The 131,908-nt window shown below is 33.5% G+C and overlaps 1 protein-coding gene and 2 long non-coding RNA genes across 4 annotated transcripts; 2 read left to right on the forward strand and 1 right to left on the reverse strand.

Annotated features, from left to right (window-relative positions):
* Positions 1-18,015: 18,015 nt before the first annotated feature.
* LOC111052357 lies at positions 18,016-32,937 on the forward strand. Its single transcript, XR_005572685.1, has 3 exons — positions 18,016-18,116; positions 25,191-25,358; positions 29,122-32,937. It is a non-coding gene; the product is annotated as an uncharacterized LOC111052357 (long non-coding RNA).
* A 13,153-nt stretch (positions 32,938-46,090) lies between these two features.
* Positions 46,091-62,923, reverse strand: LOC120353897. The gene is made up of 6 exons (XR_005572686.1): positions 62,863-62,923; positions 58,830-58,975; positions 55,868-55,933; positions 53,352-53,490; positions 51,135-51,273; positions 46,091-46,163 (listed from the first exon to the last, which is right to left on the reverse strand). It is a non-coding gene; the product is annotated as an uncharacterized LOC120353897 (long non-coding RNA).
* A 7,245-nt stretch (positions 62,924-70,168) lies between these two features.
* On the forward strand, positions 70,169-120,863 carry LOC111052356 (nose resistant to fluoxetine protein 6). Of its 2 annotated transcripts, none has more exons than XM_039439371.1 (13): positions 70,169-70,556; positions 74,885-75,123; positions 87,320-87,546; positions 90,083-90,177; positions 93,689-93,882; positions 97,666-97,826; positions 98,867-99,035; positions 101,332-101,525; positions 104,219-104,360; positions 113,685-113,874; positions 118,152-118,294; positions 119,489-119,597; positions 120,775-120,863. In XM_039439371.1, the coding sequence occupies exons 1-13, from the start codon at positions 70,319-70,321 to the stop codon at positions 120,846-120,848; spliced, it is 2,175 nt and encodes a 724-aa protein (XP_039295305.1). In that variant the 5' UTR covers positions 70,169-70,318; the 3' UTR covers positions 120,849-120,863. The 2 variants fall into 2 exon arrangements, with proteins under 2 accessions (XP_039295305.1, XP_039295304.1); XM_039439370.1 differs by lacking the exon at positions 70,169-70,556 and adding an exon at positions 72,495-72,906.
* Positions 120,864-131,908: the final 11,045 nt, after the last annotated feature.

The following is a 131,908-nucleotide window of genomic DNA, read 5'->3' on the forward strand; positions in this document are numbered from 1 at the left end:
CAAGTTAGTATCCTACTCAGCTTCAAGCACAGTTTGGAATAATTTATTACAACATAATCTACTATTTGAATCACTTATGATAATAAGTTCACATTATAAGTTTTCATTATCAATAATTATAAGACAGTAAAAATATTATTTTAGAATATTATCAATGAAAAGAGAGGTCATCAGAAATGAAAAAAAAATCGAGGAATAGAAAACTAGTCAGTTTGAAGAAACTTGAACTACAGGCTGTTTATCTAAGAAAATGCATTGAAAATAGAGTGATAAGAGAATGAATATTGGTTGAGAAAAATGTATCCAGTTTAATTGAATATTTTATTAAGTTGTATCGACATAGTTTGCTTTTTTACTACCTGAATAATAACATCTTTGCCTTTTAATCTGTTATAAATTTTAATAACTGTTCTATTTTTGTACTGATACTAATAATTGTGTAGCTTATTTTTAGCAAATCGTGCTGCTCGAGCAAAATAGTATGATAATTAAGTGTATGTTATATAAATTAAATGATAATAATTAAGTGTCTGTGATGTGTAACCTAGATAAACATTGAATAGGAAACTTTTAAGATAAGTATTTAAGATTAATGGACGTATATTGTGAATTTGTTATGATATTTATAGCCTATATATTTTGTGAGAAATTTGTTGAATAAATAAATGATTGACGGTATTAAATTATTATGTTTGTATGAATAATTAATCTCGTAGTAAGTGATTAGGGTTAAATGAGGATTATGATGTTTATTTGGAAATTCGAATCTCTTTTTCCACTAGAATATAGAGATGAAATCGGTGAAAAGCTCATTCATTATACAGGTATGGAGAAATCCATTTCATGACAGCCTTGGTGGTCTGAAAGCGATTATATGTTATTTATGAGGTTTATAATGATAGTTTACACTGCATCACACTATACTAAAATGTCTTTTAAAAATGAGCAACTTCATAATCATACAAAAACATTGTTGTGTACAATATCGTATGCGTTTTGTCAATATATATATGCTCAAGTACATTGAAAGGTCTGACATCAAAGTCGGTGTCAGAATATTGTCATGCAGCATTCCGATCCTACTCATGTCCGATATTCCTCTTGTGTTGAAGGGTGGTGGTGAGACAGAACCTCTCAAAATGCCCACGTATAGTGAGGTTCACGTTATAATGGCAGTTGAGAAAGATAGGAGAACAACGTTGATGATCCTCTGCCTTGTCAATGGAGGGTAACTGATACCGGTTTATTGATGTAATATTAACTGTTCATTCTCGTTTAAAATAATCGATATATTTCATCAAGCAGGAAATTATATTTTTCAATAATTTCATAATGAATTTTCATAATCAAGATGAAATATTAATTTAATTATATTCCTAGATTGTTAAAAAACAATCTGCCAACAGAGCGAAGCGAGAAAGAGATAGCGCAATATGCTTTGTTGAATGATACAATAGGATAGCAATACAATTTTCTAATCAAACATTGACATTATAACGTGGACTTCACTATTGAGTTATAGCGCATGCGTATTACGATTTAATTTTCTCGAGAGAGAAAGTCTTTGATAGGTCTCGACAGTGCTGCGTCCAAGTGGTCAACATTTAAATTAGGAGCTCTGCTGACAAAAATAAAAAATGTTTTGTATTTCGATATCGATCAATCGATTTCGCTGTTCGCTCAGTCAGTTAGCTGTACGCTCACGCTGTCGCTCTTCGTTCCCTTGTGAAGTACGGTAGATGTTTTGTGTCAAATTTTTTGTGATATTTCAATAAATAATAAACGTTTCTTAAATTAAACTAAACAATTTTCAGCTAAACATTCCAACTCATTCAACTCTTGTTATTCAAGCACGGTAAGTGATAGAAATAATTAATTGAAGCTATGCTTACAATACAGTAACTTAAATCACAATTTTTTATTTGATTTTTTGTTAATTTGAATGGAAATATTCAATTATATTATATAATTGCTAAATTAACTCTGAGCTATGTTTATTCGATTTTTTAGATAGGTTTGATTTCATTAGGTACTTTTATTTGGTCTCAAGACCGAGAGCTAAGTAGGCCTACATCTAGAGATATTTTTGATTCAGTTGTAAAAATACAGACAAACTTGAAGTAAATTTATTTCTTATTTTTAATCATATAATTTTTAGCTACATAATTGATCAGTCAGTTTATTTACTTAAGATTATTAGCCAGAGTCTGCTCAATAATCATATTGAATTCTTCAATTTCCCAATTTTTTAAACATCCATCTGTGTCCATTATGAAAGGAGCTATGATGGTTAAACAGTATGCAGACTATCTGCCCTTTATGTAGCATTATTTTTTTCCTAGCTTAGCATAATAATGTGCTGGTACTGTGTACTGGTCAGGTTATACTATCTGCAGACAGTCTGTCGTCTCTCCTCAAATGTAGTAGGACTGTAACTGGTCGAAATTAGTTGTCTTTCTCGTACCGGTAGTCAATCTCTTATGTAGTTATTTCCAGTCCATAAAATTGGTTCCTTTATTTGAGTTAATTAAATGAAAAACATAATATTCTCGTCCCATTGTCGTATTTCAAGGTAGGTAAAAATTTCCATATTGATTGTAATTTGCTGGTTTACATTCATATTATTAGTAGCCTACAGAAGTGAGTAGGTCTGGTATTCAATCTTATAAAATATAGGTACTATAACAATTTTAGTACTGTTAATAGTAAAATTGTCCTTTCTACCTTATTTTGTATTAAATTAATATTTTGACTTATCCAGAAATTTAGCAAAAATTAAAGCTAGAGGAGGTTCTTTCTTATTTAATTTTGTTTGCCATCTCCTGTTTAGATCTCGTAAATTAAAATCCCATGTCTTAAGTTGCTTTATATTTTCATAACTAATTTCTAATAATTATGAAACTAGGGGTAACTATATTTGCTATTCCGTTGATGACTGTGATGATGATGATGATTGATCTGTAATGTGCTGTGAATTATTTACCTATTTATTTTAATTATGATATTAATAATAAGCTAGTGAGCTTAGTTTTGAATTTTATTTTTAACCCGATATATTTTGTTGAATATGTCAAATTTCTATCAATTGTGAAATAAATAAGGACGTGTTGGGAGTTTACTTGACCAGTGTGGTGGGGGGTACAAGGATTCGTTCACTTTCTGATTTGACCTTTTCGTGTTGAAGCCAGTTTAGCATGTTGACATGTTCTATGCTTGTTCTATGCTCTGATGAATGGAGAAATTTACTCGTTATTTTGTGATTTCAATCTATCAATTACAGTATATTTGCAATTATTAGCATCCCGAAAAGTGTTGAGTAGTCTATAGGGTTGTTCGCAGTTTAATATTACTAGAAATTGAATGCTGAAATTTTGAGCACACCTAACATCAGTTCAAGGTAAGATTCATTTCAATAAATGGTATTCGTTTCGTATTGGAATTTCTGTCCTTTCATTTTCCTCCATATTTTATTGGTATTTTTTTAAAAATATTATAATATTGTAGGCCTATGATTTCTTCAATTATAAGCTATGAGTCAAGTAAGATACCTACTTAATTCAACTGCTCAAGTAATGTCTTACAAAAATAACCTTTTCCCTTATTATTTGACAATTAATTTCCAGCTTCAAATAATTCCTTAGTATTTATGTATCTTCCTACATAAATAATGTTTTACAATATTGCTCAGTGAATGTGCAATTTTCAGATTAATTTTAATGAAGCTTTGGATCTGTATTCACTGTTTTTATTTCAAACCTTCAAAATTCAAAATTAGCTTAGTTTTTCAGTCTCATAGTCTTGAGTTTATTTATTCCATCATACTTTGGAATTTGAAATTATTATTATGAAAGCATGGAGGCAGCCATATTTGTCTTTTAGCAAGTCAGCTCGCCTTGTCTTTTTGATGATGTGATGTGAATTTTGGCCTACTCATGATATTTTTCGCTTGATATAACTTGTTCTGGAGCTTAGCTGGGAATTTTAATGATTCTCAAACAGTGATTTCTGATTTATGGTTAAATTTGTGAGATTTCTATTGTTTTTTAATAAATAAAATAAGGTCATGGTGGGGGAATGGTCTACGTGACTTTTGCAAGTTGTGGTAGGGGTTATGACTTGAGTTGTTTTTCAAATTTAATTCGATATTTCGCCCAATTTAACCAATTTTACTAGTGTGTGTGCTATTTTAGGAGATTTAATGATTTTTCAGACATAATTTGAGGTAAAATTAGTGATTTCTGTGATTGCGTTTTTCGATTTTGTAGTGTCATTGATAGAGGAAGGGGAATTTAAATATATATATATTATATAATATAAATATTTCAATGCGTCCCGTAAAACTAATACTGACAGTTGAAAGTGAATCTCTGTACAGTGGTATGGGTTGTGGTTAGTCTCGAACCCAAAACCATTCGTGCTTCGTGTTTGTTCGTATCTATTCGTGTTCTTTGTTCTTCCAAGTTCCATCTTCCACTTCCACGGTTCCACCTTCCTTCATTTGACCTGTTGGTGTGTTGGAGCTGGTTTCTTGTCGGGACTTGTGCTTATTTTAATGTAATTTAACGTTTTAAATTACTCAATTCAGGGCTAGAAAATGGTTAAATGTGGTTTACTCCAAGTTTATCGGTTGTAGAATGTGACTTTTAACAATTGTGCTCATAAAGTTATGGTATTTGAAATCGACTTCATACGAACTTAGCAGAAAACCATTTTGATGTCTACAAGGTGAGATCCGAATATTCCTATGATTTATTGTTTCATCAGTTTCCTTGTATCAATATTCATTCAGTAATTTAAATTCATGACGTTTAATGTTTATTTTAAAATATTCACCATAAATTGGAGGTTAATTTAGTTAATCTCAGATTTTTGCTGGGGTTATTAATAGACTATTCCTCCGTTTTAAACTTGTATATGGTCACTATGATGTTTATTCAATTAGTTAAATGGATTTCAGCGTTTATTCTCTCAAGTCTATTGAATATATGACTATCTTATTTCTTTCCAGTTCATAATTTAGTTAGGCCTTCAGTACTTAGCTTAGGAGAATAGGTTTGCCGATATAGGACTAGGCTAACTAGGCTATTTCTGGAATATCATTTAATAATTAAATTGAGCTGATAATTATTATGAATAATTTCTTATGTGATATTGCATTGAGGATTAGATAGGTCTATTATTTTGGGGTCTAATTATTATCTGTTTCTGTCTGATTATTGTTTGATAACGTGTTTAATTTTCATTCATAATTATTTAAAACTTTAGTTCCAATTCCAACCAACGATTTTTCCCAGTACGGATATTGAAAATAAAATAAATATTATGCCTTTCAAAAATTCATGAGGCTCTATTGTGTAGGTTAAAAACGCTTATCCAGCAAGAATTGCAACATGAACTCTGTAGATGATTTTCTCGGTATTTACGCTAGCTCGCTATTCTTCTATTTTATGATTGTCCCATATTGTGTAAACAATATATTCTCAAAGACCTGAGATGAAAAATAAAAGATCAACTTTGTTTCGCTGCTTCTGTCACTCTCTCATTCATAATATAAATCAGTTCTCTCTCTATATATAAACCTATGCAATAGGTTTTTCAAGACCTAGCATATGACAAATAGATCAATCTCTCTCTCTCTCTCTCTCTCTCTCTCTCTCTGTGTCTGTCTCAATCACTATTTTTGAAAGAATAGAAATAATTTGAAACTATCAATTAGGAATTATCTATCAGGAATATAATATTGCTATGCTATAAAATTTGGATGTAAGAATGAATAATTATAAATTGATAATGGTTAGGTATAGAATTGTGTGTAGGCCTCTTACCCGGATGAATAAATATGAAAATGAAAACCGCATTGGAATCTGAGCACATTGATATAAAACAATAGTTATTTGTATATCTAGAGTGAAAAGTACGACTTTTTCTCCCCTGAGGGAAAAAGTTTGAAGCCCGAGGCGAAGCCGAGGGCAACAATTTTCCTGAGGGAGAAAAAGTATTTTTCGCTTGTGATGTACACAACATTTTTCCTCCATCTACATTTTTTTATAGAAACTGCAAATTAAATCATTCTAATAACTTAAGTATTGGTGACAATGTTTCCTAACAACATAACCTAAAAACTAAAACCTAAAAACCGGTCGTCTGATAGGCACTGCTGATTGCGCTATCTATCGGCCAAAGTTGTAACAATCATATCAACTGAGCTACCAAAAATGGCTGACTACAGATCACGCGGTTCAGATTTGAATTGCAGAATGCAGATCAAAAATATTTGTTGGCTGGTATTTTGAATAGAATAAAATATTTTTAAAATGTATAAATTTTTATCATCTCAATATTAAGAATATAATATCATACAAACATATATTTCATGAGTTGATCGAATTTCTGGTTGTGGTATTGAATTCAGTTGACTCAATGACAGACACCTCTATTACGCTTTCTCATCTGAGCTTAGACCTTCTAACCTATTACCCATGTAAGTTTTTTAAATAGAGATGCTTCCCATGTTATTTAAATGGAGTCACTTTTACTCCCTAGGGAGTTTTTCTGTTTTTTACTACCTAGAGCGAAAAAGTGACACTTTAGTATTATGTTTCAGGGAGTAAAGTAAGTACTTTAGACAGTAGGTGGAGGAAAAATAATTTTATCAGTGGCTACTCCTACAATTTTCAAACAAGATTTTCTATGTGTTCATTTTTTTGGTTAATTTCTGTAGTAGATCGTAGAAGTAGATAGTAGTTAACCTCCAGTTGAATTTCATAGTGTCACACTAATCTATAATTTTAAGATTAGATAAGCGATTTCAGAATGCTGCAAACTTTAAGGGAAAAGGCGTGTTGATCTCGTTCTTATTTGCAGTTTATTATATTGAGAATAAACTGAATTATATTCAGTTGAAATCGAGTTTGACAACTGTAAATTAGTGATGATTTTGACTCAGGACAAATTCCTTTTGCAAGCATTCTGTTATGGCTTTTTGAAAGTAGTTAGTTGTAGACTTGTAGTAGTGGTTTTAGAAGTTTAAATTTTCTCCTAACTTCTTTTAAGTTACATCGTTCTTAAAGGACCACCCCGTAGCCCGTGCTCCGCAAGGGTCCAATCATACTTTTATTTTAAATTCTTCTAGGTAGAAGTTACAATCTTTCCCCCGACTGTCATTATTTGTTGAGCAAAAATTATGATATAAAAAATATTTTATGATAGCTGGAGATGTGGTTCAACTGTATTCATAACTAGGAGGTAGCCCGTGCTGCACAAGGGTCCAATCAAACTTTCATTTTATATTCTTCTAGGTAGAAGTTACTATCTTACCACCCCATTTGTTGTGCCCAATATATAATATTCTTTGGGAGTGGCAAGGGACCTGGATAACTTCAACTTTCCCCCCCCCCCAACTGACAGCGTAATTGTAGAGCCCAAATTATGACAGTGGTATAACATGATAGCTGAAGACTTGATCCATTAATTTTCATCATATTCTCCTTGAATTATTCTTCTCTGGGGGCGGCAAGGGACCTGGTTAACTTCAACTCTTCCCCCCCACTGACAGCGTAATTGTTGAGCCCAAATTATGACAGTGGTATAACATGATAGCTGAAGACTTGATCCATTAATTTTCATCATATTCTCATTGAATAATTCTTCTCTGGGGGCGGCAAGGGACCTGGTTAACTTCAACTCTTCCCCCCCCACTGACAGCGTAATTGTTGAGCCCAAATTATGACAGTGGTATAACATGATAGCTGAAGACTTGATCCATTAATTTTCATCATATTCTCATTGAATAATTCTTCTCTGGGGGCGGCAAGGGACCTGGTTAACTTCAACTCTTCCCCCCCCCCACTGACAGCGTAATTGTTGAGCCCAAATTATGACAGTGGTATAACATGATAGCTGAAGACTTGATCCATTAATTTTCATCATATTCTCCTTGAATTATTCTTCTCTGGGGGCGGCAAGGGACCTGGTTAACTTCAACTCTTCCCCCCCACTGACAGCGTAATTGTTGAGCCCAAATTATGACAGTGGTATAACATGATAGCTGAAGACTTGATCCATTAATTTTCATCATATTCTCATTGAATAATTCTTCTCTGGGGGCGGCAAGGGACCTGGTTAACTTCAACTCTTCCCCCCCACTGACAGCGTAATTGTTGAGCATATATCATGATAATGGTATAACATGATAGCTGAATACCCGATCAATTAATTTTAATAATATTTTCTCCAAATAATTGTTCCCTGGGGGCGCAAAGGATCAGGTTACCTATAACTCTCTCCTCCACTTACATCATAATAGTTGAACCCAAATCATGAAAGTGGTATACTGTGATAGCTAAATACTTGATCATAATAATTTTCATCTTATTTACCTCGAATAATATTATTCTTTGGGAGATCGGTTCCTTCTTCTCCCGCTGACAGCGTAATTAATTAGCCCAAATAATGAATGGGGTATGACCTTACCTCATATTCTCCTTGAATAATTTTTTCCCGGGTGGGCGGGCGGTAAAGAACTTACTTGGTTCCCTGAAACGTTTTCCTCCGCTGACAGCCTAATTGTTGGAGTCCAAATTATTTAAGTGGTATGACCTTATAGCTGAAGACTTTATTCATTGATTTTCATTATATATTCTACTCGAATAATTGTTCTCTGGGTTGGCAAAGGACCTTGTTACCTACAATCTTCCCCTCCACTTACATCGTATAAATTGTTGAGCCCAAATTATGTAAATTATATACAATTGATGCCCTTCAAAAATCTCCTTCTTCGGTTGATACCTTTGTTTTCGAAATTGGATGTAGTGGCGGGTTGTGCGTGAAGCTGATTTGCCAAATTTGAAAACTTTCAGTGTCTCTCACTGCTTTTTCTTTGAGCCCAAATTAATTAAAATGGTATAGAATTGAAGCCGAAAATCATCATCTCTCACAGTCTTATTTTTAAGCCCAAACTATGAAAATGGTAAAGAATAGAAGCCCAAAAGTACTAATATAGAATAGTTTTCCATTTTATTTCTTTTTATCTTAATCAGTTCAATTTATTTGTAATAAGTTTATTGTAATTTTCTTGATTAGGGAGCAATTCCAGGGATTTCCTATAGGAAATTAAATGAAATGAATAAATAAAAATCGGCTCTATGGAATGAAATCTTCATTTTTGAGATTGATTTGATAGCGGCGGGCTAAATGTGGTGCTGGTGCGTCAAAATATAAATGATTATAAACCCCATTTCCCGTGGAGCACAAATTCTAAAACGTGGATCGTGGACTTTGTGAAAGCTCAAATTTGGACAAATGTTTCGTATTTTGGGCTCGATATGGTAGCCTGTTAATCGAAGCACAGAGCTCTCACTAATTTCAATAAGTGATAACAAATTAAATATCCTATATTGTCTATAAAAACTCAACACGATTCATATGATTTTTCTCTATAAAAATACTGTGACCCAATGATTCATTCATACCTGACACAAAGAAGAAAATTGTATAAATCACTATAGTCTGTGTATCAAGGAGTACAGCGCTGCCAGATTTCACAGGATCCAAAACAGTCTGTGAAATAATTGTGTGAGAGAAAGAGCGAAAAAGAGAGCGTAGGACTTTTTGATAGAATCAGCAAAAAAACGGTACTTTCAGCATAAACCGTGTGCATAAAAACGGTACTTACAGCATAACCGTGTGCTCCTATTGTCCTATTGAAAAACATTTCATTTTCGCCATGAAGTTCCGTGCTGCAAACGAAGCTTTGTTCTGACCAAGCAATTTTACTCTGCCTAGCAACATCTAGGCCGCAGAGTTTGTTAACACACCAAAAACATATGTGGGCCGACAGAGCTATTTTCGCTCTATTCTCAATTGCACTCTAAAATTTGGTGTTTTCAAAATTCCAAAATTTGTAATACTTACATTTATTTATTTTTTTCATTTTTTTGAACAAACGCTAGCCAAATTATTTATTTTAAGGCGCTGAATCCGAATCAGAAATTAATGATCCAATGATTTATTTCAGCCAAAAAATACATTAAGTACATTAGGCTAGGTCATTACAGATAAGTCCTATTATTACAATAACATAATATTATCAACTTGAATTATTATCACAGATGCACTAAATTTAGTAAATTTAATAAATGCAAAATACTCATAAGTTTTATTCCTTAGAGATGAAATTAATATAGCCTAAAAATGTAATGTGATTAACTTGAGAATATAATAGGTAGATTTAGGTAGGTCTACGCACAGGTTTTACCTTGTAGGCTACTCCTTAAACATAGATGGACATAAAAAAAAATATACTGCAGTTTTGGGATCATTTTATATATTTAATAGTATTTTTCTTGTATTATTTTTATATGTTATAATATTAGATTATTATAATTGTGTATGTTTTTTGAGAAATAAATTTGAATTTGAAAAAAAATTGAGATAAAATAATTACTGTACAGATGACCTGGCAATCATTGAATTGAGGTTGGCCTCCCTGAATTCATTAATAGAATAGAAGGGGTTGGAGATCAACCATGACTTCAACCTTCTATTGAAAGTCACAAGGGGCAGGCTTCTTATTTCGTTAGGTAGCATATTTAAAAAACCTAATACAAGATGAGGGAAAGCTTCTACGTGTTCGCTCCAATCTGACTCTTGACTGGAATATACAGGGTCTGTATAATAAGTAACCGGACTGACCTCAGGAAATTTTTTTTATTGGCAAAATAATTATGTACAATTTTTATCATTAGATGATATCTTCAAAGTAGATATTGGAGTTATATTGATATATAGATATTGTAGACTATTGGAGTCGATAACACGCTGATACCGGATTTTCAAATCCCTGAACGCTAGGTCGTTTACAGTTCGGATGGGTGGCACAAACTCTTTGTGAACTGCCAGTACTACAGCGAGGTGCTCCGTCGACTAACCGCCCGGGTTCATCGAGTCCGTCCGGGGATTGCCGATTCGTGGATCCTCCATCACGACAATGCTCCGTCGCACACCTGCCTGCTCGTCACCGAGCAGTTGGCCAAACAGTCGAGGGTAACGTTGCCACATCCTCCTTACAGCCCGGATATGGCACCACCGGACTTCTTTTTGTTCCCCAAGATCAAGAAACAACTTGAGGGGACGCGGTTCGGGACTCTGGAAAACGTTCAACGTGCTACGACGAGGGCTCTTGTCAGCATAGAGGTTGCCGACTTCCAGGGAGCGTTCAGGGATTTGAAAATCCGGTATCAGCGTGTTATCGACTCCAATAGGGACTACTTTGAAGATATCTAATGAAAAATTGTGCATATTTTGCCAATAAAAAATTTCCTGAGGTCAGTGCGGTTACTTATTATACAGACCCTGTATTCTGCTTTCTCCTTGTTACATGACCATAAATTTCGGAACATAAACGACCTATTCCTATACCATGTGATATCTTCTCGTGCTATTTTTTTCTGTGATAAGCCCCTCAAAAAAGATTGAAGACTAAACATTGTCGGGTATGAATTATCTATCTATTTATTTATTCATCCATCTATAGCGAGGTTGAAAGTCCAGTAAAATTTGCTGTATTCAAATATCCATCAAGTCCGCCGCAAAGTAGACCCACGCTAATCCACGCCACTCCAACACACGCACGCCGTGGGATGTTTTGTAAACCATTGCTAGGTTTTACCAGACATCTGTGTAATACATGCAATGAATAACCCACTTGTCAGCTGATTGATTATGAATAATTCTATAGCAGTGGTTACAAAACATCCCACGGCGTGGGTTGAAGTGGCGTGGATTATCGTGGGTCTACTTTGCGGCTGGCCTAAATCTCTGTAAAGCTGCGTACAGATTTACGCGCCGCGAACTTGAGCAATTCACTTTTAATCAGCTGATGCCAAGCTTTTTATATCTATATCTTATACCGTTTCTGTAAAAATACAGATATAGTCAGCTGATTGAAAGTGAATTGCTCATGCTCGCGGCGCGTATATCTGTACGCACCTTAACAGTTTGTACAGGTAAAGATGTGTGCAAATGATACTGGCAAGGTTGGAGTGTGAGATCCGTGATGTGGTCTCTTTCTAAGAGGACCTCACTATATTCATTTTTCCAAATCATGTTTTTTAAAGCATTTTTAAAGTACCTATGATCAATAATTGAAATATGATAATGAATTCCCCAAAATTTAAATGCCTCTTGTTGTGCTATGTTGTAGGTGTGAAGATTCGCAAACTTCAGAGAGCAGTTTGGTTGTAATGGGGACACTGTCTGCAGTTCAATGCATCGAATGTTGGAGTATGCAGGTTGGCATACTGATTCCTGTCAGGGACCTCAGCTTTCAAGTACTACACTGGACAGGTACTGTACTTACTATTGCTCAAGATTACTTCTTATTCATCAATAAAATAACATTTGCTTGATAGTAGCTTAGCCTATGAGAGCAGATTATCTAAGAATAATCTCTCCAATTATAAGATTCTCCAAGTAATAATAATAATATCGTGTGACCTGGCTGGCTCAGGTCTGGTGTCAGAGTTTTCAGATCGCAACTGATCAATTTCAGGGCCTCTGACATGACCTAACGACTGCTTTTTAGTCAATAATAATAAGTAATAAAGTATCCTATCAATCAAATCACTTTAATAATGTTACATACAAAAATGAGAGTAAGGCTAGGCGCACACCAGTTAGTCAAGACAAGACATGATCAGACACGTTTAGTCACAATACTTCACATAGCTGCTTATGACGCAACTCACATTGATTAGTCATTGCAATTAGACATGTCTTCATAAGCCGCTATGTGAAGCATTGTGACTAAACGTGTCTGATCATGTCTTGTCTTGTCTTGACTAACTGGTGTGCGCCTAGCCTTAGGCTGGTCACACACCGATTAGTCAAGACAAGACTAGTCACGTTTAGTCACAATACCTCACATAGTTGCTTATGGAGTCATGTCTAATTGCAATGACTAATCAGTGTATGTTGCGTCATAAAGCAGCAATGTGAAGTATTATGACTAAACGTGACTAGTCGTGTCTTGACCAATCGGTGTGTGACCAGCCTTACAGTAGGCTACGATAACATAATTATAAATGAAACCCCCTACAAGACTACAGGTCTGTATGTGGTTAATGAGAGATTATCTAAGAATCGAAATAATTCAAAAGAATTGGTTGAATATGAATTGAAGTGTGGAACTTCTCCATAATATTGAAAACCCCGTTTTAGTTTTGTCACATCAAGATTTATTAAATTTGTTGACAGGACTGCGGTTCCGTGTTGAAGCAACCTTTGCTCCTTTACCTTGTTTCCACCCTTTAAAATTATTTTTTCCACCCTTAAAAATGATTTTTTGTGGTTCGGTTTCTGTGATTCCTCTATTATTGTTAACTTCACTCATTGATATTTCTCATTAATTCATGAATTTATTTATACATGAATTATATTGTAACCAGAGCCTTCAAGTGTGGCTGTTGACAGCTGGTGAGTGTTGTTTAACATGCTCTTTACCTTGAAATTGTATGCTGTTCTGTTGAGTTTCAAATATTCCTTGTAGGTCTACAATAGGCCTTGCAACTTATCACAGGATCACAGGTGATACGCTTGTGGTCGTATATTGTTGAATACTATTTGGAGCATGTTGATAAATCCATAGAGAAAGAATTGCGTAAATAGATATCTCATGGTATAGGGTGTTTATGTCGCAACTTTTACTGTAAATTATTGTCGATTTTTACTGTTTTGTTGGGGTGAGAGTGTATGAACGGCACAATATGAGAGACTACCAGTGTCACATTGCTTCACGGGAAAGAATCACATGAACTATCAGCTTCAAATAACAGTAAAAGTTGCGACATGAACACCTATACCATGGGATATCTACTTATGCTATTGTTTCTCTATGATAAAACACTCCCGAAAAACATCTAGTAAACATCCGAGTAACTTCATTGTGAGAAGTGATACAAATCTGACATGCATCAAAATGAAGGAATGCTGTTCACAAAAAAATTGTTAATTGTGTGTCAATGACTGTTCGACTATTGTCGGTATAAGGCTGGCCACTAACTGTAGGACATGGATTATAAACATGTATCAGTGAGAGGCTTCTAACATAAAATAAATAACAAACCACTGGAAAATTACAAATTATAAAAATGATTTAAACTCAAATAGAGTAGTGAAGAATAAATGAACAACAAAAAATGGAAGATACAAAACCTGACCTCAAATAATTTTGTTCTAAGCCTTTGTCTGTGATGACACAACATTGTATGATGACATGTGTGTACACACATTTTCATCATACATGTCCTGTCTTTAGTGGCCATCCTTATGCGAGTCTTCTTTCGCTCGTCTCATTATAGGTGCGTACAGATATACGCGCCGCAAACATGAGCAATTGACTTTTAATCAGCTGATGCCAAGTTTTTTATATCTGTATCTTACCGTTACTGTAAAAATACAGATATAATCAGCTGATTAAAAGTGAATTATTGCTCATGTTTGCGGCGCGTATATCTGTACGCACCTATAATGAGACGAGCGAAAGAAGACTCGCATAAGGATGGCCACTAAAGACAGGACATGTATGATGAAAATGTGTGTACACACATGTCATCATACAATGTTGTCATCACAGCGAAAGGCTTGGAACAAAATTATTTGAGGTCAGGTTTTGTATCTTCGATTTTTAGTTGTTCACTTTTTCTTCACTACTCTATTTGAGTTTGAATCATTTTTATAATTTGCAATTTTCCAGTGGTTTGTTATTTATTTTATGTTAGAAGCCTCTCACTGATACATGTTCATAATCCATGTCCTACAGTTAGTGGCCAGCCTTAGACAGACAATAGTCGAACAGTCATTGACACACAATTAACAATTTTTTGTGAACAGCATTCCTTCATATTGATGCATGTCAGATTTGTATCACTTCTCACAATGAAGTTACTCTCCATCTTAGATGTTTACACGTCATAGTATAGCCTATTTCTAACAGAAGCCTATGAATTGAGAAAGTTCTACCTAGGTTGGATGGAAGATTACCGGTCGTTTAAACTCTTGTAAGGAATAAAGAGACAGGTTCACCAGATATTCCTTCAAATGTTCTGTAAAGGTTTTAGATCTTATGATGCTTGCAATCTGCTTGGCAGCTTTACAAAATATGTCTTTACATTTATACCTAAATCTGCATCCTTTACCCATATAATATCCTCTGTAGTCGGTTGTCTTCTCAAAAATAACTAATCTGTGACTTTCTGTGATATGACCAAATCGTGTTTCAAATCATCATTATTATCAAAAGAAAAATATTATGATTCAAATAAATTTAATAAAAATCAGTACTGAATCATTGTGTTTCTCCAGCTGATACATTCTCAGCCCAATCCTAAATGTGATTGTGGATTTTCAGACATACCAAATACTTTTTTATTTTAATTTGCTTCAGGTATTGATTGATTGATTGATTGATTGAGTACTTTTATTTGTGTAGATTACAATATATACTGGCTTATACACTTATATGCAATAGCTTATATACAGCAAAATTATAGATGAATTTACATAATATAGACTAAGAAAATAATTATTGAACTGTATATGATATGATAAAGCAATTTGTAATATAATAACTATACATAATAATTAAATTGTTATGCATCTACATAAATTGGCGGAGCTTTGAACATATCAATGTCCATTCTTCGGAAAGAATATTAGAAATATCTTCCCCACTAACTCTCTACCAAAATGAGATGTTAGGTATGAATGAGATGTTAATAAATATTATAAATGTGAATATGGATTTGGATTTTCAGACATTTCAATGGCTTTTATTATTTGTTGTAGGTATGCAGCAGAGATTGGTGGAGGTGGAGATTGATGACTGCAATGCATGGATGCTGATGTGAGCTGGGCGGGCGGGCATCGTGACGTCATCCACCCTTCTGTCATCACCCGAAGCCTCCAAGTAGGACATTACAGGTGAGTCTTGTCACATACCTTTCTACCCGTCTGAAATGTTATCCAGTTCAATTAGATTTTGATTTATGATTATCTCAGGACTTCCGTCCGGCTTATTACCAAAGTGGATCTAGAATTCTATTACTAAATTCTATCAAACCAACTTATTTGCGATAATATTTTATCGTTGTCAGCTTATCTATTAAGAGTGGAAAGCCAAGTAAATAAATCTTCATAAAACCTAAACATTTTTCTCCTTCTCTCTTCTGTCTTATATTCTCTTTTCTGCCTTGAAATAACTATTGGTCGATTTATAGGTGGTGGCTTCCTCCCTAGTGTTCACATGAAGTTTATATCACTAAGATATATGTGAGGGGAATGCTCTGATGTGTCAATTGTCGAATATTGATGACTGTGTGATGCGTGTGTGTATGTGTCTCATCTTTTTCAGGTCCCATTATACAAACTCCTTTTCACGGACAAGGGCTTTGCGGAAGCTCTTCTGTGAATAGTTTTATTTGTTTGCATCAGTTCTCACATAAAATGTTAAGGTTCATTTCCATCATCAGTTACATTATTCCAAAATGTTGATATGAGTTGTGTATAAGTTTAAAGTTATCTACTTTATTATTGATACATTATGATATAGTGCCAAATTAACCTTTCTGAAGTGCCTAGTTCTTTAAATTGTTATAGTGAGGTCTACGTAATAATGGCAGTGTAGGAAGATACGAGAAGAGGGTTGCCAGATCTCAGCCCTTGCCACCCAAACAGCTGTTACTGGTATATCTGATGACTTTAACTGTTCATTATTGTTGAAAATAGTTGATAATATTTTATTTGTCAAGAAAATATTTTTTTTAAAGATGTGATAATGAATTTTTATGATTGAGATTAAATATTTTGTTAATAATTATTTTAATTTCTACATTGTTGATAAACGATGTGGCAACATCGCAAAGCGTGAAAGAGATAGCGCTATCTGCTTTGTCGACTGATAGACAAGGATAGCAACACCATTGCAAATCACACACTGCCATTATAACATGGACATCACTATAGTTTTAGGTATCTGATGAGATGTTTTGTATTTTGTTGTAATGCTGATGTAAACAAAAAAACTTGAAACTTATCAGTTATAGCTGAGAGATATATTTATTATTGAGTTCTTAGAGAAATATAAAAATATATAAATGAATACATTTGTAGGCCCGGTTTCACGTTCGTCTATTGAATCTAACCGACGTTAAATTTAGTTATGCAGCTGAAACATTTTTTTTTTGAAACATTTATTTGTAAAAATTTGGGAGAAGACAGTTTTGGGCTATGCCTTTTGTCTTCTCCCAATCATATTATATTTATTATAATTATGATTTGTAATTGTCAATGAAATGAAATGAATAAAATGAAGCAGTGCCCGGAGAACTGATTTAGAAGTTAGTTGACGTCATTTAACGGTGGTTAGATTTGCTAGACATACGTGCAATCGGGTCATAGTGAGGTACACTTTTTTAATGGCAGTATTTGATTAGTATTGGTGTTGATATCCTTGGCTATGATTTGACAAAGCAGGTAGCGCTAGCCTTTTCTATCATTCGACAAAGCAGATCGCGCTATCCTTTTCTAGCCCCGCAACGTTGCCAGGACGCTTTTAACAATGTGGAAATATAATTGGTTGATTTCATATTAAATATTTAGTTATGAAAAACAATTAGGCCTACTAAATTATGAAAATCAATTATTCAATCATTGAAAGATTTTTTATCTTGATGAATAAAATTTAGGCCCAATTGATCATTTGAAACAAGAATGACCAGTTGATATTACATCAGATATACCGGTATCAGCTATCATCTATAGAAGGCAGTGGCAAGGCAGAGATTCGTCAACGCTGTATAGTGAGGTCCACGTTCTGGTAAAATTTACTAAATCCCTACTGTTTCTGTACTTTAATTTTGTTTTTAGTTTCCAATTTAAGTGTACTAATTGTTGATTACTTCATTTAAATCCAGTTTTATTATGGTTTGTAAGTTGGTCTTTTCTAATTTGTTGTTCAATGTTTTCAGGTTGAAGGAGTGATTGATAAAAGGGGTATCCAGCCTTACACCTCCTCCCCTCCTTACCACTGTGGAACGAAGCTCCAGACTAGTTCTTATCAGGTAGGCCACAAAATCTAGTGCATTTCATTTATATTTTGAAAATATTATTCGTGTGTATGATTACTTCCACTTATAAATCCCACTTATAAATTTGGGAACGCGCCAACTAAGCTCCCCGACAGTAGAGCTCCTTTTAAAACCACTTTTTGGGAATTGGTTGTCGTGAGCGTGCCAGGAGCTTGGTTGTCGTCTACGGTCCCGACAACTAATCCACTCTGAACCAGTAGGGGATTGGCTGTCGGGGAGACTAGTTGACGCAAGGAGCTTGGTTGTCGTCACCGAACCCGACAACCAAGCTCCTCGCACGCTCTGAGTGCCGGAGTTTTCGCGAGTAAACTGACATATATATATATCATGAACTTAATCAATGGATTTCCTCAAATCACTCCTGGTTTTCCCAGTCATTCATTGATTTTTGATGAGTTATTTCACATTTTTCAAGAACCAATAGTTCAAACTTCATCATGAGGTTCAGCTTAGGTATTGATTTATATTTTTCTTTTTTTCTCTTTTTGTGTAGTTGAGAAGTTGGTATTGTGGTAATTATTCATATTAAATAAAAATACTAAGGACCGTTTGCACAGTGACCGTTTGAACTAAATTTATTTTTAAACTGGATTAAATCTGTATCAAGTATCGTTCGTTATGATGTGTCTCATTTTGAGTTTAAGCCAACAGCTGGTTAAATTCAGTTTAAGCTTCAACTGTGCAAACGGCCCTTAGAAATTGTCAAAAACCACAGATTTATTGATACTTAGAAAGACCGGTTTCAGTTTTTTACTTTCCTTGCCCTATTACCATTGCTTTCTATGACAAGTATTGCTTTCCGAAAAAAATTAAGGTACCCCAATTTCTAAATTTCTATACGTTTCAAGGTCCCCTGAGTCCAAAAAAGTGGTTTTTGGGTATTGGTCTGTGTCTGTGTGTGTGTGTGTGTGTGTGTGTGTATATGAGTGTATGTGCGTCTGTTTACACGATATCTCATCTCCCAATCAACGGAATGACTTGAAATTTGGAACTTGAGGTCCTTACACTGTAAGGATCCGACACGAACAATTTCGATCAAATGCAATTCAAGATAGCGGCTAAAATGGCGAAAATGTTGTCAAAAACAGGGTTTTTCGTGATTTTTCGAAAACTGCTCCAATGATTTTGATCAAATTCATACCTAAAAAAGTCATTGATAAGCTCTATCGACTGCCACAAGTCCCATATCTGTAAAAATTCCAGGAGCACCGCCCCATCTATGCAAAGTTTGATTTTAGATTCCCAACTATCAGGCTTCAGATACAATTTAAACAAATAAATTTAAGTGGAAAAGATTGAGCATGAAAATCTCTGCAATTAATGTCCAGTAACATTTTCACCTAAAATTTAAAATAAGCTCGAAATGCGAGAAAATGAGATTATTCAATTGCAACTGTTGATTCTATTAAATCATTCACTATGAAGAGATAGCAGACTGCGTGTGTCTGCAGCGCTATTGTCTTGTCACCAGCTGTCTCAGATCTTAGAATAGTAGATTTGATATGCGCGGGAACACTAGCGTCAGTTGATCAATTTTCATAACGGCAAGGAAAGTTGTGTGAGTGCGCCACACCAGATTTTTTATGTTCTTATCCAAGAGCTAAATTTCAAAACATCAAGCGAGTGAAGAAAGTTCAAAATACCCTTTTGAGTGATAAGAAACATTTCCAAGTCAGTGGGATTCAGAAACAAATACTTAATTTCATTTTATGTTTGCAGTGATAGAAGTGACAACACTTCAACATGCTTTTCTTCTAATAATCGAATTCAGTGATTCACTGTTCTGTGAAACAGTGTCTGTGATTGTACTACTTCCCCGCCCGCTTCAAGCTGGTTTCATTGTTCAATAGGGGATCAGCTGTCGGGGAGCTTAGTTGTCGTGAGCGTGTGAGGAGCTTAGTTGTCGGGTACGATCACGACAACCAGACCCCCCTCATATCTACAGTAACTATATTACCCACAGTATGACCATTGGAATTTTTTTTCCCGCCGCCGCCGCCATGAAGATTTCAAATATTTGAATTTTGCAATGGAGCTTATATGGGATTATAAGTAAAATCGCTTGCTTTTACTTATTCAAGTATATTTTTGTGATTATTAACTTCAATATAATTTCTTTCATGTTTTTTCTATATTCCCAATATAGTTTTGGCACTTGAAATAGTAAATCGTATATAATAGCGAGTAGAAATGAAAGGTGGGTAACTTAACCTGAAAGCTGAATTTAAAAAAAAAAACATAAAACTCTTGAAATGTGTCATGATATAGTAATAAATTTTGTTCCATTGACAAATAATAAAGTTCTCCTATCTATTTCTAGAAGCATGATGGAATTCTCATCACAATAGATTCCATAACATTTAAGTAGTTTGTTTTATCCAACCAATAAGTCTGACGAAAATATTGTAAAGCACAACATTGAATATAAACTCTGGAATAGCCAATTATTCTAGCCATAGTACTACTTGATGAATTTAATATACATGTAAGAAATTGAAAAATAACACACAACCATTATTGTTTATATTTAGTGATATTTCTAATCTTAACCACTGCTTGTGGTAATGCAACTCGAAAATCATATCAATAGCTATTGTACCAACATGTTATGGGTAGGGTACTCAGTACTGAAGAGAATCAATCAGAGAAGTCAAGACGTCTTTAATCAGCACTACAGACATCTTTAATCAGCACACGTCATCTTTTATCAGCACTACTACGTCTTTAATCAGCACAAATCATGGTTAAATATTTCATAAAATGTTATATTCAATTAACCACAAAAAATATTTTGAAATTGGATTACCTATTTGAAGTTTGATCCAATAAATGGGATGAGGAAATACACAAAATTGAAATTTATCTTTCTACATATTTATATAGATCACTGGTTCCCAATAAGTTGTCCGCGAAAGCTCTGAAGTGGTTCGCGAGGAGTCCAAGGGAAGGAAAATTGATGTTTTAAGCTTTATTAGTGTTTTTAAAGTTATCTTTTTTGTCTATATTGAAGTATAATCAATTTCTCTTCGAAAATGATATATCAAACTCATCTTAAGTCCATAATATGTTTCCAATCGGTAAAATAAGTGATAAGTTCCAAATGTCTAATGCTATAAGATAGGACTTGAAAGTTTGTTTGGAATCTTAATGGCGTATTTGTACCATGTGACCGAGGTCACCAATCAGAAGCGTGACAGTCAATGGCCATACTGTGGGTAATATATAGTTACTGTACTCATATCCAGCAGGGGATCAGCTGTCTGGGGTCTTTGTTGTCGTGAGCGTGTGAGCGGTCTTGGTTGTCGGCGACAACCAAGCTCCTTCGTTCTAGTAGGGGATTAGATGTCGGGGAGACTAGTTGACGGCAATGGTATATTTTGCCAGGGGATTTACTGACGCCTTTGGTCAAAATTGTGAGAGGAGCTTAGTTGTCGGGGAGACAGGTTGGCGGCGCCCCTAAATTTTTATACTATAGTGCGGTCCACGTTATAATGGCAGTGGATAAAGATAGAAGAATAGCGATGCCGATTCTCTGCATTAATTAATTATATTTCTACACTGTCAAAAATATAATTGGCATCGTTATGAACCCAGAAAAGGGTTCACCATTTATTAACACCGGCTTTGTCGAATTATAGACAAGGATAGCGAAACCTAAGTTGACCAAATACTGTCATTATAACGTGGACCTCACTATAGACTAATTTTTATTGTTTACCCCTTTCAGTGCCAGCGTCCTAGGGTTGATAGTTGATAGTTATATAGGTTAATAGTTCAAAGTTAATATGTTCAATAGTTGAATTAACAGTTCCATGTCTGTAGACTTCAATAATTATTATAATTATGAACCACCTAATATCTGAGTGTCCACAACACTCCTATCATGGAGGGCTGTCGGCCCACCATGATGATGGAGGGCTGTCGGCCCACCATGATGATGGAGGGCTGTCGGCCCTCCATGATGCTGGAGAAGATGCGTGTCAGTGGCTCCAGAACGTTCTAAATTCTATTGGTATTTGAAATATTAAGTGTAAAATTATGTTTTTCTTCTAATTTTGGCCTATGTATGCATATGCATATATATTTAATAATTATGGTGTACTATCTACATGAAGAATGAAAGTCAAAGTACCATTTCTAACATCTCTTCTATTGTTTATAGGCCCTAACATTTTTCAACTTTGAAGTCATGTTTTATTTTTATGTAAATAGAAGTAAACAAGTACTGTAACTGAACTGTAACTGCAAGTACGGTAACTGCTTTCAAATTATTCCAAAATTTAGGATTGGTATTAGCTTGAATATAAAGCCAATAAAATTGGTCGACATTAAATTGATGTATGACTACTCATATAATATTGTGACCTGATGTTTGGTTGCACCAGAATATTGCATATAATTGTTATAGTCTGGTCCACGTTATAATGGCAGTGTTTAATTAGTAATGGTGTTGCTATCCTTGTCTATCATTCAACAAAGCGGATAGCGCTATCTGTTTCTCGCTTTGCTATGTTGCCAGATCGTCTTTTAACAATGTAGAATTGATAATTAACAAAATATTTCATCTTAATTATGAAAATTCATTATGAAATTATTGAAAAATGTTATTTTTTGCTTAATGAGATATATAATTGATTATTTTAAACGAGAATGAACAGTTGATATTACATCAATAAACCTGTATCAGCTACCGTCTATAGAAGGCATTGATAAGACAGAGGATCGGCAATGTTGTTGTGCTATCTTTCTCCACTGCCATTATAACGTGGACCTCACTATGTGATTATATCGATTATTTTATGTCTTATGATGTAAACCATCATAGCATTATTGTGCAGTAGAAACTGTATAGTACAAAGGCTGGCCACTAACGACAGGACATGCATGATGAACATGTTTGTACACACATGTCGTCAGACATGTCATTGTGTCATCACTGCGAAAGGCTTCGAACAAAATTTTTTGGTGTCAGTCTGGGCTTATCAAAAAATGTCATTTTCTAACAGTATTCATGCATTGTTGAAAAACAATGCATTGTTAAAAAATCTGGTGTGGTACACTCACACAACTTTCCTTGCTCATTGAACTGTAAGCCTCATTCTCAAACGAGAATAATGTAGGGGAATAACATAATGACAATTGGCGGCAACATATTTGCAACTACGATCAGACTACTGTATATGTGTATATATAATTATTGTTTTCAGAGTACTTTTTCCTTTGTGTAGATTGTGAAATTCGATGGTTTTTTTAAAGTTGTCGAAACAGCTGTTCTACAGATGAAATATCTTGACTATGACTGTGTTCTTTTTATAAACTGCTCTATCTACCTACCTCATGCACGAGATGGAGGTTACAAAGTCCATTTCTCAAGGATGGGCTGGACCCCATTAGTTTCCCAGGAAAAAGGCTCATGCCAGTTGATAGATCTGATAAATAAATATACAAGGTATTAATTTGAAAAAAATCGTTAGAGCCGTTTTTGAGAAAATCGTGAAAAACATGGTTTTTTAGTAATCATCCGCCATTTTTTCCGCCATCTTGGATTGAATTTTATTGAATTCCTTATTGTCGGATCCTCATGGTATAAGGACCTTAGGTTTAAAATTTCAAGTCAATCGGTTGATTGGGAATGGAGTTATCGTGTTCACAGACATACACACATACACACACACACACACACACACACATACACACACACACATACACACACACAGACCAACACCCAAAAATCATGTTTTTGGACTCAGGGGGCCTTGAAACGTGTAGAAAACTGGAAATTGGGGTACCTTAATTTTTTTTGGAAAACAATACTTTCCTTACCTATGATAGTAGGGCAAGGAAAGTAAAAACATATGTGTCATTTATTGACAAGCTATTGACGGCTTGAATTATAATATATTCAGGTAAGGTGGGACCTTCCCGCAAGGGACTCCTCACCAACAAAAGCCATACGAATTTACTTTTTACTGATAAGCCAAGCTTCTTGACTGTTTCTTTTTTTCTCATTTATTTATTGATAATTGATTAAAAATTATAACAGGCGCTAGTCTAAAGCCCGGTTGCACAGAAGACTGTTAAATTTTAATTATGTTTAAATCCACGAGAACCAATCAGAGAAGGCTATTTTGGAAAGAAGGCTTCTCTGATTGGTTCTCGTGGAACATTAATCACGGTTAAAATTTAACAGACTTTTGGTGCAACCAGCACTGTAACTTATAACAAGTGCCAGTATGAAACCCGGTTGCACAGAAGGCTGTTAAATTTAATTCATGATTAAATCCACTTGAACCATTCAGAGATTTTTTTGAAGAAGGTCACTTTGATTGGTTATTGTGGAATATTAATCACGGTTGAAATTTAACAGACTTTAGTGCAACCAGCACTGTAACTTATAAGAGGTGCTAGTCTGAAGCCCAGTTGCAGAGAAGCCTGCTGAATTTTAATCATGATTACATCCGCGAGAATCATTCAGAGAAGATTTTTTTTAAAGAAGGTTACTCTGATTGGTTCTTGTGGATTTAATCATGATAAAAATTTAACATACTTTGGTGCAACCAGTACTGTAACTTATAACAGGTGCTAGGCTGAAGCCCGGTTGCACAGAAGCCTGCTAAATTTTAATCATGATTAAATCCACGAGAACCAATCAGAGAAGGCTATTTTGGAAAGAATACTTCTCTGATTGGTTCTTCTGGAATTAATCACGGTTATAATCTAGCAGACTTTGGTGCAACCAGCACTGTAACTTATAACAGGTGCTAGTCTGGAGCCCGGTTGCACAGAAGCCTGCTAAATTTTAATCATGATTAAATCCACAAGAACCAATCAGAGAAGGCTATTTTAGAAAGAATACTTCTCTGGTTGGTTCTTCTGGAATTAATCACGGTTATAATCTAACAGGCTTCTGTGCAACTAGCACTGTAACTTGGAAACTTATAAACTTTGAAAGATGGATTACATTATGTAGTTGACTATTATGATATGATTGTTTAATTGATATTAATTACGAAACTAGATCATAACTTGGCTGATTTTTGTTTGCAGTGAGCAGAGTGAGAAGGAGAGTGGAGAGGAGAGGAGAACAGCACAGCGAGCGAAGTGAGTTCTCACTGGTTGCAGACCTCTGGACTGTCATTTGTCAGCTGACTGGGTTGCTGTTGCATGAGTGAGAGAAGGAGAGACTGAAAGAAGGAGCGGATACTGCATCATAAGGTCAGTGTCAACAATATTATTAGCTATTCTACTATAGTGAGGTCCACGTTATAATGGCAGTATTTGATTGACAATGGTGTTGCTATCCTTGTCTATCATTCGACAAAGCAGATAGCGCTATCCCTTTCTAGATCCGCATCATTTTCAGATTGTTTTAAACAATTTGGAAATATAATTAATAGAATATTTAATCTCAATTATGAAAATTATTAATTAATCATTGAAAAATATATTACCACGACGAATAGAATATAGGGCCGGTTTCCGAGCTCGGGATTTAGCTAAGTTCTAGACTTTAAACAGCTGGAGTCAGAAAATTGGCTTTCCAAAACGTGGCATAGTCGCAGCTTTTGTAACAGTAGTCGTAGTTTTTATTTTCTCATTTCTATAATTGGAAACGTTTTTCCTTGACGAGTTTAGACATTCCTAAATAATTCAAAATAGCTGAAACTCTACACTATTTTCTCTTTATTTTATTTTGTGTTCAATTTTCTAGTTTTTCGAAATTCAATTCAAACGTGACTATGACAATGACTGCGACTATGCCCCGCTTTGGAAAACCATTTTTCTGACTCCAGCTGTTTAAAGTCTAGGACTTGGCTAAATCCTGTGCTCGGACACCGGCCCATAATTGGTTTTTAGAGTAAAGTGAACAGTTATTATTACAATAGATACACAGTTATCAGCTATCATCTATAGAAGGCAGGGAATCGGCAACACTGTTCTCCTATCTTTCTCCACTGCCATTAAAACGTAGACCTCACTACAGTATCTTGAACCTTTCCAGTATACAATACTAGTATTACATCAGGACTCATGTGTCCTACAGCGAGGTCCATGTTATAATGACAGTGGTTGATTAACATTGATGCTGCTATCCTTGACTATCATTCGACAAAGCAGGTAGCGCTGTCCTTTTCTAGTTCCGCAACGTTCCTATATAGATTTAGAAATATAATGAATAAAATATTTAACCTCAATTATGAAAATGTATTATTTGATCAGTGAAGAATATTTTGGGTAAAAGAAAAGAGACGGGGCCGCGCCATCTGTGCACTGCGCTATTATTCCAAAATGGTGCATCCTCTAACTCTCGACTAGCATACTTTATTGTCCTCTGATTCCGCTTCATTACTCTCAGAATTAGTGGCCCTGTGTGCTTTCTTGAAGGCAATTCTATCTGGTAGCTGATAGTACCTGATAGCTGATATTATTGTATTATTCCCATTGGTTCATTTGATGAAACTCAACTTGCTCACAAGCTGTATACAGACTAACTTGAGTTACATAATACTAGTAGTTCTGTGAACAGTAGACCTCGCGCAGTTATAACGACGTCCCAAACCATAAGCACATCCACACTACTCTTCACTATACACTAACTATTCATTTGATCAGATCATGCTTACACAAGATTTCATTATCATATAACGCTTTCCGGAATTTAGCGCGAGAAAACCAGAAGAGACATCTAGGCGCCCAGACGAGCTGTTATAAGTTCTTTGCATCCTATTAAATTTTAATAGTGCATAAAAATTGCATTCAATGAGGCATGCAATTTATAGTCTACACAGCTGCTAATTTTTTTTTTTTACCAAGTTACATTGAGATATTGAATTTGCATGCAACTTATAGTCAACTCGACAGCTGATTTATGATGAATAATTCTATAGTCTGATTTTCACTCTAATATTGACGTATGAAGGAGGCTCCTTCTTCCTTTTATATTATCCTTGAAATGGAAAATTTCCTAAAACCTTGTATATACGTCTACGCGCAATTTAAAAAGGAACATACCTGTCAAATTTCATGAAAATCTATTACCGCGTTTCGCCGTAAATGCGCAACATATAAACATTTGAACATTAAGAGAAATGCCAAACCGTCGACTTGAATCTTAGACCTCACTTCGCTCGGTCAATTATAATTCTATACTTATTGAACGTACGATTTTCTGGCGTCCTTTCAAATTCTATTAGATTAAACAAAACTTGGCAAACATATGAAGTGTATCATGTGTTTGTCAAGTCCCATTCAATCTCGTAGAATTTATAAGGACGGCTAACAAATGTACGTCCAAAAAATCGATGTGGGCTTTACACACCACGTACGTTTGACTAAATTTGTACTTGTCATCGATAGTAATGTGTGTGTTTATCCAATCACTGGTTTACAGCTGAAAGTGCCTTCAAGTAACCACACTTGTCCACCAATATATTATTTGGAGTGGAAGCCTTAACAATAGACCACGAAAATGTCGAAATTCAATAACAATAGGTAACCACTGAAGGGTCTCTAGAACCTCTACCTGTCCATAAATTGTTTTCGGTGGCCCCGTCTCATTCCTTTAACCCAATTTTCTTGGCGAATAGTTTCTAATTGATTATTTTATAAACTAGAATGGGTAGTTAATATTGAATCAGATATACCGGTATCAGCTACTGTCCAAAATTATGGAAGGCAGTGGCAAGGCAGAGAATCAGCTACACTGTTCTCCTATCTTTCTCCACTGCCATTATAACGTGGACCTCACCTAAGTTTCTCTAACTTTACCAATACACAATACTCGTATTGCATTAGTACTCCAGTCGCGGCCACAAGTGTCCATGGGGTACTATAGTGAGGTACACGTTATAATGGCAGTGGAATTTCGTGAAATTCGTTAGAGCCGTTTTCGAGATCCGTTGAACATAAATAACCAGATATAAAAATATAAAAAGATATACAGAAATTGATTGCTTAATATGATAGGATTCTCGTTTAAAATAATCAATTATATTTTATTAAGTAAATTTTTCAATAATTTCATAATGAATTTTCATAATTAGGATGAAATATCTTGTTAATTGTTAATTCTACATTGTTAAAAGACAATCTGGCAACAGAGCAAAGCAAGAAAGAGAGAGGGCTATCAGCTTTGACTTTATTAATTGCGCGTCGAGGATTACAAGGTTTTTGGAAATTTTGTATTTCAAGGATAATATAAAAAGGAAAAATGAGCCTCCTTCATACGCCAATATTAGAGTAAAAATAAGACTATAGAATAATTATTCATCATAAATCAGCTGACAAGTGATTACACAGATGTGTGGAGAAACCAGTCTATTATTCATTCATTCATTCACAGAACTACTTGAGAAAAATTTAATTTTGCTTAATAAAATATGATTGATCATTCTAAACGAGAATGAACAGTTAATATTACATCAATAAACCTGTATCAGCTACCGTCTATAGAAGGCATTGACAATACAGAGGATCGGCAACGTTTTTCTCCTATCTTTCTCCCCATTATAACGTGGACCTCGCTATACTCGCTACCTGTACTAATGCTGCTTGATACAATAGAGAAAAGATAAAATAAGAAGTTATAGTGAGGTCTACGTTATAATGGCAGTAGATAAAGATAGAAGAATAGCGATACCGATTCTCTGCATTAATTAATTATATTTCTACACTGTCAAAAACATAATTGGCATCGTTGTAGACCTAGAAAAGGATAGTACCACCGGCTTTGTCGAATGATAAACAAGGATAGCAAAACCAAAGTTGATCAAATACTGTCATTATAACGTGGACCGCACTACTATAGTTATCTCATGGTGTCTACCAAAATATCTCTATTATGAAAATTTATTATTGAATCATGTACTGCTCAGTACATGGTTGCTAGACGTCTCCTGTGTTGTGTGTCACTTATCTAATATCTGAGACTAAGGCTGATTATTTTGTTGTGATTTTAATGGTGAATTGTTTTTCATAGGACATGGAGGAGAGACAGAGAGTGACTGGCAACACTTCAGGAGAAGAATGATGGCCTGCTCAAACGGAACAGCGGGAAGAAGAAAGAAGAAGCTGCAAAGAAGAACATCTAAAGAAGATTTATAACTGAATTATGGGACTCTAGTGTGTAATTGGAAGTGAAAATTACAAACTGTGACATTGCTATCCAAAAGTGCGAAATAGTGAAAAGTCATTCTCGAAGGACATTGAATTTATTGAAATTTTGTTTGTGATGTTGAAATTGTGCATGTTTTGCTGTAAATAATAAATTCTTATGGGGTGGGGTGTCCTGTTTGAGGTATTTTCAGGTTGAAAAGAACAATTCAGTGATAAGTGATGTGTGATCAGTGGACTCGAATTTACTTTCATTCACAAAGGACTTGATTTGATTTATATTTTGTTTGTGATGTTGTTGATATTGTGCATGTTTTGCTGTAAATAATAAATGCCTATGGGGTGGGTGTCCTAGTGGGGTATTTTCAGGCATCGCGGAGGCAGCTGGACGGACGGACCACACAGAACTTCAATCAAGGTAAAATTCAGCTCTCGACCAAATTTTAACAGTTCAATCAAGGTTTTTTTCATATTTTCATCTAACCGTTTAATTTTGAATTCATTTGTTTATAAATCTGAATAGTTTCTTCCAAGTTCTGTGAATTACTTATATCTTGAAATTAGAATTCAATAATCAATTCTTACACTTGTGAACTTCAACTTTTGTAACTTGTGAATGAATCTAACGAAACATCAATGATTGTCTCATTAATGTTTGTTGGCTTTAATTACATTTTTCAATCTATTCAAATTCAAATATATGATTCTAAATTTGAATCTTCAGCAGTATTTTCTGTAATATTTATGTCTTGTTGAACTGTTCAGTTTGGTCGTGGGCGACTTGTGTGGAATTGGTATTGTATGTCTGGACCATCACCCCCTTTGTTTTTTTTCAGGTTATATGCTTTGAATTCTCTGTTTTTTATTCTCAGTTTCTTTGAAGGAGAACCTTCAGTTAGAATTCAATAGTGGATTATCCTTCGATAAGGGTTTTTTGTTTTTTTCAGTTGTTTCTTTTTTATTTTCAAGTACTTACCCCTGCTCCTCATTTTTTTCAGTTATTTATTTTTTGTTGCTTTGGAGGCGAACCTTCAGTTCAAATTCAAATATCGAAGTATATGTCGATAAGGGATGTTTTGTTTAGTTGTTTTTGATTTTTAAAAACTTTCCTTTGTCCCCGATTTATTTTAGTTTGGGAATTTTCTTCAGTTGTTCCTTTTCATTTATTGGAAACTATTCTCATCTACTTAGAATTCCTTATATATTATTTTAATAGATAAATTTCAATTAAATTGTAAATTTCTGGGGTGCTGCCACACTGTTTGCTTTTTTTCAGGAGGAAATCGTAGTCATCATTTATTTATTGTGTTTGTCTTTGTTGTGTGTTGTTGCATCTCTCAAAATATTGTTAGTTAACTATTTTCAATTATTTCTATTGTAATAAAGTTTATACATTGTAAAGTGTAATTTCATGTACTCCCTTCCTTCTCATTGCACCATCCATTCATATTTCTAACTTCAATTCACTTTATTTCCTCTTTCTTTTCTCTCAATTTCATTTCCAACTTACTTCTTGGCTAACCCACCTCAACCTGTAGTAGGTCCACTCATCTCTCATCATTATTCATTCTATTATCACCCACGCACAAGCCTAGAGCTCATGTGGGCATTATCCATCATATAATTCATTTCTTTCAAAAACTATCATTATCAATTCCTTAATTGCTTTACTATTTCTGATCACCTTTCTTCTAAATTAATATTTCCCTCAATTTATAAATTCATTACTCTCAAATTGTAAACCCCTAAATATAAATTAATATAAAAATAAAGTTCCCAATATTCAGTGTAATCTGAATCTTTGACTATTTGAAAAGCCGTGTCTTCTAAGAATAATTTTAATCTCACTTAATAATAATGATAATTAAAATTTTCACTTACTTAAAGGCCACTCAATATAATAATCCCACCTTGAAGCTTTAGGTCCACTTACCTATAATCATCATTCTTCCTATTTTACCCACACACAAGCCAGTCACTTATGTGGGATTCATATTCTGCTTAAAAATCTATCTTAAAATCATTCTAAATCTAAATTTCAATTCTCTTTCAATAATGTTAATTTACTCCCATTGTAATGTTAATTTACTCCCATTGTAGTGATCACTGAAATCAATCATTAGTTTCTTTACCTTATTTCACCATTCACCAATATTCTCAAGTTTATACCTCTAGTTACCGTACTGCTTTGTCGACTCCTCATCTCTCATTATCCATCATTCTGTCTCTCATTCTATTATTGTTTGTCTCACCACCATTACTTAATTTAACTTGTCTCCCCCCCCCCACCTTACTTAGTAATCCTTAGGCTGGACACAAACCGATTAGTCAAGACAAGACTAAGTCACGTTTAGTCCTTAGACCAGTTATAGAATATATTATAGTCTATAACTGGTCTACGGTTTAGTCACAATACTTCACATAGTTGCTTATGAAGACATGACTAATTGCAATGACTAATCAGTGTGAGTTGCGTCATAAGCAACTATGTGAAGTATTGTGACTAAACGTGACTAGTCTTGTAGGCCAGTTATAGAACATATTATAGTCTATAACTGGTCTACGGTTTAGTCACAATACTTCACATGGTAGCTTATTGAGTCATTGCAATGACTAATCATTGTGAGTTGCGTCATAAGCAACTATGTGAAGTATTGTGACTAAACGTGACTAGTCTTGTAGGCCAGTTATAGAATATAATATAGTCTATAACTGATCTAAGGTTTAGTCACAATACTTCACATAGTTGCTTATGGAGTCATGTCTAATTGCAATGACTAATCGATGTGTGTAGCTTCATAAGCAACTATGAGAAGTATTGTGTCTAAACGTGACTAGTCTTGTCTTGACTAATCGGTGTGTGACCAGCCTTACTGACCCTATTATTCCTCGCATTCCTTAGTCACTTCACTTGCCTCCCTCCCCCCCCCCCTTTGCCATCTACATAAAATTATTCCTCCCTTCCTGTCATCTGAATGGATTTATTTCAGTTGTAGTTAACTTTTTCTTTTCTCATATTGTTATCTCACTTCTTGTGCACTTATGCGTTCAAGGGGTTCTTAATTGAAATAAAGGGAGTTAATGCTAATTGAAATAAAGGAAGTTAATGATAATTGAAATAAAGGGAGTTAATGATAATTGAAATAAAGGGAGTTAATGATCAATTATTGTTCCTAGTATTAGCGATATTGTGACAGATGCAACAGCACTAGTGTGGTAGCACTCTTAGCTTATATTATATTGTCCCCCCACCCACTCTTATGGTCTAGAACATGCACTTACCAATACCATTGATTATTCCTCTTCTGGAGGGGCATCACCCTCTTCTATTCGTATAGAAGTGAGCATTGTCCCTTGAGAAGGGGAACCACTCTTTTTTGCCCCCTCATGGGAACTTTCCCTCTCCCTTCCGGGGGGAGGGAAAGCCCCCTTGTGGGATTTGTCCCTCTCCCTTCTGGGGAGGGTAAACTGTCACCTGGCTCTGAGTGGTCCAGTGAAGGCTCAATGCGCCCTTTGGCGTGGGTGGGACCACTCACTACATTGGGGGGGGCCAGGACCACATGGAGCCGGGTGCCAGTATTGGACGTTGAGGTTAGTGCCCGGTTTTTTTGTGGGCCTATCCAACAGTGAACGTTTCACTGTAAACCTGAATCTAGGACAAGAAGGGAAAATAAAAAAAAAATGGGAAAAAATTTATTTTCTATATGCTTGGTATATATATATATAATAAATAAAATATATTATATATGGTAATAAAAACTTGTATATACAAATCATTCTTTATTGTATATGTAAATGAGTACAATAAATACATAGATTTTTACATTACTAGATTTTTACTGAATATTTTATAGATACATTCCTAATCCTATATAAAAGAGAAAATCCTAATAAAAGAGAAAGAAGAATACTAGACTAGAGAAAGAAGAAGAATACTAGACTAGAGAAAGAAGAAAACTAGAGAAGAATACTAGAGAAAGAAGAATACTAGACTAGAGATAGAAGAATACTAGACTAGAGAAAGAAGAATACTAGACTAGAGATAGAAGAATACTAGACTAGAGATAGAAGAATACTAGACTAGAGAAAGAAGAATACTAGACTAGAGAAAGAAGATACTAGACTAGAGAAGAAGAATACTAGACTAGAGAAGAAGAATACTAGACTAGAGAAAGAAAATACTAGACTAGAGAAAGAAGAAAACTAGAGAAGAATACTAGACTAAGAGAAGAAGAAGAATACTAGACTAGAGAAAGAAGAAGAATACTAGACTAGAGAAGAAGAATACAAGAGAAAGAAGATACTAGACTAGAGATAGAAGAATACTAGACTAGAGAAAGAAGAATACTAGACTAGAGAAAGAAGAATACTAGACTAGAGAAAGAAGAATACAAGAGAAATAATAAAAGAGAAAGAAGAATACTAGACTAGAGATAGAAGAATACTAGACTAGAGAAAGAAGAATACTAGACTAGAGATAGAAGAATACTAGACTAGAGAAAGAAGAATACTAGACTAGAGAAAGAAGAATACTAGACTAGAGAAAGAAGAAAACTAGAGAAGAATACTAGACTAGAGAAAGAAGAAGAATACTAGACTAGAGAAAGAAGAATACTAGACTAGAGAAAGAAGAAAACTAGAGAAGAATACTAGACTAAGAGAAAGAAGAAGAATACTAGACTAGAGAAAGAAGAAGAATACTAGACTAGAGAAAGAAGAATACAAGAGAAAGAAGAATACTAGACTAGAGATAGAAGAATACTAGACTAGAGAAAGAAGAATACTAGACTAGAGATAGAAGAATACTAGACTAGAGAAAGAAGAATACTAGACTAGAGATAGAAGAATACTAGACTAGAGAAAGAAGAATACTAGACTAGAGAAAGAAGAATACTAGACTAGAGAAAGAAGAATACTAGACTAGAGAAAGAAGAAAACTAGAGAAGAATACTAGAGAAAGAAGAATACTAGACTAGAGAAAGAAGAATACTAGACTAGAGAAAGAAGAAAACTAGAGAAGAATACTAGACTAAGAGAAAGAAGAAGAATACTAGAGAAAGAAGAAGAATACTAGACTAGAGAAGAAGAATACAAGAGAAATAATAAAAGAAAGAAGAATACTAGACTAGAGATAGAAGAATACTAGACTAGAGAAGAATACTAGACTAGAGATAGAAGAATACTAGACTAGAGAAGAAGAATACTAGACTAGAGAAGAAGAATACTAGACTAGAGAAGAAGAAAACTAAGAAGAATACTAGAGAAAGAAGAATACTAGACTAGAGAAAGAATACTAGACTAGAAAGAAGAAAACTAGAGAAGATACTAGACTAAGAGAAAGAAGAAGAATACTAGACTAGAGAAAGAAGAAGAATACTGGACTGGAGAAAGAAGAATACTGGACTGGAGAAAGAAGAATACTAGATTAGAGAAAGAAGAATACTAGACTAGAGATAGAAGAATACTAGACTAGAGAAAGAAGAATACTAGATTAGAGAAAGAAGAATACTAGACTAGAGAAAGAAGAATACTCGACTAGAGAAAGAAGAATACTAGACCAGAGAAAGAAGAATACTAGACTAGAGAAAGAGAATACTAGACTAGAGAAAGACTAGACCAGAGAAAGAAGAATACTAGACTAGAGAAAGAAGAATACTGGACTGGAGAAAAAAGAATACTAGAGAAAAAGAGAAGAATACTAGACTAGAGAAAGAATAGAAGAGAAAGAAGAATACAAGAGAAAGAAGAATACAAGAGAAAGAAGAATACTAGAGAAAGAAGAATACTGGACTGGAGAAAGAAGAATATAAGAGATAGAAGAATACTGGACTGGAGAAAGAAGAATACTAGAGAAAGAAGATACTAGACTAGAGAAAGAATAATACTAGACTAGAGAAAGAAGAATACTAGAGAAAGAGAAGTTATTAGTAAGGAAGAATGAGAAACTAGAGGAAAGAAACAAAGGAAAGATAAAGAAATGTTCGAGCTGAAAATTAATGGAAGAGAGAGAATTCTAGAAAAATAATGTTGAGAATGAAGAATTCTAGAGAGAGAGTAAGAAAAAAGAATAAAGATAGTGAAGATAGAATAATATAACCAAAAGATTTGTTAAAGTAGAACAGATTAGACTACAGAAAAAGGTTACACTGCTAACAATAAATATCCTAATATAACAGTCTTATAATCTTGATAAAGGGTGACTTCTATTGCTATGAACTCTTCTCACTGTATTATCACTGTAACTATAACATAGCTATGTAATCAATCTTAGCATCACTTTTATTTGTTACAACTGAAATATTGGAGGATTCAAAGGAGACATGTTGGGTTGTACCCAGCTCCATGTGGGATCACAACCCAACAATGCTGCTCAACAATTTATTATCAATAATTACACTCAACTTATAACATAAACATTGATATTATATTAATAATATTGTACTTCAAAACCCACTCAAACAGTAGACTGCGTCTGTTGAGCAATTTCAAATTCAATCTTTGTAGCTATATAAAACAATTGCTCATTATGTAGAAATTGTTCAATTACTTGTGAGAGAATGAGCTTAACCAGAATTATACCATTATCACATTCACTATTTTTCAATTTAAAAATGCAACACTCTACACCGCATTTCTAATCTTGGAAATAGCGAGTGTAGAAATTAACAGTAGAATCTCTTCATTATTTAGAATGTAGACTAAATATCCTGGAAATCTCTCAATGTTTTAAAAGGCAAACAAAATAAGAGAACTCCATTGTTGATCATTTTGAAATTCTAAATATCCTGAACATCTCTCAATATTTCAAAAAGCAGACAACATGAGAAAACTCCATTGTGATCATTTTGAAATTCTAAATATCCTGAACATCTCTCAATATTTCAAAAAGCAGACAACATGAGAAAACTCCATTGTTGATCATTTTGAAATTCTGAATATCCTGAACATCTCTCAATATTTCAAAAAGCAGACAACATGGGAAAACTCCATTGTTGATCATTTTGAAATTAACAGTAATGCGTTTCAAACATATTCATAATGAAGGAAAAATGATTTCAAAACAACCAGAACCAAAAATCATTTATTTATCGTCTCCTCAACTAAACAGCTTCAAGGATAAAGGAATTTACAGTAAAAATGCTACAATATTCACTCTAGGATTCTGAGAATAAAAATTGTAACACTTTTACTGTATTAGAATGAATTTGAAACACATTACTGTGGCCTGAGAGGCTGCTTTCATTAACACAGCCAAACCTGAATGAACCAATCTATAAATGTAACAAATTACAAATATTATTGAATTTAAACCACTCCAATGGTATGGTGAGGTCCACTTTATAATGGCAGTGGAGAAACATGAGAGAACAACATTGCCGATTCTCTGCCTTGCTACTGCCTTGTATAGAGGATAGCTGATTAATCTGATGTAATATTAACTATTTATCCTTGTTTAAAAAAGTAATCAATTATTATTATTCATGTCACAAGAAAACATTTTTTCAATCATTTAATACTACATTTTTAAAATTGAGATAAAATATTTAATTGATTAATTATATTTCTGTATTGTTACTAGAGAAAGAAGAATACTAGACTAGAGAAAGAAGAAAACTAGAGAAGAATACTAGAGAAAGAAGAATACTAGACTAGAGAAAGAAGAATACTAGACTAGAGAAAGAAGAAAACTAGAGAAGAATATTAGAGAAAGAAGAATACTAGACTAGAGAAAGAAGAATACTAGACTAGAGAAAGAAGAAAACTAGAGAAGAATACTAGAGAAAGAAGAATACTAGACTAGAGAAAGAAGAATACTAGACTAGAGAAAGAAGAAAACTAGAGAAGAATATTAGAGAAAGAAGAATACTAGACTAGAGAAAGAAGAATACTAGACTAGAGAAAGAAGAAAACTAGAGAAGAATACTAGAGAAAGAAGAATACTAGACTAGAGAAAGAAGACTAGACTAGAGAAAGAAGAATACTAGACTAGAGAAAGAAGAATACTAGACTAGAGAAAGAAGAATACTAGACTAGAGAAAGAAGAATACTAGACTAGAGAAAGAAGAATACTAGACTAGAGAAAGAAGAAGACAAGAGAAAGAAGAAAACTAGAGAAGAATACTAGAGAAAAATACTAGACTAGAGAAAGAAGAATACTAGACTAGAGAATGAAGAATACTAGATTAGAGAAAGAAGAATATAAGAGATAGAAGTACTAGACTAGAGAAAGAATAATATTAGACGAGAAAGAAGAATACTAGAGAAAGAGAAGTTAGTAAGGAAGAATGAGAGAGAAACTAGAGGAAAGAAACAAAGAGATGTTCGAGCTGAAAATTAATGGAAGAGAGAGAATTCTAGAAAAATAATGTTGAGAATGAAGAATTCTAGAGAGAGAGTAAGAAAAAAGAATAAAGATAGTGAAGATAGAATAATAGAACCAAAAGATTTGTTGAAGTAGAACAGATTAGACTACAGAAAAAGGTTACACTGCTGATACAGGGTGATTTCTTTTCCTATGAACTCTTCTCACTGTATTATCAAGTAACTATAACATAGCTATGTAATCAATCTTAGCATCACTTATTTATTACAGCTGAAATATTGGAGGATTCAAAGGAGACATGTTGGGTTGTACCCAGCTCCATGTGGGATCACAACCCAACAATGCTGTTCAACAATTTATTATCAATGATTACACTCAACTTATAACATAATAATAAACATATTATAATAATAATACTGTACTTCAAAACCCACTCAAACAGTAGTCTACGTCTGTTGAGCAATTATTGTAATAAATTCAATCTTTGAAGCTATATTATAAAACAATTGCTCATTATGTAGAAATTGTTCCATTACTTGTGAGAGAATGAGCTTAACCAGAATTATAACCCTAATAATTATCACATTCACTATTTTTCAATTTAAAAATCTAACACTCTACACCGCATTTCTAATCCTGGAAATAGCGAGTGTAAAAATTAACAATAGAATCTCTCCATTATTTAGAATGTAGACTAAATATCCTGAACATCTCTCAATATTTCAAAAAGCAGACAACATGAGAAAACTCCATTGTTGATCATTTTGAAATTCTAAATATCCTGAACATCTCTCAATATTTCAAAAAGAAGACAACATGAGAAAACTCCATTGTTGATCATTTTGAAATTCTAATAATATCCTGAACATTTCTCAATATTTAAAAAAGCAGACAACATGAGTTGATCATTTTGAAATTCTAATAATATCCTGAACATCTCTCAATATTTCAAAAAGCAGACAACATGAGAAAACTCCATTGTTGATAATTTTGAAATTAACAGAAATGCGTTTCAAACAGATTCATAATGAAGGAAAAATGATTGCAAAACAACCAGAACCAAAAATCATTTATTTATTGTCTCCTCAACTAAACAGCTTCAAGGATAAAGGAATTTACAGTGAAAATGCTACAGTATTCACTTTCTAGTATTCTTGAGACTAGAAATTGTAACACTTTTACTGTAATGTAATTAATTTGAAACGCATTTCTTTTGCCTGCTTCCATTTGTAGGGTCTAACCTGAATAAACCATTCAACAAATTACAAATTAGTTGACAAAATACCAGTAGAGTATAGTTAAATTCAATAAAAACCATAAATAAGAACACTCCATTTTTTATCATTTTCAAATAAACAGTAATGTGTTTCAAAATCATGATAAAGGAAAAATGATTGCAAAACAACTGGAACCAAAAATCATTGTTTATTTTCTTCTCTCCCACCAACATCTTCAGGGATAAAGGAGTTTGCAGTAAAAATGCTACAACATTCACTCTAGGATTCTGATAATAAAAATTGTAACACTTTTACTGTATTAGAATGAATTAGAAACACATTACTGTGGAGCCAAATCTGAATGAACCAACCTACAAATGTAACAAAATAAGAATATTATTGAATTTAAACCACTCCAATGGTATGGTGAGGTCCACATTATAATGGCAGTGGAGAAACATGAGAGAACAGCGTTGACGATTCTCTGCCTTGCTACTGCCTTGTATAGAGGATAGCTGATACCGGTTAGTCTGATGTTGTAATATCAACTGTTAAAAACTAATCAATTATAATTATTTACATCAAGAAAACATTTTTTCAATTTTAAATTTTTAAAATGAGATTAAGGTTAGGTTAATTATATTTCTGTATTGTTAAAAACGATCTGGCAACGTTACGGAGCTAGAAAAGTATAGCGCTCTGCTTTGTCGAATAATATACAAGGCTAGCAACACCAATGCTATCAAATACTGTCATTGTAACGTGGACCTCACTATAGACAACTAAAGCCAAATCCAATTACTGTACCCAGGTTCAAAATTATTCAATTGACATTACAGCAATCAAACTAAAATCACAATTTTTTCTAAAATATATTTTCTTGCGACCATCAAGAGATAATATTTCACTTCATCAAGTAGATTTCGCTTCTAAAACTATGTAAACAAATATAAATTTTGTCATTAAATAGAGCATTATTTTGATATGTAGCTTATCAAAATGAAATTGAATTGTTTAAAACTTGTGCAAACCTGGATACATCAGCTAAATTTCTTGAATGGATCAATCGCATTTCATTTCAATGACCACAACAATTTCAGGTCAACTTGTTTTTTTTGAAGTGTTACCAAAACTTTTCCAATTATTTTTCAGAATTGTTCATGTATAGGCCTCTATAAACTTGTAGAGTACAGGCCTCAACTATAAATTTATACTTCTGTGTAAATCTTCGTGCATTGTCTATAGATATCTGGTTGATTTGTAGACACACCGGTGGTTCGAAGCACTGCTCAGTCATGTGTAGGCACCTACCTTAGTATCCATCCGCATCTCAACATTTCCAATGATAAACTTCAAGGTACGTCAAGACTCGTATACAAATTTAAAATATATTTGCATGAGATACTTGTCAGAATCACAAGTATGATCAACCTCCTCATTCAATTATTATGTATGATATGTAATGTTTTACTATAGAAAATCACTACTACCCTTATATTTTCAAATAAAACATAATAAATGAATGTTCAGTGTTTTATATAAAAGAATAAGGGTAGCCAACTAGTAATTTTTTATGATTAAACATTCGAGTAGCCCTACTAAAATACTCAATTAGAAGTGAAATTATTTGAAAAGTACGCGCTTCCAATTCCAATCACATATTTATTTATATCACCTTGTTTACAAATATTTAACATGAGGAAAGGCACAACAGGCTCATGCCCAAAACTGTCCCATTTACAATTTATACTATACTGTCCAAATCAAAATGTTGGTTATGTCACTTTCACTTTTCAAATTAAAATTTACGCTCTTCAATACTCAGATAAACGAGCAAATTTTGAATCAAATAGATACTATCATAGAGTCTAAAATAAAACCCAATAAATGAATGTTCAGTGTTTTATAAGACAGTATTAGGGTACTAGTAATTTTCTATAATTAAACATTTAAGTAGCCCTACTAAAATACTTAATTAAAAGTGAAATGTATTTGAAAAGTAAGCGCTTCCAATTTTTGTTTGATCATCTTTGAATCTCATACAAATTTCTGAAGATTGTATACACATCTAAACGTACCTCTAGTTCTGCATAATTCAACCAGATATCTATTACTATTTCCATGTTTGAATATTGAATCTTCATTTCGTGAATCACATGAGAAAAAAATCCTTGCCTTGAATCCTCCAATATTTTAAATATAGTGTAAACGGTTTCATATTAAAATTAGCTACTAATGAAACTAATGTTGGCGATATCAATACCTAAAATCACCCTATATCAATTTAGAAGACTAGATTTGTTAGTAAGAAGAAGAAGAAGAGAAGAGAAGAAGAAAACGATTATGATCAACTCACATAATGTAACACCTTATAACTCTAACGATCAGCAATCAGCTACGAAGGTCCAAAAATGATGATTTCTCAGCAAAGAAGAATCTGCAGTAGAATCAGTAGTAACAGTAGCAGCAGACAAAGAAGAAGAAGAAGAAGATGACGGAGTGGCAGCAGAAGAGAAGTTTCTAATGTTGTTTTGTGGCTGCGATGTCCATTTTGTGTCCGCTTCCCAACTGCAAAACAACAAAAATGCACCATTTTTATTACCTCTACAAAAAATTGAAGGAAAGAATTTATTGGCTTATACACGTACGGGATAGATTAAGGCTGTGCAAAGGCTAAAAATTAACTTTCTGCTCGTGATAATTTTTCAAAGTTTTTCGATTTGTATAATTATCATCAAGCTATCAAAATGAAATAGTTTTCTCAGGGAAACATTTTTCCGATCATTACTTTTTGAGATATGAGCGCCTGAAGTTTGAATTTTTGGGACAAAACATTTCAAATTCGGTAAGATATAAATCCATGAGATTTAGAGGATGGATTCTTCATGGTATTGTTGATCTAGTAAAACAAATATTTTCTGAAAATATAAATTTTTAAAAAAATATTAACTTTAGTTGTAATTTATAAAAAATAACTTTTAGTTGAGTTATTATTGGTTATTTTTGGTAAATTGAATAACTATCTTAAAAAATGATATTTTCAAAAAATTATGTTTTACTAGATCAAAAATACCGTGAAGAATATATTCTCTAAATCTCATGGATTTATCTCTTACCGAATTTGAAATGTTCTGTCCCAAAAATTCAATCTTTAGACGCTCATATCTCAAAAAGTAATTATCAGAAAAAAGATGTTTTCCTGAAAAAACTTTTTCATTTTAATAGCTTGATGATATACAAATAATCAAAAAACCTTCAAAAATATCACGGGTAAAAAGTTCATTTTGAACCTTTGCACAGCCTTAACTCGACATTTTTCATATTTACTCTTAATTTACCGAGGATAGAACAGGCCTATTTTAAAATCTACAAGATTTCAGTAGGTGAAGTCTTCAGTTTGTCAAGTTTTTAATTAGACCCTTGCTAAGCACGGGTTACCTGCTAGTTACAATAATATTATTCCGACTGGAATTCAGTTATTGCATGGGATCAAACAATGTCATGATAGTGTAGCTCTCATTACAAACGGTCACCCTTCCAAGTGTGTCCCGAGCGCTTGCCGCAACTTGGAACCATTCACAAGTGTATTTACAGCATAATCTTGTAAATAAATAAAATCAATGTCATAAGGTGCGTACAGATTTACGCGCCGCGAACATGAGCAATTCACTCTTAATCAGCTGATGCCAAGTTTTTTATATCTATATCTTACCGTTTCTGTAAAAATACAGATATAGTCAGCTGATTAAAAGTGAATTGCTCATGTTCGCGGCGCGTAAATCTGTACGATAAACTAGATAAACTAGCCTTCAGATAAACTATAGTGAGGTCCACGTTATAATAGCAGTGGATAAAGATAAAAGAACAGCTTTTCCTGTTTTCTGCCTTAATTGATTATATTTCTACATTGTCAAAAACAGATTTGGCATCGGTGCGGAGCTAGAAAAGGATAGTATTACCTGCTTTGTCGAATGATAGACAAGGATAGCAACATCAAAGTTGATCAAATACTGTCATTATAAAGAGGACCTCACTATAGCCCAAACGTGCAAAGTGCAGCTGCCTTATTTAGTAATTCAGTACTATAGTGAGGTCTACGTTATAATTGCAGTGTTTGATTAGCAATGGTATTGCTAATCTTGTCTATCATTCAACAAAGCAGATAGCTCTATCTCATCCTCGCTTTACTCTGTTGCCATATCATCTTTCAACAATGTAGAATTAATAATTAACTAACAAAATATTCAATCTTGTTCATTAAAATTCATTATGAAATTATTGAAGAATATAATTTCTTGCTTAATAAAATATAATTGATTATTTCAATCAAGAACAAACAGTTAATATTACACCAATAAACTGGTATCAGCTACCGTCTATAGAAGGCATTGACAAGACAGATGATCGGCAACGTTGTTCTGCTATCTTTCTCCACTGCCATTATAACGTGGACCTCATTATAGAATTAGTTTTCAAGTGCTGTTGCTCTATCAATTACTTCATCTAGCACTTCAGTTCAAGAATTACTTTTTTGAAGTGGTTTAGAAATACAGAGTGTTCCTGAAATAGATTGACAAACTTCGTGATTAGGTTCCTTACATCAAAATGAAGAAAGTTCCAGTGAATATGGGTCCTGAATAGCTTTGATTCCTCAGCTAATTTGACATAAGAATAAATATTCGTATGACCTTTTTTGGTGGAGTTCCTGACGGGAGTCAGTTCCACCTCGTCTGAATCTCTAGGCTGCTACGTAAGCACTCTATCCTTAGACCACGAATTAACAAACGAATTAATTACTCAAAAACATTCGTAAGACTGCCACAAAATAATAAAACTGAAAATTTGGAGAAAAATGTGAAACCCCCGCCATCAAAATCATCTCAGTATCAATCAATCATCTCAGCTTTTCAGGACCCATGTTTACTGGAACGTTTTCCTTAATTTTAATATGGGAAAACTCCTCACTAAGTTTGTCAGTGTATTTCAGAAACATCCTGTATAATAGTGGTCACTATCCATTATTTATTTCGCCAAAATACAAAATCACTAGAAAATATTTCCAATTAGTAATACAATAATAATTGAGATTTATTTCAATTACTATGCAATTATTAAGGTGCGTACAGATATACGCGCCGCGAACATGAGCAATTCACTTTTAATCAGTTGATGCCAAGCTTTTTATATCTGTATCTTACCGTTTCTGTAAAAATACAGATATAATCAGCTGATTAAAAGTGAATTGCTCATGTTCGCGGCGCGTATATCTGTACGCACCTTTAACATATCCACATCGTTTTATTAATGCCATACATTTCAATTTCTATAATACTGACACAAGTGGCATACAAATAAAACATAATCACATACATTACTCAAATTAAATAAAGTTTGTAATTCAAGAACGCAGTTGTTTAATTATTAACGCGAGCCGCATGTAAATTTATCCAATTTTACAGCCCCAGGGACTATCAATGGTTTTGAAAAATTCTTCAGTAACATTTAGGGTCGGTTTCCGGGCTCGGGATTTGGCTAAGTTCTGGACTTTAAAAAGCTGGAGTCAGAAAATTGGTTTTCCAAAACGGGGCGTAGTCGTAGTCATTGTCAAAGTCACGTTTGAATTGAATTTCGAAAAACTAGAAAATTAAACACAAAATAGAAAAATCATGTTTTTGGACTCAGGGGACCTTGAAACGTATAGAAAACATGACATTTGGGTACCTTATTTTTTTGGAAAGCAATACTTTCCTAATTAAGAGAAAATAGTGTAAAGTTTCAGCTATTTTGAATTATTTAGAAATGTTTAATTTCGTCAAAGAGAAACGTTTCCAATTATAGAAATGAGAAAATAAAAACTGCAACTACTGTTAAAAAACTGCGACTACGCCCCGTTTTGGTAAGCTAATTTTCTGTCTCCAGATGTTCAAAGTCTAGAACTTAGCTAAATTTCGAGCTCGGAAACCGGTCCTTAAAGTAATCAATTCGATGTGGCTTACTTACTGGATTAAGTGAGGTTTACATTAGTCAAGTTTTCTTGACTTTTATTCAAGGAAACTCGACTAATGTAGACCCCCCACTTTACTAGCTATTATCTCAATGACTCAGCAACCCGTAAAGGATAGCATGAAAGCCTACCAGCTTGTTGCAAGTTTCCAATCAATCCAATGCACTGGAATCATCTTCTATAATACACTCTTCAATTATGAGTAGGCTGAGTAGAAATTATAAGCCAAGCCATTAACAAAAAATCTGGTGTGGCGCACTCACACAATTTTCCTTGCCGTTATGAAAATTGATCAACTGACGCTAGTGTTCCCGCGCAACTCAAGTCTACTATTTAAAGATCTAAGCCAGCTGGTGACAGGACAATAACGCTGCAGACACACGAAGTCTGCTATTTCTTCATAGTAAATGAATTAATAGAATCAACAGTTGCCAACAGTTTGCAATTGAATAATCACATTTTCTCAAACTTGCAGCTTATTTTCAATTTTAGGTGAAAATGTTACAAGACATTAATTGTAGAGATTTTCATGCTCAATCTTTTCCACTTGAAATTTTTTGTTTAAACTGTATCTGAAGCCTAATAATTGGGAATCTAAATTCAAATTTTACATAGATGGGGCGGAACTCCTGACATTTTTACAGATATGGGACTTGTGGCAGTTGATAGAGCTTATCAATGACTATTCTAGGCATGAATTTGATCAAAATCGTTGGAGCTGTTTTCGAGAAAATTTCTCGAAAAACCCTGTTTTCCACAACATTTTCGCTGCCATCTTGAACTGCATTTGATCGAAATTGTTCGTGTCGGATCCTTATAGTGTAAGGACCTTAAGTTCCAAATTTCAAGTTATATCGTTAATTGGGAGATGAGATATCGTGTACACAGACGCACATACACTCATACACACAGACACACACACACACACACACACACACACACACACACACATACAGACCAATACCCAATAACCACTTTTTTGGACTCAGGGGACCTTGAAACTTATAGAAATTTAGAAATTGGGGTACCTTAATTTTTTTCGGAAAGCAATACTTTCCTTACCTATGGTAATAGGGCAAGGAAAGTAAAACATTGGACAATATCTAGTCTTTTTATTCAGCAACCTATGGATAATTTTCACAACTACTCAGAGCGGAAAATATTGAATTAATTACTTCTGCATATTAAACCATTTGTTCTTCGTTACTCATGTATTTCTCTAATGATCATGAAATACTGTACTGGAATTATAAGTTACAAGTTCAAGTTGAATAATAACAACGATACTAACCTGCATTGCAAATATTTTTCCATCACTGCCCGGTTCACCTCCATCAGCTTGCATGATGTCATCTCATCACCATCTGCAACACAACATTAAATAAATTAAAAATCCACAGATGAAAATTAATGAGAAATTGAATTTATTCAAATGCTAATGAATAATTATTATTATTAAACGATAATCCAAATTAAATGCTGTAAATCACCCTGAAGACTTCTGCTACTGCAAATATTGACAACAGGGTTAACAGCTATAGTGAGGTCCACGTTATAATGGCAGTGTTTCATTAGCAATGGTATTGCTATCCTTGTCCATCATCCAACAAAGCTGATAGCGCTATCTCTTCCTCGCTTTGCTTTATTGCCAGATCGTCTATTAACAATGTAGAACTAATAATTGATTAACAAAATATTTTATCTCAATCATTAATTAAGATTCATTATGAAATTATTGGAAAATATAATTTCTTGTTAAAATAAAATATAGTTGATTATTTTAAACGAGAATGAACAGTTACCGGCTATAGAAGGCATTGATAAGACAGAGGATCGGCAATGTTGTTCAGCTATCTTGCTCCACTGCCACTATAAAGGTGGGTACAGATATACGCGCCGCGAACATGAGCAATTCACTTTTAATCAGCTGATGCCAAGCTTTTTATATCTGTATCTTACCGTTTCTGTAAAAATACAGATATAGTCAGCTGATAACTATACATGAGCAACATTAACATGAGCAATTCACTTTTAATCAGCTGATGCCAAGCTTTTTATAACTGTATCTTACCGTTTCTGTAAAAATACAGATATAGTCAGCTGATTAAAAGTGAATTGCTCATGTTCGCGGCGAGTATATCTGTACGCACCTTAACGTGAACCTCGCTATAGATGAAAATTCGATGAGCGCTACTACTATCCAAAAATTATTTGCCAGCCCGGGGAATCGAACCCGGTACCTCCTAATTGCTAGTCAGGTATGCTCACCCTCACACCAAACTGACAATCTCTGGATAGCAGTGCTCATTTTAACCGAAGCTATAGCGGCCAGCCAGTCTAGAGATAGAAATTGCATTTTTTCAAATGCTAATTGATGAATAATTTATAATTATTAAACGAAAATACATATTAAATGCTGTAAATAAACTCTATGAAAAGAATATTGGAATAGATGAGTGACAAATAGAAACATCCCAAAGGTTTAAAAGCCACATAAAAATCGTAGGCCTGATTAGAGAAGAGAGACGGGTCTCACATTGCTGGCTATAAGGTTACCTTCACTAGCTCTTGAGTTGTACCATAGAGAAACGATAGCATAAGTAGATATCCCATGGTATAGGGCGTTTATGTCGCAACTTTTACTGTTATCTCAAGCCGATAGTCCACTTATTTCTTTCCCGTGAAGCTTTATGACGCTGGTAGTCTCTCATAATGTGCCGTTTATACACTCTTACCCGGTCAAAACAGTAAAAATCGACAATAATAGACAGTAAACGGCTTGAGATAACAGTAAAAGTTGCGACATAAATTCCCTATACCATGGGATTTCTACTTACGCTATTGTTTATCTATGGTTATGCTCTCCTAAAAGTTATAGTGAGGTAAACGAAATGTGGAGGAAGATATTAGGAAGTGGAGGAAGATAGGGGAGCGGCGTTGCCGACTCTCTGCCTTGCCACTGCCTTCAATAGAAGATAGCTGAGCTGATACCGGTATATTCAATGTAATATCAACTGTTCATTCTTGTTTATAATAACCAACTATATTTTATTCACCAAGAAAATTATATTGAATGCTTCAAGGATTTAATAAATTTCCATAATTGAGACTGCATAATTAAATTTCCATAATTGAGATTTAATAATGAAAGAATGAATGAATATTTACTGGAAATATAATTTAAGAGCACCACGCGACGTCTTTCCCTATTCAATATTGCAGGCATTTTCTGAAATCGCCCAGCTTACAAACTGATGAGTCTATCAGTACGGTCGCGGTCTCACAAGTTGATCCCTGGACCGATTTACCCTTTCCACAGCATCAACACGCTATAAGTTAATGCATTAACAGCCGTGAGCCAGCTGAGCCACAGTATACATACAGTATGAAAACTTGGCTAATACCCTGACGCAAAAATCCGCCATCTTGTTAGGAAGCGCCGCATTGTAATAGTATTGATGGTGGGTTCGGATCACTTTAATGATCCAGATCAATTGATCTCGTTCACTGCCACGAGCCAATCAGAAGACCAGGATTGGAACTTCCCAAGGTCACGTGACGTGTCTAGTATTGGGGTCATGTAAAAAGCATTGGTTAGATAGGCGTTTGATTACAAGTTTCCATTCTGTACCTATTCTGTGGCTGAGCTGTTGCCTGCTATTTGAGTCAACCAGACTATAGTGAGGTCCACGTTATAATTGCAGTGGAGAAAGATGAGAGAACAGCGTTGCCGATTCTCTGCCTTGCCACTGCCTTCTATAGAGGATAGAAGGCAGTAGCAAAATAGGTATGACCTATACCTATCGGTACCTAAAAAGTAGGTACCTGTATCAGCTTTGATAGTAGCTGATGCAGGTATATCTGATGTAATATAACTGTTCAATCTCGTTAAAAATAATCAATTATAATTCATTCATCACGAAAATATAATTATGTTCAATGATTCAATAATAGATTTTCAAAATGGAATATTTTGTCAAGTATAATTCTACCTTGTTAAAAAACCGATCTGGCAACATTACAGAGCTAGAGAAGGAAAAAGCGCTAACTGCTTTGTCAAATTATTCATTTATTCGTATGGCTTTTATCGGCAGAGAGATCCTTTCGGATGTTCTGTCTTGCCGTATTACCCAATGTCAAATGATAGGAACTGATAATATCAAATGATAGACAAGGATAGCAACACCAATAATAATCAAATACTGCCATTATAACATGGACCTCACCATAGTACATGGAATCAAACAAACATTGCAGATTGCAATTCGCCAATTTCTTAACTGGATCACATTTTGCAGTATGATGACAATATACGAGCACTATTATATTTATAATCTAGCATGGTAACAAGCTTACCTACAGCTTAGTTTACCAAGTTTAGCCTAGGCCTAGCCTAGATAAGATTGGACTTCTTTATTCATGTATTATAAAATATATAGGCTACTCAAATCAAAATAGCTTTTTCTTCACAAAAACATAATGCGAATTTATAAAATTCATTTACACATTCAAAAGTGAATACTCTCCACAAAGACTTGATTCTGTGAGTGGAGAGGGAGTTCTTTCAAGTTGATTAAGACTATGTTCTCATGTTTTGTACATATTATAATTAAAACTATTATAATTGAATTTATTAACATTCTTCAACAAATCAAAGAATATAAATTGTACACAAAAAATTCATACTAGATATAAGAAGTATTATTATATGAATAGTAGCTTAATGGGTATCCTTAATGGGTAGCTTAATAGTATCCTTCAAGGCAAGATAAACAGCAAGAGAAAACCGGGTCGAAGAAGAATATCTTGGTTGGCAAATCTGAGGAAGTGGTTGGGTAAAACATCAGTAGAACTCTTCCGAATCGCAACCAACAAAATCAAGATAGCCATGCTGATAGCCAACATCCGGAACGGATAGGCACTTAGAGAAGAAGATGAAGCTTAACGGGTATAGTACTCATTAGAAATTTCGAAATCACTATGAGATCAAATTCTGAATAAGAAGGCGGATTGAATCAGTTGCTCTGCAGCATCCCTGCCAATTTCTAATAACCATCTACTCAAATGTTGCTCGTAGGTGTTAATGCTGTAATTTTTTGACGTTTTAGATTATTGGGAACGTTTCTATACAATATATGACAAATGTATCTACTATAATTTTTAAAGCAGTTATGCAGGAGTCGGGGGATGGGCAATACCATATGCTGTTAGAATTTATCGATGATTCTTTTGAGTTGTGAAGCGTCGCAACCATAGCCCACCTCTAATACAAGGGCGCGGCCTACGATATTGCAACGTCGCAGTGTAGGCCTAGAATCTAATAGATGATTGGTGAAAAAGATTAGCTGGTATTTTTTACCAATCATGTATTAGATTCTAGGCCTACACTGCGACGTTGCAATATCGTAGGCCGCGACCTTGTATTAGAGGTGGCTATGGTATCAGTCATCTCTTCCTAAAACAAGACACCAAACTTCTGTTCCTATTCCAGTAATGGCATTGAAGAAAGATAGGAGAACAACGTTGCCGATCCTTAGTCTTGTCAATGTCTTCTATAGACGGTACCTGCTATTACGGTACTTCTGCTACTGCAAATATTGACAACAGGGTTAACAGCTATAGTGAGGTCCACGTTATAATGGCAGTGTTTCATTAGCAATGGTATTGCTATCCTTGTCCATCATCCAACAAAGCTGATAGCGCTATCTCTTCCTCGTTTTGCTTTATTATCTGGCAATAAAGGTGGCTATGGCAATACCAAAGTTAATTAGATATTTTGTATTATGAGTATGAACCAAATTATTGAATATCAAGTGTTTGTTTTAGTATATGTAATTCATTAAAACTCGTATGTAAAGCTGTCTAATATTGAAAACTTGAAACTCTTGGTAAACAAGATTAGATGGGTAGTGATAGTCTCGCCTGAGACAAGTTTTGATGATTGCTCGCTGTGCCACCGCCACCGGCTCCAAGGCAAACGAGGAGGCTCCACCCCAAGCTATGATACCATACATAAGATCTGACTGGATATATGCGCAGTAAAACTGGCTTAGAAGAGGCCTGGGAGATATTTACAAAACCTAATAGAACTGGATAACATTTCAAAAAAAAAGTAAATTCGTATGACTTTTGTTGGTGGGGAGTCCCTTGCGGGAAGGTACCACCGCCTGAATATATAATTTAAGCCGTCAATGGGCCTTTCGACTGTCATACTTCAGCCGGGTCCGACAGTTTAACGTGCCCATCCGATAACACGGGAGTGATCTAGTTAAAAAACTTATGGCTAAAAAACATTTCAAAATAGACAGGTTACACAGGTATGTGACAAGACTCACCTGTCATGTCCTACTTGGAGGCTTCGGGTGATGACAGAAGGGTGGATGACGTCACGATGCCCGCCCGCCCAGCTCACATCAGCATCCATGCATTGCAGTCATCAATCTCCACCCACCTCCACCAATCTCTGCTGCATACCTAGAACAAATAATAAAATACATTGAAATTTATGGAACTCTTTTTTCGATTAGGTATGGGTTTTTGCAACATATTTTGTATTCCATAAAGTTTACATAACCTTTACTATAATGATCAACATAAGCATTCATGCATTGCACTCGCACACTATACTAATATCTTACACAATATTGATCTAGCTAAATCGCTTCTCGGTCAACTCTAGACCACCAGACCAGTTTCAATCCAGACAACGGGATTGGTGGTCGACTATTGTCTACTATAGTGAGGTCGACTTTATAATGGCAGTGGTGAAAGATAGGACAACAGCGTTGCCGATTATCTGCCTTGCCGATGCCTTCTATAGAGGATAACTGATACCGGTATATCTGATGTAATATTAACTGTATATTCATGTTAAAGATTATTATTGATGGTTCCAAGTAAGTTGTAAACCACAGGAAAAGATTGAAAATCAAACAACTGAACGTAAAAAAGAATCATAGCAGTTAAGTATATCATTTGTATTGAATAAAAAGAATTTGAAATGTCACAACCACTTCTTCACAGTAACGAAAAACTAGTATCGGTTATTACACCATTCTCAACCTACAGTCAGCGCTGTTTACTGGATAATCAGTTTCAACAATCCAAGCTCTTTTTCAAATAGTTGTGTCAACTACAAGTATTTTGAGGCAAGACAGATGTCTGTCCACTCAATTTATTCAACTTATTTGGAAATAAAAATAATAAGACAGAAACAGACATAGAATATTATAAAACATTATCAGCATGTGAGCGTCTATTCACCAATTTATTACTGCAAGAGGCTATCTAATAATAATGTAATATCAGCTCAGATTCTAAATCAACTAATCCTATATTTATATAACATAGAGGAAAGGGTAAGAAGTAAAACTCATTTCAAATAATTATAAAACACTTCAACGATTTGATTTTTCTTTTTTTTTTTTGAGAGAGAGAAAAATTTCTCAAACTACTGACTTTTGTTACGATATGCACCCAATGATGAACGAAATGAAATATTAAAATAGTTAACAATAGAATCTTTAGCACAACATATACTTGGTTAACAGTGTTGATTTCATAACAAGTTATGTATTCTCGTGGAATTAATCACGGATGAAATTAAACCGGGTTTTGAGCAACCGGCACTATGGTATTTATAACTGATGTTACAAATCTCAGATTCAATAAACGTTTGAGACAATCAGCATAATATTTGTCACAATTTTTAGCAATCATTTTGCTTTTTGACAATTAACGTTTCACAACGACGTTCATGACATCAAATTAATTTGTTTTCTCCCGGTAATGATTATTAGAAGTGACATCTCACAACAACGTTTATCACATCGAATGAAATTGTTTTCTTCTGGAGATGATTATGATGCCAATCAAATTCCACGACTTGTGCTTAGGTGCGGGATGATTGCAAATCAACGTGATTCGAACCCATGACCAGACTGGAGTTGCGACGCTTCACAACTCAAAAGAAACGTCAATAAATTCTAACAGCATTTATTTATTTTATTTATTCATTAATTGTGCAAAACACTATAACCATAATTTAGTTATGACATTGGAGGAAAAACTAGGCTGAACTGTACTATTTCTCTCCAAAAATTTGATAGAATGTTCAGCATTGCATTCGTAATAAGGTGCGTACAGACTTGGGCGCCATGAACACGCGCATTTTGCTTTTCATCAGCTGATGTTATGCTTATTATATCTGTATCTTAATGTTTCTGTACAAATACATATAAAATAAGCATAGCATCAGCTGATGGAAAGTCAAATACGCGTGTTCGTGGCGCATAAGTCTGCACACCTAAACAAGTTTGATTTGTAGTACCTCATTAACTAGAGCTACTTTTCAACTTGCATGTTCTTCAGTAGAGTTTTATCAACATCACTTTGCTCCAAATCATATTCAACAATATACGAGCACAAGCGCATCATACGTAACCCACTCTGGATATAAGCTGCACAGCCTATTATAGGCCTACAAGAAATATTTGAAGCTCAACATTACATCATACAATTTCAAGGTAAAGAGCATGTTAAACAACACTCACCAGCTGTTAACAGCCACACTTGAAGGCTCTGGTCGATGACTCAAGTCACATGAGGATGTCCTCCAGCTCATATCAGCATCGATGCATTGCACTGAGAAACGTTGTCATGTATCTCCACCACCACCAATCTGGTTCAAACCTAGAGAAAATAGAAATACTGAAATGTATTGAACATCTGTAAAGTTAACAAACACATTTAAAATACTAATCGTTTTAAATACATTGAGATCATAATGGAGCGGCGATGGTAAAGTGTATCAAAGAAGGTAGCTGAGGCCCGGTTGCACAAAAGCCGGTTAATTTTAACCTTGATTAATTTCACGAGAAGCAATTAGAGAAGGCCTTCTTGATAAGACGGTTTCTCTGATTGGTTCTCGTGGAATTGAACACGATTAAAATTTAACCGGCTTTTGTGCAACCGGTACTGAGTGTTGAAACTTAATGCATGTCATAACCTCAACCTTTGGACAACATTAATTTTTCATCAACATTTTTTGAGAGAAATAGTACAGGCTCAGCCTAGTTTTTCCTTCCATGTCATAATTATATTATGATTGTAGCATTTTGTACAATAAATGAATAAAATAAATGTATTAAAATGTGTTATTAAAACATGGTGAAGTAGGAAAGTAGAAAAGGGTGGAAGGTAGAAAAGAAAGTGGAAAAATATCTAGATACATTCATTTATACAATCATTCGGAGTTACACAGCTTCTAGAAAAGTACCACAGGCTAAAAACCAAAACTATTTCAATTCTAATTTATACAACCGTCAAAATGTAGCTGAGTTATAAGTCACTTTCACATTGTTGACTTACACTCCAATTTACAATCCAAAACAAACAAAAAACATGAATTATTTCCAACACTCTCAACCTTCTCTGATACTCTCAAACTTCGCCGCTCCACCAAGTTTTTAATCCCAAGTGCTTAATTAAGACCTCTAAAGTACGCTGCACACGGGGACATCAATCATCAATCAATTTTTATTCCAATCGACACAATACAATATACATAAAAGAAATGAAAACCCAAAACAATCACTGTAAAAATAGATTTCCAATGAAATACAAAAACAGGCTTCACGGCGGGAACAATAGTAGCATCCACTAGCTGTCGTGGGATCACGGAATTGGAAATGACATGTACATTTGAGTTACGGACATTCTCAATTCCGCGTTCCCTCGACAGCTAGTGGAAGCTACTATTGCCCCTGTGATGCTGACAGATCACTTACAACTGATAATCTCATGGGCAGAAGCTTAAATCCAGCGCTATAAAACTATCAATATTTCAAAACAGACTTTATTATCAATAAATCAGTGGTTTTTTGACAATTTCTTAGTCTTTTTCATTCAATATGAATAATTACCACAATATCAATTTCTCAACTACACAAAAAAGACTTTGAAAGAGTTGAAGTTTGTGAAATTATTATTGTGGACTCTACACTTTTAAATTCGCCCCGATAATCTTAAAGGATCGATGTCAAACGAGGCAAATGACAGAAGAGGCCTGCGACAGTCGAGGCCAGCGACGGTAGATACCTGCGACATTTGAGGCCAGCGACCGTAGAGGACTCCTGAAAAAGAGTCTTCAAATGTCGCCTGTGTCAGACGACAGTTGAGGACTCTTTAATTTTTGAACAGCCCCGACAGTTGAGACCTGCGACCGTAGAGGACTCCTAAAAAAAAGATTCTTCAAATGTCGCCTGCGTCAGGCGACAGTTGAAGACTCTTTAATTTTTGTACAGCCCCGACAGTTGAGACCTACGACCGTAGAGGACTGGAAAACAGTCCTCTACGGTCGCAGGCCTCGACTGTCGTCGGTCTCGACTGTCGCGCCCCCTTCTTAAATAATGGTTCAAGGGTGCTTAAAGTTTTGCTTGACTGAGCACAGTTTCAATTCGTTCTTTAAACGTCTATGAAATGAAATAATTCTTTATTAGGCGGAGTTAGGACTTTCAAGTCCTCTCTACCACTCAACCTTGTTGAGGTTAAGATTGAATAAATACAAACTTCAATTTAAGAATTTTTATACATAGAAATCGAAAAGTCGCGCACATCAATACCCAATCAGGCCAATAGGCCTGGTTGCACAAAAGTACCAATCAGAGGTGTTTTTGATAAGATGTCTTCTTTGATTGGTTCTCATGGAATTAATCACGATTAAAATTTAACCGGCTTTCGTGCAGCCGGCACATTATGTAATAAGGTCATCTACATGTGAGCGACTTTTTATTCTCTATAGAATAAAAACTTCAATAGGGAAGAACGCTTCAAAAATCGTCTCTGAGTATCAAACATGTCAAGAGAAGGTTCGTTTCCGTTTAAGCGACTGCATCCGACGATTGAGAAAGAAATACATAATTATGACATTTTTCACATTCATTCTAAAAATAGGCCTACATGAACACTCCCATAAGAATAAATGGTATTATTTCTCAGTAGTTGGTCGTGGTCGCATGAATGAAAAAGTACCTTGAACATTTTTGCATTAATTAATCACAGCACTAACCTGCTTTTCAAAGTTTTCTCAAATCCATGTCCGATTCTGCTTCTCTCAGTTCCACGTGAAAACCATCTGTAAGATAAAAATGTAATTGTAAAATCAATTTAATTTTAATTGTAAGTACAATCTAAAAGGAATAAATACTGTATCCTCTAACTACCAAAACCTTAAGATATCTACTTCAAAATAAAGTAGCAACTAGATGTGGTGTTTTATTCTTACATATAATTCTTGTTTTTGTTTTCAATGTTGAACAGTTTGCTACAATAGTAAACAAACCTCAGTGATTTGAACCCTATTCCTTGAGCAGCCTGCACACAGGGACAATAATAGCTTCCACTAGCTGTTGTGGGAACGCGGAATTAGTAAAATCCCACACTCAAATGTGCATGGCATTTCCAATCCCGTGTTTCCAATCCAGCTAGTGGACTCTTAGGCCGCATCTACATATTGACCCAACGAATGCAAATGTCAGCTAGCGTGAGTGTGTGGATGGGTGGTTTGCCAACGCTGGCTACCGCTGGTCTTCATTGGGGACTGGTCACATTGCAGGCTGGGCCAGCGACTAAGCAAAATGTAGACTAGAGATTATGCCGCATCCACATGTTGGCCCAATGAGGACCAGCACCAGTGTGTGAATTGGTGGTTTGCAAGCGCTGGCCTAGATGTGGAATAGGCATTAGGCTGGCCACATCAAGCTAGGTAACTAGTGGGTCGCCGGAAAGCAATCATTGGCGGCCGAGTGTGAAAAGCATGCTTGGGGCACCAGTGAGACACCAGGATTGGTGGTGACCCGAGTGAGACACCAGCCGGGTCAACAAATCTGGTGGTCGGCCGCCAGAAACAGGTGATCCTATATTGATGTGATACACGTTATAAAGTCAGCACATGATTAACATTGGTTTGCTATCTTTAAGCCAGTTACACACATCGATTTTCGGACGTACGATATTTTGCCGTCCTTTTTTTGTCAAGTAGTGTTTCAATCTAATAGAATTCATAAGGACAGCAAAAAATCGTACGTCCAAAAATCGATGTATAGCCCCGCACACACACATCTATTTTTGATCGTACGATATTTTTCCGTCCTTATGAATTCTATCAGATTAATCATAACTTGACAAACATCATCTGTTTAATCTGATAGAATTCATAAGGACGGAAAAATATCGTACGAACAAAAATTGATGTGTTTGTGCGGGGCTTATGTGTTAAGCTATAGTGAGGTCCACGTTATAATGGCAGTGTATGATTGACAATACTGTTGCTGTCCTTTTCTATCATACAACAAAACAGATAGCACTATCTCTCTCTAGCTTTGCAATGTCTGTTTTCCAAAATATTTTATTTTTACTTCTAACAGTGACTGTACACTGTCAGACAAACAATTTTCATCCGCCATTTTCATTCTTCATTCTATCAAAATACTTTATTACACAAGTCGTATAATTGATTTAAAATGTATTTTTGGAACAATTAAATAATTTTTAGACATTACCGTATGAGAAACACAAATCAAAATACCTGAAATTACATTTTAAAAGTTGATAAATAACCATCCTAGACTTCATCCATACTTCAGTGAGCCTACATGTAGGTTAGTAGGTTAGACCTACTCGTACCGGTATAAATAATATTGAAAGGTTATTTCAGAATTATTTCGATTGAAATTACTTATTTTTAATAGGATTTCTATTTTTATATTATTTTTTAAAGAAATTGTAGAAGAATATCTACCAAATAACTTAATTTCTGTTGTATTGAAATTCAGATTGGTGTGTCACAGCTTTTTAAATTAGCCGCCATTTCAGGTTTGTATAAAAATAAAATCTCATCTCAGTTCTGTTATGGAAGCAAATTTTTTAATCGAAATATGAAAAAATTATATCCTTGATTAATTTAACATTAAATTGATTATTTTATCTAGGAAATGATAATTATTATCAGATCAAATTTAATGGGATGAATTAATAATAATAATAATATCGAGTGACCTGGCTGGCTCAGGTCTGGTGTCAGAGTTTTCAGGTCGCAACTGATCAATTTCAGGGCCTCTGACATGACCTAACGACTGCTTTTTAGGCAGCCGGGACCGACGGCTTAACGTGTCCATCCGAAACACGGGAGTGGCCCGATATAAATATCTTGCCCGGGCCGGGATTTGAACCCGGACCTCTGAATCATAAAGCCAGCATCTGATCCACTCGACTACGGCCACTCCTATAGGATGAATTGAGTAACAATGATGTGTACACTCAGTGGCAAAATGGAGAGACAACGTGTTTCTCCTATCTTTCTTCACTGCCATTATAACGTGGACCTCACTATATCCTTGTAGCCTCTCAATAAACAAAGCAAATAGTTCTATTATTTTTCAATTCCACACCTTTACCAAACCAAATCCAAACCAAACAGATTTGGCATTAATGAAGGTTTGGAAAGGGATAGAGCCATCAGCTTTCTTTAATGACAAATAAGTCTAGTTAAACCAGTTACACACACATAGATTTTTGGACGCACGTTTTTTTGCCGTCCTTAAAAATTATAAATACTATTAACCTTATAAATTCTATTAGATTAAACAGCTGATGTCAAACATATTTGTCAAGTTCCCTTTAATCTGACAGAATTCATCATGACGGCAAAAAATCGAACGTCAAAAGAACCATGTGTGTGTAAACTGACTGGCTCAACTAGACTTATCTGTCATTAGTGAAAGTTGATGACTCTATCCCTTTCCAACTCTTCATTATTGCCAAATCTGTTTGGTTTGGATTTGGTTTGGTAAACGTGCGGAATTGAAAAATGATAGAACTATCTCCTTTATTTATTGAGAGACCACAAGGATAGCAAACTGCTGTTAATCAGACGCTGACTATAACTTGAATCTCGCTACAGCTAAAATAACAAGGCCTACAGAAAATTGTCATAAATCAAAGAAAATCATTTAAACAAAACATAGACTGACCTGTCAAGTGCCATACTTGAAGCTTGTGGTCCATGACAGGAGAACAGCTCAAGAGATCATAGCAGGGTGCCAAACTACGATGAACGAATGCACACAGATATTGAGTCATGGTTTCCACACCTCCAGCAAACAGCATCATAGCCTACCTACAACAAACAACAATATGTGGCATTGAAATTACCGACAATTCTACATCAGATTTTCATGAAACCAGCAGTGAATCAGGGGGCGCTTGAATGAAGTCAAATAACTTACTGTAAAAGAAACCATTTATTTTCCATTCAACAAGACTTTAAGTGGTTGTGATTGAAGATAGTCAAATATAAATGTGATAAATGTGATATTGAAGCTTGAATAGTCAAAGAACTTACTATATTACAATAGTTATTTGTTATATTTGTATATAAATATTTTTTACTATATAACAATTATTTTCATTCAACAAGACTTTAAGCGGTTGTGATAGAAGATATTTTTAAATTAATGAAATTAAATTATTCCCAGCAGCAATCATATCATTTGAAGGGAAATTGGAACTTGTGACTACAGTGAGGCCTACATTATAATGGCATTGGAGAAGGAGAGAGCAGCGTTGCTGATTCTCTGCCTTGTCACTGCCTTCTATGAAGGACAGCTGATACCGGTATATAATGGAATATTAAAAGCCGGTTACCGAGCTCGGGATTTAGCTAAGTCCTAGACTTTAAACAGCTGGAGTCAGAAAATTGGCTTTCCAAAACGGGGCGTAGTCGCAGTCATTGTCACAGTCACGTTTGAATCAAATTTCAAAAAACTAGAAAATTAAACACAAAATTGAAAAAATGGAAAATAGTGTAGTTTCTGCTATTTTGAATTATTTAGGAATGTTTCATTTCGTCAAAGAGAAACGTCTCCAATTATAGAAATGAGAAAATAAAGGGTAACATAAAAACTACGACTACGCCCCGTTTCAGAAAGCCAATTTTCTGACTCCAACTGTTTGAAGTCTAGAACTTAGCTAAATCCCGAGCTCGGAAACCGGCCCCAAGTGTTCATTCTTATCAAAATAAAATCAATTGTACTCTATTCTTCAAGGAGACATATTTTTCAGTGATTGAATAATACATTTTTATACTTGAGATTGATTATTCTGTTTATTAATTATATTTTTACATTGTTAAAGAACGACCTGGCAATGTTGAGGAGCTGGAAAAGGATAGTGATATCTGCTTTGTGGAATGATAGACAAGGATAGCAACACCAATGTTAATCAAATATTGTCATTAATAAGTGGACCTCACTATAGAAATTAATTATCTCAAAGATCTTGGTGGATTTCAAACCACTGAAAACTGTTTTCATAAACACATAAGTTGCATGCTAATTCTGGCCGAGAAGCGATCACCCATCCAACAGGAGTACAGAGCACTCGAGTACTACAGTTGAATTAAACCCTGATTAGCAGTTTAATACGCCTAAACACCTTGTCAACAATTCACATTAGGCCTCATTTACACCAGAGTTGTCAACTGAGTTTTCAACAAATTGCGGCAATTTGTTGCCAATTTCTTGAAAAGCACAGCCACATTTTGTCGTCAACTTGTGGAAATCCTAGTCTTCAAAAACAGTTTCCCATTCATTGTGGGAAACACAGAGAAAGTTGCCAACAAAATGTTTCCCTTCTACAAGTCCACGTCGACTACGCTCTCTGGACGAAAATTGACAACTTCTGTTGCTCAACATTTGAGAACAGCAACTTGTTTTCTACAAAACATTGATTTGGTATCTTTAGTATACTGTATTGATTTGACAGTATAGTATAAATTGGAAATTGGACAGTTTTGGGCATAAGCCTGTTGTGCCTTTCCTCATTTTAAGTATTTGTACACAATGTAAATGAATAACTAAATAACAACACTTTTGTTGCTCTACATTTGAGCACAGCAACTTTTTTCCTACAAAAATTGACAACTTTTGTTTTTTCTTTAAATTGGAAGATGGTCATATGATACATGATTCCGATACATGATTTCAAGAGAAAATATGGTGAAAACCGCACATCGATATTTCAAACCTTTCAAAAGTTATTCTAATTCAAAGATACTGGTAATCCATCTATCTATCATCTTCTATACTATAATGAATGAAAGAACTGGCTTATACACTTATACACGTGTAAAGGATAGGAAAATTATGTTTGACGCATTATCACGTCTGAACTACTGGACTGATTTACTTGAAATGTTGCATATAAATTCTATCAACCAAGAATTCTTATAGGCCTATTTTAAATTCTTCTAGATTTCATTACCGTACGTAAGTTTTCAGTTTGTTTCAAAAAGTTTTCAGTTTAAAGTTAAGATTCAGAATAGACCCTTACGAAGCAAGGGTTACCAGCTAGTCATCAATAATATTTAAAGGATTATTTTAATAAACTATGATGAAATTATTAGGATCCAACGGCATGAAAATGAAAAAGTCGCTCAGCTACTACTTGACAACACCCGTATGTTGCGCATATTGAAAAAAATCGAAGATAAAAGACCGATCCCTTCGAATTGTGTAGTGTTTTGAAGTAAAATGTGTAGTGGTGAAACGCAATTTCTTACTATCAGGATAGCAAAAAAAAAACGCTTTCATAGGAGCACATGCATATGAGCATTATTTGAAAGAATTGGTACAGCCTAACAAAGATTTACCCACAAAGATATAATGAAGGAATAAAACCGCCTAACTGAAAACCAATCTGGAGAAAAGCGGGTATATCTCACTTCAACGGAAGCTTTCAAGTGTTTAGTTTGACTGCGGTAACAGAGCTATACTTAGAATAAATAAAGAAAACATCAATCAAATAATCTATACTATAAAAAAAGGAAAGAACTGGCTTATACACGTACGGGATAGGAAAAAAATGCCTGAGGCATCATCACGTCTAAACTACTTGACTGAAATCAACTTGAAATGTTGCATAAATTATAAATAGATTCTTAATTAACCAAGGATGGTTCTAGGCCTACATCAAACTCTTCAAGATTCTACTTGGTGAAGTTTTCAGTTAGTCAAGTTTTAAAATAGACCCTTACGGAGCACGGGTTACCTGCTAGTTGAGAATATCAAAAGAAATCCGTAGAAGTAAATTTAAAATAAACTAAACCCTAAACTATATTAATCGACACAGTAGGATATAGGTCTAACGACAGTAAGCATTCAAAGACAAATTAAAGTATATAATTTATAAATTTGAAAATACATCTCAAACTTGACTCACTTGTCTCTATCTATAATAAAAAATAAATGGAGAAATTATCAAGCTAACTGAAACTTTTAATGAGATAACCAAATTAGAACTCAAACTAAATTAACCTCAACAGTCTCAACACTGAAATTGGAATCAATTTTATAGGTTAGGTGAACCGAAACAAAAGTTATATAGCCTTCCTAAACACTTCACATTTTAATAAATTATTAATGTATAATCAATTTTAAAAGATATTCAATTACGCTATTACAATAAATACGTAAATTAACAAGTAGTTAAAACCTGTTGATCTATGTAGGTCTAGCGACTATAGCTTTGACCATTATGTTTACTGAAACTCATTTCATAGATAAAATACTGAATGGAACATAATTAGCTCTCGACAATAATTTATTATTCAATTTTTATAGTTAGTTGAACTTTTATAGATGAACTGCAAATCACTAAGCCAATACGCCTTTCTCTATACAACTCAAAAGTTTCTGAAATCTCACGACCATATGCCAAATTTCTTAATGATAAAAGATTAAATATGAGTGAAGTACAGTACCTACTAAAATTTAAATCAGTGATAATGAAGTAAAATCACTGTAAATAAGGATTGAAAGTGGACTACGTGTGAAATGTGTCGATGATGAATAGCCTATGCTACGTGATCTTAGGTTTAGGTTTTCTAAATCATGATAATTATTTAGATTGGAACATTTTATTGTATAGTAGGCTATAGAAGCCCAGATAGTTTTTTCATAGTAATTAACTAATTAATTGAAACAAATAAGTTAGCAGGGTACTTACATTCTGCTTTCAAGTCTTCAGCAATTCTGACGAGATATTTGTGTAACCATTCATCCTCAACCTGTAAATTACAACATCTTAGGATATTTGTTACTGAAACAATATCTGATAGAATAAACTATTTATAATCAGAAACGTTTAAGACAGATTAAACATTCAGCAACGATTCAATACTCCTTCAAAAGGCCATAATAAACAACTATAACATTCACGCTCAAATCTGAATCATTAGATCTTGAAAACATAGTTGTTGAAAAAAAAATTTTTGAATTACTTTTCCAAGCCCAAAAGATGTTGGAAACATGAAACAAAATACTCGAACTCGATTTAAACAGAATAAGTTTGTATGTATGGAACAACAGAGTGAGAAAACACAAGAGAAATTTATAAGTATTTCGTATAAATAATGGATTTTCTTCAACATGGACATCTAATAACATAATATTGTAACAACTCACCTACTAATTTTGCAATTAAACCGGAAAAAATACTTCAAATTTTGATTTACGACGGTGCAAACAACACATGAACACAAGGAAGCAAGAAAAACAGATGAGCATCGTCTGCTCACAACATTGAGCTAAATAGCATCTGGAGGGAGCACTTACTACGTTCACTGGGGCTACTACTAAACACAGAGCTAAATAGCGAGAGGAGCACTCATATTGAATACTATGGTGATGTTCACGTTATAATGGCAATGTTTGATTAGCAATGGTATTGCTATAGTGAGGTCCACGTTATAATGACAGTGGATAAAGATAGAAGAATAGCGATGCCGATTCTCTGCATTAATTAATTATATTTCTACACTGTCAAAAACATAATTGGCACTGTTGTGGATCTAGAAAAGGATAGTACCACCGGCTTTGTCGAATGATAGACAAGGATAGCAAAACCAAATTTGATCAAATTCTGTCATTATAACGTGGACCTCACTATATCCTTGTCTATCATTTAAAAAAGCGAATAGCGCTATCTCTTTCTCGCGTTGCTCTGTTGCCAGATCGTTTTTTAACATTGTAGATTCACAAATTAATTAACAAAATGTTTTATCTTGATTATGGAATCATTGAAAAATATAATTTCTTGCTTGATAAAATATTAATGATTATTTTAAACGAGAATGAAGAGTTAATATTACATCAATAAGACGGTATCAATTACCCTCCACAGAAGGCATTGACAGGATTGGCAACGGGATTGATAGGAACTCACTATAGTGTTCTATCAATAATAACTTTTTAATTTGGTCTATGCATTACAGTTCTAAAACCAATTTAAATTAAAGGTTTGTTTCACAGCTAAAACAAACTACAGCTCTTTATACTAACTATCACCATCACGCCATGGTCATATTTCTAACATTAACCGATTAAAACTGGATTCCCACATATATCAGCTTCAGTGAACGTCCGGTTCAATGAAAATATAATTCTATCGCTGGGTTACAAAAATCCCTGTTAAATTTTAATCATGATTAAATGCAACGAGAACCAATCAGAAAAGCCTTCTTTCCAAAAAAGTATTATGTGATTGGTTATATCATGCCATTTAATCACAATCAGAATTTAACAGTCTTTTGTGCAACCGAGCTTATAAGTTTTGATGTTACTATTCATACACCGGGCTGAATGAGAATAGTCCCATTAGAAGTAGAAATTATAATATCTTCACTGTACCGATCCACAGTGTGATTTTAAAGCTGGGTTTACACCAAAGTTATTAACAAAATGTTAATAACTTAATCCTTATAGATTCTATTAGATTGAACGGAACTTGACAAACACATATGTTCATCATGTGTATGATAAGTTATGTTCAATCTAATAGAATCTATAGGGATTAAGTTATTAACATTTTGTTAAAAGCTTTGGTGTAAACGCAGCTTCTGTATAAAAAAACTAATTTGCAATTTTTCAAAGACTGATGACCGAATAAGCCAATAATTATTATAAATACGGCAATCATTTATTATTTTAATGCTGAATAAGAAAAAGCAAAAATTCTATTTCCAGTATAATAATTTTTTCTCATTGCGGATATGATGCCCACATGAGCTTTTTGCTAGGGTGAATTAAGAGATAATGATCAAACGTCCATGCCTATTCGATGGGATTCGAACCCGCGACCAGGTAGCACTACCAGACTGAGTGCCGGTTGCATGTACGTCGGTTAAATTTTAATCGTGATTAATTCCACGAGAAGCCGTCCTTTCAAAAAAAGCCTTCTCTGATTGGTTCTTGTAATAATATTACAATCTTCCGATAATATTTGAAGAGGGCACAGGGGAAAAACGATCAAAGTCACTAAATCTTGTCCTCTTCTTCTTCTTCATCTTCATCTTCTCCTTCTTCTTCTTCTTCTTCTTCTTCTTCTTCTTCTTCTTCTTCTTCTTCTGCTTCTGCTTCTGCTTCTGCTTCTGCTTCTGCTTCTGCTTCTGCTTCTGCTTCTGCTTCTGCTTCTGCTTCTGCTTCTGCTTCTGCTTCTGCTTCTGCTTCTGCTTCTGCTTCTGCTTCTGCTTCTGCTTCTTCTTCTTCTTCTTCTTCTTCTTCTTCTTCTTCTTCTTCTTCTTCTTCTTCTTCTTCTTCTTCTTCTTCTCCTTCTCCTTCTCCTTCTAAGCTGAGAATAGGTTCGTTTTCCTCTGTGCCCTTCATTTGAATTTCAATATTAATTTTAAATTGATACAATCATATTAATTATACTCACTATAATATACTGTATTATGAGTAGAAATATAGTCTTTCGATTTTAATTTTAATCATGTCATTGGAATACAATCTATATTATTTTATCTGACTTGATAGTATAACAATCATTTCAAAGGTAGGCCTACATTACCTACCTATCAAACATTCTCAATCGTCTAAAATAATCCACTTGAACTGCAATTGTTTTTAATAATAAAACAATTAGCAACTCACTCCACGTCCCAGGTAACGTGATCTTGTGCACGTGGTTAGAATAAAATTGAAACAATTGCAGAGCAAGTTCAGGTTTACCCTTCCTTCGGCAATAATTACTTGTAAGCCTACCTACTGGTGACCAGGAACAAAAAACCGTCTCTGACGTATCTTCAAGCTTGTTGTCTTGTTCATGCCTCTTCCACATTTTTTTCACTTTCAACTTTCCTCTCAAAAAATAATAGTTCAATACTTTACCAGTAGTACTTCTAACTCAGAAACTGTACATTTTTTACAAACAGTAACTTATTATGTCACTCACTTTTTCAGTATAGTGTAGACCTGTGTTAAAAACTATCTAGAGTTTCAATAGAGTGTAATCCTGTGTTAAAATATTATCTAGTATGTCTCAGAACTGATACTTTTTTCAATATTTCTGTATTGTTTTATCTAGTACAATCAAGTACTGTTTTATCTGATGTAATTGTGTAAATTGAAAAATATTATGTATTGTATTCTCAAATTAATGATCTTTTACGATTTTCATCAACTATCAAACGAAAATCCAAATTAAATAACTTTCTTGAAGTTCTGACACTGTGTTACTTGTAACACAAGTAACAAGTTACAAGTAACACAGTGTCAGAACTTTAACAAAGTTATTATATATAGTGTTTAGTCATGGAAAGCAACTTCAATTCCAAATAAAATGCTGTAATTTTTGAATATAGTAGCGCTTATCGAATTTCCATCTAGCTGTTTACCCTGTTGTCAATATTTGCAGTACCGTAGTAGAAGTCTTCGGGGTGAATTACAGCATTTAATTTGGATTTTCGTTTAATAATAATAATTAATTCATTAGAATTTGAATAATTGCGATATCTCAGTAATTTCTATCTATAGATTTTCATCAACATTATTTTATTTCCAATATATTTCACAACATAATAAGAGGCCTCTATATCTTGCTTTTATATTGCTAATATATTTATTTATTTATTTGTGGACAGAATCACAAATCATATGAATATGATTAGGAAGGAACAACAGGCTTGGCCCAAATCTATTCCATTCCCAAATTTTGATAAATATTAATAAAATGTCCAAAAAATAGGTTATGTTTCATTCACTGTAAAACAATCAAGTTCAATTTTCGTCCAAAAATATATAAAAGCTAAAAATTTTGAATTTAGAGAAATTATATTATTGTTAAATAAAATATTTTAATGAGACTACTTCGATTGTTTAATTATTATAGAAATATCACTAGTACCCTTTTTATACTTCTTTACATAAACACAAATAGTTTCGAAGAATCGTGCCATTTTCAAGAGCCAATATTATAAAATCTTGATACAGCAGTAACTGATCCAAGTACCTCTAAAAATAACTCTGACATTGTATAAAATTATGATTAGCCTCTAACAGTATTATTGATATTTTATCTAATATCATATCGGAGAGGAAAATGTGATAAATTTGATTGCTGTTTTGCTTTCTCATTTACATTGCGTGTTGCTCTAGAAAATTTCAATTAATATGTATGTCAATTTTATGAATACATTTCAATAAAGTGAATACATTTAGTGACTACCGTACTAACACATGCAGAAGCAATCTTTATTTTGTATTTTAATACCGTATCACAAAATTTGAACAAAAAAAACAAAAAACTTGAATCAAACACAAAAAAATTAAGCAAGAAATTGAGAAATTGAAATAATTTGTGATTTTTTACTCTTTTTATGGTTCTCAATAATCATTTGTATTTACCAGAAGATGTGAGAAATAAGCTAAAAGATAACATAAATAAGATTACTGTAAGAGTGGAATAATGAAAGATAAATGAGCTTCCCAATTTCTTCTTTATCAATCTTCTATCTATCATCTATGCGATAATATCCTCTTAAAGATGTACAATACATTAAGTAAAGTTTATTAATTGAAAAGCTTCAAAGTTATTAATAAATTAAAGCTATAGATTGATAAAGAACATTCAGTTCCAGGAATGTGAATCAATAAAGAGGTTTACACCTCCATGAAACTATGTTTGAAGTAAATTATTTACATGATGAATGACTTGGCATCCAACATTGAAGATGAATGTACTAGGTACTTGTTAATAAAACAAAATAAAACTTGTAGCACCCTTTATTTATTAGTGCTACAAGTTTTATTTTGTTTTATTAATTTAAAAGCAGCCCATTTCAATAAGTGTTTTAGGTACTTGTTATATGTATGTTTGAATATTTAGACTGATCACAACCTATGTGAAGCTATTGAAAAAGAAAAGATAGACATAATTTTTGACTGGTGTGAAGCCAATAATCTAGCTCTTAATTTAGACAAGACACAAAACTTATCTGTTTATACAGCAACTTAAGTACAGTGCACACAGTAAAATTTTTGGGTATATCTATTCAGAGTAATTTGGAGTGGAACCATCATGTAGAGTACACTATTCCAAAAGTTACCAAAGGTATTTTACGTTAAGAAAGTTAAAGGAAATAGTATCTTTGAAAATATTATTAAATGTTTATTATAGTTATGTTCATTCTCATCTTTTTTATGGCACTCTATTATGGGGGAATGGCAGCCATTTCTCAATCTTTATTTGTATTACAAAAAAGAGCTCTTAGAACAATTTGTAATGTGCCTCCTTTAACTCATTGTAAACCGTTGTTCATTAGATTGGAAGTCATGAGCTTACCTAGTATTTTTATGTTTAATTGTCTGCTTTTTGTGAAGTCAAATCTAAATTTATTCTCAACTCATGACAACATTCATTCTTATAACACATCGAATCTGAGGAATGAGTACTGCTCTTACCGTACAAATCCAGCCATACGAGTTTTAAGGCTTTTTCAATAAAGTTTTATAACCATTTACCATTAAATGTTCGAGGTTTGACGCTCAGGGAATTTAAACTAAGAATTTTTTTTATAAAAATTGTTTTTATAGTGTAGATGAATATTTCAATGTTAACATGGAGGCTATCTAGATTTTTAGGTAATTGCTTATGTTGTAATGATCTCTAATATAGTTTGCAATATTGACGTGGCCGATACAAATTATTGTAAAGTGTTTGTCTGTGGCAATAAATTGATTTGATTTGAATTCTTCTGTAATTATTGATTTGTTCCATATCAATGTTCTTGATTAATCACTCATATTTGATTAACTCGCGTCTTTTCATTGCCTTATTATAATTATTCATATTTGGGAAAATTAAAGCATCAAAATTTAAAAATAGCTCCTAGAACAGTGTGCTACAAAAGCTTATATTTTGTCACCGTATTAAATAGAACCACACTTTAAATTGTCAGGACAACTCATTTTTAAAAATTGAGAAACTAGTTTTGGTTGTCATTATATTAATCTTTAGTGAACCTTTAAAACATTACAGAATGTTTGCTACCCTTTACTACTACTATTATACTCATCCTTCACTCTCAGTGCCGGTTGCACAAAAGCCAGTTAAATTTTAACCGTGATTAACTTCACGAGAATCAATCAGAGAAGCCGTCTTCTCAAAAACGTCTTCTCTGATTGGTTCTCGTGAAGTTAATCACGGTTAAAATATAACCGGCTTTTGTGCAACCGTGCCTCACTCTATTAAAACCCGAAAACCAGAATAGCAGTTCAGCAGAAGATGATAGAAATAGAGACAGTAGATAGATGAAAAACAGTCTCAAGAACTCTACCTTAGTCTTAAGAATACATTCATGTTTGGAATTTTCTAATTAATTGTGATTGATTTAATTTAACTTTGATGTATTTTTTTAAATTTAGAAATGATTTTTGTGTGTTTTTGAATTGTAAATTGAGTGTGTAATTGATGAATGTTAATTGACACATAACCTAGCTACATTTGGACTGTTGTATAAATTAAAATATATTGGAACCGTTTTGGGCTTAGAAGCCTGTCGTACTTTTCTGTAAGTTGTGTAATTCTGAATGACATTTGTAAAAAAGCTGCTCCTATTACATAAAATAGTTTTTGCAGTGAAAGAACTTCATAATATGACGTATAGACTGACGTTTGTTGGATTATCATCACTGTATTTCAGGGATGAAAAACAAAACGGGGAATACGTTTTTCAGTTTAGATAAAAATGATCTCATTCTGAAGCCTTCTTTGGAAAGTCCTACACGATGCCTCATCAATTGCATCCCCTCTTGCATGCAACACAACGCATGCCACACTCATATAGCCTACATTGTCAACCACCACAACAATATAACAAAACAGGAAGGCAACAGCATACTTCTGGCATTCATCACGTGTGCATTCATAGATGTTACATTTTTACTGCTACAAACATCTATTGTCTCTCGATCAATCTGGTTATCCTCGGAAAGGGACAGATTGAGGCATTGTTCAAAACTAGTAAAAGTGCAATCGCACTTCTATCTACTCCAAGCTGCATTTTGATTCAGTTGCATTTTGCAATCAGTGAGTGGCGAGTGTTCTAGTGCACTTCTCATCATAAACTGTTAGTTTTGTTAGTAATTTTCAGCATATTTTAGCACTTCTTAGCACTGAGGGAAATATGTCACTACTGCCCACAATTCAATTTTTCACAGTTGCGTGTCTTTTCCTGGGCAAAATCGGCAGTTGCGATTCGAATACCAATACAAGTCTCTATAGTTTTGACAATAGCTTTGAGCCTTTGACAGACTTTTTCTTCTTTCCGCCGTTTTCTGATAACATAACCGATGCCAAGTGTAAGCTGCACAGTCGGATTTACCAACAAGAGTTGAGGAAGTTCACCTTATGGGCTGTGAAAAGTGAGTATATTTTTCAAATTCTATTCTATAATAATTACATAGAATTGTATTTGTTTTCTTTCATCTTATACTTTTAAAATCTTTAAAGTGTAATATTTATTTTTACCCTCTTTCACACACAGGCTTTGCCTTTGTGGAGAGTTTTCATGAAGCTCTTTAAAATATAATGTTGTATTTTCTGTAGCTACGATATAATAGCAATTAGATTTAGTTATAATGATTAATTTTTCGGAAATCAATATAAATAAAATCCAATCAAGTATTCATGAAATGAATACAAAATTCTATATATTTTCTTAATTAAGCCCCGCACACACACATCTATTTTTGTTCGTACGATATTTTGCCGTCCTTATAAATTCTATCAGATTGAACGGAACTTGACAATCATCATCTGTTTTGAAATCATCTGTTTAATCTAATAGCCTATATATTGATATTGGAACGTCCGTTTTGAAAATATTTTCTAATTGACTATATATAGTCAACTTCATAATCTAGAAAAAAGGCGAGAGCAAATTTTTCTGTCCAATTACGATATTTGGCAGAAATAGCTGAAAACTGGAAAATGAGCCGAAAATACGAGGTTTTTGGGCCACTCTGTATCTAGCACAAGGAAATTTTGCATGAAGAAATTGGTTCTGGACTTCTCTCATGTACCCAAATAACATATTAAAAAATCAGAACTATAATATAAATGGAGATATAATATTAACTTTGTTGTAGTTCAGACACTGTGTTACTTGTAAATATTTGAAAAAACACTTACTTTTGTTGGAGTATTGAGGAATGCATTTCACTCCTGAAGAGAAGCTTCATCAGTGACTTCATCATTGGCTGATGAAGCTCCTCTTCAGGAGTGGAATGCATTCCTTAATACTCCAAGAAAAGTGAGTGTTTTTTCAAATATTTACAAGTAACACAGTGTCTGAACTATAACAAAGTTATTATATAGTGTTTCGTCATGGAAAGCAACATCAATACAATATTAGCTCTAATTCCACAAAAAAAAATGTACGGTAATGAAAAAGCAGTCATGTTTCGACACCAAAATGGTGTCCAAATCATCCACGCAGTGAAAATATCCATGTTATTCATAACACTATTATTTATTCGTAAATCTGTTATATTTTATGAATAAACTAATTTGAATTTGACATCTTCAGTATTAAAAATTTATTTTTTCAAATTGATTTCTCACACTGAAGATGACATTGGTGATATCGAAACATGTATGTAGTCTTTTTAGAATAATTTGTGATAGACAATATTCTCTAGTATTTTCATTAGGGAAAAGTATCTCGCCTTTATACAGTATCAGAAATATAAATGTGTATCGATTGTATCTCATATCTAATATTAGTGTCGTATCTTATATTTAAAGTATTATTGATCCACAATAATATTCTCTCAACAATAAAAGTTTTAAGTCTGAATTAAATATATATTTCAATAAATATTTATTGAATAATTCTGTTGAAGCCTGTCGTACTTTTCTGTAAGTTGTGTAATTCTGAATGACATTTGTAAAAAAGCTGCTCCTATACATAAAATAGTTTTTGCAGTGAAAGAACTTCATAATATGACGTATAGACTGACGTTTGTTGGATTATCATCACTGTATTTCAGGGATGAAAAACAAAACGTGGAATACGTTTTTCAGTTTAGATAAAAATGATCTCATTCTGAAGCCTTCTTTGGAAAGTCCTACACGATGCCTCATCAATTGCATCCCCTCTTGCATGCAACACAACGCATGCCAAACTCATATAGCCTACATTGTCAACCACCACAACAATATAACAAAACAGGAAGGCAACAGCATACTTCTGGCATTCATCACGTGTGCATTCATAGATGTTACATTTTTACTGCTACAAACATCTATTGTCTCTCGATCAATCTGGTTATCCTCGGAAAGGGACACATTAAGGCATTGTTCAAAACTAGTAAAAGTGCAATCGCACTTCTATCTACTCCAAGCTGCATTTTGATTCAGTTGCATTTTGCAATCAGTGAGTGGCGAGTGTTCTAGTGCACTTCTCATCATAGACTGTTAGTTTTGTTAGTAATTTTCAGCATATTTTAGCACTTCTTAGCACTGAGGGAAATATGTCACTACTGCCCACAATTCAATTTTTCACAGTTGCGTGTCTTTTCCTGGGCAAAATCGGCAGTTGCGATTCGAATACCAATACAAGTCTCTATAGTTTTGACAATAGCTTTGAGCCTTTGACAGACTTTTTCTTCTTTCCGCCGTTTTCTGATAACATAACCGATGCCAAGTGTAAGCTGCACAGTCGGATTTACCAACAAGAGTTGAGGAAGTTCACCTTATGGGCTGTGAAAAGTGAGTATATTTTTCAAATTCTATTCTATAATAATTACATAGAATGTATTTGTTTTCTTTCATCTTATACTTTTAAAATCTTTAAAGTGTATATTTATTTTACCCTCTTTCACACACAGGCTTTGCCTTTGTGGAGAGTTTTCATGAAGCTCTTTAAAATATAATGTTGTATTTTCTGTAGCTACGATATAATAGCAATTAGATTTAGTTATAATGATTAATTTTTCGGAAATCAATATAAATAAAATCCAATCAAGTATTCATGAAATGAATACAAAATTCTATATATTTTCTTAATTAAGCCCCGCACACACACATCTATTTTTGTTCGTACGATATTTTGCCGTCCTTATAAATTCTATCAGATTGAACGGAACTTGACAATCATCATCTGTTGAAATCATCTGTTTAATCTAATAGCCTATATATTGATATTGGAACGTCCGTTTTGAAAATATTTTCTAATTGACTATATATAGTCAACTTCATAATCTAGAAAAAGGCGAGAGCAAATTTTTCTGTCCAATTACGATATTTGGCAGAAATAGCTGAAAACTGGAAAATGAGCCGAAAATACGAGGTTTTTGGGCCACTCTGTATCTAGCACAAGGAAATTTGCATGAAGAAATTGGTTCTGGACTTCTCTCATGTACCCAAATAACATATTAAAAAATCAGAACTATAATATAAATGGAGATATAATATTAACTTTGTTGTAGTTCAGACACTGTGTTACTTGTAAATATTTGAAAAAACACTTACTTTTGTTGGAGTATTGAGGAATGCATTTCACTCCTGAAGAGAAGCTTCATCAGTGACTTCATCATTGGCTGATGAAGCTCCTCTTCAGGAGTGGAATGCATTCCTTAATACTCCAAGAAAAGTGAGTGTTTTTTCAAATATTTACAAGTAACACAGTGTCTGAACTATAACAAAGTTATTATATAGTGTTTCGTCATGGAAAGCAACATCAATACAATATTAGCTCTAATTCCACAAAAAAAATGTACGGTAATGAAAAAGCAGTCATGTTTCGACACCAAAATGGTGTCCAAATCATCCACGCAGTGAAAATATTCTATTAATATGCAATTATAATGGCGAGCTAAAAACTTATGTATTTATAGTAAATTTATTGACGATTGTCGCATATATATTTTATCTAAATTCAAATAGATTTTTATAGTTTCTCAAATCATTTTCTAAGTATACTATAAAGAAGTTTTCAATTATGCTTTTCAGGATCAATTTAGGCATTACTTGCAATAATTGAGAGATTGGATTGGATTTTTATTTATGTATGTTACAATATTTATTTGCTTATATATACTAATTTACATTAAATGACGAAATGCTAGTTATTCACGACGAATTCATAAAGTACCGTATGAATAATTAATCAATGAGAATGAATATAGAATGCAATTAGAATAACGATAATATAATAATGTGATGTAACTTCATAAATCGGCGGTGTTTCAACAAATAATTGTCGATTCTCTAAGAAGGATATAAAATATCCGCCCCATTAACACACGACCGGGTTGTGTTGAATTAGAGCTGGTGGGAATTATAGCTCGAAGTAATGCTCAAAAAAGAAACTCTACTTAATAAGTTAAAAACTAGTTCATTCGAATCTTAGAGTTATGGGATGAATGAATGAATGAAATTAAAATAAGTAATAGTGAATACAATATTGCATTAATAATTAAAATTAGATAAATGGAACAAATGTGTTGGGCTGGTAGGCAGCAACTCTCCATGCCTCTCTGTCATCCGCCATCCTTTTCAGGTCTCTGTAGTTGGCACATCTCACATCCTTCTTCAGTTGTTCTATGTACTCCAGTCTTGGCCTTCCTTCCCCCAGTCATTCCCTCCATTATTATCGATTCACAATAATATTCTCTCAACAATTAAAGTTTTAAAACTGAATTAAATATATATTTTAATAAATATTTATTGAATAATTCTGTTCAAGTGTTTGACTCATCCACCAAGTTCCCGACGGGCATTCTGTCGGGATCCCACTACGACTTCGGCAACTTCGACGAGTGCTTGCAAGTGCAAGCGCAACTTGACGGCGAACTTATCTCGGGCAAGTACTGCTTAGCTAAGTTGGCCTTCTCTCCGGCCGATCAAGCACACCTTGAGATATTCGACAAAACACCTTCACTGCTGCAATACTCTTTCAACGAATCTGCCTGGCAGACTATCAAGGTATTTTCCCAGCAAATTCATTTATTTTCTCTTCAATGATACAAATATGTTTGAATAATAGTAACAAAAATACAGAGAAAGAATATTCTTTACATGGTCTATGCGAATAAGAGTCAGAATCGATTTATATTTCCCTAGCAAATAACAGTTTTAGGTGGTTTGGAACTCACATAAATCTCTAGTTCAATTATTCACCTCGTCAACATTAAACTCATCTTCTCAAAAATTTCAAAGGCTTATTTGGGCATCAAAAAATAAATAAAATTCTAATATTACACTTCCAAATTTTGTAGCACACAATTTCTAGAATGTGATAATGTAATAAATTGATTCAAATATAATTATTGAACTTCCACATTTTGTAGCAAACAATCTCCATAATTTCATAAGAAATATCTATTTTATCACCTGAAGATTCAATATTAAGTGAAGAAAAAAAGGCATTCAATTGGTCAATTATTACAGAATGTTTAGTCAATATGGTAGTTGAAATTGATGTTTAAAAAATGAAATCGAATATGATAGGAAATAGGAAGTAAGTGGATTATAGATCTGAAATAATACTGTCTTCAATTAAATATTCCATCATGAAATAAGTTTGACGTGATGGACCCAAGACAGCTTTACTCCAAGGAGATACTATGCAGATTACACAAGAACCCAACAACATTTCAAACCAGAAACCACAACCACAACACCACATACAGGAATCTTCTCATCACCAGTGTTGCAAGGAAGGCACTATACCAGAGACATTTCAATCATTTAGCACCAAAATTATATAATCTACTTCCTGCAAACTTTAAACAGATTAATCACCCTAGAAAGTTCAAAACAATAGTACACAATTGGTTGATGAGCAAAGGAAGTCAGAACATAGAAAACATTATTTCAAACAACAACTAACCACCTAATGACTTACTAAACACTAACTAATTAATAATACGCACAAAAAAAAACAAAACCTACTCTAGACCATTGTACGCCATAGTGAAGTAGGTCAATTTCCACGCAGATAAAACTAAACAAGTAGGAGGACACATTATAAGAATTTTTTGTAACTAACTATTGTATGTAATTTTAATTTTTCTAATATTTTGTGTAATTGATGTTGTAGTTTTAGTTTTTTTGGAAAATAAACATTTATTTTTTTATTTCATTATTGATCTCTCATCTCCTTATCGTCGGTGAATAATATTAAGAAATATAATAATATACATCAAGCTTGATAGCTTGAATGCTACCAACCCCAATACATGTCTCATGTACATCTCTTCTAGGCCCTATTGCTGATTGTACAATTTTCCATTTATTTTACCTTCTATTAATCACCTATCAAACTAAACTCTAGTGCTCTAGATTAATTTTCTATTTATTCTACCTTATATTAGGCACCTATCAAACTAAACCCTAGTATTCTAGATTCATCTTAAGTTTATTTTTCTTCTTATACACTTCAACTCACCTATATCTTATACTGTACCTTCTATCTATTCATCCTCTATTTATTTTACCTACTATAAACCACCCATCAAACTAAACTTCAGTGTTCTGAATTAATCTTTCATTTATTAATGAACGCTAAATGATAAACTACAGCGTTGCCAAAATTATTGTCTACGTTTAGTCTACTCTCTTCAACGCCATGATCATATCACCCCAGCCCACATTGCTACTTCAACATTGAAGTTTCCCGATCAAAGGCTTTTTCGAATAGTCAAGCTTGTTAGAGATATCTTGAAATATGGTAATCCGAACTATTCTTAAAATTATTTCAAATTTGTCTCTGAAGGTAGGAGGATAGATGCTTCACATACTAGAACCGGGGAAAGTACTTTAAGGATAGGTACCCAATTATCGAACTACCATTTTCACAAAATCCTTTCTTGTTAGTGCCTGTCGTGCATGGAATGCACCTCCCGTTACTATCAGGTCCATCGAGAGCCGAGCGAGCTTCATCTTGACTTTGAGAAAACATCTTTTGGAACAAATGACTGAAACTGTTCAGCCCTAGAACGATAACATGACATTTTTCCTTCATCCATCCCATCAACATAAACCATTATAGAGTCAATTGTATATAAACTCATATTGTTTAGATTATCCACTGCATTACTGCTGTATATTGCTGAATATTGATTACACTTATCCACCATTAGTCTACTCCATTTCAATAATTTTATTTTATAACATAATTACATCACTTTAGTAATCATGTAATTTGTTCTTAAATTTTCATATTATTATATTAAAACTACCTTAAAAAAGTTTATTTATGAACAAATCTTTAGTCGTATAAATGGAATTAACGTTTTTGGTAGAGAGTTACTGGGAAGGATAATTTTAATATTCTTTCCAAAGAATGGACATTGATATGTACAAAGCTCCGCCAATTTATGTAGATGTACGGTATCACAATATTGTCTTGTATAGTTATTCCAAATAGCTTTTTTTGTATAATTGAACAGTTCAATAATTATTTTCTTAGTTTACGTTATGTTAATTCATCTAAAACTTTGCTGTATTGTAAGCTATTGTATAAGTGTATACAATACAGTATATACTGTAATCTGCATAAATAAAGTAATCAATCAATCAATTCATCTTTTTTTATCTACTATTCATTTTACCGTCTATCAATCACTTATCATACTAAACCCCAGTGCTCAAAATCCATCTTGTATTTATTTAATTTAATTATTAATCTTTCATCTACTCTACCTTTTATTCATTTATTTTCTATCTATTTCAGATTCTGTAAATCACATAATCAAACTAAAATCTAGTGCTCTAGATTCATCCTCAATTTATTTAAAATCTTAATCAATATACCTTATTATATAATGAAAAATGAAATGAAATGAAAAAGAAATGTGAGATATGCATATTCATTCAAATACATTGAAAATTTTGGATCTATGCTTGATTATGCTTTGAAGAAGGAACAATTATTGCTTGAATGTGAGAGAACTATGACAGATGAATCTAGAATCTCACATATTGTTGTGGGACTACCAGTTCATATTCAGAATAGATTAGATAAGGAAAATATCGAGACCACAGAAGATCTGATGAATGAGATTCAAAAATATGATTCATTCACAAACTCAAACGGACATAGTCATATAAATAGCCAGAAAAAAGACTCAACCAAGATGGAAGAGATAAGAAGAAAGAAGACTCCTTGTTCTGTATGTAAAGCCTTGGGAAAACCAAATCGCTTTCATCCTGCAGAGATCTGTAGGAATAAAAATAAAACAGTGAATTTCACAACCTGTGAGGAAAATACACTCGATGTTGATAACTCAAAAAACTGAATAAGCCGGCGTGTAAGTTCATTCCATTGATTACAGTTAATGTACTAGTTGATAAAAAGAAGATTGTAAAAGGGGTTTATGACAGTGGCTCAAATATCACTCTAATAAATCAGAAAATTGTTGATGAGCTGAAGACAAAACTTATGAACGACCATAACCTTTTTCGAACTATTAGTGGTGTGAATTTTACAAATCGCCGGGCCAAAATTCCAATGAAAATCAATAAAATTGAAGAAATATTAGATGTATATGTTGTGAAGAACAATAATTTCTCTTATGACTTACTTCTTGGATTGGATGCAATAAAAAATTTCAAATTGATACAGAATGAAAATTTAGAAATTTTACAGAAGGTTGATGACAAAACAGATGTTGAAAGATTGAATTATGAGTCATCTGTCTTCTCTGTAAATATGGAAAGCAATCTGAATTATCTTGATACTGAAAAGAGACAAACAATAACAAGGCTGATTGAAGGTTATGAATCGCTATTTGCAAAACACAAATATGATGTAGGTGAGGTAAAACATGCAGAGGCAGGAATCAAACTTTCAGAAGATAGATATATTATTAAGAAGCCATACAGAACGTGTATCCCAGATAAAAAAGAAATAGAACAACAAATTTCAAAACTTTTAGAGGCAGGATTGATTGAATATTCAACTTCACCATTTGCATCTCCTGTTACACTTGCCTTCAAACGAGAAGAAAAAAAATCACGGCTATGTATTGACTTCCGGGAACTGAACAAAATTGTAATACCAGAGCCACAACCATTCCCAAGAATAGAAGATATAACAGTGAAGGCTGGTAATTGTAAATGGTACACAGTACTTGATGTTAATTCAGCATTCTGGACAATACCAATAAAAAAAGAAGACAGAATGAAAACTGCATTTGTGACCCACGAAGGCCATTATCAATGGTTACGGATACCATTTGGTTTGAAGACCGCGCCTGCAATTTTTCAAAGAATATTGGGTAACACTTTACAAAAAAATAAGTTGACTGATTTTTGTACGGTACTTGCTACATTGATGATATTTTAATATTTTCAAAGACATTTGAGGAACACTTGAAACATATAAACCTCGTACTTGATGCGGTTTATAAAGAAGGGTTCAAGCTGAAATTGGAAAAATGTAACTTTGCAAGGAGTTCAATTAAATATTTGGGACACATAATTGAAAATAACTCAGTCCGTCCACTCACTGACAATCTCAAAGCAATTGAAAATTTCCCACAACCAAAAACCAAGAAGAATGTACGCCAGTTTTTGGGGAAAATAAATTTCTATTATAAATACATAGAGAATGCAGTGAAAGTTCTAGAACCTTTACACAATCTACTGAGGAAGGACATACCTTTTATCTGGTCAGAGACATGTGATAAAGCTTTCCAAAACGTGAAGAAATACTTATGTTCTAGTCCCGTATTACAAATTTATGATTATGAAAAACCAGTATTCATTTTCACCGATGCCAGTGGAGAGGGATTTGGAGCTGTACTGAAACAACCAAAAGAAAATAATGAGCTTCATCCAGTAGCATATTTTTCAAAAAAACTGAGCCCTGCTCAAAAGAAGAAAAAAGCTATTTATCTGGAATGTATGGCTATAAAAGAGACAATTATGTATTGGCAATATTGGTTGATAGGACGGAAGTTTACAGTGATCACAGACCACAAACCATTGGAGAATCTCAGAGTGAAAGCACGAACCGATGAAGAATTGGGAGATCTTGTATACTACCTATCGCAATATGATTTCACATTGATATATAGCCCAGGAAAAGGAAATGTTGAAGCAGATACTTTATCAAGAAATCCAGTTTTAGAGCACTTTGAAGGAAATGAAGACATTTTAACAGTTGTGAATTTGATATCTATACAAGAAATAAAAGACGATCAAGAAAAAAACAAAGAAGCAATAATGAATAATAGGAATGTTGAATATAAAGAGGAAATATTCAACAAATGTATGAAAGGAAACAGAAGAATCTTCCTTTTGTTGAAGGTTATATCGGTGAAGAAATAAATTATTACGATTATTTGAACATTATTACTGATTTTATTTTTACTTTAAAGTCAAACCAATACATTGAACTCAAACGTTTTACTTAAGGCATGTTACACACACTTCACAGAGACAGAGTACAGTACAGAGTCACCAGTGCCTTGCCAATCACACATATTATTATTTAGTCTATTTCATTGTCAAACAACACGCCCCCTCAATGAAATAACCCAAAAAAAATTTATCAATCAAAAAACAAAGTAAGTTATAAGAAAATTAACATAGTTCAAAACATCTTAATTATTAAAAAATATTATTTCTAAACTTGACAAAAACTTCCTTTCCCAAGGGTTTTGTGAAAATGTCAGCAATCTGATCTGAGGATTTTAAATACTCAACTTGAATAACACCTTCAGAAATTTTCTCTCTTACAAAATGATACCTTATATCTACATGTTTCATTTTTTTATGATGCTCAGGATTATGAGCTATTTTGATAGCAGACTGATTGTCTTCAAACAACAAAATACAAGTTTTCTTATTTTTAACAACACAAAAATCAATTAAAATTCCTTTTATCCAACAAGCCTCGCTTGCAGCTTGGCTCAAAGCAACATACTCAGCTTCTGTGCTAGAAAATGAAACACTCTGTTGCTTCTTGGTACACCAAGAAATAGTATTACCAAAAACCTTGAAGCAATAACCTGAGGTTGATCTTCTCTCTAAATCACCACCCCAGTTTGCATCTACTTAGCCTACAATCATATCATCATTCAATTCTCTCTTATATACTAGCTCTAAATCTAAAGTACATTTTACATATCTCAATACACGTTTTAAATTTTTATACAACATTTCACTGGCACAACTTTGGAATCGACTCAAGAAAGATACAGTATAACACAAATCAGGTCTAGATCCTACAACAGCATACATAAGACAACCAATTAGTCTACGAAATTTCTTTTCTATTTCTACAGACTCTGACTTATCTCTAGTCAATAATTCAAAGTTGAAATTTTTATCCATGGGAGTGTCCATTGGCTTACAATCCTGCATGTTGAACTTTTCCAATACATGTTTGAGATACTCCTTCTGACTAATAACAGTTACCCCCTTCTCAATATCTTGTTTGACATTAATTCCCAAGAAATTAGAAACTAAGCCCAAGTCTTTCATCTTGAAATTTTCTTGTAAGACTGATTTCAATCTTGAAACATCATTCTCATCTGAACCAAAAATAAGTATGTCATCTACATACAATAATAGAAATACCTTTTTACCCTCCACAATTTTAGAATACAAGCAATAATCATTTTTAGACCTAGTAAAATTGTTCATTTTCATTACAGAATCAAATTTAGAATTCCAATCTTTTGGAGATTTCTTCAGACCATAAATTGACTTCTTAAGTTTACAAACCTTATTCCTAAATCCTTCTACTCCCTCTGGTAATGACATATAAACGTCTTCTTTGATATCACCATTAAGGAAAGCATTTTTTACATCCATCTGATATACAGGAACCCTAATTTATTTGCAACACTCATGAAAATCCGAAAAGTTGGCAATTTGGCCACAGGGGCATAAATGTCATTTAAATCTATGCTATCCTTTTGTTGAAACCCCCTAGCAACTAATCTAGCCTTGTACTGAATGTTACCCTTCTCATCATTTTTAATTTTAAATACCCATTTGCTATCAATAATTTCTTTGTTTTCTGGTACAGTATCTACCTCTGTCCAAGTATTATTCTCTTTCAAAGCATTTAGTTCAGTTTTTACTGCCTCCAACCACTTTACAGAATTGTTTGATTTCATAGCTTCAGAAAATGTAAGAGGCTCATCTACTTGTAGACTAAGATAACTGGTTTCATAGTCTTTCAACCACACTGGTTTTTTAATCACTCTTTTCTCTCTCCCTCTTATTTCATTATTTTCATCCATCATTTCTTCTCCACTTTCTTCATTTACTTCTACTTCATTGATTCCATCTTCAATATCATTTGTTTCAATCTCAATACCCTCAGCTTCACTTGTATCAGTTTCTTCTACTTCATTATTTTCAATTTCTTCAACTTCATTTATTTCAGTTTCTTGTACTCCATCATTTTCAATTTCTTCAAATACATTGTTTGGATCATTACCTTTTGCGATTCCCTCAATGTCAAAGCCTTGATTTATCTTGAATACTTTGGGGTCAGAATACTTTTCACCTTGGTTAGATTGCTCAACATTTGAAAAAATTACATCCCTAGAAACAATTATTTTCCTCTTATCAGCATCCCACAACCGATAACCATTTTGCAAATATCCTACAAACGTTAGCTTCTTGGTTCTACTGTCAAGTTTCTTAAGATTACCTGCAACATGACTGTATGCTATACTTCCAAAAATCTGTAGTCTTGATAGATCTGGTTTTTTACCGTACCACTTTTCAGCTGGAGTACAATCAAGAGTACATGTTGGGCTTCTATTAACAATATAAGCTGCTGTCCTTACAGCCTCACCCCACATTTCCTTTTTCAATCCTGAATCAAACAAAAGTGCCCTAACCTTTTCTAGCAATGTCCTATTGATTCTTTCTGCCTTTCCATTTAATTCTGGAGTGTATGGAATGGTGAAATCCATGAAAATCCCTCTATTTTGACACCAATCCTTGATTTTATTACTAGAATATTCCCCACCATTATCACACCGAAATTTTGAAATTTTAGAATGCCATTTTGCCTCAACTTCAGCTACAAATTGTTTCATTATATCAAATACCTCACTTTTATTTTGAATAAGAAATACCATGACAAAATGTGTGAAATCATCTAGAAAAGTAACCATGTATCTTTTATTGTCCCAACTTACCGGGGTAATAGGCCCACAAACATCAGTATGTACTATTTCAAGGGGTCTTGTTGCCCTTTCCCTGACTGTTTTAAAAGGTTGCCTTGTTTGGCGAGCAGACAAGCATATTTCACATGGGTTTTTGGAAAAGTCATCAATTTTAGTTTTAATATTCATTCCCTCACTAAGATTTATGAGCTTTTTCATGTTATCTACACCAAGGTGGCCTAGCTTCCTATGCCATAATTCTACTTCATTAGACTCATTAGACTTGGGTGAAATAGTGCTAGTCATTACATGATGGACTGAATTTGAATTATGCATTTTCAAGTCAACTTCAAACAAACCATTCGAATTTTTTATGCCTTCCATAATGACTTCATTGTCTTTCAACACCTCAACCCTATTTCCACTAAATAAGACCTTACCATCGTTCTCAGTGATAGCACTTACAGATAACAAATTTTTAGAAAGTTCTGGAACATATAAAACATTATTTAAGTTGCATTTGTCTGATTTGATGTTTCCTACCTCAAGAGCAAACATTGATTCATTTTCCTTGGCTACTCCTACTTTACAACTAATTGGAATGGAACTATCAAATAGTGATTTAGATTTTACCATATGTGAAGTAGACCCTGAGTCAATTACGAAAGTGTCATAGTATTTTACATTAGAATTAGTAGTTAAAAAGGATACTTGGTTCTTCTTCTTATCATTCTGTTTTTTACGAAAGTAACAGTCTTTGTCTTCATGATTATTCTTCTTGCAAATACTACAGAATAGACCACTTTTCTGTTTCATTTTATTTCTGCATTCACGGGAAATATGTCCATAATTTTTGCATCTGTAGCACTGGATTTCCGATGTTTTGAATACCACTGGTTGCACAGAATCACCTTTATCAGTAGATAGTCTGCGTTCTTCATTCACCAACCGGGAGGTTAGGTTTGTGAGATTTCTGTCACAAATTGCGGTTGCTTCCCACGAAGTTTGAAAGTGGGTGTATTTCCTGGGCAGGGAGCTGAATATTTTGCCAATAACCATCTCGTCATCGATTTCGTGTCCAACAGATTTCAATTTATGGGTCAAATTTTCCAGACGGCTGATGAAACTAGCAATGTCTTCATTAGCCTCTAGTGTAAAATTGAAAAAGTCCTGCATTAGAGAAAATTTCTGTTGTTTTTCATCACGTTCGTAGATTTGACACAGTTTTTTAAACATTTCACATGAAGTTTCACAGTTCAAAATGTGATTCAAAGGTTTTGAGTCAATTGTAGTTATTATTTTCTTGGCTTTAGCGTCCTTCAAATTGAAAATAAAAAGTTCTTTTTCTTTACTAGGGTCGTTTGGTTTTAATTCTTTTCCATTAACAATATCACTAAGTCCTTGAGAGTCGAACAAAATTTTAATTTTAAATTTCCACATTTGAAAGTCTTCATCGTTGGATAGCTTTCCAACCATACCCAAGTCCGAATCACTGGAACCAGCCATTTTTACTTTGAACTCGATTGCCTTCTGATTTTACTTTTGGGTATTTTACTTTTACTTTTAATGTTTTTACTAGAGTTCAATCACTTCACCGGTATTACTATTTTAGAGTTGAATCTCCGAACTTCCATTGTTGTCTTGCACGAGAGTATTTAGGTTAAAAACGTTTTTTTACTTGCACACGAAAGATCCAGCCTGGGCCCATAACCTGTTGAAGGTTATATCGGTGAAGAAATAAATTATTACGATTATTTGAACATTATTACTGATTTTATTTTTACTTTAAAGTCAAACCAATACATTGAACTCAAACGTTTTACTTAAGGCATGTTACACACACTTCACAGAGACAGAGTACAGTACAGAGTCACCAGTGCCTTGCCAATCACACATATTATTATTTAGTCTATTTCATTGTCAAACAACACCTTTCTCAAGAAAAGGGTAAAGAATTGATTGAGAAAATTCATTTTCAACTAGGACATATCGGAACTCACCACACACTATTACACATACGTCCACATTACTACTTTTCCAACATGGATGAAATGGTCAAGCGCTATTGTGATTCGTGTCATATATGTAAGAAGAATAAAACAAGAAGAGGTCGCTCAATAGGATTACTTTCACAATTGGGTCCAGCTAGTGAACCGTATGAGATCATGTCGATAGATACTGTTGGAGGGTTTGGTGGAAACAACTCAACAAAACGATACCTACACATATTGGTCGATCACTTCTCTAGATATGCATTCACTTCAAGCTCTAGCGGTCAAACTACTAAAGAATACATTCGTTTGCTAGATCCTATCTTACAAAACCATTCTGTCAAGATCCTATTAGCTGATCAATATGCGTCTATCAAATCAAAAAAGTTTAGAGATTACCTACTCGAAAAAGGTGTTACAATGGTGTTCACATCGGTAGATTGCCCACAATCAAATGGTCTTAATGAGCGGCTAAACCAGACATTGGTGAATCGTATTAGATGCAAAGTGAATAGCCCAGAAGGAAGAACGCAGACGTGGTCGAAAATAGCGGAAAGTTGCACATCAGAATACAACAAGACAATCCATAGCACTACTAAATTTAGGCTACACCAAGATATCTGCTATTGGGAGAGGATTTGGCAATAATACCATCACAACTGAGGAAAAAACGAAACTTACAAATAGACAGAGAAGAAGCAATAAAAAATTCCAATTTAAACCACAAACGGAACAAACTGAGATGTGATAAGAACAGAAGAATATATGGTTTCAAGGAAAAAGAACTAGTGTATATAGAAAAAGGGAACAAGTTGAATAGAAATAAATTAGATGAAGTTAGAAGTGGACCGTTCCCCATTATAAGAAGAATATCAAACTCAATGTATGAAGTGGCCTGCGGAATCAATGGGAGTGAAACAATCATCTGTCACTCAAGCAAATTGACACCTTCGAGGAAGTTTCTCGTTCAAGGGGGGGAGATGTAAGAAGCTGGTTGCTCTACATTCACGCTTCTTCTTTCTAATCATATGAACCATATGACTTGTTAATAATTTACTAATGTTGTTTATCAAACTAATAGCAGAGCTGATGAGAGAATGATTGAATGTTCATATTTGTACAGTTTAAGATTTATTGAGGTTTATATTATAATTGACATTAAAATCGATTTTCTAAAGTAAATGAAAATCTTTCGTCAATTATTCATTTCAAGTAATATGTGCGAAGTAAGATCATTATATATATACTGCTAGAATGACATAAATTAGAAGAAACAAAGTGGATTTCACATAAATTAGCTATTATAATAGGATATACAATTTTTAGAATACACTGACTACCAAATGTATCATATGAAATTAGTCTCTAACTCTATAAGGGGTATGATGATGAATGATGAAATCATTTTACATGAAGCAATTCCACGGGAAAAACATAAAGATACAAGTGCGAATACAAAGTATACGCACAATAATTCAGTGTAAGAGACCATATGCAGATAGCCCATAATGACATTGAATTGCAAAGTACATCAGGTTGAGTTATATCAGGGATATGGGAAAAGTATGAGTATCCTCTAGTTGCATAAGGTACTCCTTCACTTATTTAAGAAAATTGTGTTTATTATTCAATGATTTTAGTGTAATAGGGAGTAAATTATAAAACTTTGGAACCAAGAAGGAATAAAATTTTTTGAATGAAGTTAAATTTGGTCTTGGGATATTCACGCATCCAATCGATTTCTCAAGATGTTTCTTGGTTCCAAAGAATAACATTATCCAGGTCTTTCACATCTGTCGTGCTGGCTCTATCGAAGAAAATCTTCAGTACTTTATAAATATATAAATTTTACCTTTCAACTAAATATACCTTTCAACCTACCTATATTTCATACTTTACCTTCTATCAGAGAAAACTTACATTTTATTCTGTTATAATCTATGCTTCTATACATTTATCTTCATATAATTATTTATTTTCTTTTAATTCATCCTATATTCATTCATCCTTTCTCTATTTTACCATTAATTTACTTGTTCATCCTTACAGCGGTTCGCAATCGACCCTTCAAAACGTATCAGACATGAGGTGAACTGGGCTCTGTGCATTCCCGACTCGTGTCGCAGCCAAGACCTGGGCATTCAACTGAATGAGGCGCTACAGAAGGCTGTCACCAAGTTCAATTTCAGAGGACAAATCAGCGTCGATGACAGAAATTGTCAAACGGCTGAGTCAGCACTTCCTGTCAAACTCACCACTGCCGATATAACTTTCTTGTAAGTTTTGGCAACATTCAGATTTACAGATGAAAATAACTGAGATAAGCATTTATTCAAATGCTAATGAATTAATAATTATTATATTTGAATTTACAGTATTTAATTTGGATTTTCGTTTAATGATAATCATACATTCAGATTTGGTGATGTCAAGTTACTCCACAAGTCACCCCACCCATCAATAAATCGCATAAATGACTTGTGGAAAATCATAAATACAGTATTTTGGAAAAAGTCCACTGATCTAATTTACTGATTTGGTGATGACAAGTTACTCCAAAAGTCACCCCACCCATCAATAAATCGCATGAATGACTTGTGGAAAATCATAAATACAGTATTTTGGAAAAAGTCCACTGATCTAATTTACTGATTTGGTGATGTCAAGCTACTCCACAAGTCACCCCACCCATCAATAAATCGCATGAATGACTTGTGGAAAATCATAAATACAGTATTTTGGAAAAAGTCCACTGATCTAATTTACTGATTTGGTGATGTCAAGCTACTCCAAAAGTCACCCTACCCATCAATAAATCGCATGAATGACTTGTGGAAAATCATAAATACAGTATTTTGAAAAAGTCCACTGATCTAATTTACTGATTTGGTGATGTCAAGCTACTCCAAAAGTCACCCCACCCATCAATAAATCGCATGAATGACTTGTGGAAAATCATAAATACAGTATTTTGGAAAAAGTCCACTGATCTAATTTACTGATTTGGTGATGTCAAGCTACTCCAAAAGTCACCCCACCCATCAATAAATCGCATGAATGACTTGTGGAAAATCATAAATACAGTATTTTGGAAAAAGTCCACTGATCTAATTTACTGATTTGGTGATGTCAAGCTACTCCAAAAGTCACCCCACCCATCAATAAATCGCATGAATGACTTGTGGAAAATCATAAATACAGTATTTTGGAAAAAGTCCACTGATCTAATTTACTGATTTGGTGATGTCAAGCTACTCCAAAAGTCCCCCACCCATCAATAAATCGCATGATGACTTGTGGAAAATCATAAATACAGTATTTTGGAAAAAGTCCACTGATCTAATTTACTGATTGGTGATGTCAAGCTACTCCAAAAGTCACCCCACCCATCAATAAATCGCATGAATGACTTGTGGAAAATCATAAATACAGTATTTTGGAAAAAGTCCACTGATCTAATTTACTGATTTGGTGATGTCAAGCTACTCCAAAAGTCACCCCACCCATCAATAAATCGCATGAATGACTTGTGGAAAATCATAAATACAGTATTTTGGAAAAAGTCCACTGATCTAATTTACTGATTTGGTGATGTCAAGCTACTCCAAAAGTCACCCCACCCATCAATAAATCGCATGAATGACTTGTGGAAAATCATAATACAGTATTTTGGAAAAAGTCCACTGATCTAATTTACTGATTTGGTGATGTCAAGCTACTCCAAAAGTCACCCCACCCATCAATAAATCGCATGAATGACTTGTGGAAAATCATAAATACAGTATTTTGGAAAAAGTCCACTGATCTAATTTACTGATTTGGTGATGTCAAGCTACTCCAAAAGTCACCCCACCCATCAATAAATCGCATGAATGACTTGTGGAAAATCATAAATACAGTATTTTGGAAAAAGTCCACTGATCTAATTTACTGATTTGGTGATGTCAAGCTACTCCAAAAGTCACCCCACCCATCAATAAATCGCATGAATGACTTGTGGAAAATCATAAATACAGTATTTTGGAAAGAGTCCACTGATCTAATTTACTGATGTCCATTTTTGAAATAAATATTATGCCAACTAGAATTTAAAACTTCTTTCCACATTACTGTGTGATAACTATCATGGGACCATTTTCATGATTAGGCCCATCCCCTACTATTCACCATGAAAGACATGTTACATAGATATACATTTAATAAGGGTCGGTTGCACAAAAGCCTGTTAAATTTTATGTTTAAAATGCTTTTTTATTCTAGCTCATTGTAATCAACTTTGCTTCTTTTATCCCTTTACACTCATTGAAATTTATAAATTCCTTCCCTACTAACTATAAATTTTCTCCCATTTTACTTCTTTTATTCCTTGTTACTCATTAAACTTAATAAATTTCTTCTCTAAAATTATTTCCCGTACCTTCTCTTCCAATTGTTCATACTATTAAATATATTAGCTTATTTGTTTTAAATCTTCCATACATGGTCTCAATATTATAAAATTACTCTTCTCGTACATATTATTAATTACATTAATTTTTAAAAGTTTTGCCCATGTCTTATAGATAAGAATATTATGATCACTCCAACACATATTATTATAGTTTAATAACTATCTAATATAGTTAATTTGTAATATGTAACCCTTGTAATATGTATTTGTTATAAGTAATTTATCTAATATTTTTGTAATTGATGTTGTAGTTTTAGTTTTTTGGGAAATAAACATTTATTATTTATTTATTTATTTATTTTATAGTGGGGTATCATGATTAGTATACTCTTGAGTTTCATTTGATTCTATTCTTTTTTCAGGAGTATTATTGGTTTTTGCGTTACAATTGTTATTCTCTGTACAATGGCCGATTTGTTCACGAGTATTTCTGCTCTGCAAAAATATCGCCCCAGCGGTAAGTACCGGTAATTGAAACAACTATGTAAGGACCATTGCTTAGAAATTGTACCTTATCAATGCAAATTACTATTATGATCACACACTCGGTCATTCCAAGATTCTATCAACTATTTTATACTGTATTTATTAGGTACTTCATTGGAATACGTTTGCATTGATCAAGAAATGTTCATATCTAATTTATTTATTTATTTTTTATTCAACGATAGATTGCTATCTAGTCTAGGGACTAATGAGCAACTTTTTCTGTCCTATAATACTAATAAATACTTCATACCAGAGAATCCTCCATAGGGTCTCCTATTCAAATTCCAGTATTATTAGTACACTGCTTATGACTGTACTACACAGGTGGGTTTCACTCATTTCCGTTGATCGGCTTTTCACTGGACACAAGACACTAAATAAAAAAAAAATAAAAAAAATTCTAATTTATGAATAGAGAAATTCATGGACTATTAATATTAAATGAACTCAATAGAAGCCTACTGTATTTCTAAACGGTTTTAAATTAGCAAAGTTCAAAAACTTCTAAAAATTAAAGAATATTATGATCACTCCAACACATATTATTATAGTTTAATAACTATCTAATATAGTTAATTTGTAATATGTAACCCTTGTAATATGTATTTGTTATAAGTAATTTATCTAATATTTTTGTAATTGATGTTGTAGTTTTAGTTTTTGGGAAATAAACATTTATTATTTATTTATTTATTTATTTTATAGTGGGGTATCATGATTAGTATACTCTTGAGTTTCATTTGATTCTATTCTTTTTTCAGGAGTATTATGGTTTTTGCGTTACAATTGTTATTCTCTGTACAATGGCCGATTTGTTCACGAGTATTTCTGCTCTGCAAAAATATCGCCCCAGCGGTAAGTACCGGTAATTGAAACAACTATGTAAGGACCATTGCTTAGAAATTGTACCTTATCAATGCAAATTACTATTATGATCACACACTCGGTCATTCCAAGATTCTATCAACTATTTTATACTGTATTTATTAGGTACTTCATTGGAATACGTTTGCATTGATCAAGAAATGTTCATATCTAATTTATTTATTTTATTTTTTATTCAACGATAGATTGCTATCTAGTCTAGGGACTAATGAGCAACTTTTTCTGTCCTATAATACTAATAAATACTTCATACCAGAGAATCCTCCATAGGGTCTCCTATTCAAATTCCAGTATTATTAGTACACTGCTTATGACTGTACTACACAGGTGGGTTTCACTCATTTCCGTTGATCGGCTTTTCACTGGACACAAGACACTAAATAAAAAAAATAAAAAAAATTCTAATTTATGAATAGAGAAATTCATGGACTATTAATATTGAATGAACTCAATAGAAGCCTACTGTATTTCTAAACGGTTTTAAATTAGCAAAGTTCAAAAACTTCTAAAAATTAAAGAAAATAATGAATACTTGAAATAATTCTGGGAATAATGGATACTATATCTCATACAACTTGAACTATTCTCCTAGATTATTAAATCATGGATCATTTGTAAATTACAATACTTTAGTAAATTGAATTTACTAGTTGTGGTTACAACTAATAAGTCAATTCAGTTCTATAAATTATTAAAAGATGTTCCAAAATAAACTCTTCAATGTTGTTTTCCATCACGAACTAACTGCTTATTATTAAATCACTTTTTGCTATTAGAAAAAACGACTAGCAGTCAGTTCTTTTACAATAAATGAATTAATCACCAAGACAACCAAGAAGATGGCGAACCTGCCGAAAGATGTCGTTGTTAAAGTGAGTGATTAATTCATTTATTGTAAAATAACTGACTGCTAGTCGTTTTTTCTAATAGCAAAAAGTGATCTAAAATAAACCTTGTTCTAAAAATACAGCCAGTTAGTGCGATAATAGTAAGTTAAATATTTCCGAGACATTAAAATAGATTCCTATTTAACTATTCTACTAGGTAGTAATAATTATTGGTTTAAAAAAATAATTGTTTTTAGTTGCAATTAAATTCAATAGGAATTATTTTATGGCTGGCCTATTGTGAGAAAATATGAATATTCAAGAGAACGTTCACTGAGCCAATCAACGTAAGCCTAATCTAAATTCTTCAAAGTAATTAACTGGAATTCGAAAAGGTATTCTACACTATAGGATGCAAGAGGTTTACTTCATGTGAGAAATTGGAGGGCGGAGGCAAGGGATCGAGATGGTTGGAGAGGCAGGATTGAGGAGGCCAGGGCTCGATTTGGGCTGTAGAGCCATCAAAGAAGAATTTCAGAATTTCTACACTACATGTTGATACCAGGACACCATGATTATTAAAAATATTGACAATAAAATACATGTTATATGAGCCTAAGTTTGAAATTCACTTATGTTTATATTTTGATTAAAAACATTACTTTACATGTTCCCAATGATAAGTGACTATCATTCAAGATAATAATCATGCTAACAAATATAATAATAGCTGGCTTTTCTTCTTTAGAGCTGTTCTTGAATAAAAATAATAATAGAAATCCAAGTACCCCTTTTAAAGTTATTTACTCACATCATGTTTATTTATTTATTTATTTATTCATGGAGACAACAGGTGAAAACCCCATTTTGCCTCCTTCACACAATATAATAAACATAATACACTTTTCAATAAAAAGAAGATAGAAAATATGCGAAAATAGTAAATCATATAAATAGCCAATTATAAAATTATGAAAATGAATTAATATGAAAAATTATAGAAATAGCTAATTATAAAATTATGGAAATGAAATAATTAAATGAAAAACATTAAGAAATTGTCAAAAACCACAGATTTATTGATACTTAGAAAGACCGGTTTCGGTTATTACACCATTGACTATATTACACCATTGAAATAAACTTATCAGAGATTGACAATGGTGTAATAACCGAAACCGGTCTTTCTAAGTATCAATAAATCTGTGGTTTTTGACAATTTCTTAGTCTTCTACATTCAATATGAATAATTACCACAATATCAACTTCTCAACTACACAAAAAGTGAAATGAAATAAGATGAAAAATAGAAGAAACATATACAGTCGTATAATATAGAATAATAAAATTTATTACAGTAACTGAATTATCAATATGAAAAATGCACACATACCTTAGTAAACTATAATCATTATAGTATACAGATAAGCGGGAAAAAATGTGTCTGTGTAATGTACTATTACTAGCCTTTATGAGGATAATTGAATAAAAGAAATGCAAGAAATGTTTCGGCTATATGATTGATAATTTTATGCGTGAGTAAATATTTTTAAAAAGGATACTTAGATTCCTATTTTTATCTATATAATAATAGATATTTGTAGGACTTTACTATAATTTTCAAACTTCTAGCCTTCACTTTATTCTTCATACATAATAAATACTATTTTTACATAAATACATAAAAATATTTTTCATACAAAGACTTCTGTGGTAGTCTTCTCAAACTGACAAGTAATTGTGATTTGAATTATTCTGATTTTGCAGGCTACTCGGAAAAACTGATAGAAGCGTTCTCAGCCTCCTCCAATGTTCACAAACTGCTGACATACAGCGACAATGCAGACGGCCTCGACTGCCTGCATGGCCTCAAATTCATCTCAATCTGCCTCATCATCATGGGCCACAGAGTCATGTTCGCCCTCAGCACACCCATTGTCAACACTGACTTCATTGAGGGCGTCAGTACCTAATTACAAATAATATAAACTCCAAACTCCATATATAACTCCTCAACTCCAATAATATAAATTCCAAAAAATACACTAACGAATAAGGCCAGGCGTACACCGGTTAGTCAAGACAAGACAAGACAGACACGTTTAGTCACAATACTTCACATAGTTGCTTATGAAGCAACACACAGCGATTAGTCATTGCAATTAGACATGTCTTCATAAGCAACTATGTGAAGTATTGTGACTAAACGTGTCTTGTCTTTTCTTGACTAACTGGTTTGTGCCTAGCCTAAGGCTAGGCACACACCAATATTGATCATGATTAGTCATGATCAGACACAATACTTCACATAGTTGCTTATGACGCAACACACACTGATTAGTCATTGCAATTCGACATGTCTTCATAAGCAACTATGTGAAGTATTGTGTCTGATCATGACTAATCATGATTAATATTGGTGTGTGCCTAGCCTTAGGCTAGGCACACACACCAGTTAGTCAAGAAAAGACAAGAAACGTTTAGTCACAATACTTCACATAGTTGCTTATGACGCAACACACACTGATTAGTCATTGCAATTAGACATGTCTTCATAAGCAACTATGTGAAGTATTGTGTCTGATCATGACTAATCATGATTAATATTGGTGTGTGCCTAGCCTTGGGCTAGGCACACACCAGTTAGTCAAGAAAAGACAAGACACGTTTAGTCACAATACTTCACATAGTTGCTTATGACGCAACACACACTGATTAGTCATTGCAATTCGACTTGTCTTCATAAGCAACTATGTGAAGTATTGTGTCTGATCATGACTAATCATGATTAATATTGGTGTGTGCCTAGCCTTAGGCTAGGCACACACCAGTTAGTCAAGAAAAGACAAGACACGTTTAGTCACAATACTTTACATAGTTGCTTGTGACACAACACACACTGATTAGTCATTGCAATTGGACATGTCTTCATAAGCAACTATGTGAAGTATTGTGACTGAACGTGACTAGTCTTGTCTTAACTAACCGGTGTACGCCCAGCCTAACACTTGTATAATTTCGAATAAGTAATAGAAATGCTCTTAAATTCATGCTCAGATTCAGCATGTATCTGTAACAGTGCCATAACAGTGACAGTTCTGGTACCTATTTGTAACAGTACCTACCAGTCTCACTCTAGTATCAACATAATGCATAACAATTTTTGTCTTCTTCTGTTATTAATGCTATAGATTTTTGAAAAAGTTACACACTAAACTCAGTTAATATTGTATAAATAACTTCACATTGGAAAGTCGAATTTTCCATGAAGGACTCACTTGAGAAAGCTTTCTATAGCCAAGCGTTTCCTTGAAATTAGATGAATGTCCAATTTAAAAATCTGGTGTGGCGCACTCACACAACTTTCCTTGCCGTTATGAAAATTGATCACATGACGCTAGTGTTCCCGCGCATACTAGTTTACTATTCAAAGATCTGAGTCAGCTGGTGACAGGACTATAACGCTCGATACACACGGGATCTGCTATCTCTTCATAGTGAATGATCTAATAGAATCAACAGTTGCCAACAGTTTGCAATTGAAATAGTTAGCATCTTGTACGGACATTTTTGTTTTTTTTTTGTACTAATTTTACTAGTTGTTTTTTCTTGTTGTAATTTAATATTACTTGTATTTTATGTATGTGTGTAAAGGAAAATAAATTGAATTGAATTGAATTGAATTGACTCAGTTGAATCAATAATTTATAATTTAATATTTCTATACAATTCTTATTATATTCGAGACTGTTATAATTAATTTTTGCTGCTCTTATTAGTGATACAATATTCATGCTATGACCTAGTTCGTTATAACAACATTCGACATTATAATGTAATTTAGTGAGTAATAAATAATTTTAACAATAATAATAATAAAAAAAATAATAACATTTTCTCTAATTTCGAGCTTATTTTAAATTTTAGGTGAAAATGTTACTGAACATTAATTGTAGAGATTTTTATGCTCAATCTGTTCCACTTGGAATTTTTTGTTTTAATTGTATCCAAAGCCTGATAATTGGGAATCTAAAATCAAACTTTGCATTGATGGGGCGGAGCTCCTGGAATTTTCACAGATATGTGACTTGTGTCAGTTGATAGAGCTTATCAATGACTATTTCAGGTATAAATTTGATCAAAATCGTTGGAGCCGTTTTCGAGAAAATCGTGAAAAACCCTGTTTTTGACAACATTTTCGCCATTTTAGCCGCCATCTTGAATTGCATTTGATCGAAATTGTTCGTGTCGGATCCTTATAGTGTAAGGACCTTAAGTTCCAAATTTCAAGTCATTCCGTTGATTGGGAGATGAGATATCGTGTACACAGACGCACATACACTCGTACACACACACACACACATACAGACCAATACCCAAAAACAACTTTTTTGGACTCAGGGGACCTTGAAACGTATAGAAATTTAGAAATTGGGGTACCTTAATTTTTTTCAAAAAGCAATACTTTCCTTACCTATGATAATAGGGCAAGGAAAGTAAAAAATCAATTACTAAGAAAATGTCATTTTGAACATGCAACTTATTAAAAAATACACAATAATTCATGGCTTCTTCTTAGATAGTGTTAATTTTATATAATCATTCTATGATTATGTGTTTTATTTTATCATTGACTAGCTGGTCCGGCGAACTTCGTACCGCCAAATAGTTTAATGCATCTCATGTCAAACTTTAGCTGGATGCAAACCTGAGGAGGCGCGATGGAGCATTTTATTTATATAGATAATTTTTCAACTGCAAAATAAATAATTTACTAAAAATCAATTAATTCTGAACACCAAAGACAGCACAATTATTCGAAACAAAGTAATGTATTTAGAGCATGTAAGTCTTCAACCTGAGGCCGCACTGCTGGATGGTTACACACACAACAGTCATTTTGTTTTTAGTCGGGACTTTTAGAATAAAATACATGTGCGGTTATGGAGCGGCACACACTCTTGTCTACTATCTACTGATGGCTGTTGTATGACGCAATAATTATAACAGGTGATTTATATTTCTGTGTGTTGCCAGCTCACAAATCTTCTCCTATAAGGATTACATGTGAACTTTGAAGGACCGTAGGAAAGAATCCTGAAGTCGGATTATAAATTTGATAAGCTATAAACCTGGTCCTGAACGTAACGAACACAATTTAAAAAAAATTACCAAATTCAGTGCACATATAGAAAAGTTATTGAATGTCAAAATTTGAGGCTCGATTTTTATTTATATAGATGAATAAATTAAATTAACTCCTAACAAAAAAGTAATCTCTACAATTTTCTTAGATTTTTTCTTAGATTTTCTTAGATTGGCCACATTTTCTTAGATGAGCAAGTAATCAATCAATTGTATTAATACTTTGTAAATAATTGTACCTTATATGCTTTTTGTAATCATGTCTATAATTTGAATAAACTCCTCTGGTCGTGTTGTACCCTCGACCAGAGACATTATTATTATTATCATCATTTCATTCATCACATGACAAGTGAGTGTTTATTGCAGTCAAAGTCGGCCTTTGGCAAGACTTTGGTGCATTATTATTATTATTAGTAGTAGTATTATTATTAATTTTGCAACGAAGTGAGTTAGTTTGGCAGTTAGATGCTACCTATCTACCAACTAGGTACGTTAAATTTACATTAAAATTTATAAAAAAAAAATGCTGAAGCCTGTAAATCACTTTGTTGTAATAGAACAATGTAACTTAATAGTTTATTCAATTTATTTTCCAGTTTTACTCGAAAATACTAGCCATGAACCTTCTGAATGGACCAATAGTGGTGGACACCTTCTTTCTAATCAGTGGCTTCCTGGTCTGCCATCTTCTGCTCGAACAGTATCAGAACAACAAAAACATCAACATATTCGTACTCTACTTGCACCGATATATCAGGTAATAATATCAAAATCCTACACCAAATTCCTGTAAAATTGTTATTTTCTTATTCACCAGCTTTCTCATGTTTATTAGGAGTTTTAGAAATAGATAGTACACTCAGTGGTTCTTAGTTGATACAGAGTGTGACAAATTTAACTATATGTTGGATATAGGGTTGATATCATATTTGAATTGAATTGCCTTTAGTAAGGGCGAAGTTAGGACTGTATGTGCTCTCTGCTGCATAACCCTATCGAAGCCTACAACCCTGTCTGCCACACAACCTTGGAATCGTAACCTATGCCAGATTTATCTTTAGATTGATTTTAATATATTTTTATTCATCAGTTCTTATAATTTAATAATAATGAGTTCCACAAAAACAGTAATTGAAATTTCAGTAGGTAGCCTGCACCCTACAACCTACACAGGGTTATATAATTAATCAATAAAAAATGAAATGAAATTAAAAAATTCTTTATTAGGCGGAGTTAGGTCTTTTAAGTCCTCTCCACCACTCAACCTCAAAAACTCACCTAAATACTTAGAGAGACTTTCATTCGTTCAACTACATAATAATTACTAGCATATTTTGCATCAGAACAACGATAAATAATTCCAACCCCAAATATAAGCTACTGAGTGAATAGGCAAAAATCAATAGTGTATTTCAATAAAAAAAGCAGTAGGCCTATTTGTATTGAAACTCTGATTAAGTCAAAATTCAATTTACACTATTTTATATTCTAGCTATGATTAAGAGATTTGAGATTTTGTTGTATAATGATCTAATTTCTTGTGCATTTCAATTTTTCTAATATTCTTACTTCATTGTATTTCTTATGTATAATGAATCATTGTAATTATTGTGTTATGGAAGCAATTTTTTGGAGAATCCTGTTTCCTTCCATATTCTCATGAAAAATAAATGATTGTATTTTTTTATATCCCACTTTTTGAAGAGTTGATCATGAAGGATATTTTTGAAGATCATGAAGGTCTTTTTTAAGGTTTTGGAGGGTCGATAATTGTATTTTATTTTGATTTTGTTCCAGATTGACCCCAGTCTACATAGTGCTACTGGCCTTCTACTGTACCATGTTTATCAAGATGGGTGATGGCCCACTGTGGGTGGAAAAAGTGGGCAAGGAAATGTCCAGATGTCAGACCACATGGTGGGTCAACCTGCTCTACATCAACAACTATGTCAATGTCGACAATCTTGTAAGTACAATCACAGATAAAATATTACTAAGAAGTAATCTATATATACTATAATAAAGGAAAGAGCTGGCTTATACACGTAGGGGATAGGAAATTCACGAATGACGAATGAAATTCACGTTTTCAGTTTGTCACGTTTTCAAGTATACCATTGCGGAGCACGGGCTACCTGCTAGTATTATATAAGTATAATATTCTGAGGTATATATTATTAAGAAATGTGTTATTTTCTCTATGGTAGAATAGAATAATCGTTCATCAACTTAAAGTAACTTAATGTAAGCTAAATGATGTTTTAGTTCCAGCACTGACTGGATACCATACTGAATTGGAGATTAATTTGGACCAGATATACAGATTAATTTAATAAATACAATATAAGAATCTTGTAGTACCCTTTATTTTGTAAAAACTTTAAAATAGTTTCGACCCTAACTTAGGTCATTTTCAAGTTGAAACTAGTTTTTGAACTATTTTAAAATTTTTAAAAAATAGAGGATACTACAAGATTTTTATTAATTTGTTAAAAATCAGCCCATGTGATTGAAGTGTTTTTACAGATTAATTTGTATCTGATATACAGTGAGACTTTGAAAATTGTTTAACAAATGATTTTTTTGAATAGAATCTGGCACATGAGCCTATTATTCTGTTTTGGTCATTATAGTGTGAACGCCCGTCTTTCATTCTTATTGAAATTAATGAATAATTAGAGAAATAATGACCCCGAATAGGTATTGTCTGTAGAATGGATAATTTCTGTAGAATTAATATTGTCTTTGGTAGACTATAATTAGCCAATTTCATGTTCTCTCTTCTTATTAAAATGTCTAATTACCAGTAGCATACAAAACTTAAACCTTTAGTAAGATTATTTCTCACATATGTGTAGAGCCGTTTCGAAGTGGTACAGACTCCTCAGACTATTCGACTCATCCTCAGCTATCAGTCAATTTCTCTGAATAAGAGAAATCTTTTATTAAAGCAAGGATGCAGCATGCATATAACCGTACATAGTCGTTCAAGTAAAGTGGGATTGAAGGTCTATCATTCTAAAACAATGATATTTTTACTCTATCTCCACCTCTATGCTAGGCCTAGAAGAAATATATTGTTCAACATCCCTTTTGTGAGAACTACTCATCACTATAATTCGTTTCTTATTAAAAGTCTAAGATTATATAATACTTTGAATGAACATAATATAGCTTCGTTTCGAACTCATTTAATGTATTCAAGAAAAATTGTGAATGGATTTATCTTGTAGCTCGTTTGAGTCATGAATTTTTATGAGCTCTGGCTGAAACTCTTCTTGTTTTCTTTATCTTTATTATTATTATTATTTCAATTTTTGATTTACTTTTAATCTTATTCTCTTCTATGATTTTTCCATAATATTTTTCATCTTTTAAGTTTTCTTTATTATGTAGTATGGTTATCTATTAATTGTGAAAAAAGGCTCTTCATGGTATTGTCTGTGAGCCTTATATATGTATATCGTCGGTATATGTAAAAAGGGCGATACCAACAATTCATACTTTTTCAGGGGCTGTTTTTGTACTTTGCATAGTAAAATAAATTATTTTCAATAAAATAACCAGTATATTCTTATGTTTTCAAAAACTATTAACATATTTCTTCAAATGTCAACACTTGATGAGTAGTTTATAATACTAATCCACTCACCAAAATGTAAAAAAAATTATGCAGTATATTCGCCCTTTTAACACATATATTTTACATATTCGCCCTTCTTAAAATGTACTGTTTAAACAGGGAATGGATTGAAAAAGTGGTTATTCAGACAATAAGTTTTATTGTGACAAAATAATTGGATAAATTGTTGAGAAAATGTAGTAGAAATCATATTTAAGTCGGCTTCTTCTTAGTTTTCAGGGATGTTGTTTGTCCTCTCTTCTTTGGTTTTATAAATAAATAAATAACGCATTAACTTTTGTCATGATTAATTAATTCTTCACTAATTATTACTCAATTTGAATTTGATTAAATCTTCATCAGGTAGGAAATTTTGTTATTTTGCTCTTGCTAGACCAAGAATATCCAGAATTTAACATCGACCAAAATTATTTTCAAAATTACTTTTTCAGGAAGTAATAAATTAATGAAGAAATCACCCAGTTACTGCGGTAGAATAAATAGGACCAGAGAAAAAATAGCTTAAGATAGCATAGCTTATACTATAGTTTCTCTAGAACATAACGAAACTTTTAAACATCAATAATAAAAAATTATAAACAAGTTAATTAAAATTTGCAATTCTATTTCTGTGTGACAGTGCATGTTCCAGTCTTGGTACATATCAGCTGACTTCCACCTCTTCATGATAGCACCGTTCATCGTGAAACTGATAAGTAGCCGGCCGAAATTTGGAGTTGCAATCCTGGTTGCCCTGATATGCGCCTCAACGGCTTCAACATTCTGGAGCATCTATCACAAGAATCTTGACGCATTGCTACTCCTCTATATCAGGTATGAATTGTTATGATTTCATTCAAGCTAGGAATTTTATTACACTTGGAATTTGAAATTCATGTAATATTTTAAAACTTATTAGACCTACTATAGACCAAAATAACAATAGTCCAGTCACTATATAATGCAATTTATATTGTAGTTCTGATTTCTTAATATATTATTCGGGTACATAAGAGAAGTCCAGAACCAATTTCCTCATGCAAAATTTTCTTGTGCTAGATACAGAGTGGCCCAAAAACCTCGTATTTTCGGCTCATTTTCCAGTTTTCAGCTATTTCTGCCAAATCTCGTAATCGAACAAAACAATTTTCTCAGGCCTTTTTTTAGATTATAAAATTCTGAATAAAATTATATCATTCGGAACTCTCTATCTCTAATGAGTACTGAGTTATGATTTTTCAAAAATGAGTGAAATTTGAAGAAAAAATCAATTTTGATGAATTTTAGTTTTTGATCAACATTATCTTCCGATTGTTACCATTTAGATGTATAATTCAAATCCCTCTGGGCGTATTTCTGTGCTCTACAATATGATGTCAGGTAGAGCGCTCTATCTCATAAAGTTTTCCAGGTACACCTGACAACAATGCTCCTTGTATTGTGAAAACACCTCATTTTCAGCTTCAACCATCATCACCAACTACATTGTCCTCTCATTGATATTTCGCACAATGACATAAGTTCATGATATTTTGTTCTATGAGAATCACCCGTTAGATGGACTTCATTTTATCATTTCCTAGTGGAGAGGCGCGCTCAATGATACCTCAAGGATCAAAATTTAGATAAAAATTTTTTATGTCTATATTGACTGGACTACAAATATTTCTTTCAATTTTATTGTACCTCAAATTGTGAATTTCCCACAATATTCAGAATTGAGTTAAACAACATTTTCTTATCAATTTTCATGAATACTGTACCAAATTTACTATGTAAATCAATGAATGTAGCAAATGATAAATGAATGTTGTAGGTAGGCTACTGCGAATAAATTATTTTCACTTAATTGAATTATGTTCTGATAGGACACTCCATTCCAAACTGTGTGAAACAGTATGCTATCGCTTTTACTGCACAAATTGGTTGAATAACTAAAAATTATCCTGAAGAATATAATTGAACATGAAAAATGAAGAAAAGGACGTGAGAATCATTATTCTTTTGTGTACAGTGTTTTAGGAGCAAAAATTGAAATTGAAATTGAGATTGAAATTGAAATTCTTTATTCTCCAAAAAATATTGACAATACAATATTATATTTGTAAAAAATGAAAATACATTTCATTGGAGGCTCCTCTTATGGGCACATGCCTGTGAGAGAGGAGCGAGTTGTCTAGTAGCAACAATATACATTATATCTCAAATCAAACTATTCATAGCTATGAAAAATATGACTAAATACAATAAAAAATTGTTTTTGAAAGAGAATAGACTAGAGTAACAAATAAAACAAAACTTAATCTGGAGAGAGGTATCATTATTAAGCAAATAAAATAAACCAAGTCAAGAAAGAAGTGGGAAGCACAGTGAGATCGACGAACAAAACAAAATCGTTAAAAAAGATACAATAATTATTAAAACTTGCATTTTTGAACAAGGAGTGAGATCATTCATAAAAGCGCACTCATTCACACATTCGTTACTCAATTTCAATGTTTAGGCAAGGTACAATTATTAGCCAAAAAGTTTCAATTATCGAAAAGAGTAAGGTGATACTAAAATACCTTAGGGAAGCCACCCAATCATTGACTATTTTTTTATAGTGACTTATTCTCAAATTGTCTGGATTTTTCAAATAGACGGGCAGTTTTTGAAAAAGGGGATGCATTTTGTAATGTGACGAAGTGGAGGAAAAAGTTTTAGTAAGTCTAGGGTACTAGGGTTGACGATATTTAAAGCTGTTCTTGTATTATAATTGTGTATGTTATTAGAAAATATAGCTACTTTGTGCTTGATATATATTTTATAATTATGTGTTTGAAAATAAAATTTTTCTTCTTAAAAAGGTGTTTGGTTACCCCAGAACTATAACTAATAACTAATCAGTGTGAGTTGCGTCATAAGGAACAATGTGAAGTATTGTGACTAAACTTGATAAATTATTCATTCCTACTTACTGTACTGTCATCAAATTTATCTTTAAATCCTCCAAATCATATTGTACACGTGGTTTGTCGGTCCCGGCTGCCTACAAAAAGTAGTTAGTTAATGTCAGAGGCCCTGAAATTGATCAGACCTGAAAACTCTGACACCAGACCTTACTCAGCCAGGTAACACGATACTTCGACTCTATTATTATAAGGTTGGGGTTCCTATATATAATTGTTGTACATTTAATACCTTAAATTCTTCAAAGAGATAATATGATAAATATGAGATAATAAGAGATGATAATTAAGTTTATAATTTCTTATTCATGGACTGAAACTGACTGGATGTGAACCTTCTCTCACAAGAAAATTACAAAATTCTACAAAAAAATTCTTGAACAATAAAATGGTAAAATAAAATACTATTCAAATTCTATGCTAACTGCGTAGAAGATTAACAACACTTATATAATTTTGATACTTCATGAATATAGGCTACTCTTACCTATAAATGTTCAAGTATCAGTATTTTATGCTGTATTATTCAAGCGCATTTGCCTTCTTCTACTATTATTGTATAAATCGATTTTTCAGAACTTTGGAAAATCCACTAGCCAACCAGACCTTCAGAGATGTTTACATGCCAACACACACTAGAGCAACACCTTACTTCATTGGAATCGCCACTGCCTACATACTCAACAGGATAAGGGCAAAGAATATTGTTATTCCAAAGGTAAGGCGCTACATAAGATATTTTTCAATAATTATAAATTATTTCCTGTCATCTATTCCCTTATTGATAAGATAGCAAGAGCTAACTACAGTGGGTCTACGATACCTTGAATTATTCAGAATTACCGTAAAATGGGGTGAATAGCAACACTGGGGTGAATAGCAACAAAACTTCATACCTAAGTTCAAAATTCAGTATCCAGGCTCTGCGATAACATTTCAATCTGGGATATTTTCTCCTGCCACTACAAACCTTCATAGCTGCAGGGAAGATTCGTTTCGCTATGGTGGTAACACTGCAGCTTAGAATAAGGTACTCAAGCTTAGAATGACTGAAACAATGACTATCATTTGTATGATTCATCTAGATGCTTGATAAGTCTTAGGGTGGGCACACACCAGTTAGTCAAGTCAAGACAAGACACGTTTAGTCACAATACTTCACATTGTTGCTTATGAAGCAACGCACACCGATTATTCATTGCAATTGGACATGTCTTCATAAGCAACTATGTGAAGTATTGTGACTAAACGTGTCTTGTCTTGACTTGACTAACTGGTGTGTGCCTAGCCTTAGGCTGGGCGGACACCGGTTAGTCAAGACATGATCAGACACGTTTAGTCTCAATACTTCACATAGTTGCTTATGAAGACATGTCTAATTGCAATAGTTACATCTGGTAACACCTAATATTATTGCTGACGCTGTATTCCATTGTAATGCTCGATCATAGTACTTTTAGTCAGTCTACTGCCAAACTTCACCGAGAGCACTTCTCTCTTATTCGATATAATATATTTTATAATTATGTGTTTGAAAATAAAGTTTTTCTTCTTAAAAAGGTGTTTGGTTACCCCAGAACTATAACTAATGACTAATCAGTGTGAGTTGCAAATCCCGGCCCGGGCAAGATATTTATCTCGGGCCACTCCTGTGTTTCGGATGGACACGTTAAGCCGTCGGTCCCGGCTGCCTAAAAAGCAGTCGTTAGGTCATGTCAGAGGCCCTGAAATTGATCAGTTGCGACCTGAAAACTCTGACACCAGACCTGAGCCAGCCAGGTCACTCGATATTATTATTATTATTATTATTATTATTATTATTATTATTATTATTATTATTATTATTATTATTATTATTATTATTATTATTATTATTATAGTGTGAGTTGCGTCATAAGCAACAATGTGAAGTATTGTGACTAAACTTGTCTGATCATGTCTTGTCTTGTCTTGACTAACTGGTGTTCACCTAGCCTTAATCTACTCAAGTCTCAAAATATAAGGTAATTTGATAAATTATACTTACAAAACTCAACTTAGTTGTATAGTATACCTATACACTGTTTTTACATTCTTATTAATAGACTTGACATGAAATATTCAATTTTTGATAAATTATTCATTCCTACTTACTGTACTGTCATCAAATTTATCTTTAAATCCTCCAAATCATATAGCCTACTAGCCGTCAGGCTCGCTTCGCTCGCCATATCCGTCTAGCCAGGGGGCTCTGCCCCCTGGACCACCGACTGGGTCGCTCTAGAATGAGATCAGCAGGCTCGCTCCGCTCGCCTGCATTTTTCATTTGAGCATTTTTATCATATGTTAGGACGATCCAGTCGGGGGTCCAGACTAAACGTCTGGCTAAACGGATATGGCGAGCGAAGCGAGCCTGACGGCTAGTAATATAATATTCCCAGGATTGAAGTAGCAGTGCCCAATCAATTTTTCCGCGATAAATGCATTTAAATCTTCAACTTGGTGCCAACCTAACAAAGTCAACTCAACTTAACGCCAACCTGACAAAATTATTAATTTAGTTGCCAGTTAACTATTCTTGGTCCAAATGTAGTATCTGCACTACTATCATTCAACATTGCTCTATAAACATATGGACCCACTTTGGTTCCACTCAATCCACTTTGAGTAAAAATGTTGTGCACTTTCTTGGGACTGCAGTTATTCAACACTTTCTCAATATCCTCCTCCTCCTCCACCTCATCACTTCAATTCCTAGCCTCAGACAATAATTTTCTTGCAAATGCTGAAGTACTTGGAGCGGGAGTGGAGCCTGCTGCTTCTCCAAATGATTCATAGGTCGGTGACTCCTCCTCTTCCTGCTCCTCAACAACATCTAGTTGTGGTGGTAATGGACATCTAACATGCCTGGGTCGGATTGGAGTTGTTGGTGGTGTAGGTTGTATAAGCCAATGTTGTCCTATCAATGGTTGAGCCAGTGGCTGTTGCTATGCTGGAGGTGCTTGTTGCTGAGCTGGAGGTGGTTGCTGCTGGGCTGCAGGAATCTGAAGTCTCAATAATTTTTTCCAGTGGTTCAGTTAGCAGTTTGAAATGTTTTGCATGTTGTTCCTCTGTCAATTCGCTTCCAAGTATGAGCTCCTTATGCTTTCTCTTGATGTTACGTCTTAGCTTTGCAATCTCCTTGATGGTAGGAGCTACCTCCTTCAAGGTCTGCTGATGAGGTCGAACCATCCTGCTTGCCTCACAATAACAGACTGATCCTCTACTAGGCTTACACCTCAACTAAATAGGTGTTGATACCATTTCTGTAGCGCCCCACATTCTTCCCTGATGAGCGGTCAATGACAAGGAATGCATGTGCAGCTGATGACCAAACCTTTTTACACATATCCTTGAACTGATCAAAAATCATATCAGCTTCAATGTGGTCTCTATACAGATGCTTCAAGTTCAGCTCATCCTGTTCAAACATGATTAGAAAATTTGCATTATCACAAATCAGCTGTTTTGGAATGCAGCTATAGGTCTGTGCCAAATAAAAAACCTCGACATCACTGTGTCTGCCTGCACTGAAGTATTTCCTGATGGCATCCTGTTGCTCGAAAATTACATCATCAAAGATAATTATTGAATTGGTAGGCAGTTCATGTGGTTCAGGTATTTCCTCACTTGTATCACACTCTACATATTCCATCTCATCACCTAAACCTTGCATGATGGTTTTAAGCAACTTGTACTTGGACTGAAATGTAGTCTTTGGAAAAAGAATGTATTTGAAGAATGTATTCCATTCGGATCAAAAAGCATGTTGAACAACAGATTTGTCTTACCACACCCTGAAGGTCCACATATAATGCATTTTATATGGTTGGGGAACAAAGGACCATGCCACTTCTTCTTATTGTCCATTTCCAGACCACAACCTTTTACCACCTGATCAAAATCAATAACTTTAAATAAGTTTTGTTGTTGTACAACCTCTCTCATCCTAGACCAAGTCACTTTTGTCAATCCACGAGTCATGACTTGCACTGTATCCTTTCCAACATACTAACAGCTTGTCCCCTCTTTTCCTCAAAACCTTTTCAATCTCAAAGACATTTGGCACTTTTGTCTTTAAAATTTCTTCAGAGTGAAATGCTCCTTGAATGGGCTCACCTCTATGACAAATTTCTCTATGTCTTTTCAAAACAGACAATAAAAAACACTAGTGTACTAACCTTTTTTATACAATTGAAGATCAAAATGGCGGCGGTGTGTCCTAGGATACTTCTTCACAGAGATGTGTGGCTGTGCTGCAATGTGCTGAAACGCTGGGTTCTAGAACTGAACAGGACATGTGTCTTGTATGGCTCTTTACTGAACACTGATGGTCCCCACTGTTGTGCACACTATATATACACTCCAGAGTGAGTGGGGTCAGTCTTCTGAATAAATCAGTCTTCTGATTTATTTTTATTAATTTTTGATTTATTTCTATTTATCTTCATTTATTTTTTAAAAATTTTTTCTACAAGTTTTGACCTTGACCTTGACCTTGGACCCTATGGGAAGTCTAGGACATTTTGTCCCAGGACCGGCAAAACTATACTACTGATACAGAGGTAGATCTATGAACCTGAGCTCTTACTCTGAAATTGCACTGTACAGACTCCATCGGTGAAGATAAGAATTCATCATTATTGAGAGATGAGAAACAATTTCTTGTGATAACCGGATTAGGAATAGATACATGTACCACTTTGGAAAAAGATTGAGGCTAGCCCAGTAAATGAAGGTCCAAAAAAGAAGTTTCGATCCGAAAATTAAATAGAAGCTGAATTTCCCACCATCAATAGAACCCTCCCAGAGGGTCATTCTCCCAAAAGTCCCAAAAAATCCCCTTGGAGCTTTCCGCCCCAACCCCCTAAAACATGAAAAATGCAGGTAAACACGGGAAATCAATTATCTCTGTAACCATTAATCGGAAAAAAATCTATCATATGTCATTCGATTCGTTACATTATGGACTAAAATATTAGTCGTATTCATTTCCTCAATAAATCAAACAGTTTCCTTGATAAAATAATATATACATAAAAATGTAGGGGTTTTTCAATTTGATTTTTGTTTTCTCCGATTAACTTCGAAGCAAATAATCTAAAGAAAATTAGACAAATAATTAATGTAGCCACTTTCATTGCGAATCCATTGATGTATATTGTTATTCATTTGCGATTCGATTTGATGCTGTGGAAGGGGAAACAGTCGACGCGGTATGGCGTGGCTGACTCTCTTCACCATAATAAACAGTAAAATACGACAGTAGTAGGCCTACTGCTTTCTAAGTTGCATCTTATTCACACCATGGCGCTCGAAACAATCAATTTTGTCTATTGTTTTGACATGCGATGAAACTAATTTTTCACATTTTAATTCTCTAAATTCTCTAAAATCATTTTGTTGTTATAGATGTGCTAAATCATGCATTCTATGACAGACAAAGATATTGTTTGCAACCGATAAAATATTCATACTATTACATAATATAATACATATTTAAAATATGTGTGTATGATTATAATTCTATGCTAAAATTTATCATAAGTTTTGTCAAAAACTGAGATAAATCATAGATTACAATAGTGTTAACAGTGGCAATTTCCTGAAAAATCATAGCGTGCAGTCTTAGCTGTTTTCTACAGTTAATATTCTTCAAGCCAGGTTGATAATATACCTTCAGTTGAGCCAAATATATATGACGGCTGAGGCATGAAAAAAATATACATTGGGATAGTTGAGTCGAAACTTTCTATGATTCTCTTTAAAGTAGTTTATCTTTCGTTCTTACTAGTTGAATCTAGATTATTTAGACAGTTCAATATGAAAATTCAGTAGATTCTAAAGATGAAAGCCATGCAAAAATACAAATTAAGGAAGAGTAAGCATGCATAAAAGGTAGGAAAATCATGAAAGTGTTTCACATTTAACCACAAAGTACCCTACCGTATAAGATTAATATTGAAAGACGATTCATCATCTTTTATTATTTTTGTTAACACATCGATTTTTCACCTCCACTCGCATCTTGTCATTCACTATACAAGGTTGGCAGAAGCTTTTCTTTATGTCGATTAATGTTGATTGAAATTGATTTTGATTAGGGCACCAAAAGGATAGATCATTTTCTATTTGAAGCATTCAAATTGAATCTATTTACAGATTTAGTTGGGTGAAGCTATTTGAAAAATGTACCAGATTATCAATTCCATGGTTTTTATACCATTCTAGTTCATTGTGATCATTGAAGGGTTGAAGTGATGAGTTAGTTCAAGTGAATTCTAGTACACAAGTATATTGTGCTTATGATGGGCTCTTCTTTATTTTCTATCGATGTTTTGCTCCAGTAGAGAAAATTTAAAATGTTGGTTCCACATTTTATAAGTTTTATAAATAATATAAATTTGATAAGTCCAATACCAAATTAATCGATGTTGACTTTCATTGTATCGCTTTGTATCAATGTTACTTGCACTGTTTGCAATTCATCACTATTCTCTCAAGAATTAGTTTTTTATGAATTTCATGATATGAAAATTGAAATTCAAATGCTTTTTGGATGACGTTCACATTCCACTGGTTTTTTTCAATAATTGTTACGTTGAAGAGTGAGGCAATTCAATCCATTTGGAAGTAAAAGGAAATCACAGTGCGATTTGAACAGTGGATAGTAACTTTGAAATTCAGTTGCTCAATTCATTACGGCTTGATACTATCATTTATAATTATAGTTGATCAGAAATATGGATTGTCTATAATGTTTATATTTCAGTTTGACCAATCTTCTATCACAGTCTCGCTTTCATTCATAAACATGATAATCCTAAATATGTTGGTTACCTTAAAGATGTACGGTAGCTTATCTTACGTCGAACAATGTACAATATAAACAGTTTTCATTAAATTACTATTATGATAATCATTGGAATTTCTGCCTGTGATTGAGAAAAAGTTATTTTATGAGCCTTGAAATTCATACCTAGAAAAAGTTGCATTATTACTAGAAATTTTGTTATTTTTACTATTTATTATAGGTACTGTACATTGATTTCTGTGATTATAGAGATCAACTACTTTATTCTGAATCAGGATAAGGATGAATAGGGAAATTGTGAGATGGGGATAACATCCATAGTTACATAGCATCAATTTGAAAGCTCTGATAATAATGATTTGAACGGAACTGCGATTCTGGCTTGGTATTGCCTCTTCATGTTCAGTGAGAATAGTAAGCTTCAGAATAATTCGTTCTCACTATATGTGATAATATTTGGTAACATTTGTTAATATTTGAACCGAATGCGCAACAAATTGATCTACTTTCAGCTTGAAAATTATTTTGTTTTTTTGTTCTTGAAAATAAATTTTGAATCTTAATTTTTCACAAAATAAGGATAAGATGAAGGAGTCGGACACATAATATATCATGAAACTTTGATGAAAAACATCAATATCTGAAACTAGAGTTATCAAATTGTGTTACCTCTGACTCGTATGGAGAAGGCACACTTCAAATTAATATAATAAATTCTGTGAGAAAACAACGAAATCCTGATTTTTATCATGAGCATGGTTAAATCAAGAAAATTGTAATATTTTTTAAGAGTATTGAAAAGTGAAAATCTATATACAGCGCATGTCAAAACAATAGACAAAATTGATTGTTTCGAGCGCCATACTGTAAATGAGATGCAATGTAGACAGCAGTATTATTCTCACACTTTTTCTATGTATTTTAACACGACATGCAGTCTATTATATAGACTATTAATAGACTGCATGTCGTGTTAAAATACATAGAAAAAGTGTGTTTATACAAAGCAGCTCGGAATGGATCAAGAAATCATCACCAGTATTATTCTGTTTACTATGGTGAAGGGAGTCAGCCGCGTCGGCTGTTTCCCCTTCCACAGCGTCAACTTGAATCGCAAATACATAACAATATACAAAAATGGATTCGCAATGAATGTGGCTACAATAATTATTCGTCACATTGTTCTTTAAAACTACTTGCTTCGAAGTTAATCAGAGAAAACAAAAAAATCAAATCGAAAAACCCCTAAATTTTTACATTATATTATTTTATTAAGGAAACTGTTCGATTTATTGAGGAAATTAATTCGACTAATATTGTAGTCCCTAATTTAACGAATCGAATGGCATAATTATGATAGATTTTTTCCGATTAATGTTTACAGAGATAATTGAATTCCAGTTTGCTGTTTACTATGGCTAAGAGAGTCAGCCGCGCCGTTCCGCGTTGACTGTTTCCCCTACCACGGCATCAAATCGAATCGCAAATACATAACAATATACATCAATGAATTTGCAATAAGAGTGGCTACATTAATTATTCGGCTCATTTTTCTTTAAAACTACTTGCTTCGAAGTTAATCGAAGAAAACAAAAAAATCAAATCGCAAACCCCCTAAATGTTTACATATATATTAATTTATCAAGAAAACTGTTAATTTTATTGAAAAATGAATGAAACTAATATTGTAGTCCATAATGTAACTAATCGAATGGCATATAATAGAGCTGTTTCCGATCAATGGGTACAGAGATAATTGATTTTCCGTGATTACCTGCATTTTTCAACTTTGAGGGGTGCTAGGGGGGAAAGCTCCAAGGGGATTTCTTGGGACTTTTGGGAGAATGACCCTCTGGGAGGGTTCTATCGATGGTGGAAGATTCAGCTTTTATTTAATTTTCGGATCGAAAAAACCTTTATTGACTGGGCTAGGCGTAATGAAATGATTATCAGAATCCAGTGTGATTCTAGCACTAGGTTTCATCCCATCAGTATTAAAAATTGAAGAAATTCTTTTAGAATCAGCCTCTAACAAATTAATTATTTCATCCTTTGATGTCATTTCCAACTGCAGCAATCGTAGTTCTTCTTCCATGTCCCTTATTTCAAGTTTCAAAGCACAAAATTTCACTCTCAGTTTGTTTTTCACTAGATAACGATTCTTCGACTATAATAGCTATAATCTCTCTTTCTATCCTCAATTTTTCAATTAGAGACTCCTTCTCAAAATTTACATCATTCAGTGAATTAGTCAATTGAGAATTTTCCTTCACGGAAACGTCATATTTATTCAAAAGAGAAGTCATGATGATGCTTAAGCTAAGGCTAAGCACACCTGAGGAGGCGTGGCTTGGTGATACAAAGTGTTGATCTTATGGAGACTGCCTTATCACACCGTTCCACGACATGCCCGATTCAGTGTCTGTGAGTTCTTTCATTCAAACCTATAAGCAAGAAGCACCTGGATGCAAAAGGCCGCATTGCGCTTCCTCAGGTGTGCTCCAGCTGAAGTTTGTCATGAGATGCATTAACTATTTGGCAATACGAAGTTCGCCAGGCCAACTAGTATTCTATAATAATAAAAAGTGGTTGACAGTTTAAACTTGTGTTTTCAACAAGACATCAATATATTTGAAAGTATATACCAAATTGGATATTAATTTATACTTCATAAATGTATAAGACATATAACTTGTACATAAGTTACATTATGTAGGACTATGCTTGGTACGGTACCGGTACTATATATCTATAGGTACTATTTCCAAGCTAATTTAGCCATCAGCATTGATACACATTACTTGTCCTTCCCCCTTCCCACCCAAGTGCTTCTTATTTTTGATAATTCATCAAGTTTTCTAGGAATGATTTGTGGCTGTCTGCACAGAAATATTTTAGATGATTTTTCCATTTAATTATTTTTCAGAATGGAATCAGATACAACCTTGGAAATTGCATCATCGAAGATATTCAGAAAATCCGGAGTTGGAAATCAAGTGGAATTTAGTACGCTTAGCATTTGTGACACAATTGATGATGGATATTTTATAGTATTTTTCACCCAGTTTATAAAAAAAAACTATACAATAGATATTATAGAATAAGTAGCCTAGATTAATGAATTTTACAATACCATTCAGTTTGGTTAATTCAGCCTCAATGATAGAATAATTATCTAAATTCTTCATCTTGGTTTCTCCATGTTTGTAGACAATAGTGTGGACTGGCTGGCTGGTGTCAATATTCTTCGTAGAAGCAACCATCTATTCAGCGTGGTACTTCTATGTGCCAGACTCAAACTACAGCGCCCTCAACTCGGCCATCTATGGGGCTGGCCATCACATCATGTGGACTCTGGGAGTCTGCTTCATGATTATCGCTATGGCCACAGGGAACGGAGGTAACTCTTACTATTTCATCCATATTCCTATCCATAAATTCATAAAAAGGGGTTTGCTTCCTGATAATCGTCATGACCACTGGGAACGGAGGTATTTCCAACTACAGTCGAACCTCTCTATAACGAACCTCCACTTAATGAAATCGTCTATACAACAAATTTTTACCTGGTCCCATGACATTTTAGAGTTTTTGCTGCTTATTTACCTCTAACGAATTTCAGACCTCTCAACAACAAAGTTTTCTCCTGACTTCACAAAGTGTAGTGTGTATAGGAAGCAGACGGTCATTTTCAAGGAATTCTTTAGTTTCAGCAGAAAGGTCAATAGACTAAAAATAATGGCAATTCAGTTAGGAAGAAGATAGAGTGGAAGACAGTCAATAGAGGGTGAAACACATGTCGGAAATTGAATGCAAGTTACTGGAAATTGAATTCCAAGAGCTTGTCATTATTGTAGACCAGGCAGGTGAACGACTGGACTTTCCCATTCTTGCTTTTGACACACATTTCAATTCTTTGAACTGACTATGATGATGATGATGATGATGATGACTGTGACGAACCAGAGGAGAAGAATCCGTCAGATCAAGAAGTTCTAGAGGCTTTCAAAATTACCAGGCAAGGGTTAAAACTGAAAAATAGTGTACCAGACATGTCCGACTGTTTGAATAGATGTGAGTCGTTTATCGAACATGATGTTTTATTCAAATGCAAAATTCAACCAATATTACTCACTTTTTCAAATATAAAACAAAAAAATAGGAATTTTTTCGAGTTATTATAGTATTTATAGTGGAGTTATTGACAAAATAACCGTATTTTGCGTTCCATCTAATAGTAGTGTAAAGAGTTGAAAAATATTGCTACAGAGAATGTACTTTGATTAAACTCCACTAATAGTACAAATCAAGCTTTCTGAAAATAAATTGGTGAGTTTACTCACTAATTACGTTCTACAAATATTCAAAAAACATGTTTTTTTTCAACAGCATGAATTTTCAAATTTCCATATTAATATTGGCCTAATAGGTACCCTACCTACGTTCGCGATGATATGTTTTATGTACCATATTCATTCATTTATCGCCGTGATACGATATTTATGAGATCCATAGGATCGTGGCAGTTTTCTTGACAGAACCTCTCAATAACGAATACCTCTCGGCAGCGAATTTTTTCTCGGGATAATCGAATTCGTTATACAGAGGTTCGACTGTATTTCATCCATATTTCTATCCATAAATCCATAAAAAGGGGTTTGCTTCCTGATAATCGTCATGACCACTGGGAACGGAGATATTTCCAACTATTTCATCTATATCTCTAATCATAAATCCATGAAAAGTTTTTGCTTCCTGATAAATGCTAGATCCGCTGAAAACGGAGGTACCTAATCTAAATATTTCATCTGTAAAGTACATCAGAAATCCATAAAGAGTTTTTCTTCATAAGGTTAACTAGTAGTTTTGTGAACAGTAGACCTCACGCAGCAGTATTCTCATTCACAAGTACCTGATGTCAACTGTTTTAAATGTTAACAAAATCAGTTCACGTTTGAATTTGTATTCCATAATTTATTAATATTTATGTGAATTTAAACAATGAATAGAATATATTTCTATTCCAGAATTTATATAATATTCATCCAGTTCCGTGATAATCTTTCCATCTGATGAAAATTAATTTTTTTCAATCAAAAATATTATAATTTCTTCAGCATTATTTAGTTCATTTGATTATTTTTAATCACCTATTAAATTAGTTTTTTCGAATGTGAGAATATTGATACTGATGGACACGCATAATAATACCATGACTGCAAAACAAAGTATTGATACCAGAGACCTTAAAGCTGCGATTAGACCAAATTTATTAACAAAATGTTAATAACTCAATACTTATAGATTATATATTAGATTGATCATAACTTATCATACACATGATGAACATGTGTGTTTGTCAACTTGCGTTCAATCTAATAGAATCTATAAGGATTAAGTTATTAACATTTTGTTAATAACTTTGGTGTAAACCCAGCTTAAAGATGCATACCTCTTCAAGGTCCTTTGATTGAAACTATAGACCTTATACAAATACAGTAATCGACTGGCTTCGCCACACATCTGTGTAATCACTTGTCAGCTGATTTATGATAAATAATTCTATAGTCCGATTTTTACTCTAATATTGGCGTATGAAGAAGGCTCCTTTTTTCTTTTATATTATCCTTGAAATGCAAAATTTTCAAAAACCTTGTATATACTTCGACGCGCAATTTAAAAAGGAACATACCTGTCAAATTTCATGAAAATCTATTACCGTGTTTCGCCGTAAATGCGTTACATATAAACATTTAAACATTAAGAGAAATGCCAAACCGACGACTTGAATCTTAGACCTGACTTCGATCGGTCAATGATCATTGCTATGACCACAGGAACCTGAGGTAACTCCAATTATTTCAACCATATCTTCCATCATTGATAGTGCTTGAACTATTTTGATTTTAAATTGTATCTATCTATACATAAATTACATAGTCTATTCAGTTAATTCCTGATGACCAAAGATCTTTTTGTTATGCTTCAATTATTATGGTAAATCATTCTCTTACTCTCCCTTGTAATGGGCATGATTAAAAGTATGAACTTTTTTATTACCTCCATCAAATTATCAGCTATGTTACCGTTTTCAACTCATCATAGGTAGTTCTCACAATAACATCTTCAAAGAGTCACTACACACCAATTATTATTCCAGTTATATTCTAGAAGAAATATATTTTAGATTTATGAATAATGGTGTTCAAGATCTATCCTTATCTCTAATTCTAATTAGATACAACAAAACTACATAAGCACAGTAGAAATATGGAACACTAGTTTTTTTTAATTTTTTTATTGAAGAGAAAGACTTGAAACTGTCAAAACCACTGATCAACATGTAATAATGCTACTTTTGTCTGATTATGTAAGAAAACTAGAATACCATACAAGTTGAAGTATTTTCAATTTAAAAATAATTTTTGTGTGTTTTGAATTGTAAATTGAGTGTGTAATAGGAGAATGTTAAGTGACACATAACCTAGCTAAATTTGGATTAGCTAAAGTAGTTGTATAAATTAGAATTGGAACCGTTTTGGGCTTATAAGCCTGTGGTACTTTTCTGTAAGTTGTGTAATTCTGAATGATTAAATAAATAAGTTGAAATATCCTACTACATGATATTGAAGCTTCCAAATGACAAATAAATCAATATATCTCAATTAGTTATTTATTGAGGTAGGTATTAGGTATTCATTGTAAGGTAAGTTATTCAACGAGTATAAATAGTTGTTGTTATAAACGTCATGACATAGTCACCTGAAGTATTTGAACATTTTCAATAACTCTGTACAGTGTACATTATCATGCAGAAATAAATATGAGCTTTTAGACCAATTATTATTTAAGGTTTTTTTTACTTTCCTTGCCCTATTACCATAGGTAAGGAAAGTATTGCTGTGTAAACGATATATCATCTCCCAGTTATGACTGAAATTTGGAACTTAAGATCCTTACAGTATAAGGATCCGACACGAACAGTTTCGATCAAATGCAATTCAAGATGGCGGCTAAAATGGCGAAAACGTTGTCAAAAACCGGGTTTTTCGCGATTTTCTCGAAAACGGCTCCAACGATTTTGATCAAATTCATACCTAAAATAGTTATTGATAAGCTCTATCAACTGCCACAAGTCTCATATCTGTAAAAATTCCAGGAGCTCTGTCCCATCAATGCAAAGTTTGATTTCGGATTCCCAATTATCAGGCTTCAGATACAATTTAAACAAAAAAATCCAAGTTGAAAAGATTGAGCATGAAAATCTCTACAATTAATGTTAAGTAACATTTTCTTCTAAAATTGAAAATAAGCTCGAAATTCGAGAAAATGTTATTGTTTCAATTGCAAACTGTTGGCAACTTTTAATTCTATAAAATCATTCACTATGAAGAGATAGCAGACTTCTTGTGTCACCAGCGTTATTGTCCTGTCACCAGCTGGCTTGGATCTTTGAATATAGTAGACTTGAGATGTGCGTGAACACTAGCGTCAGGTGATAAATTTTCATAACGGCAAGGAAAGTTGTGTGAGTGCGCCACACCAGATTTTTTTGTTTTCATCTGACAAATTTTGCACCACATATTTTATTATAGTACTCTACTACTAATTCTCAAAACAGATTACAGTGATTGAATTTTAATAGACAGAAATATACAAAATTTACCCTTTTTTCAGCTTTCATAGAACCAGTGTTCGCGTGGAAACCTGTGATCACATTGAGCAGATTATGTTACTGTGCCTTCCTATGCCATGGGGGACTTCAGCTCTACAGTGTGGCCGCCCTCAGAAACCCCATATCTGCTAGTCTCTACAATTTGGTAATAGTCTTTTTAATGAAAATAAGCTTTACAAACTCAAATCTGTTAAATTCGCCGATAGTTTCTTTCAATTTGGTAGATGTATTCCTCGAACTTCCTAATAAGAAAGCTCCTACAACCTTTCTATCAAGGTCTTTCTTAAAATGGCGATTGAAGGAGACTCATATCATATTAGTTCATAGTTAGATTTGAAAGTTAACACAATAAAATACAACTGAATATTCAACTGTCGTCTTATCGAACACTACGGTACCTATTGGCATAGAGAAACAATAGCGTAAGTAGATATCCCATGGTATAGGGAATTTATGTCGCAACTTTTACTGTTATCTCAAGCCGATTACTGTCGATTATTGTAAATTTTTACAGTTTTGTTGGGGTGAGAGTGTATGAGCGGCACAATTTGAGAGACTACCAGCGTCACACAGCTTCATGGGAAAGAACTATGTGAACTATCGGCTTGGGATAACAGTAGAAGTTGCGACATAGACGTCTTATACCATGGGATATCTACTTACGCTATTGTTTCTCTATGCTATTGTTTTAGTACTAAAGATCCATTCAATACTATGCAGATTTAATACTAAAACAGATTTAATACTATGATCTATCCATTAAACTAGTTCAATAATTAATTTAAACACAATATTGTAACTTCATAGTGGAAAAATATTGAATTCAATATTGCAAGGGGAATGTATAGTAAAATGTACACTTTCTAAGAATAAAATGAATTTGAAAATTTTAAATGTCGAATTATTATTATTTTAGTGCACTCAGGAGCGAAAATCACTTGAACACATTACAAATACCACTTGGGTTGCTCTTGTATAAAATACTGGACAATTTTCTTTAAATTTTCAATGATAGGCGATAAACTCGAAGATCAATAGCACAATAAACAATTTGAAAAATGAGCTTGAAATCGATGATCATTCATTAAAATAGGCTAATAATATATTAACTTTATCAAATAATAGGTAGTTACATCTACCATTTACTCCATGAACTGCTTTCATATAATTTCATAATCAATTAATATTTGGGACTCAATATTACCAATTGGCTCATATTTATTTGGCTATTTGTCTTCACTTATCTATATTGGCTTTATACTGTTTTTAATTCATTTTATTCCTATTTCCAATTAGGTAATTATTCTTATTTAAAATTTGTGAATGATTTTATTTTCAGACTTGGTTCTCATTGGGTGACATAAGTCTATCCTTTTCTGCCGCTTTCTTCCTTTCGCTTGTATTCGAATCACCCATTCTGAGGATAGAAAGCATTCTAAGGAAAAAAGGTAAAAAATATTTGTCAAATATAATCTGATTAAAACCGGAAATCTTATTGAATGAATGCTATATTATTGTAGGGTTCTTTTATTGCCAATGTTATTGCCAATGTTGTTTAATGTTATAGCTCTACTATGAACTGTTGAATATTTATTCAAGAAGCTAATAAATACAATATAAAACCTATGTATAATATTTGAACAATTTTGAAACTAAATAAGGAAATTGAAAAAGTTTTGGGCAATAGCCTCTTTTTTCTTTTCCGATCATTGTATTGTTTGTGCTAACCTAATAAATGAATAGATAGATGAATAAATAAATGAATAAATAAATCAATATATGGGTTTTACAAGATTTTTATATTGCTTACATTTATTCAAGAAGCTTTATTCAACTTCAATTCATTTAACTTTTATTCTTCATCAATTCTAAACATTGATACATTAATTAATTATGAATGTAATTATTTTATTATTGAGATTCTTGTTTATAAATCCATTATTCTAGAGGAGCAATTTCTAGCAATTTGAACAGCATGCTTCAATCGATTAAATGGACTAAATTTGTGCCATGTACCTCAATCTCCATAAATAAATATCTAATTTATCTCTTTTCTGTATAGGGCTACTTGTAATAAAAATAGAAAGAGAAATAAAAATCTCAGTACCCTTTCTGAATTATTATAATAATAATTAGAAGAGATTTTTATTAGATAAGAAGAGATTTTTATTTTTATTTCTATTTTAATAAAAATCTAAAGTTTATTTTTACATCTTTGAAATGAATGACAAATAAATCAGCCAACCTATTCAACATAATCGATGTTAATGCTATAAAGAACAATAAATCATTTGAAATTTTTGTAAATAACAAAAACCATAGTGTCATAAATAATTGTGAAGTTTGCAAATATGTCACTATAGGCTATGCACGAGCTTTATTCAACTTCCTTTTTGATTTGTACTAAACAAATTCAAAGGGATTAAAAAGCTAAGCAAATTACCAAATAATCTAAGAATATTATTGCTTGACACATGATCATTCTTATAAAAATTGGTGTATTATTATTATCAACATACTCACTAAATTCTAATTTTTATTTTATTTAATCACATTATTATTATAATCATTCATTTCAACGATCATCCTCAACTTTAATTTCATTTTTTCTGATTTCAATTGCAGGTTTATCAAGTGAAAGCAACGAAGACCTAACAAAAAAGACTGATAGCTTAGAAACTGTCGGTAAAGAAATATGAAAAAACTCAACTTTTCAGAAACCTTTATTACATAGCCTACTGCGAATCTTGTGTTAAATTTGAACATTTTTTCTTTGAATGATGTTACTTTTGTTGTTATCTGCTAGTTTAACGCTCAAATAAATATTTATTATTGCTGTCGTTCATTTTATTTTTTAGTCGAATTTTCCTCTAGCCTATTTCTTCAGCTTCTTGTAGCTTATAGCCTACACATACAGAGCTAGTACATTTCAACATTACATTTTCAGTCATTTCTATGGGGCTACTTAATAGTTTTTACTAGTAACTAGAATTTACTAGAGTAATTTACTAGACTCTAGTAGAGATATTAAAATTTACAAGTAACCTTGATTTTTTTTAGAAAGGATAAATAGAACTGTATAAAATTCCAATTTATTTCAACTCACACAAAAACAAATATAATTTCAACGAATTTGGTTCTTTATTAATTATTTTCTTTGAACGATCTTCTTGATGTTCTTTTAACGATTTTTGGTTCTTTTGTAATTTGTTTCAGATTGAATATTCACTCTGTAAAGAACCCAATCCTCAAACTAATTCACTATGAACTCAAACATACCAAAAATTTTAAGAATGCAATATGTCCTACTTGGAAATATGTACAGTAGGGAAATTGAAAACCAATAAATCATTCAAAATTACAAAGAAGGTTTTTGATGTCAGATGCAACACAGTCTACCCTACCCCCTGAGGTCATCTTCGTTTATTAATAACAAAAACAAGATTTTGAAGATCAAAAAAAAAGAGAAGATCAAAACAAAACAAGAGATATCCCATGAAACAAAAACATGCTGTCAGAATAAAGCATTGTCTCTGACTCCCAAACAGACATTCAATCAGATAAACATTAATGAAATATCCATTAATCAACCAATCCATCCGTGTCTCTCTTCTCCCAAAAGCATTTCTGTTTGCATCTCTCTTCAACGAATATTCTCCTCTCTGTTTTAACAATGTCTACTCTAACCATTTACTTATTGAAGGCCTACCAGGTTACCTTCAAATGAAATTCTGCTATGATAGACACAAAATAAATTCCATTGGTTCTAATGAGAGAGTTCACACATAGTATACTTCCATGATTGTATGAATACCCTAACAAATGTATTAACAACCAATAGTAGGCCTATTCTATGTGAGCTAAAATGAAATTCAATTTACGATTACGCTATTTCTATTTTCTGTCCAATATATCTGGATCTCAAAAATCTTGTGTGGTACACTCACACAACTTTCCTTGCTCATATTTGAAACTACGATCAGACTTGTGTATACCTATATAATTGTTTTCAGAGTACTTTTTCCTTTGTGTAAATTGTGAAATTCGATGATTTTTTAATCGTCATTTTTTTAAAGTCGTCAAAGCAGCTGTTCTACAGATGAAATATCTCGACTATGTGTTATTTTTATGAACTGCGCTACCTACCTACTAATGCACGAGAAGGAGGTTACTAAGTCCATTTCTCAAGGATGGGGTGGACCCCCATTAGTTTCCCAGAAAGGAGACTCATGCCAGTTGATAGAGCTGATGAATAACTATACAGGGTATGAATTTGAAAAAAAATCGATCAAGTTATTTTTGAGAAAATCGTGAAAACATCGTTTTTTAGTAATTATCCGCCATTTTTCTCAAGAATATTATGGAGCTCCTGCAATTTTTCCAGAATGAGACACATGTCAGTTGATAGGGCTTATAAATAGCTATCCATGGTATGAATTTGAAGAAAATCGTTAGAGCCGTTTTCGAGAAAACCGCGAATAACATGGTTTTTAGTGATTATCCGCCATTTTTCACAAGAATATTACGGAACTCCTGCAATTTTCCCAGAAATGAGAATCATGTCAGTTGATAGGGCTTATAAATAGCTATCCATGGTATAAATTTGAAGAAAATCGTTAGAGCCGTTTTCGAGAAAACCGTGAAAAACATGGTTTTTTTAATAATTATCCGCCATTTTTTCCGCCATTTTGAATTCAATTTCATTGAATATCTTATTGTCAGATCCTCATGGTATAAGGACCTTAAGTTTAAAATTTCAAGTCAATCGGTTGATCAGGAATGGAGTTATCATGTTCACACACACACACACACACACACACACACACACACACACACACACACACACACAACACACACACACACACACACACACACACCACACACACACACAACACACACACACACACAACACACACACACACACACACACACACACACCACACACACACACACACACACACACACACACACACACAGACCAACACCCAAAAATCATGTTTTTGGACTCAGGGGACCTTGAAATGTATAGAAAACTTGAAATTATGGTACCTTAATTTTTTTGGGAAAGCAATACTTTCCTTACCTATGGTAATAGGGCAAGGAAAGTAAAAATGGAAAACTATTATCACAGGCTGAATCACAAGGCTTGAATCTGTGCCATTATGCAATCTATATTAGGATACCACTACGAAAAAATAGATCTTGGAAATATAATGAAATTATAAAATAGTATGAGGCATATGGTGTGGAGATGTGGTGTGTAATAATTTAGGTGGAACAATACTGTGCTGCATAGAGTAGAATAATATAGTAATCTATGTAGAGTTGTAGACCGAAACTATGACTAATTCCGAGCGAAATTGAATATTTTTTTCGTTTCCAAAAAAACGAAAAATTACTGAGCTATTCACTTGTTAATTTATATGCAATCTGGTATGACAAGAGTATTAAAAATTGATGAAAATGGAAGAGAATAAAAGCATTAGTTCCTAAGGAAGCACGTGCGGTTCCTTTGATATTGAAAACAGCCAAAAGCCACCCAGGCTAAATGAGATTGGATTAGCTGGCTCTTTCACTAAACTTGAAAATGGATTGAAAGTGATATTCCCAATTTCAATGGAGCGTGCCCGGGCCGATGTTTTTAGATTCTCTCCTTTTTTTCTCTACCTTTTTTATCCCCTTCTCATCAAAGTTCTCCCTCTCATTCTTTTGTTCTTATTTCCTCTTCTCATTCAGTTCCATTTCTTGGCCGGTGTTCTAATTTTTTACATGAACGAACATTGTGTTTGATCCGTTTTTCTGTCGAATATGATTTTTCGATTCCTCGTCACCGGATTTTTGGTGTATTTTTTGTACGTCCACTTGTTTTCATACCTTACCTTTTTTGTATATTTATCCATTCTTTTGTTGTACAGAACTCTTCTTGTGATATCCTTATCTTTCTGTATATGCATAGACATTTACGTTTTTTAAATCTTCAATTATTCACTTTTTTCAAAACATTTTATTACTGTTTCATTCGAATATTCAATTGATTTTGAATTGATTTTTTTCTGATTGTCACATCTTTGTAAAGTTTTTGTGTTTTGGTGAAATAAATTGAATTGAATTGAATTTGAATATTCTATCCAATCAAGTTACATGAATCACTGTGAATCATTATTTTGAAGAAAATAATAGTTTGGATTGCAGTTTAGGTTCATAGTAGCAAAGAGAATCAGAATACAATTCTTCAATGTTGTTTTCCATCACGAACTGCTTATTATTAAATCACTCTATGCTATTAGAAAAAAACGACTAGCAGTCAGATATTCTACAATAAATGAATTAATCATTTCATTGAATGTTCTTCCTTGAAAAAGTTCAATTCAATGCAAGAAAAATATTAATTCTCCAATTTTTTCAAAGTTTTAATTGTGTTCATAGTTTTATTGTGTAGTTATAATGTATGAATTCTTTATTCTAGAACCACTCATCTCCTTCACAATACTGATTTATCTCTAAGAAGGATTTGAAAAATCTTTCTTGAAAATTGAACTATTATTTTGGAGTGCTCCGATAACTGCTTTTTTCACTTCAGATTGAATTATTACCATGAACAATTTTAAAAATCACTTTCAATAATTTTAATTCTAATAATCAAAATTACTACCACAGAAAAAGCTGTGGATAGTCTTCTCTATTTAGAATCAAATTATGATTATGAACTGTTTCTAATTTTGAATTAGATTATAGGTAGGCTACCATGAAGAAATCTGGTAGTTGATTATTTCTATTTTCAAATCTAAATTATTAGACACATTATTATGTCTGAACAGAATGCGAGCAATCAATTACACATAAATAATACTCTCTCATAGGATAATCTAGGGAGAAAAAATTGAAAGAAGTAATCTCTTCACTTAGGCCTATACAAAAGACTCTCGAAATTAAACTATCAATCTTCTTTAAGACGCTTCAAGCATGTAATATGAATATAATAGTTTAGAAAAAAATTAGGTCCTATTTTTCTTTTACTTCTTTTCCTTTCTCTTCTTCTTCTTCTTTTCCTTCGTCAAAAAACAACCACCATTGTGAGTTGGGGGCATACATTTAACGGATGAAAAGAGTTAGGAAATAGTTTAGTGTCTAGACGACGTAGGCAGGCTGAAAAGGGTTGAATAATTATTTTATTTTTGAAGCTTCTTCTCTCATATGTGGGCTCTGAGGTGATATTGATTTCAAAGTTGATTGATTCACATGCGAAGACCTTTAACATGTGTATGCTCTGGGTCGGTGAACTTGAATTTGATGAATTGTGAGAATCTTCCAGAAATCTATTAAATTCAGTTTTGAAGTTGTGTTCATCGTTATCAATGTATAGCTATAACAGCTCAATTAACCATAAATCTATTGATTTATAATATTATTGATTTAGCGAAATGGCACTCACTCACTCGCAGAACTAAAAATCTACCGGACCAAAAACGTTTAAATTTGTAGGTATGTTCAGTTGGCCAATTAGAGGCGCACTAAGAAATCTTTTGGCAATATTTCAACTCTAAGGGTGGTTTTTAAGGGTTTAAAGTTCGTCTTTTAGCATGTATATTCTTCTTATTCTCTTAATTATAATTGAAAAAAAGGCCATACCATATGTTAATATAGAACTATAATCTAGAGAGAGTACCTCTTCGAAACAGTTGTTAACTGGTAACTAAATTAATAATTTTGTCAGGTTGGCATTATTAAGTTGAGTTGACTTTGTTAGGTTGGCACCAAGTTGAAGATTTAAATGCATTTATCGCAGAAAAATTGATTGACACTGCTACTTCAATCAGAGCTATTCCTGATATTATATATATAATATTACTAGCCGTCAGGCTCGCTTCGCTCGCCATATCCGTTTAGTCTGGACCCCCGACTGGATCGTCCTAACATATGATAAAAATGCTCAAATGAAAAATGCAGGCGAGCGAAGCGAGCCTGCTGATCTCATTCTTGGACGATCCAGTCGGGGGTCCAGGGGGCGGAGCCCCCTGGCTAGACGGATATGGCGAGCGAAGCGAGCCTGACGGCTAGTTAATTATAAATCAATGAAATTAGGCCCATACAACATTTTTATTTTGTTCTAATCTTTGTAATTCTATTAGGCCTACTAGATAATTCCATTTCCTATTTGTTTAATTTATACAAGAATTCAAATCACCCCAAAGACTTCTGCATAGCAATAATATTGGTAGCATAAAATTCCATAAATTGTAATAATTTTGATTTTTGATCAATCAATCACTGTGAACTTGATAGCAATTGTGGAGACTTGAGATTTTGTCAAAAATTCCACTTTATTTCAATAAGAATTATTATTTTACAAGAGCATGCTTTCGTGAACGAACTTAAATCAGCTGACAAGTGATTACACAGATGTGTGGAGATGCCAGTCTATTACTGTATTTGTATAAGGTCTATAGTTTCAATCGAAGACCTTAAAGAGGTATGCATCTTTAAGCTGGGTTTACACCAATTAACAAAATGTTAATAACTTAATCCTTATAGATTCTATTAGATTGTCGGAAGTTGACAAACACACATCTTCATCATGTGTATGATAAGTTATGTTCAATCTAATAGAATCTATAAGGATTGAGTTATTAACATTTTGTTAATAACTTTGGTCTAATCGCAGCTTTAAGGTCTTTGGTTTCAATATTTTGTTTTGCAGTCATGGTATTATTATGCGTGCCCATTAGTATCAATATTCTCACATTCAAAAAAAACTAATTTAATAGGTGATAAAAATAAACAAATGAACTAAATAATGCTGGAGAAATTATTATATTTTTGATTGTAGAAAATTGATTTTCATCAGATAGAAAGATTATCACGGAACTGGATGAATTATATCATATGGAATACAAATTCAAACATGAACTGAGTTTGTTAACATTTAAAATAAGTGACATCAGGTACTTGTGGATGAGAATACTGCGTGAGGTCTACTGTTCACAGAACTACTAGTTTTCCGTTCCAACTGGATTGAATCCCACTTCTATTAGGCTTGTAGAACTATTTCGAATTGATAGAGGTTCACCAAGAATTTCTATAGATATGATTTCAATTCCAATAGTGAATCACAAAGCCCCTTAATATCAAACACTAATTTTAGAAACTGTTCTTTGAGAACTGAAAAATCTTTAGCCTACAGATTGTGAGCAAATCTTTCCAGTCACATTTGCCAGGAAGGTCTTCGATAGAATGGAGTAAATCCAGTGAATAATCATTACTTAAATTTTAAAAATTAACTACTATTTATTGATTGATACAATTATTACATCATCAAAATGATAGGGAGAGAAAAAATAAGGTAACCTTGTGCTATTCCTCTCCCAAATTTGGTTAAGGTCACACATAGTCCGAAATAGGTCAAGTCTTGTAGTTGTTTACTTCACAGAATTTTCAGTCCTTAATTATATTCACAACGTAGATTTTTAAATTTAGATTCTTCAAAACCAAACATATAAGAAATATTTCACATTAGTATCTTTAAAAAATAATACCTAAACATTCTCATATTAGAGAAATAATTTTGCTGAACCTAAAAAAACAAACTTACTATTCATATAGATATAGATACTTTTTTTCCTTCAAGAGTTGCAAATGTTTATCAATTTTTGTTTAGTTCACTATTGATGTACGTATTCAGTTTCAGTTAATTTTGATCTTGAAGTATTCTCCCCTCTTTTACTTTCCTTGCCCTATTACCATAGGTAAGGAAAGTATTGCTTTCCAAAAAAATTTAAGGTACCCTAATTTCAAGTTTTCTATACGTTTCAAGGTCTCCTGAGTCCAAAAGAAATTATTTTTGTGTGTGTGTGTTGTGTGTGTGTGTGTGTCTGTGAAAACGATAACTCCATTCCTAATTAACAGATTGACTTGAAATTTTAAACTTAAAGTCCTTTTACCATGAGGATCCTACAATAAGGAATTCAATTCAAAATGGCGGAAAAAATGGCGGATAATGGCTAAAAAACTATGTTTTTCTCGGTTTTCTCGAAAACGGCTCTAATGATTTTCTTCAAATTCTTACTTTAGATAGCTATTTATAAGCCCCATCAACTGACATGAGTCTCTTTCTGGAAAATTGCAGGAGCTCCGTAATATTCATGAAAAGAATGAATTTTGTTAAATTTCTATCACGATTTTCTCAAAAATGACTTGTCCGATTTTTTTCAAATTCATACCCTGTATAGTTATATATCAGCTCTATTAAGTGGCATTAGTCTCCTCCCTGAGAAACTAACAGGTGGTCCACCCCATCCCTGAGACATTTACTTTGTAACCTCTTTCTCGTGCGTGAGGTAGGTAGGTAGAGCAGTTTATTCAAAAGAACACATGTCGATATTTTATTTGTAGAACAGCTGTTTTGACAACTTTAAAAAATCCTCAAATTTCATAATTCAAACAAAGGAAAAGCTACTCTGAAAACAATAACAATAGTATAATCGTAGTTTCAATTATTAGCCGCCAATAGGCATAATGTTATTTCCCTAAATTATCCTCGTTTAAGAATGAGGCTTATAGATCAATGAGCAGGAAAGATGTGTGAGTGCGCCACACCAGATTTTTAAAGTTGTTTCCGTGCATATTTTTCAACAAATTCACGCGTTTACAGCGTGCATATTCCCACCAACCCAAAAACGCATGTAATTGCCGAAATCTCACAATTTTACAAAATAATCAACACCACTTCCAACCGTTACAAATTCAAAATGCAGGTCCAAACATTCACAAAATTATGGGAAAACTTTTTCACACAACTGCAAAAGCAATTTACTGCTGCAATATGCGTTGCTGGAGCGAGAAAAAATTGCAGTACGAAAATTATTGTTCGATAAACGAATATTGACCATAGCAGGATGAATTTGCAGTCCAAAATTCAGGTTTCAATTTTTTAATGTTCAATTTTTTCATGATACTGATTTTTCTGACCGCAGTCGTAGCATACTAATTATACAGTTGGTGATTTTTGGAGAGTGGTGCACATCTGCAATACCCTAAGGAATGCAAAAAGGGTAAAACAAATCGGAGATGAATAGGGAAGAAGAGAAATTGAAGAGTGAGGGAGAGAGAGTGTGTCTGAGAGAGTGAGAAAGAGATACAGAGAGAGACAGACAGAGAGAGAGTGAGAGAGAGAAAGAGCGAGAGAAAAAAAAAGTAAATTCGTATGGCTTTTGTTGGTGGGGAGTTCCCTTTCGGGAATGTTCCACCGCCTGAATATATAATTTAAGCCGTCAATGGGCCTTACGACTGTCATACTTCAGCCGGGACCGACAGTTAACGTGCCCATCCGATAACACGGGAGTGATCTGGTTAAAAAACTTTTGGTAATGAGGGGGTTCGAACCCGGGATCTCTATGCTGCTACGCAAGCATTCTATCCACTAGACCACGGATCACACAGAGCGAGAGAGAGTGAGAGAGACAGTGTGAGAGTGAGAAAGAGTGTGTGAGAGAGAGTGAGTGAGTGAGAGAGAGTGATAACGAGAGAGAAAAATATTGAGAGATAGAGAAATATTGATAGAGTGAGAGAGGGATATAGAGAGAAAGAGAGTGAGTGAAAGAGAAGAATAGTATACAGAGATGAAGGATTGCACAAGCAGAAGATGAAGAAGAACCAAAGTTGGAGAATTATTGAGAAGAATAAAAAAATAAACTTTGCATTCTCGATTATGTTCGTATATAGACAGTACTGCAATTTGAAAACAAATACCCTGCAATTTAGAACTGGTGGAAGGAGAATGAAGAAGAAGAAGAAGAAGAAGAAGAAGAAGAAGAAGAAGAAGAAGAAGAAGAAGAAGAAGAAGAAGAAGAAGAAAATTGATTCGATTCGTCTGTGAGTGCACAATTTTGTAGGACACAATTTTTTTCTCCAACAAAACCAACATACTACAGCAGTGTAGGACTGGACTCAATAATATGCAACATTGTATCTCTTCAAATTGCACGTCATTCCTTACTGACTGTGAGGTCATGAACTGAGAAAAAGAATAAAAATAGAGAGAGAGAGAGAGAGTGAGGAGTAGACGAAGGTAATGATGATGATGATGATGATGATAATAATGCAAGAGAAGCAGGAGAGACTGTAATTGAATAGTGTAATTGGTACGTATAGGATTACTGTGGTTTCAACTGGGTGGATCAATTCAGACTGGATCTCAAGAATTTATCATTTAAAGCAGATGTTGAGAACATTCATTGTATTGTTGACCGAGCGAAGTGAGGTCTAAGATTCAAGTCGACGGTTTTTGCATTTCTCTTTATGTTTAATGTTGCGCATCCACGGCGAAACGCAGCATAGATTTTCATGAAATTCGACAGGTATGTTCCTTTTTAAATTGCGCGTCGACGTATATACAAGGTTTTTGGAAATTTTGAATTTCAAGGATAATATATAAAAAGAAAAGGAGCCTCCTTCATACGCCAATATTAGAGTAAAACTCAGACTATAGAATTATTCATAATAAATCAGCTGTCGAGTCGATTATAAATTGCATGCGGTTACGCATGCGATTGAATATCTCTATGTAACTTGGTAAAAAATCAGCTACTATTAATTGCATGCTTCATTGAATGCAATTTCTATGCACTGTAAAATAAACTATTGATTGCATGCAATAATGCATGTAATTAATAACTAAAATAACATAGTATTGTCAGAGAAAAGCAATATACAAACTTATGCTTATCCTTTCTCTGTGCTATGATATTGTCTCTCGACCTTTCTCTGCTTTGAACTCGGGCTGACCTGTTGCCAGTATGTCTTGAAGGAGATTAGCTTTTGATGTTAGCATTTTTGATACACCAACCTCAACAGCCATTAGCCGTTTTCACACCGATATCTCGCCGACACGACATAGCCTACATACAGGATTTACTCTTGTATACAAGAGGAGGCTGTGGTTTATAACTGCGCGAGGTCTACTGTTCACAGAACTACTAGTAGATATACATAACTTGAGAACAAGTTACTAAATGCAAGCTAAATAATGCGTTCCGCGGGATTTCTTTTTAAATAGAAATCTTTATTTTTACAAAACACAAAATTTGGAATAAAACAATTTAAACAAGTGAATTTTGATAAAGTGAGTACCTCTCGCTTCGATGTTGTAAGCAGGACTAACGCTCAATGCGTTATTAATTAAGCTGGCTCCAACAGTTCCAGGAGAGTTCCAAGAAGTTGCATAGAAACTGCTGAATGCTGTAGATTCTGACGATATAACTTGAGTAGCCTATATTTAAGAGTTCAGACCGGTTTTTTTGCGCAATCCGCGAGAAATAAGGAAAAATTTTTGCGCAAATCCCCCTCCCCCTCCCCCCTCCCCCTCTGCGCCCCCCTCTCCTCTCCCTCTCCCTCTCCTTCTCCCTCTCCCTCTCCTTCTCCTTCTCCTCTCCTTCTCCTTCTCCCTCTCCCTCTCCTTCTCCTTCTCCCTCACCCTCTCCCTCACCCTCACCCTCTCCCAGTGAGGACGAGGGGGAGGGAAAAAATAATTTCCTTTTTCCCTTTTCTACTGTCAAATTAAAGTGAATCCATATTTCTACTGTCAATTAAGTGAATCCATCTTTCTACTGTCAAATTAAAGTGAATCCATATTTCTACTGTCAAATTAAAGTGAATCCATCTTTCTACTGTCAATTAAGTGAATCCATATTTCTACTGTCAAATTAAAGTGAATCCATATTTCTACTGTCAAATTAAAGTGAATCCATATTTCTACTCTCAAATT

Source organism: Nilaparvata lugens, chromosome 12 (genome assembly GCF_014356525.2).
Source record: "Nilaparvata lugens isolate BPH chromosome 12, ASM1435652v1, whole genome shotgun sequence".
Lineage (NCBI taxonomy): Eukaryota > Metazoa > Arthropoda > Insecta > Hemiptera > Delphacidae > Nilaparvata > Nilaparvata lugens.

Bases quoted from the DNA above. Each gene is read 5' to 3' on its own strand.
- LOC111052356 (XM_039439371.1), top strand. From the start codon at position 70,319: ATGTCACTACTGCCCACAATTCAATTTTTCACAGTTGCGTGTCTTTTC. The intron at 75,124-87,319 runs GTATTTTCCCAG...TCATCCTTACAG, and splicing joins CTGCCTGGCAGACTATCAAG to CGGTTCGCAATCGACCCTTC. The intron at 101,526-104,218 runs GTATGAATTGTT...TCGATTTTTCAG, and splicing joins TTGCTACTCCTCTATATCAG to AACTTTGGAAAATCCACTAG.